General features: G+C 35.4%; 1 protein-coding gene across 1 annotated transcript; it reads left to right on the top strand.

The window, feature by feature from the left end:
• Positions 1 to 53836: 53836 nt before the first annotated feature.
• On the top strand, positions 53837 to 119354 carry KL (klotho). The gene is made up of 6 exons (XM_074303506.1): positions 53837 to 53955; positions 54119 to 54969; positions 79331 to 79841; positions 81114 to 81382; positions 106819 to 107920; positions 117740 to 119354. The coding sequence occupies exons 2-6, from the start codon at positions 54124 to 54126 to the stop codon at positions 118060 to 118062; spliced, it is 3051 nt and encodes a 1016-aa protein (XP_074159607.1). The 5' UTR covers positions 53837 to 53955; positions 54119 to 54123; the 3' UTR covers positions 118063 to 119354.
• The last annotated feature ends 24825 nt before the right edge of the window (positions 119355 to 144179 follow it).

The following is a 144179-nucleotide window of genomic DNA, read 5'->3' as shown; positions in this document are numbered from 1 at the left end:
GGATTTTATTTTTCTTCCTGGTACTTGATAGAACAGGGAAAATTGAAATGGACACCAGACTTATTTTGTTTAGATTCATAGATGTCCAGTCATCCTCTAGGTTATTTATTATGAGTAAATGTCATTTAAATCTTGACAGGTTCACAAATGGAAGAGAACTAAGTCCAAAAAATGAAGCAGAGGTCCGGATGAAATGGAAAAGTCAAGTAATGGAATTATAGTCATTCAGTTGGCCAGAACTAATCAGTGCCTACTGCATACATGGTGTTAAAGAAGGATAGGAAAAAAAATAATCCAAGTCTGCTTTCAGGGAGCTGAGATAATATTTAAATGTGAATTAGTACAGGGGCAGCTAGGTGGAACAGTGGATAGAGTACCAGCCTTGAATTCAGGAGGACCCGAGTTCAAATCTGGTCTCAGACACTTAACACTTCCTAGCTGTGTGACCCTGGGCAAGTCACTTAACCCCAGCCTCAGGGGGGGGGGGGAGGATTTTACTGGTACATAGAACTCCCAAAGAACAATACATATAGAGTAGTATCTGCTTTGCTTTGCATGATCTTAGAAAGCTATGTCAAATCAAGGAAGAGAACTCTAAAAATATCTAGAGAATCATAAAATGGTAGAGCTGGAAAGAGTATTAGAAATAATCTAGTCCATCAGACACTGAGACTCAGAAATAGGAAGTAACTTGCAAAGTATAGAGGGGGATTTTTGCTGAGATAATGCAAATCCATAAAGAAGCGTGGTCTAACACATATTCACGGCCATGGTAGCATAGAGGGGAAGTGTGCTGGAGTCAGCCCAATCTGGATTCAAATCCTCCCTGTGATATTTATTTAACTAGTGACTCAATTTGCTTTTATTGATGTGCCTATTTGTGCTAGGTCTTAGGGATTCAAATACAAAAAAAAAAAAAAAAAAAAAAATCAAACTTTACTTTCAAGGAGTTAGCAACTTCACTCCTTTCCTACCTTTCCAATTTTTTGTCTTATTCTCCACCACATTATCTGTAATCCAGTTGGATCTCCTTGCTCTTCCTCACACACTATAGTCCATTTCCTACCTCCTTTGTAGGGAATTAGTTTGTGATGAGTACATTTTGTTTATTTTTTCCCTCCCCCAGTTTCTGGGTGGAATCTCTCCAGCCTAAATCGACAACCTTATTGGAGATGGAAAGACGTACATTGTCTCTCTCTCTGTTTACCTTTCTGCCCCTCTCTTTCCTCTTGTGCAGCTGGGCCTGTATAAACAAATTATGCAAGGACTGCTTCTTGAAGAAGGGAGTGGGAAAATAGAGGGGGGTTAGTGTGAGCCTAACTCTATCATCTATGACTTGGAACAGAGGGGCAACATTTATCCAAAGGCACAAGCTCATGTCCACAATTCAATATGTAACACTTTATACTTTGTAAAATATTATCCTCATTATAACCCTGGGAAATAGGCATTATTATCTCTATTTTACAGATGAAGAAAGTGAATCTCTAAGTAATTAAATTACTTTCCTACAATCTTAGACCCGTAAGTGGTAGAGCTGGGATTCAGTTCTTTCCATTACACCATAATGCTAATGCAATGAAGAAAAATGTACAAGGAGTCTAGCAAATATTACCCTGAAGCTATGTCTGGGGAATGCTCCCTGTGTATGTTGGTCAGTTGACTGGAACAGGACCCTGAATAAACAGATCACTCAGTCTATGTGTGCAGCCAGCCTGTTAAGCCTCAGTGAGTCCTGGAATTCTGAAGTACTCTTCTGGAATTAATTTTTAACTTGAGTAAGTTTTTCTAGGTCTTAAAAATCATATTTACGTCTTGAGGAGAAGCTAGAAGATTATTATTTACCTGCAGAATGCTGAGAGAGAAAATGAACAAACCTTTAGTATTAATGATAGCTGACATTAATATGATACTTTACATGCATTTTATCATATGGGCCCTGCAATAAATTGATAAAGTAGGTATTGTGGGCATTATTAGCCCCATTTTATAGATGAGGAAAGCAAGGCACAGATTAATTGTAAGGGTAAGAGGCCTCCTAACTCCAAGTCTGATGGGCTATATTGTCTGTTTTTCAAGTTTATAAACTGTTACTGCATAAGAAAGAACAAGATGAAGTGGGTTAATAGTGTATGTTAATAGCATGAGAGTTTTAGGCTAGGTATTAGAAAAACATCTTCCTCATGGGAGGGAATAAACAAGTTTACAAAGGCAATTGTGTGACCTTCTTTAAGTAGAAAACTGTACCTAAAGAGGAAGGAAAGGGCTAGATAATCTCAACGTCCTTTCTAGCTCTAGAATATCTCATGCCAAGTAATGCAGAGCATTCAGTGATCACAGAAACCATATTCCAGTTATTCATTCTGCTGACTGCAAGGCTGAGAGCCAGTGTGGTTTCCCAATATTATTTAAAGTAGTGGTTTTCTGTTTTTGTTTTTGTTTATTTTAGATCCTGTATAGGGCATTCCAAGACTCACAGTGCAGTTTTAAACTACTAAAGACTAAAGGCAGGATGCTGACTCAAGCTAGATTTAGGCAGGGTGTGAAGAAGCGGAATTACTGAGGCCCTAGGGAGCAGCCAGACTGACTTCAGTGAGACTGAAGGTACAAGCGGCTCCTTTTTGTCCTTCCTGTCTTTTAGCACATCCCCTTTAAAGGATACAGGGGGAGGAGGAACCCAGGGCATCTCCGTATGACCAGCTGTCCTCCCTGCAGCACCTGCAGGTCCACAGGGAAAAACCAGTTCTGAAATGAGAGACTGGAGTAGTCCTGGATGTGTGTGTGTGTGTGTGTGTGTGTGTGTGTGTGTGTGTGTGTGTGTGCACTTGACAGTTACTCCTTTAAAGATCTCATAGGCATCTGAGGTTCCAAAGTCTGAAAAACAAAGAAGCTGCTGAGCACTGTTAAGTGTCAGGGAAGAACATGACATTCTAAACAGAAGTGGGCGATTTATGAGCGCCAACCCCGCACGTAAATATAGCCGAGCTCACCATCCCAGGCATTTCCCACTGGTGTGGTTCACCTTCCCGAACCCTGACTGATGCTCCCCGCCTCCGTGCTCTTTCCAAGCTGTCTCTTTCTTGCTTAGATGTTCGGCCTCTGTTCTAAATCATTTCCTCTCTGGTCCCATCTCATTCCTTGCCGGCGACCTGTGTATGTTTGTGTCTTTTCTAGAAAGTCAAACCAGAGCCCCTGGGAGAAGCGTGGTCCATTCTTGTCTGAGAGGGTGTATTATTGGTACAATTGGAAGGGATTCTGGGAGAGTGCCACTGAGGAGAGAAACCGGTATTGATCTCTGGTGAAGACAAAAGTACTCTGGTGAAAAGGGCCCAAGTGAGTTAGAGCAGAGCAGGGGGCCGGCCTGGCAGCAGAAGCACAGCTGGGGGCTGGTCACATCACTTGGCACGAGCCTCATGCTTTTCGGTTCATTTGCCCTGGAAAACACATTCTCCTTTTGGAGAGAAAAAGTTCAGTTGCTTCTGGTTGCCACTGAGATTAGAACTGAACTGTGTGAGATGATGCTTTTTCAGTGACTTTCCTAAAGACTGAGTGTTTCCAGAAGCAGAGGAGGCCGGCCTTCAACAGGGCCTAAAGAGATCTGACCTGCTCTTCTTATTGACAGGCATTGTTGTCACACCCTGAGGGATTGCTGGTAGTGGTTGTGGGGAGATTGTGTGTGTGTGTGTCCTACCTGAGCCCCTGAGAGGGATCAGCTGTAAGTGAATGTGCAGAAAGATGATGATAGGACAATAGGCAGTGGGGGCATTGGGGCAATCTGGCTAGGGAGCTATGTCAATTAAGATAATATTTCTCACTTTCATCAGCCCCTGAGCAATAAGAATCTATAACTGTGTTTATGAATAATAGACACACCTGAACATACAGGACAATAGATGGGTTTCTTGTCAGGAGGGATCTTCCTTAAAGATCAAAATATTTTAGCAGGACTTATAAAGGCTAAATTCTAAATAACCAGTAAATTGGCACACAGTAAGCATTTTTAAAATGCTTATTGACCTCTAAAAATTGGGTTTTTTTTTTTTTTTTACAAGTATGCTTTTTCTTTAGAGTGATGGCAGACAAGTTTCATATCCTGTAGAGGACCACAAATGTTAGGTTCTTACTAAGTGCTAAGTCAGTACTTGACAATTCTCTAGTTCCGGCCTTTCCTGGGAGTTTGACTTGTGAATTCCTGGGGAAGAGCTTGCATGCTTGGGAGGAGCAAGTTCATTGGTTGAAGTGGTTCTTCCCAGAAGCCCTTGCGTTATCCCACGCCCATTCTCTGGGAGGATAAAGAGGGCAGCTCTGGAGGAAAGGAGGGAGTCTCTGCTGTAGGCCAGACTTGAGGCGGCTCTCTGCAGGAAGGGAAATCACTTCTCTGGACAAGAGTTAACGGCAACTGTCTGGAGACAACGGTTCTCTACAGGAAGAAGAATCTGTCCGAGAGACTTGAGTTGACACAGCAGATCTCCCCCCAGAGAGCGATTGGCAGCTTCTGGAGACAACAGCACATTACACACAGATATTGGGGAACTCTGAGAAAAGTATTCTTGAAGCAAAGATACTTACAGCAGGGTGTTAACTCAGTGTGATTAATAAGATGATGGATCTCTAGATCACATATACTTAAGTACTTAGTGTGATATGGTAATGTAATAGTTCTACAATTGGCACATGTTCAGTGTGCTGTAGTGATGGGACATCTCAGAGGGGCTGAGACCACTGGAGACAGAGTGAGCATGTGCTTGAGCTTGATCTCAGACTCAGAAACTCAGACCTAGATTCCAGACTCCATCCTTGACCATCTTTGTGGTGACTCTCCTGCTAAGACCAAGGCCCGTCCAGAGATCCTCCAGAATATCCCATCTAGATTGCCCCTGCTATTTAATAATTATAATGATAATGATAGAAATAGTTATCATTTGCATGATACCTATTATATGTAAGAAATTTTCTAAAAATTATACAAGTATCTCCTTTTACCCTCATAACAACCCTAGGAAGTTAGTGCTGTTAATAGACTATTTTATAGTCAAAGAAACTGAGGCAAACAGAACTTAGATGACTTGGTGAAGGTCCTGCAGCTAGCATCTGTGTGCATTTGAATTCCAATCTTTCTGGCTCTGGGCCCAGAACTTTATCCTTTGCGTCCCCTACCTTTCCCTCCTCTCTCACTAACTTTCAGTTTCTCCTTATTTACTGGCTCTTTCTTGGGATCTTCAAACATGCCCAAACCTTTTCATCCTTAAGAAACAAACCTTCAGTAGAGCTACCATCCCCTCAAATTATTGTTTTATCTCTCTCCTCTCTTTCACTGATCTATTTTTAGAAAAAAAAAACCCAAAACTATAATCATTACTTCTAATCTCATCAATTACCTGAAATTGCTTTTTAAAAAATTACCAGTGATCTCTTAATTGCCAAATATGGTGGGCTGTTCTCAATGCTTATCCTTTTTAATCTCCCTGAAGAGCACGTAACACTGTTGACCACCTTTACCTCTTGTATGTTCTTTTTTTATTATACAGTGCTCACCCTCCTCCCCTCCTGTCCTTTCTCTCTCCCTCTCCCTCTCTCTCTGTCTGTCTCTGTCTTTTTCTCTTCTCTCTCTCTCTCTCTCTCTCTCTCTCTCTCTCTCTCTCTCTCTCTCTCTCTGTCTCTCTCTCTCTCTCTCTCTCTCTCTCTCTCTCTCTCTCTCTCTCTCTCCCCTCTCTCTCTCCCTCTCTCTCTCCCTCTCTCTCTCCCTCTCTCTCTCCCTCTCTCTCTCTCTCTCTCTCTGTCTGCCTCTCTCTCTCTCTCTCTCTCTCTGTCTCTGTCTCTCTCTGTCTCTCTCTCTTTCTGTCTTTGTCTCTGTCTCTGTCTCTCTGTCTCTCTGTCTCTGTCTCTCTCTGTCTCTCTCTGTCTCTCTCTGTCTCTCTCTCTCTCTCTCTGTCTCTCTCTCTCTCTGTCTGTCTCTCCCTCTCTGTCTCTGTCTCTGTCTTTTTCTCTTCTCTTCTCTCTCTCTCTCTCTCTCTCTCTCTCTCTCTCTCTGTCTCTCTGTCTCTGTCTCTCTCTGTCTCTCTCTCTTTCTGTCTTTGTCTCTGTCTCTGTCTCTGTCTCTGTCTCTGTCTCTCTCTGTCTCTCTCTCTCTCTCTGTCTGTCTCTCCCTCTCTGTCTCTGTCTCTGTCTTTTTCTCTTCTCTTCTCTTCTCTTCTCTCTCTCTCTCTCTCTCTCTCTCTCTCTCTCTCTCTCTCTCTCTCTCTCTCTCTCTCTCTCTCTCTCTTCTGTTTCTCTGTCACACACACATAAACACATACATACAACACAAACACACAATCTCTGTCTCTTCTTCCTCCTCCTCCTACCTCGATGATCACTCTGTCTCAATCTCTTCTGCTGGCTTTTCATCCAAGTCACTTCTATTATCTGTGAATATTACCTAAAGATCTGTTCTCTTCCCTCTCTATGTTCTTTTTACATGAACTCTTGAATTTAATTATTATCTCTAGGCAGATGATTCCCAGGTCTTTATATCAACTCTATTTTCTCTTCAGTACTAAATACTTAAATCCAACTCCCTATGGAATTTTTCAAACTGTATGTTCTATATCTTAAATTCAATATGGAAGATCATGTTTTCTCCAAACACACCCTCTCCAAATATCAAACTCTTCTTTCTGTCAAGAAATATCCTTCTTGGGGCAGCTAGGTGGCACAGGGGATAGAGCACCAGCCCTGAAGTCAGGAGGACCTGAGTTCAAATCTGGTCTCAGACACTTAACACTTCCTACCTGTGTGACCCTGAGCAAGTCACTTAACCCCAATTGTCTCAGCAACAAAAGAAAAGAAATATCCTTCTTGCCATCCAAGTTTATAATCTCAGCAGCATTAAACTTGGCTTCTCATTCTTTCTTATCCATTCAGTTGGCAAAGCTTGCACTTTCTTCTGCCACAAAAATCACAATCCATCCCTTTTCCTCTACATATGATTCTCCTCTTTGATTCTGTTGCAACAGCTTCCTGATTGTTTTCCCTGCCTCTTCTTCCTCTCTATCTAATCCAACCTCCAAATAAGTACTGAAGTGATTTTCTTAAAATTCAGATCTGATCATATCATTCCCCTACTTAATAAATTCCATACCTTTAGGATCAAATACTTTCCTCTCTTTCTGGCTTTTAAAATTTTTCATCACTTGACTCCAACCAACCTTTCCCATCTTGTTATGACTTACCTCTTACTCCCATCTTTAGTCTGGTCTAGTAAGTTCTGGCTTACTTATTCTTCCTCACGCGTGATCTCCTGTTTTCTTGCCTTTGCACTGTCTGTCCTGTCCTGTTCTGCCTCTTTATCTCTTAGGCTCATTCAAAATTCAACTTAAGTATTTCAAATCTTTCTTGATCCCTCAGCTGTTAGAGTCCTTCTTCACTAATCATCTTATTTTTATTTTGCAAACAGGGTGTTTGAAAGCATTAGTGCAGATTTAAGCTTTAATTGTTAAATAGCTTAACATGACACTGAGATTTTGGGAACATTCTGTATATTTTGGATGGTTATGACTTATAATTATATATACTTACGCAACCTATACCTCAAAGTCTACTTGCATAAGTATCTCCTCATTGGTAGGGACTGATAAGTTATCTCACTCCTAATAGTCCTCTTGGGCATTCACTCTGTATTATATATATTCTCAGATGTGTACTTTTCCTGATTTCTGTTTTGCTGTTAACTTGGATAAATGGTAGGTTTTTTTTGTTGTTTTTTGTGTGTTTTTGTTTGTTTGTTTGTTTTTGCTATTTGTTACATGTGTTTATTATTGAATTAGCCATTGGTGGGAAGGGAGTCAAGTCTTGGGTATATGCTTTTGACATACTCCATTCCTGATTTAAGGATTAGAGATTGGGAACTCAGTTTGAAGCTAAAAACTACTTCCTCTAGATCTGGACTTCTTAAACTTTTTATATTTTTGTTCCCTTTTCCTTAGAGAAATTTTTGTGTGACTCTGGATATATAGGTATATAAAATAAGTATACAAATCAAGCACTTACTGATAATAAACCATGACTTGATGACCACTACATTTAGTTATGTGACCTCATATGGAACCATGATTCAAAGTTTAAGAAGCTTTGCTCTAGACCAGGGATGGGGAACGTTTTTTCTACCAACAACCATTTGGATATTTACAACATCATTTGCAGGCCATATCAAATTAACAAGTTATAGAACTCAAGCTGTGGGAGGTTGTTGTACCTAGATTTAAGCTCATCTTTGCCTGTGGTTGCCTCAGCAGGGTTAAAACTAAATGATTTCATGGGCTTTATACAGTGCATGATCCAGACATCTCTTCTCCCTGCTCTTACAATATTTAGGGAAATAAGTAGATATATAGTTCTAGACATACAGTTCTTTTTTTTGATGACACCAGAATGGCCAATCTCTAGCCCCAGCCTCCTCCCTCCTCTTTTGGTATTAATTCAGTCTCTGTTGGAAAAAGGTTGGAAAAAAGAGAAGACTCTAGAAATATCTGTGGTCTCTCTGTGAGTGAAATCCAGACTTATGTGGAAAAACAATCTATGTGGCCAAAACATAGTGCACTCATATTATTCTTAAAATAATATATAACTACACATATATGCAAATTGATATGTATGTATGTATCTATATCTCCACACACATACACATATATCTGTATTTCCCCCAATAAGATAGAAATATTTTGAGAGCTGGGACAATTTCATTTTGTCTCTGCATTTCATAGTGCCTGGCATAGTACTTGGCACATGTAGACCTTTAATAAACATTTGTTGAATAATGCATGAATGATGTGGAAGAGATCACAGAGCAGTGAAAATGGAGACAAGAAAACCATTTGGGAGATAGTTCCAACACTGCAGGTGTGAGAAGATAAAAGCTTGTACTAAAGTGATGGTAATGTGAATGCAAAGGAAGAGAAAAATACAGAAGACATTAAAAGAAAAGAACTGAAAAGTTTGGTAGTTGGCTAGACATAAGGAATAAGAGAGAGGAAGGAATAAGAGGTGACCATACATTAAAACTTGGGTGGTGGAAGAATGGTGACACCATTAACAGAAATAGATTGTATGGAAAAATTATTTTTGGGGAAAATGATAATTTCTGAATTAGACAAGTTGAATTTTAATTGAGAGCAAAAAATAGAAATGTGGAAATTTCAAATGGAAATAGCCACAGGCAAATGGAATATTGTAGTTCAGGAGAGGAGGACTAGAGTGAGTGAGTATAAGACTAGAGATGGGAGGCATTCACATATTGCTGATGGGGGAAACCAAGTTCAAGGTGAGAAGAGAAGGCTATGATTTGAACCTCAGTAAAGATACCCATTAAAGAGTAGGAGGAAGAAGGGGTGCCAATAAAGGAGACAGAGAAAAATAATTAATAAAATCATACATAGCTAAGAGAAGAACCAAGATAATTTAAGTCTTGGAAGTCAAGGTAAGAGAGAGTTTCAAGAAAGGACATTTAGTTAGTGGTACTAAATGTAACCGTGATATTAAGGAGTACGAGAATTAATAGACTGACAAACATGTGTCAGATATTGACTACATGTCAGGCCCTATGCTAAGTTCTAAAGAGGGGGGAATAAAGAGGCCAAGATTTTTTATGCCTGGAATGATTAAAATATTGAACTTATTTCACTTTTTTTTAAAGGCCTTACACATTAGTGTTTATTCTTGAAATGTATAATTAAAACCAATAAAATTAATAGACTAAGTAAAGCTATATGTACTATATAAAGGAAAAATAGAAGTAACAAGGAGAAACTTGAAAGATTCAGGAATTTGGAAGAGGAGGATATAATAATAATAATTGTTCATATTTATATAGAGTTAAGGCTGACAAAGCACCTGCATGGGACAGGTTGGGTGCAAGACCCCTTTTCCAATTAACTAATCAGAGGCATCATGAGGTACAAAGAGAAAGCATTTATTTAATCTCTGCAGGGAGAGCCCCAGACACACCTGGGAGCCATCCCAACTCCCACCATGTGCTCCTGGAATCTGACTAGCTTCCAGCTTGTCCAGGGTTTAAAAGCAAAAGACTTAAGCCTTCTCATTGAATAGACTAAAAGAACATAACCATCCTTGACCAATGGTCACCAATGCTGGCTACCTCCCACAGATCATGTCATTTCCTGCAACTTCCTTATCCTAGTTTCAAAGTTCATTCCTCCAGAGATCAAATGACCTCCCCAAGATCCCAGTTCTGGAAACAGGGATCATGTGACAATACTGAGAAATACTTCATCCAATCAGTCCCATTCACATCCATTCAGTTATATGACCCCATATGGGGGGAAATTTATAACATTTTGGATATTTATGACATCATTTGCAGGTCATATCAAATTATCAACTTAAAGAATTCAAGTAGTGGGGGCTTGTTATACTGAGTTTTCAGCTCATCATCACGTCTTTAAGATCCTCCTCTCCAGAAGGAGTTTGTGTCCAAGGGAGAACTAGAGACCATTATTGATCACAAAATAGAAAATTTTGATTACACCAAATTAAAAAGTTTTTGCACAAACAAAACTAATGCAAACAAGATTAGAAGGGAAGTAACAAATTGGGCAAACATTTTTTACAGTTAAAGGTTCTGATAAAGGCCTCATCTCCAAAATATACAGAGAATTGACTTTAATTTATAAGAAATCAAACCATTCTCCAATTGATAAATGGTCAAAGGATATGAACAGACAATTCTCAGATGATGAAATTGAAACTATATCCACTCACATGAAAGAGTATTCCAAATCACTATTGATCAGAGAAATGCAAATTAAGACAACTCTGAGATATCATTACACACCTGTCAGATTGGCTAAGATGACAGGAACAAATAACGATGAATGTTGGAGGGGCTGTGGGAAAACTGGGACACTGATGCATTGTTGGTGGAGTTGTGAAAGAATCCAACCATTCTGGAGAGCAATCTGGAATTATGCCCAAAAAGTTATCAAAATGTGCATACCCTTTAATCCCGCAGTGCTACTACTGGGCTTATATCCCAAGGAAATACTAAAGAGGGGAAATGGACCAAAATGTTTGTGGCAGCCCTTTTTGTAGTGGCTAGAGACTGGAAGATGAATGGATGTCCATCAATTGGAGAATGGTTGGGTAAATTATGGTATATGAATGTTATGGAATATTATTGTTCTGTAAGAAATGATCAATAGGATGAATACAGAGAGGATTGGAGAGACTTACATCAACTGATGCTGAGTGAAATGAGCAGAACTAGGAGATCACTATACACTTCAACAATGATACTGTATTCTGATGTATGTATTCTGATGGAAGTGGATATCTTCAACATAGAGAAGAGCTAATCCAATTCCAATTGATCGATGATGGACAGAATCAGCTACATCCAGAAAAGGAACACTGGGAAATGAGTGTAAACTGTGAGCATTGTTTTTGTTTTTTGTTTTTTGTTTTTTGTTTTGTTTTGTTTTTTTTCTCTTCCCAGATTATTTTTGCGAATACAATCCTTCCTTTGCAACTACAATCCTTCCTTTGCAACAATAACAACAAAATTCAGTTCTGCACATATATATTGTACCTAGGATATACTATAAGATATTTAATATGTATGGGAATGCCTGCCATCTAGGGGAGAGGGTGGAGGGAAGGAGGGAAAAAACTCGGAACAGAAGGGAGTACAAGGGATAATGTTGTAAAAAAAAAAATTACCTATGCATATGTACTGTCAAAGAAAATGTTATAATTATAAAAATTGACCTTTTCTTTGTCTGCTGCCTGACATTCAACATGAAGACCAATTCCTCCCCAAAGAATTCTCTCTGACCTTGGTTTGCAAGACCTGTTACTCAATTTAAAAAAAAAAAAATTTTTATCTGTATTGTGACTCACACCCGGCCTCCAGTATTTCTTTAGGCATTCTCTTCTAGTCCCCATCCTGATAACACTCAAGGTTCTTTTCTCAATTCCCTTATTTTTGTTTTCTGTCCTACCTCCTATACAGAATTCTCAAAAAGCAAGATTGAGCTATCCCCCAGAGGACATTTAGATCATGTCATAGTGGTTTGATGGGTAGTAGGCAGGAGTGTTGGGGGATGCTGCCTCCAGACACTTTGCTCAGTTATTCACTATTTATGAGAAATTGTCAATTTACTGTGGAAATAGTCCAACTGAGCCTGAAGATAAGGGGAGTAAGAGCAAAAAGGAGGAAGGAAATACATATTTATGCAGCACTTATTTTGTGCCAGGCAGCATGCTTAGTGCTTTTACTAGTATTATTTCATTTGATCCTCACAACAAACCTGGGTGATAGGTGCTATTATTAGCTTCATTTTGCAGTTGAAGAAACTGAGGGAGATAGAGCTTTAGTGATTTATCCAGCGTCACAACTAGTAAATGACTGAGTATATTTAAAAGCAGGACCTCTGACTTCAAGTCCAGTGCTCTATCCATTGTACCATTAACTTCTTGAGTCTTACACATAATAAACAAAAGAAAACAACATAGGGTGAGTTGTCTCTAAATAAAGGACTCTTTTCAGACAATAAAGTCATGACTCAAGAGAAAAATCCTTGGTGAAGCTTTCCCATTCCTTCAATATGATGTTACTCCTCTTATCATAGTTTTCTCTGATGTGAGTTATTTAGAGGATTTTTTGGGAGGAAGAGGAGGTAGTCTGGATCTGAGATTTTTTTTGGTATTGGGACACTTAGGAAATTTCCCTCTACCAATACAACTCAGCATTAGCTCTAGAGAGTTAGCTTGGGAGCATTGAGAAGTTAAGAGAGACCTTTCTAGGGTCACATGTACACATATAGTTATTATACAGTTAATATACATTTGTATGTATGTGATATTCCCTTATCATATTGTGCACTCCCTGAAGGAAGAGATCATGTTGCAATTATCTTTCTTTCTTCTCTAGCATCTCCCTAGCAGAGGACTCTTCATATGTAGTCTCTCAAGAAATAATTATTAACCCAATAGATAAAAGCTTGAAGGAGCAATTGGCATATTTCTTAAAAGACAAATAAAAATCTTTAGGATCTATGGCAAGTTTTCAAATAATTTAATTTAGTTCCCCAAATTATGAAATATCAAAGATAACAAAAAAATCTGATAAGTATGTGGAATATACTTCAAAGACTATCAACAGATCATTGGCATAATGGATATTTATCAACCATCACCTTCTAGAAATCAGAACTGCTTTTACTTCATTTATCATATTTTATTGTTATCAAATTGAAGTGGGGAAGGGAATTTGTGCCATTATTAGTAGCTGTAAATAGTTTCCTAAGGATTTCGAAAATCATTTTACTTGACTGTCTTTCTGATACATGAATGTAAATTATAGAAAAATTAACAGGTTACCATGACCTCAGTTGGGACTGGGAAAGTGGCTTGTCCACAAACAAAACCTTGAAGGCAAGCAGACATCAAAGTTAGTGACTTCTTTCTTATTAGAATTTGCCACATAAACTAAAGGAGAATTGCAGTTGTTTTTGCTATAGAATAGGGTACCTTGTGAATGTTAGTGGATATAATAGAGGAAAAGATAACTTACTATGTTTTTCCTTCCTGTTACATCTTAAAGACTTTAAACTGCTATTTAGCATCCAATTTAGCAATCCAAATTATACCCTGATATAATTTGGTTTTTTTGTATAATTGCCAAAGTAAGTAAAAGAACTTTGTTATAATTATAAGTGAAGAATGCATACATTCTTCTACAGAAATAGATTTCTTTCTTTTATAAAAATCTACAGAAAAATAAGATTTCAAAGGAGTTCACATAAATTTCAATCAATAAACATTTATTAAGGACCTGCTATGTGCCTGGTATTGTGCTGACTAAGCCAATTAGTTAAGAAAAAACCCACAACTTTCCAGTTGAGGGGGAAAACCCATTTTTTTTTTTTAAATTCAAAGAAACACTTTAGAAGAGGGAGTTGATTAGGACAATGTTCATAGCTTCTAAAATTATTCCTCCCTTAAGTCCTGTAAAAGAAAGAAGAGGAAGAGGAAGAAGAAGAAGAGGAGTTCATGAAGGATGAGGAGAAGGCTGGAGTTACAGCAATCCTATAAATGAGATCACAGATCTGTTAAAGTATCAAAGATATTTAAAATGGATTTTTAAAGAGGAATCCATCTGTATTTAAATGATCTTACAAGAAATGGGGAAACATACAGAAATAACATAAGTATGTTGGTAGTTGCAGACCTCAAAAACGGATTCTGTCCTATTTTACAGTCAAGGAATTAGGATGGCACTTTTGCAGTTCTAAGATATGTAACACAGAGGGAAGCAAATGTTTGAAAATACCTGCCTCCCACTGACTCAATCCCAAAGAGAATTAAAATAAACTTAGAAGTCATTTCAAAACACCAAAGTCCAATATTCTAAATCTGTCTTGGCCCCAAGGTGCAAAAAAAATGTTAATGCTAAAGAGAATTTCAAGCATTTGGCATGGGGATGATTTCTTAGTGCAGTTCAACTGTTAATAAGTTCTAAAAGTTTTTTTTAAATAAAAGTTTTGTTTTAAGTGCTGAAGCTACTATAGGAATTAGTCAATAGAACACAAGTTCCTTGAAAGTGGAACTGTTTTGTTTCATCTTTGTATTCTCAGCTTCCAGTAGAGTGCTTTGGGTAGGATGCATTTAACAACACATGTATTGAATTGAATTGAATTGAGAAATTTAGAGTTTATTAGATGGTGTCCAATCAAGAACAGAGTCATACAGCTGGATGTCAGTGGGATAAGCCTAAGGATTAGACTTGAAAACAAACACTTAGGTTGTGGAAAGAGACAGACACACAAAGACAGATAGAGACAGAGACACAGAGATAGATAGAGATGGACATAGATACAGAGAGAGAAGAAAGGAGGAAGAAAGAAAAAAAAAAAGGAAGGAAGGATAACAAAAAAGAACTAAATGAAGTTTATGCTAAGCTCTGTAATAGGAGGGCAGCTAAGTGTACAATGAATAGAGTTCTGGGTCTGGAGTAAGGAAGGAAGACATCTTTAAATGTAAATTTAAATCTGATCTCAGACACTTACTAGCTATGTGTCCCTAGACAGGTCACTTAACCTTGTTTTCCTCAGTTTCTCATTTGGTAAAAAAATTATCTGAGAAAGAAATGGCAAGCCATTCCAATATCTTTGCCAAGAAACCCTGAAGGGTTCATGAGATCAGATAGGACTGAAAACCACTAAACTATAGCATCTGTGTTAAGCATTGGGGATTTAAACACAGAAGTGACCTATTCCTACCTTAAAAGAGCTTACATTCTAAAGAAGAAGAAAAGGGAATGGTGGGCAGGGAGGATTATTTTGGTTTGTGCTGTCAGAGAGAAAATGAGTAGAGTCACACCCTTTTCAAGAATAACAAACAATTTTATGAAGTTATATCTTATATACTACTACATTATTGACAGAGTTGTGAACTGATCCAATCATTCTGGATCTATGTCCAATTTGGAACTATGCCCAAAGGGCTATCAAAATGTTCATACTCTTGGATCCAGCAGTGAATCTACTGGTTCAACCACCTGTATATACATGTATATGGGATGGGCACTACCCGTAGTGCCATTAGATTAATAGTTGAATTAAAGATGAGCCTTTCTAGAACACAGCTCCCTTGGGGGAGGGCTGAGAGTTTTGACACCGATGTCATTGATGCCAGGTGTAACTCTTAGTTTTGGTTCAAGTGCTGGGGTTTTCTGTTGCTGTTTTAGAACGAGGTGTTGATTCTACAGCTGCTAAGAAAAAAGTACTTTGGTTGAGTTATTGAAGCTGGCCACCAGCTAAGACATCTTTCATGACCTACACAAATGTAATACCTACTTTACTCAGTTCTATTCCTCATTTTTGCAAGTTTTACTCACCCACGCTACTTCACTTCAAGTTGGTATTTGTTACTTAAGGATACACACACACACACACACACACACACACACACACAACACACAAGTTTTGTAGGCTATTGACTCCTCCAATGTCACATAGGTATTCTCCTCAATCCAACTCTAGGGTTCCTCCCCACACCATGCAAAATAATCAGTTTGTAGACCAAGGAGGAGAATCTCCTAGTGTGTCTCTCTGAGTATGACTCTCTTGAAAATCTGTGAGAGGTGACCCAGAAGATGGAGTGTGGGGCTGTGTTCAAATATATCCTTAGACCTTATTTGTGACCTGATAAGAAGTTACTTAATCTCCATTTGCCTCAGTTTTCTCATCTATAAAAGGGAAATGATAAAAATAGCACCTATCTCCTAAAGCTGTTGTTGAGGATCAAATGAGATAACTGTATAGCACTTTAGCACAGTGCCTGGAGCATAGTAAATGTTGGCTGTTATTATTACATTTGACAGAAAGAGAGACAAAAGAGAAATACAGACAGGGAGAATAGGATATCTGCAAAAAAATTTTTTTAAGTCATACATCAGATACAAATACTGAATTTATCTGTATTTTCTCAGTAGTTTTCTTTAGAACCTACCTAATTTTGCTAGTTTTTAAATGTAAGATGTCACTTATGCTTTCCCATGCTACTTGGACTTTTTAAAATTTATAGGACCCTCCACTTCTTCTCATTTCCTGTGCTCTGCCCTCCAGCCTACTCTTCACCCCATAACTTGTTTGGTTACTTGCAGCATCTAAATTTAGTGTCTCTTGCTTCATGCAAAAGGGTAAAAGGGCTCAGCAGCAGATGGCTGAAGTTTGCAGAACCATTGGTTAAACAGACTTCATTGCATTAAAGTCAAATGCCTCCCAGCAAACAAGGTTGCTTTTCTGACTACATGAAAGTTTCTATTTCCTTCTTTGATTCAGAAAATTATTTAATCTAGAAGAGAAATTAATGAAAAATATTCAAACAGTTCCATGAGCCCTTTCCTCTCCTCCCCCATCCCACATCTTAGCTGCTTAGAGATGTTCTATGTTTTATTTTAAGGAATCAAATCTTTGGTGCTTGTAAAGAATGGCCTTCAAGTGATAGCCAGAATGCATACTATTGTACACTATTCATTTAGATAGAATTAGAATTGACTTTGGCATAATCTTCCATTAAAATTTTGTTAATCTTTTGTTTCATTAACAAAAAAAAGTCTAAAGACTACTCCACAGAATCACTGAGCTTGAGAATTGGAAGTGGTCATATAGTTCAGCCTATTTACAAAAGGATTCCTCACTAAAACATATTCTTCAGTTAATTGTATTGCCTCGGCTTGAAAGCCAAGGTGAGGAAAACCACTACCACTTGAAGCAGGCTATTCCATTCTTGGACAGCTTGAATTATTAAGTTTTTCCAATATCAAGCCCAGATTAGCCTCTGTAACTTTTACTCATTGCTCTTTGTTCTGTCTTCCAAGGCCAAATAGAACAAATCTCTCCCCCACATGAAAGACTTTCAAATATTTGAACACAGCAATCACCTCCTATCTTGAGTCTTTTCTTTTTAAGACAATCATTTTAGATTCCTTCAGCATCTAATAATCCCCAAATGGCATGTTCTCAAGATTCTTTACTATACTGGACACACTCTGGATAGTCTCCATGTCCGTAAACTGCAGGGCCCAAATGAATGCAGTATTCCAGATGAGGTCTGACAAAGATAGAATACAATGGAACTCTCACCTTCCTATTCTGTGAAGCTATTTTTCTTAATACTTTTGATAATCTCATTAACACTTTTGTGTGTTCAAGATGCCATACTGCTTTAGCTAGGCTAGCTTGTTTGCCCTGGAGGTTGACAGACTATTGATTAGCATTTGATGAGGACTGATGGTCTGGGTGGTGCTACCATCCCCCAGGCTCTTAGGCTTAGGCTCTTAGGCTGTCTGGTCTATTGATAGCAATGATCAGCAGCTGGTACTGGAGGTGGAAAGGAAATAAGCTCCTTTTTCACAAGTGATTATTTCCTTCAGTATCTGGAGGGCCAGGATAGAACTATGTACGTAGAGCATTGCAAATTTAAAGGCTTTTGCTCTCAAAATCCTTTATTATCTCTTAGGAGTTTGAAGAGAGATGATCATTGAGGTGATGGTACTGATGATAGGATGGTGGATGGAAAGATGGACAAGGTAAATGACTGGATAGGATGTAATTAATAGCCTGTTGATCTGATCTCCAATCTGGAACCAGTTAGGTATAGTGGGATAGGCGAATTTATGTTTTCAGATCAAGAGAGCTTTGCTCTAAGGTAGGAGTTCCAAAGCTGAGTATTTATTTCTTTCAAGGACTGGGGCAGGGTGGGGTGGGGGGTGGGGAATGAGAGAAATGGTTTCTGTGGTTTCTACCTTTGTTCCAAAGAAGTTATTCCAGGGAATGAGCTTGATATCAGTGACAGACCTCTGCCAAAATAGCCAGTGAATAGTTGGATGGGCTATGAATCATGGATTAATGGGTAAAGGATAAAACAGATGTGGCATAGAGTAATTGTTAAGTATTTCTGCTATTTATGTATAACAGTAGGGTGATTATGACTAATGCAATTAGGTGGAATTGTAGAGGAGGAAAGGACTAGGGTCATCTGTGGCCTAGATCCTTGACATTAGGGTGAAACCGGCCTTTCCCAGTTTGTGAATGGAAAGATATTGAAACTCTAGGTACCCCATGGATGTATTATGTAGAAATGGTCTCAGAAGGCTCTCCAATAAAGGATTATAAGAGTGGGAGCATCCTGTGGAGGAACACAATGAGAGTGATAAATTAAAACTATAATGCTAGGCATTTAATACTTTTTAAAAGTTAAAAGTTTATGTTTAACTTCTGAACTCATTAAGAAACAAATGCGTCCCACTGGTAATTCTGTGCTTCATTTTCTCTTCTTTTGGTGTTCTCACCAGTGTAGATTCCCATGGAGATTATAGCTCTTTCTCTTCTTTCTATTCATGGCTTTTCATAAATCTTCCCTAGAAGGTCCAACCACAGTGCTGACGATGTCCTCTATTCTTTTTTGTTTGTTTGTTTAATAAGAAGCAGTTTGTTGAGGGAGCTGTGGACTGATACAGCTATTTCAGAAAACAATTTGGAACTATGTCCAAAAAGCTATTGAACTGTGTATATCTTTTGACCCAACCACACTGATATCAGATCTACATCCCAAAGAGATAAAAGAAACACCCATACATACAAAACATAATTACAGAAAGTCTTTTGTGGTGGCATAAAAATGGAAATTGAGATGGGGCCATCAATTAGGGAATAACTGAACAAGTTTTTGAAAGTGATAGAATCCTATTGTACTATAAGAAACGATGGAAGAAATGATTTCAGAAAAACTTGTAAAACCATGTAAACTGAAGCAAAGTGACATGAACAGAACTAGCAGAACAATTTATTCAATAACAATATTGCAAAGATAATTAACTTTGAAAGACTTAGAAACTGGTCAGCACAGTGGCCAATCACAGTCGCAAAGAACCCATGATGAAACATGCTATCCATCTCCAGATAGAGTACTGATAGACACAGAATACAGAATGAGGAATATTTTCTTTTCTTTCTTTTTTCTCTATTTTTTGGACATCACTAATGAGGGAAATTGTTTTTCATGACCATACATATTTATAAAAACTTTTGTTCTTGGATTTTCAATGGATGGAGGAGAGAAGGAAAGAATGTGGCACTAAAAATAAAACAAAATAGAATTTTAAAAACAAGAGGCAACTAGATGGCACAACAAATAGAGCACTGGACTTGGAATCAAGAAGACCTGAGTTCAAATCCTTCCTTAGATACTATGTGACCCAGAGGAGATCATCTATCATTAGTCACAGTTTTCTCATTTACAAAGTATAGAATATGATAGTCCGATCTTACAAGGTTATTATGAGAAGTAAATGACATTTCCCTCCTGGCTGTTCTACTCTATACTTTACCACAAAGGCTCAGCCACTTTTTCACCTTGGAACTTCCCTTAGTCCCTGAGTTCTTTTCACTCTGAAAAATCCCTCTGTCCTACCAGCTTACTTCTTCTAAAAGTGAATTTCTTCTGGAGACTTCTAATTTGTGGATAGGTTTAGTCTGTCCATGCTTCATTTTTCTATTGACTGTACTTCTGACTCTCCAGACTAGTCTTCTAATCTGTTCAGTTCCCTTTTATTTAAAAAAAAATAATTTTTATTCATGTTATCTAGTTGTATTAGTCATATCAAATTCCTTTTGACCTCATTTGGGGTTTTCTTGGCAAAGATGCTGGTGGATTTGCCATTCCCTTCCAGTTTCAGCTTTTAGATGAGGAACTGGGGCAAACAGAATTAAGTGACTTGTCCAGAATTATGCAGCTAGTGTCTGAGGCCATATTTGAACTCCGGACTTCCTGCATTGAGACCCAGTACTGTATCCACTGCCTATCTATTTCTTACATTAACATAATATACTATGTGTTTCTTCTTTTTTCCTTCCTTGAGGGCCATTCCAAACAGTAGAGTTCTTTTTAGAGAGGAAAAAAGTCAGCATGACTAACTGATGCATTGAGAAAGTGCAAAAACATGTACAATATTGTAATACTTTTAGACTACTTCCACCAGGGAATAACTTCATTTATCTCTTCATTTGAATTCCATTTGATCTTTATACATTTGTTACATTTACTTTTGATTTTTTCATGTGTCATTATGCTTTCTGTTTACATTGTTGCTATCACTGTATATTGTTTCTTTGGCTCTGCTTCCTTCACTCTGAATCAGTTCATGGTTTCTCTGAATTCATCACAGGCATTATTTCTTACAATGCAATAGTTTCTATTAGATTCACGTACCACACTTTGATTAACCCTTTCCCAATCTGATAGGCATCTATTTTATTTCCAGAAGTTCAGTTCTCTTTTATATACTGTTTTGCCCCATTAGGATATAATCTCCATAGTAGGCATTGTCATTTAATTTGCTTTTATTTGTATCCCCAGAGCTCAGCACAGTGCTTGGCACATAGTAAACACTTAATAAATGTTTATTGTCTTCTTGTTAAATGAAATAACATACACGAAGCACTTCACAAACCTTAAAATATTATAACAACTCCAGCTTTTATTATTATTAAGAATTGTGATCATTTCTTTCAACGTACCCTGTGGGATACTCATCTGTCATTTCTGTACATCTCCTTTTCTAGAAACACTGATGGTGTCTTTGAGGATACTTGTCATGTGCATGTTGTCATTGGTAACATACTGCAGCTTACTGTGTGTTTCTCCATTGCCTTTTGAGTTATTTGTAATTCTAATTCTTCTGAGATCATGGTGTTCTACAGGCCTCTCTCATTCATGCTCATATTCTGACACCATTAATGGGCTTATGTTTGAACAGCTAGACCAGTGCTAACTTTGTTCTCAGGGAAACCACTGTAAATGTACCATCCTTTGAAGGTTGAAAAAAGCTCAGTTTACATTATTCTAGCCTTTCAGGATATCCTCAAAATGATTTTTCAAAAGCAACAATTTGAAATACAATAGATTAAATGTATATCTAAATGCATGTTAATTTCAAATTTGCTTTTTTTCTGAGATCCAAGCCTGATTATGATCGACATATATATTTAAATTTTCTATTTTTTTATATATACACACAAAAGGGAATTTTAGAAAATGAAAACTTGTTTGTGACTGGAGAGAAATATAAAAAAATGCATGTGCTATAAACCAGAAAGAAAACAATTAAATATTTATTACTGCAGAGAATCATAGTCATATTCTCTGTACTTATGTGACAGCATAAAATGAAGGCACAATAAATAAGACTGCACCTTCAAAGTATCTTCTCACTTGGAAATGGAAGCTGTTCAAGCTCAAAGAACATTATTAGAGAGCAGCTATAAAATATAACGTGCAGAGTAGACTCAGAGAAATGAACAGGTTATTTATATTCCCTTAGTAGTGAAATGTAGTTCTTCCATGGAAAATAAGACTTGATAAATGGAAGAAGAAATGGACGTTTTCTCTTGAATACCTTAAATCAGTTCATGCTCATCAGGAAACAAATTTGTCTTCCTCTCCCAGACATTCTTCTTCTCAACTTCCTTGTCACAATCCGTGGTATTACATTTCTCCCAGGGGAAATGTAGCCTCTCACACCTATGGACATTGACACAACGGGCCCTAATAGCTATATTGTTCTCTGTCCTTGTCTCCAGGAGTTGAAAATCCTTTTTTTCTTTTAGGAGTCAGTGTAGCTGTTACCTTACCTTGATGAAACCCTCCATGAGTCCTTTATCTACCCTTTATCTGATATTTGATATCTTCCTAGCACAAATATTTTCAGGAAAGCAATGACTTTTTGCTTGGGAAAACAAAATAATGATAACAATAGCAATAGCATTTATATAGCACTTTAAGGTCAGCAAAGCATTTTACAAATATTCTCACAACAACATGGGAAATGGGTACTATTATTGTCATCCACATTTTACATATATGGAAACTGAGGCAGAGAGCCATTTAAGTGACTTGCCTAAGGTCCTATAGTAGGATATGAACTTGTCTCTTCCTATCTCCAAGTCCAACATTTTATCCACTGTATTACCTAATTGTTGAACTAGACTCGAGTCAAATTATGGTTTCCTTGGGCCATAAACCCAAAAGCTTTTGTGAGGAACAATTCCAAAATTGGACTTGGTGTTGTTATATCACAGATTACGACTTGGCTAGAATGTGAATTACACATAGAGCAGATTAATAGTGCTTTCAAAACCTCTGAACAAGTTTCAGTGCAAGGAGAGGGACTGAGGTTGGATTAAAGACCCTCCCCAGTTGAATTGCAGTGGCTCAACTCCTTTAACTTCTGACCATGTGAACTACTACTATAGTTTATGAACCATTGAAAATATCCTAGAGACAGATGAAAAAGAGGGACAAGAAAATGTTTTATTGATCTTTTTTGTTTTACATAATTGTTATTTCTCAATGCTCTTTCTCCCTGCTCCGAATTTTCTATATTGTTAAGCAATACTAAAGCAAAATCACCCAGTAAATATACCATATCATTCTTTATCCATAGTTTCTCATCTCTTTACTGAGAGGAGGGAAATATGCCTCTTGGTCATTGAATTTAATATAAATGGCTTTTAATGTTCTTATTTATGTTTCTTTATTCTACATATGTTCGTTTCACTCTTTTCATACTTATAAATTCTTATGGGACAATAATCTTCCATTATGACCTGTTTTTAAGTCATTCCCTAAGCAAACTTCCAGTTTTTCATGATTTAAGAAAAAAATGTTGCTATAACTATATATAACTATGTGTGTGTATATGTGTGTATAGGGTAAAGCAGCATGGATTGAATTGAAATATTAGTTTGTTTTGTTTTGCTGAGGCAATTGGGGTTAAGTGACTTGTCCAGGATCACACAGCTAGGAAGTGTTAAGTGTCTGAGGTCACATTTGAACTCAGGTCCTCCTGACTTCAGGGCTGGTGCTCTGTCTACTGCGCCTCCTAGCTGCCCCAAAATATTGTTTTTAATTTATGTACATATCCTTCCTTCATTTTCTGTTTCCCATGTAACAAATTCTAGAAGTTTCCCAGGAATCAATATTAAGGTTACCACTGTGTAGTTCAAAGAATCCATTCTCCCCCTGTTCTGTAAGGCAGACTAGCATTTGTCTAACTCCAGTTCTGAGGTGCTTATCTTGCTCATTACAATTTTTCAAAGATCATTAGTAATGTTTTGACAACATCAATCACAAATTCTTTTAATATCCTACAGAAGAGTGTTTCTTTGTAGGGTGACTTGAATTCACTGAAGGCAGTGAGCTACATTCTTACCATCCCCTTATTTAAGTTAAGCTCCAGTTTCAAATGGATCATTCAATTTTATACTTTTGAGTTCAAAGATTGTTTCTCATGCAGAAGCAAATGTGAGAAATATTAATTCTTCCTTCTCTGTCATTCATCATCATTATCTCTTCAACAACACCAAGTACAACAAGACTCTATGTAATGGTTTCCCTTTTTTTGGCCTTCTTGTCCCAATATTGGTCTTTCTTTCATTCTTTGGGATCCATTCTTCTACTCCCCCCCCCAAAAAAAAAATCCCAGATCACAGTTAGAATGTCATTCTCTGCTTCTATAGATTCTGTTGGTTTTTCCTTTTAAACGCTAGGTCAGTTTTTTTTTTTTTAATTAATTTTATAATTATATATTTTTTGACAGTACATATGCATGAGTAATTTTAATTTTTTTTTTACAACATTATTCCTTGTATTCATTTTTCCAAATTTTCCCCTCCCTCCCTCCATTCCCTCCCCTAGATGACAGGCAATCCCATACATTTTACATGTGTTACAGTATAACCTAAATACAATATATGTGTGTAAATCCAATTTTCTTGTTGCACGTTAAGTATTAGATTCCGAAGGTATAAGTAACCTGGGTAGATAGACAGTAGTGCTAACAATTTACATTCACTTCCCAGTGTTCCTTCTCTGGGTGTAGTTGTTTCTGTCCATCATTGATCATCTGGAAGTGAGTTGGATCTTCTCTATGTTGAAGATATCCACTTCCATTAGAATACATCCTCATGTTCTTATTAATAACTGGGGGGGGGCGGAGGATGTGGGAGGGGAAAGGAGTAGAGGGGTCATTCCCCAGGCCTTTGGGTTTTTTTTTTTTTTTTTCCTAGTAGGGCCACCAGCCTGCATTCTGTGCACCTATAGTTGTTATTTGGAACTATGGGAACACAATAGATCATTCTCTGCAGGTGGCAGATGACACCTTTTAGAGACTTGAGAGCCTCAGTCCTCTTTCTTGTTCCTCTCTCTCTTGTGGTTTCCCCTTGTGGCTAACTATCTGCCACAGCAATTGCCATATGCTGGCTCATGAGCAAGGCTTTTTCTGTAAGTGATTTCCCCACCCCCAGTCTTCTGGTGCTTTCCTGACCTTTTTCAAGATATGAGGCAACTTGTTCTCTTGCACAGATGCATTTGAACCACAATTAGCAGATTCCTGCCATGGCCCTAATGCAAATAGAGGCTGTACTCAACAGTTGTTTACTAAGTCTTATGATGAAATTCAGCTCCTAATCATTTCTTGCCTCTTCCTTTTTTTACAAAAACCAATTTTGGGATTATTATTGATTTTATTCCTGGATATTACTGAACTATGCATAATTAGGAACACAAAATTCTAGAAAAACAGATAACTTTAAAGAAACAAAAAGAAATATCAACCTTCATTACTTTCCCCATTTGAAATCTTGTATACAAGAAGCCATTTGAAATCTTTTGGTATTCATAAAATTATAACTCCTTATCTAACATCAGAATACAAATGTTTGACCTACAAGTACCTAAAATATTTCCTATCACATAATTATTAAAAGTTACTTTTGTTATTGGGAACCATCAAGTCTTGTAAAAATTTTTTTTTAATATATTTCTTTTTGAAGCAAAACTGTTTTTCCTCTGAGAAATGATTCACAATTGTGTCTTTTGTCAAAAAGTACAGGGGTGGGGAGATGAGTAATCAAATTTTTTTTCTAAGTAAAGGTAAAATTGATTTTCACAGAAATTAACAAGTAGCAGATTTCCTTGAATTCTATTGCTGTCACAGTTTTTTGTGTGTTTACTTCAATGTCAAAAATTAGAATTTGAACAAGTCAAGTCTGATAAATAAATAATGTTTCAGGATCTTGACTGCTTGTTTTTTTGTTTTTTTTTTTTTTGTTCTCTTTACTACTTTTCCTCTTTTTTTCTTGCTTTTTTTCAAGACTCAGCTCAAAGCCCATTTTCTGCAGAGGGACAGTCCCCCTAGATGCTGATACCATTCCTTTCAGATTGTCTTTGTTACTCTATGATTCTTTATTTACAAGTTTTCTTTTAATTTTAATGTATGCCCCTTGAGGACAAGGACTGTTTTTTGTTTGTTTTGGTTTTTTGTTTTACTCAGGCATTTGGGGTTAAGTGACTTGCCCAGGGTCACACAGCTAGGAAGTATCTGAGACCAAATTTGAACTCAGGTCCTCCTGACTTAGAGCTGGTGCTCTATCCACTGCACCACTTAGCTTTAGCTGCTAGCGCTTGGTGCCTGGCATGTACTAAGCCCTTAAATGTTTGTTAATTGATTAAGGTATACTAGAAACGAATTCTTTTTCACTAATTGGCAAAAGAAGTTTTTCTTGGTTCAATGTTTCTATGTGTCATTTATTTGCAACAAATCTTAGGCATGTTTTCAGCTTGTTTCTGTTGACTCTTTTCAGATGGGTTTGATTTGTCAGGTATGAAAAAAACTATGAATATTCAAGTGAGTTTGAAGACCACTATGAGGTGATTTCTTGTAACATTTTGTCACCAAGAGTTCCGGTGTCTTTCAAAGGTTCAGGCACATAAATGAACTTCTTTTGAGTCTTTAGCATTTATATTTTCAAGTACACTAGAATGAACTTCATATGGAGGGGTTGGAGTTGTATGTCAAGCCACCAATGCCTGAAGCACAGCATTGTTGGAACACCAGTGTCTTTTATTAATGGGTCCCTGGGGCTATAGAAATACTGGTTTAGTATTAATGTTTCATTTTCTAGTAATTTTGCAGTCTTTGCTTTGTGTGCTACAGAAGCCCTTCTAATTGCATCCAGTCCCCATTCGACTTTAACCTGTGTTTTCAGGGACTGGGGCCAACATGGCAGGAAGGGAATGTTTAGTTCTACATAAACCACAAATAATGGAAGCCAAGGCCTTAGGGCTGGGGTTCTGAACCTTTTTGGTATCATTGGCTCTTTGGCACTTTGTTGAAGTCTATGAATCCCCTTCTCAGAAACATGCTTTTAAATGTTAAGAAAAATACCAATTATATAGAAAATAATTGTTTTTTTTTTTTAAATGGACAAGTTCACAGAACCCAGGTTAAGAAAACTTGGCAGCCAGAAAGAAACATTTCCAATATCATGGAACCACTCTTAGGATAACACAAGATTTAGCAGTTTCTACATTAAAAGATCAAAGGGCTTGGAAAAGATTTCAGAGGGTAAAGGAGCTAGTAATACAATCAAAACTCACCTACCCAACAAAACTGAGTGTAATCCATCGAGGGAAAAGTTGATTTTCAGTTAAACAGAAGACTAAACACTGCTCATTAAAAGATGGCTGAAAAGAAAATTTGACTTTCAAAGGTAAGACTCAAGAGAATCATAGAAATGTAAGCAACAAAGAAAAATCAAATTAGCTTAAACTCTTTACATCCCTAAATGGGAAGATGATACTTTTAATTCCTAAAAACTTTCTATTTAGTTAGAAGGAATATACATAAACAGAGAGAATTCAATGAGTTGAATATAATGAGGTGAAATCTAAAAAATAAGATCATGGGATGAGAAAAAGGAATAGACTGAAAGAAGGGGAGAGGAAGAGGTAGAATGTGATAAATTATGTCATAAGAGAGTTGCAAAAGAGCTTTTACAGTGGAGGGGAAGATGGAAGAGGTGGAAAGAGTGGTAAAAATTTATTCACATTGGAATTAACTCAAAGAGAGAATAGCATCAATTGGGTATAGAAATCTATCTTACCCTTCAGAAAAAAAGAAGGGTAGAGGAAAAAGAGAATGAGTGTGATAAAAGGGAAGACAGATGAGGAGGAAGTTAGGAATAAAAACTTTTGAGGAGGGACAGGGTAAAAAGAGAAGGAAATTAATGCACTATTGTTAGAGCTGTGAACTGATTTCTGGAGAGCAATTTGAAACTATGCCCAAGGAGTTATAAAACTATATATCTTTTGACCCAGAAATACTATTATAAAGTCTTTGTCCCAAAGAGATAAAAAAAGACAAAAATAAAAAAAAATGACCTATTTGTACACAAAAATATTATAATATTTTCTCAAATCTCAAATTATAGCAGCTCTTTTTTTGGTGACAAAGAATTGGAAATTGAGAGGACACCCATAAATTGGGGAATGGCTGAACAAGCTGTGATATATGATTGTAATGCAATACTGTTATATTATAAGAAATGATGAACAGGCTGTTCTTAGAAAAGTTTGATGCAAAAGGAAATGCTCAGAACCAGGTGAACACTGTACACAGTAACAACAGTATTGTGGGATGTGAATGACTTAGCTTTTCTCAGCATTACAATGATCTAGAAAAGCATTTATAATGAAAAACGTTTTATCTGTGCCCTCTCCTGATTCTTTTTCTGTATTTCAGCTGTTTCTTTTTTTAGTCTTCATTGCTGTATTATCATCTCCCACCTTTTTAGTGTCCCTCAAAACTGTCCTGTTCTGTCTTCTCTTGGGGATCTCAGCAGTTCCTATGGACTCATGTGTCATCTCTGTGAATGACTTGCAGGCCTCATCTTTCATCCTCAGCTTCAGACCTGCATTGCCAAATGCTAGCTGGCCATTTCCAATGGGATGTTCTAATGATATCTCAAATTCAATATGTTCAAATGGAACTCATTGTATTCCCCTTTAAAACCTATTTCTCTTCCAAAATTCCCTATTTCTATTGAGAACATCACCATTCTTCCAGTTGATAAGGCTTAGGTTTTGGGGTTCCCATTAGTAGGGAATCAAATGATAAGGTTTAGATTTAGGGAGTCAAAATGAGATTAGGGTTTTTGGGGTTTTTGGTGGTCAGGGAGTTAAATGATAAGATCTAGTGACAGGTTCAAGGTTCAGGGAACCAAATGGAGAAGTTTGACTCCCCTGCTACTCCTTGGGATTTGGCACAAGGTAGGGAATTTTGGGGACTCCCTTCTGGCGATGCAGAGGTTTTCTGTAAAGGAATTTACAGACTTGAAAACCTAGATTGATAAAGTCTGTTATAGGGAAGGTTAGAAATCCTGTCAGAGGTATAAAGTCTGGTTAGGGAAATAGGTGAGGGTAAAGAGAGGGTGGTACTGGAAAAGAATATTCCAGTGGACAGAGGCTCCTTAACATCCCAAGCATAGCATAGCATAGCTGGCATTTTTGGAACCTCTGCAAAGAGAGTTTTAGATTGGCTCTTTTATAATGGGAGCTTTAGCTGAAGGGAACTTGTAGGTGGAGTCCCAAGTTGGCTGGGTTTCAGCTTGAGCTAGATTTTGAATTGAATTCATTGAGTTTCAGGACTGAATCGACCCCATCTAGATAATGAAGATGAAAATGTTTGTTCCTTGGGGCGGGGTCCCTCACTGAAGCAGAGTTGAAGGAGATTTTCTCCTTCGAGGATTTTTAGAGTTTCAGGGTCCCCTCTTCACAGTTACCTAATTTTGCAACATCTGAGTTATTATCAGCTCTTCTCTCTTCCTCAACACATGAAACCATTTCCAATCAGTTGTCAAGTTTTGTCAATTCTGCCTTCATAATATCCCTTGCATCTATCTCTTCTATTTACTGTTATAACTGCCACTTTACCTCAGACATTTATCATTGCTAGTCTCCCTACTGATTTCTCAGCTTCTGTTCTCTCTCTTTTTCAATCCATTTAACAAAACTACCTTCCTAAGTTTATATTGGAATATATGTACATACATATGTACAGTATACATGTAAATGTATATCAGTATGCCTGTGCATTTATCCTCATATAGCATACTCATATCATACACTCATATAATATGCCTATAAACCTATATATCATGAGTTTATGGGTGTATTATATGAGTGTAGTGTAAGTGCTTACACATGCTTTTATATATTACTTCTATATCTGTATAAGGACACATATAGTACACAATGCACACAACTGAACAACCCATGTCCACATCGATGTCCACATGCTAATGTATAGCACATGCTTGCATGCTAAATTACATGTATACTTTTACCACACACATACATGTAAGTACACTGCATACCTGTATACTCATTCATGTATACAGAAACTATATATATATATATATATATATATATATATATACACATATACATACATACATATATACATGTACACTCATACACACACACACATATATATATATATAAATTATATATATGTCCATAAATATCTATCTATCTATCTATCTATACAGGCACATATGTATATACTCTAATAGCACCAGATCATCTATATAATACATGTTCTGCCCCCATACATGCTTACAGGTACCTGCCTATACACTCACCCACAGCTCTAGTGTACATACATCCAGCACCATACAGTCTGCTTACATGTACATGCATACTCATACACATGATGTTCAAATACATTTACACATATACCTAATAAATTCCCTAAAAATTGCATACTTGAATAGTATACCTGCATATAATATGCATACATTTGTTCATTTGTATAGCACACATATACATGGATACATTTGTACGCATATATGTACACCCATCCATGTATACTTATGAAGTATGTTTTTCCTGAACTCCTTAGTTATTAATGGTCTGTCCCTCCTCAAGTTATCTTGTATTTGTTTCTCTGTTCACATTCTGTATACTCCTGGACCTTAAACACCTTAAGTCCTATAACTGTTTTTCAGTTTCAATTGTTTCTCAATGCATAGTATTTTGGCTTGCCTTTTGTTGCTTGCTCTTTGTTTTGAAGATGTATAATGACATCACAAGTGATGGTTTGACTTGTGTGTGAATTGGATGTAAGTGAGACAGACTTAAAGTCAGTAGCCTTGTGAAAATCCAGTATCAAGATAAAAAATCAGGGCAACTAGTGATGAGCTAGGATGCAACAGGTGACTTTGGCACATTCAGTATCTGACCAGTGCCAGCTTTAGCCACCTCTAGGGCCACTGGAACAAATTGTTCTCAACTGCCCATTCCATGGGAGGAAGTCTTCATCTGCTTGAGGTAGACATTTCCCTAACTCACTGATTAATTTGACACCTGACAGTTATTTTCAACCTGGTTTAGCCATCTGCCAACATGGTTTTAGCAAGGTTTGGCTGCTGTATGAGCTACAACTTGCCACAAATGAGAGCTGGGCAAAGGTGGACATGAAATATAGACGAGCAGCCTTGAAAAGGGTTCAGCAGCCCCCACATCAGAGATCATCCCAACACATGCCATTTACCATACCCATTATGTAGCAAGTGTATAACAAGTATTTACTAAATGTTTTGTGCATTTTTTGTGTGGTCTGGGGAGTATTAATAGATTTTGATAAGTGGAACTGAATTGACCTGAATATTTCCAAAAAGTTTAATTCTGCTTCTTTGGGATTATCCATTAGTAGATTTGGGAATACCTACAGTAACCATGTAAGGCTGCATTATAGTTGCCTATAATGGACCATCCCTGCCAGTTTTTGTAGCAATATAGGGTTGTTCAGAATGAACAGCTTAGCATACCCCTGGATACTCTGGGGAGCTGGTATCATGTGGTGTTCTAGGGTGTTCACTGAACAGTGTCTTCTGGCAAAGTCCATAAGATTTTGAGCAAAGCAGTTTCTGGGATCAGTCTTGTAGCCTCAGCACCTAAACTTTTGGTACTGCTGAATTTGAATGACAAGAGTTTCAGAGGGATTTCCACTTTTGTCATCTTTCCAAAACCATAGTACCCAAGTGGGATTGTTTTGAAATGTTTTTTTTTTTTATTTTTGCATTCTTTGCTGAAGGCAGACAGGTTGTTTATTTTCTATATTTTTAGCTTTAGTATTAGAACCATTTTCTAAAGCATACTGAGGGCTAGTGAACTGGCATCCAAATGATTGTAATTGAGTTTATTTCACTATCATCATGAATATTCAATTCAATTCAACAAACTCTTATTAAGCATTTATTTATTCATGGCACTATACTAGGAAGTTGTGCAACCAAGAATTACTGTTGGATCCTGGAGATTCAGTGTGCTTAAGTTACTATTAATCAGAAATATTGGACATACAACCCATCATATTTGCAAGTACTGTCTGAACCAGATTAAAATGTAATTGGAAAATATTTGACAAAATTAATAGAAATACAGTAAAATGTAGATAATATCACATTGTAAAACTAAGTCAATATGTGGCCCACAGGAATCTTTTGAATGGATTAGTGGTTACCATTTCTATTTTAGTCTGACACACTGCTATAAACTATGTTGTTCAGAAATAATTCATCCTGTTTAATAACTTCATTAAACCAAACTCAATTTGTTCATACTTATATAGTTCACTTCAAGGCTGAGTCTCAACAACATAACTGATTCTATGGAAACTCAATAGGACAATGGAGAGTCACAGAAGTACTGATTGTTTTTGTGCAATAAAACCAAGGATAAAATCTCTAAAAATATATTGGAGAATATCAGAAGGTCGTGTTGGCCCCATTTTAATGAGTCTCTACTTTCTATAGCTTTCTCCTGACATTTTTTTGCCTGCCTCCCCCCCCCCCAAGCCCTTCCTTCTTTCATCTTGTCTCTCAGACTTCAAACATCAACTACCACATCTTGCTTCTTCGTGGTCCCAATGACTTCTAAGTAGTCTTTAGTTATATGGGACTTCCCTGTATTTTTTGGACCTTTCCTCACTGTTTGGTCTGATAGTATGCAATTACAGAATCCCAAAATTTTAACTGAAGAAGTCATAGAGATAACAAATGATCATTCTTTTCATTTTATAAACAAACAAAAAAATCTGGGACCCAAAGGGTTGAAAAAGACTTGCTCCTACACTCAGCAAATTGTGACATCTAAACTCTAATTCCTATCTGGGGTCATTTTATCCCAAATCCGGGGATTATGTTTGCTAAATCACATTATCTGGTGTTTGCTTAGCTTCTGCTGAGTTACTGAGTTACACACACAGTTTATTCTTGAAACTTTAATGTAAATTATAGGTACCCTCAATTGTTTACCTTTGAAGAGATCACTAGTTTACTAGGTTCGTGATTTTGGATTATCTGCAAATTTCTTATTACTGATTCCCTGACCTGATTACTTATTAACAATCCTGAATTGCTCTTTTCATAATGCATTTAAGGAACTTTTGGAAGCAGCCAAATGAGTTGATGACTCTAGATAGAACTAGCAACTTTTGCATTTGAGACAATATGCACAAAATGTGCCATCAAATCAACTTTTTGACCTAGAATGCCAGTTCTTTTAATGAAGACCCCAGGAAAGTACAACAATTCTGCAGATAGAGGGCACCAGAGTGGAAAGGCTCTCATCCTTGGTATACAGGAAGGAAGTATATGGCAGATTTCTATTTAACTTTATTATTATTTTTTTCTAACTAGTTGCTAAACTGTTGTTTCTATGATACTGAAAGACTGAAAATGCTTTTAGCGTACTTTAAATGCTATACTTTGGACCCAAAACTCTGTAATCCTGCCTTAGGTACAGCTCTCATGACAATGACCCAAGGAGTAAATATTCTGAAATTGCCCTATAGAATATAGGTCTTAAAATTTTTTTTTGTATTGATAGATTTTGTTTTTATATTGCCTAGATTTTCTCCTGAATCCCTCTCCCTCCAGAAAGCCATTTCTTATGACAGAATTTTTTTAAAAGAGAAGAAAGAAATTCAGCCTTCTTTCAGCAGGGATTGTCTTACTTTTCTATTCATATCCTCTGTGCTTTGCATATAGTAAGCACTTAATAAATTCATTCATTTATTTTGTTGTTTTTCCTTCCAACAGTACAGATTGCAACCCTCTCCTTATTCCTTCTCATCCTTTGAGTATCCTATCCATTTTTCCCACAAATTTATCAGAGAGAGTCCATTTAAAATAAACATTGTAATAAAAATGTATTACAACATAGGCAATCCAAAAAAAATAAAATAAACATTATATGTGTGGCAGTATAACATGTAAAATGTCCATTTGTTATTCCCTACTCTTGTTACATAATCAGCCCACTCCTTTTCTGATGACATATTTCCTCTTCTGATATTTATTATTATATTTCTCCTATTGCATTCTTTATTCATCACATATCACAGCCTATTCACATCTACCCTGTATCTTGCTATTGCCATTCAGTAGCCAAGAAATAGATTTCAAGTTCTTGACTACTTTCAGTTACATAACACCATCAGAAGATTACTAATATTAAAAATGATGAAATTTTGTACCAGAAAGGAGTTTGTAGTCATTAAAAGTATTTGATGATTTACCAAAGACAAGAACTATTTTCTCCTCCTATCAGTTCATTATCTATACATAGTGTCTGTCCAAATTATATGTACTGATGAACTAACTTAAAGAGTTACCCATCCAATGATTTCTTCTTAGTTTTCTTTGCTAGATATTCCTTCTATTATCCCCTAAATGTGGAAGGCTCCAAGGCACCATTTGGATCTCTTATTTCTCTACACTTTTTCCTTTGCTAATCTTATAATTTCCCATGGGATAGGCTTATGAAGATGACTCCCAGAACTATATTGCCAACTCTAATTTCTCCCCTATATGTCAGTTCTATTTTATTTTCTACTGGATAGCTTTACCTGAATGTCTTAAATTCAATATGTCCAAAATAGAACTCATGTTTTTCTCCCAAAATTCATTCCTACTACAATTTTTTCTTATTGCTATTGTCACTATTATTCTTTTATTCATTTATTTTGCAGAGTAAATTTTTATCCTTCCATCTTCTTCACTGCCTATATCCAAGTTTTACCCAATATGTCAATTCTTTCTCCATTGCAACCATTGAACCTTTTCCACTCTTTTTACTCACATAGTCTTTCCCAGATCATGAATTTATTACCTTTCATATTATAAAGCCTCACGTTTCGCTATAATCCACCTTCCATATGGTTGATACATTGATATTACTAATGGTGCCATTCTCCTATCCAAAAAATCTTTAATCTGGCATCTTATTCTTTTTTCTCTATTCCACACTTATTCTCAATTCCATTCAAAATGGTCTAATTCCTCTCACATATCATCCCACCTCCCTTCTTCGTTCTTTTGCACAGATGATCTCTTATGCCTTGAATTCACTCTATATCTTCCTTCCTTCTTCCCTCCCATCGTCCCTCCCTTCTTTCCTCTCTCCTTCCTTCCCTCCCTGACTTCCTTCCTCCTTCCCTCCCTCCCTGCCTCCCTTTTTTCCTCCCTCCCTCCTTCCCTTCTTTCTTCCCTTCTTTCTTTCTTTTTCTTTCTTCCCTTCTTTCTTTCTTTCTTTCTTTCTCTTTCTTTTTCTTTCTTTCTTTCTTTCTTTCTTTCTTTCTTTCTTTCTTTCTTTCTTTCTTTCTTTCTTTCTTTCTTTCTTTCTTTCTTTCTTTCTTTCTTCTCTTTTTTATTAGTGTTAAGGAAAGACCTTATTGTTTCATTAAGTAAAATGTTCTTAAGCCATAAGAAGACATTAATTAATTTTATGAGCTGATATCATTCATCATATCCTATCCTTTTTTTCCTTGTCAAACTAGTTAAATTTATTCTCTTTGGTTTTCAGTTGAAGCATACTCAGTCTATTGGCCACTAAACATAACAGACATATTTCATAATTTTTGACTTTTGGGAGCTTGCTTTCTAAAGTAGCATGACACAAATCTCAACCAAACCATCATTGCTCAAATATATACTGATAGCTTGTTAACAGCTAATTTAGGCCCTTGTTTCTGAATTCCACGGTGGTTCATTTCACTCTTTATGCCACTGGATTTCTAAGCTGTCCTTTTAGAAATGGAGTAAGTTGACTGAATGACACAATCCAGGGAAAAGTGAATTGCTTATTAATTTCTACAAAACTGCTACTATTTTATATATTAATATTATTTTGTCTCCTATGAATGCTGCCTGATGTCTTTCTAAGTTTTCAGCCATTCTTTTCTATTCTTCAGATTTTATTAAGCTGACTAAAATAACTCCTACATTTTCTTCTTTAGAGGTTACAATGAATTCAAAACTCATCAATGCTCCCCCAAAGCCTTCCTGGTTTATCCTGCCTTGAACTTGTGAAGGTTGCATTTCATCAGTCATCACCATGGTCAATGAGACAGTTTTGCTAAGGTCCCCCAGTAGCTCTTGGAAGTATATTTTAGTCTTAACTAACCCAAATAATTTAATGATTCTAATAGAGTTTATCATTTGATTACATTTAATTGAATGAATCTTTATTAAATAACTCTGAATCATACACTGTGCTAAGGTAAGAGGATACAAATAGAAAAGTAAAGCATTTCCTACCCTCAAAGAGCTTAGGTTCTATTAGGGAGATATAATATGTACAAATAATTAAATAAAAAATTATGGAAAATGAATCCAAAGTAATTTCAGAGGGAAAGAAAAGAGCACTAATAATCAGGGGAATCAGGAAAAATCTCTTGTATGATATGGCATTTAAGGTAAACCTTAAAGAAAGCTAGTGTGATAAAATAGAGATGAAGAACATTCTAGACATGGGAAAGTCAAAAGATGGGCTGATATGGGAGATGGATATTTTATATAAAGACCAGAAAGTACACTGGTTTGGCTAAATCATAGAAGGTACAAGGAAGAGTAATGCATTGGATAAATTGGAGTAATGCAATTAGTAAATGTCTGAGACCATATATGACCTTAGGTCTTTCTACTCTAGGTCCATAACTCTATCAACCCACTGTGCTCCCTGCCTTTTGGTCTATCTCAGAGACAATAGGGCATAATAGTGATATAGTTTTGACCTGTGCTTTAGGGATTTCTAAGTACAGAGAGGCTAGATTGAAAGATGCTAATTAGGAATAGTCTAGGAAAAAGGTGATCAGCTAGGCTAGTTCTATGACCCTGGGATTTATGATCCCCATGTTATGGGAGCTAAATCTACAAGACTTAGCAGCTGATTTTGTTATGGAAATAACTAAGAGTGAAGAGTTGAGGATGACTGAGGTTAATCAAGAATGATCAATAGAAGTATGAAAGGAGAAAAAATAATAGAAAAACTCATGCATGTGGAAATTGAAATTGATATTGAATAACATATGGAATATCCAAAGTGGACATGTTTAACAGTTAGTTGGAACAGAGCTCAGGAAAAAGATGAAGACTGAACAAACAGATCTAGGAATTATTTGCATCTTGACAATTGAACCCATGGGAGCTGATGAGACAGAGAAGAAAAACAGAATAGAAAGAGAAGAAGAGAAGGCTCAATACATATCCATATGTAACAGATGAAGCATGAATGATGATTAGCTATATGGTACAAATCAGTAGGATCTAATGGAAATTTGAGGTGCTATATCATTCTTTTCTTTTTTCTGATCCCAACTCCATCTTTGTTCAGATCACTTATAGTCATAATGTTCCAAATACCTGAGAATATAGAAACCTAAACTTTATCTCTTTAAAGAGTTAACTTACAGAACATTTTTCTTTTGAGGGCAGAGGGGCAAGCAAGTATGAAAGAAATTTTTTTGGCTGCTTTTTGGCTTCTTTCTCCCTTTCACAGACAAATATTCAAGTGCCACATCATTTGGAAGGGTGAATAGCAAAAGCACATGTATATTTGCTTATATAGTGATAGTTGGTCTTAGTAATTATTTAACAAATATAGGTTGAATAACCTTTATATGTGATATGTATTGCACATATAAAGAAATAGATCCTCAAACTAGTTGGATTAGAACTCATCCCCGGTCTTTTGATCAGGGCTCTTTCCATGTTATCATGTGTATTAAATGATGGATAGACAAGTCCATTGGTGTTCAAGTTAAAATGAATAGGTATAGGGAGTCACTATATGAAAGACCCATAGTTCTATAGTGAAATAAGTCTTATTTCAGGCAACTAAAGGAAAAAGCACAAACTAACGGACTAATTCAATGAGTGCATGTACAATGATCCGAAACATTTATCTGTCATCGGCACCACAGGTTCCTGATTGATTACTCAAGGCAGAACAGACCTGATAACTATGGTAACTATGGTTACCATAAATACACCAATGGCAATCAAGATCATTATGCCAATTGCTGAGTGCCTTAGAGATAACCTTACCAAACCCTACTCTCAAAGGATAGATTTTTATACCTGTCAGGTACTAGATGGAAAAGTTTTAAGGTCAAGTGTGGTGATGCATCCTTATAGCCCTGCTACAGGAGAGGCTGAAACTGGTGGATCTCTTGATGCAGTGTCCACATACATTTGTTATTGTTCACCCTTCATTTTTGACAATATGGATGATGTTTTGACTTGTGCATGAAGCTATGCAAAGTCATCAGCCCTTTCAGATTCATTAAAGTCTAGTGGCAAGAAAAAATTAAGATGACTGGCATTTATACCAATCAAACTGCCAAGAAATTTCTTTACAGAGGCAGAAAAAATAATAGCAAAATTAATGTGGAAGAACAAAAGATCCTGCAAAGTTGCAGAATACAAAATAAATCCACATAAATCATCAGTATTTTTATATGTTGCCAACAAAATCCAGCAACAAAAGATACAAAGAGAAAGTTCATTTAAAATAATTGTAGAAAATATAAAATATTTGGGAGTCTACCTGCCAAGGAAAAGTCAGGAACTATATGAACACAATTACAAACATTTTTCACATAAATAAAGTCAGATCTAATTAATTGGAAAAATATCAAGTGCTCCTGGGAGGTTGTACTAATATAATAAAAATGACAATATGACCTAAATTAATCTACTTATTCATTGCCACAGCAATCAAATTCCCAAGAAATAATTTTACAGAGCTAGAAAAAATAATAAAAAAGTTCATCTGGAAGAAGAAAAGGCCAAGAATTCCAAGAGAATTAATGAAAAAAATTATAAATGAAGGTGGCTTAGCTGTACAGGACTTAAAACTATATAATAAAGCAGCAATCATCAAAACTATTTGGTACTGGCTAAGAAATAGAGTAGCCTATCGGTGAAATAGTTTAGGTTTACAAGATAATAGTTAATGACTATAGTACTCTAGTGTTTGATAAACCCAAAGCCCCAGCTTCTGGGATAATAACTCATTATTTGCAAAAAATTGCTGGTAAAATTGGAAATCAATATGGCAGAAACTAGGCATCAACCAACATTTAACACCCTAACCAAGATAAGGTTGAAATGGGTTTATCCTTTAGACATATAAGCAAATTAGAAAACAAAGGATAGTCTACCTCACAGATCTGGGGAAGGAACTTATGGCCAAATAAGAACAGAGTACATTATGAAATGCAAAATGGATAATTTGATTATATTAACAAGTTTTTGTAAAAACAAAACCAATGCAGACAAGATTAGAAGGGAAGCAATAAACTGGGGAAAATTTTTATATCAAGGGTTCTGATAAAGGTCACTTCTCTAATATGTATACACATACACATACACACACACACACACACATATACACACACACAATTGACTCAGATTTATAATAATATATTCTCCAATTGATAAATGGTCAAAAGATATGAATAGACTTTCATATAAAAAAATTAAAGCAATTTCTACTCATATGGAAAAAATGCTCTAAATCACTACTGATTAGAGAAATGCAAATTAAAACAACTCTGAGGTACCACTATATCCCTCTCAGATTGACTAAGATGACAGGAAAAGATAATGATAAATGTTGGAGGAGATGTTGGAAAACTGGGTCACTAATACATTGTTGGTAGAATTGTGAACTGATCCAACCATTCAGGAGAGCATTTTGGAACTATGACCAAAGGGCTACCAAACTGTACCTTTGACCCGGAAGTATCTCTACTGGGTCTGTATCCTAAAGAGGTCACCAAAAGGAAAAAAGACCCCCATGTGCAAAAATGTTTGTAGCAGCCCTTTTGTAGTGGCAAAGAACTGGAAACTGAGTACTTGCCAATCAATTGGGGAATGGCAAAATAAGTTATGATATATGCATGTAATAGAATATTATTATTTTATAAGAAATGATCAGCAGGATGATTTCAGAGAGGCCTGGAGACACTTACACGAACTAAAACTAAGTGAAGTAAGTAGAACCAAGAGAACATTACACACAGCAACAAGAAGATTATATGATGATCAATTCTGATGGATGTGGCTCTTTTCAACAATGAGGTGGATTCTAATAGACTTGTAATGGAGAGAGCCATCTGCATTCAGAAAGAGCATAGGACCCAAATGTGGAACACAACGTAGTATTTTCCCTTTTTGTGTTGTTTGCTTGCTTTTTTTTCTCAGTTTTTTCCTGTTTGATCTGATTTTTCTTGTGTACCATGATAATTGTGGAAATATGTATAGAAGCACTGCACATATTTAACATATGTTGGATTACTTGCTGTCTAGAGGAAGGGATGAAAGCAAGGGAAGAAGAAAAATTTGGAACACAAGGTTTTGTAAGGGTGAATGTTGAAAACAGTCTATGCATGTATTTTGGAAACAAGAAATAATTTTAAAAAGAAGGAAAAGATCATTGGCAATGGACTAGAATGTGTTGAATGACCTTAAGACTTTGCTGTCAGACTAAGCTTTAAACTTTTCATAGTATTTGCTTCAGCTACTTTCATGACCATTGAAACAAAATTTTCAGCTGCATCCTTTCCAAGGGAGCAAGTCTTCTTCACATGCTTAGAGTAGATATCAATCTACCTCACTTATGGGTTTGAAGTTTGACTTTAGTCTGAGTCGGCCCAACTATGGAGGTGGTGTGTGAGAGCTGGGTGAAGGTGAACACCAAAGGTACATAAGTAGCCCTGCAAAGGGCAGGTCTCACACTGGAGAGATTCTTTCTTCCTGAATATCCTCTGTCCAAATAGTGTCCACATTAAGTCCAACAGCAAGCTCTTGGGAAAGGAAGTGGGGCAGCAGATTATCTAAGGAGGGATGAGCTGACCCAGGGTAGAAATGGTGCATACTTCCTATACTTCCAGTCTATGTAAGATAAGAGACCTAATTCTAAAAAAAAAAAAAAAAAAAAAAAAAAAGTCATAGATTTATGGGGTCACATATTTAAAGCTGGGAAGGATCCTTAGAATTCTATCCTCTCAATTAAAAAAGAAGGACAAGAGAGATTAAGTCACTTGCTGAAGGTCATGCAACTTATAACACCACTGGTTTCCTCCCTCTTGTCTCTTCCACAGAATGGAGTAGGATAGTCAAGATTTTGACCTTGGGACATTATAACTATTTTTAGATAACATCCTCCCTTCCAGTCTTGGATAGGACATCAACAATAAGGGGAGTCAGTACAAGGAAAGCCATTCATGCCTTCTCTATCTCTGATGAGAAAACCTGAGGCTGAAGAAGCTTATTCTTGTGAAATAGAAACCTGAGTAGAAAACATTGAGCACATGATTATAAAGTAAACAGAGTTAGTTCAGGATTTATGCTTCTCCAACTAATTCATAAAGCTAACAATCTAATTAGACTACTATGAATTCCTAATAGAGTAATAAAGGTCACTTTGAATTAGTATAATTAATTAGAAATTTCTGTCTTTATATCCTATAGACTATTTAGCACAATGCTTTGTAGCTTTGTATTCAGATGTTCAACATACATATATATTTATTGGATGAACTTACTGGGTTCTATTTTAGACATATTGAGTTTAACATGCCTAAAGACATACTATTTGAAACATTTGAAAGGCAGTTGGTGATGTGAACTGGAGGATTAAAAATAAGAATAGCTAATATTTGTAAGGAGCTTAATATGCCTAGCACTATATTAAGCACTTTACATACCTAAAAAGAAACTACTTGCTTCCCCAACTCCCCATTTTTCAGCTTCCTCATATATATCATCTTCTTCCATTAGAATGTAAAGCACCTTGAGGACAGGGACCAATTTCCTTTTTGTATATGTTCATATCCCTAATGTTAACACAGTGCTTGGCACATAGTAAGCATTTAATAAATATTTGTTAATTGATAATTAAAATTAAGATAGCTGAGAAATGATCAGCCAATCTTTACTCACTACTAGATTTTGTTTCTCTTGTACCAAATTGTTAATTCCTTTTGTAGCTCTTTCTTCCAAATCTTTTTTTCCATCTTTTTTTCCCTTTAGCACTCTTATTTTGTGTATAAAAATTTTTAACTCTTAAAAACAAAAACAAAAGCAAGACCTTGCTTCATTTCTTCATTGAATTTTAGTTGAATTGTGACCAAGCTGTGTTTTTCTTTGAAGCTTTGCTTGTATATGTTTTGGAGTCATTCGGTCTTCTGGGTGTGTATTGATCTTTTTAGACATCATAAGAACTCTTTAAGGTGAGATTCTTGTTTGCCCATTCTTCCAGACTACTTCTTGACTGTGGACTTGATGTTACAGTTGCTTTCTGTCATACTTCTGCAGAGGTGGTCTGGGCTGATGCTATTACTGTTTTCTTGGAGTATTGAATGTTATATTATTCTAAGATGTTAGGGACAAGCTGGGCACTTATAAACTTTCAACATTTACAAAGTGCTTTGATCCAGGGCAAAGGCTAATTACTATCCCTAGCATGAGTTCTTGTAAGTTCCTGATTTGGATTTGGATCTGCCCAAAGGCAGATTGCTGCTGACTTTTCCTCTCCAGGCTGAACTAGATGTTGGAACTGAGACCCTACTCCGTCCCTGTGGTCTGAACCACACCACTACTTCATTGTTTCTCAGTGCACACCACAGGACCTCCCTACCCAGGAAATTCATCCTAACATAGCTTCCTTCCTCAGTCTGCCCTGGATCTGTGACCCAGACCCGTATAGTGGGTAACAAAGCTACCAGTTAGTACCTGGCCCCATTGTGGTACCCTGGTATGGGTCTGAGTCTTGCCTTCCTTTTCTCCTGGTGCACTGGAGTACTCTGCCTGTGGCAAGGTCTAGGTCTGGTGACATCCCCAGTGTCTGCAGACATCTTAGTCTTTTCCTCTATGCAGACCCAAAATCAACAAATCATTGTGTCTTATTTTTTCTGGACTTTCCCATTAGATTTCAGTCTGGTGCATTTTCAAGATTGGTTTGAAAGTTCTATGGAGGGAAGCTCAGCTGTACTGCTTTCTGCTACTTGTCTCCATCTTTACAGATGTCATATTTTCATGTGAAATCATATAATGCATGGACTATGCGTACATGATACTAAATGTGGGTAAAACGAAAGTTCAACCACTCTTTAGTTGTTTCCAAACAACCATTTGGCCTCTGTTATTCCTCATTTATATCCAACTCTGTGATCCCATTGGAGGCATATTGGAATGGTTTGCCACTTTTTTCTATTTCATTTTATAGATGGTTAAGTGGCTTGTCCAGCATCACACAGCTAGCAAGTTTCTGAGGCCAGATTTGAACTCAGGTTTTCTTGACTCTAGGCCCAGCAACTATTCATCACAGCAGCAGTCATTCTCTGCTATTCCTCCTATCTGGAATATAGTACTCCTCCAGCTCCATCAATCGATGCGTTAACAACTGGAGAAACTTCCTTCTCCTGCTTTGTGTCTGCAGAATGGCGAACCCAGGCTCACAGTATTGTACAGTTTTACATTGGTCTGACTCCAGACCAATACATTTGTTTGTTTTGTAGTTAGCTGATGGATACAATTAGTTTAAAGCAAAGACAATAAAAGTACATAACAAGAAAAGCCCTTAATAGGGCATTCCTCTTCCTGTCCCCACCAACTTTAGTTGTATTCCCTCACAACATACACCACAGGGGAAGAAGGAGCATGTATACAGATCTTGTGAAAAAGGCACACATGTTAGAAACATATGTAGTCAGGGTATATATCTAGAGGAATAATTCACAATTCTGATGCTATAGGACTACAGGTGTCTTCTGGAGATGTCCTCACTGTGTATCAAGGGGTCAATTGCCTTCTGGGTATGACATCCCTGCTGGGTACATTGCTGATTCTACAGATCTCAAGGAGATTACTAGTGATTGTTAAGCATGTAATTTCTTCTGGGAATTTCTTGGTTGGACTCAACTATTCCTGTGGTGATGTCTGTACATGTAGCCCCTTCTGGGTATTGTTCCCTTATATGAGGTTTTAATTTGGATATTTTCAGAGTCACTGATCGATTATCTCCTTTTCAGGTTGTTAGGAAAGTCCTTGGAATGTCTCTCTGAATAAGGGAAAGTAGATGTTTAATCATTCTCACCACACTTAGCTACTAAAATCTAGGCTGAGTGAGTACCTTCTGGGCTAAAGATTAAGAATTTTCTTTCCTTTATATCTTGGTGGAAATCATAGCCTTTTGTTCCAGATAATCATCTACTTTAGGGGCAGATATTTCCACAACCTTCTTTTACCTTGCAAATAAATTTGAGTAAGAACTAAAGGTAAACGAGTCACTTTTCTCTACCCACCTAGCCCAAATTCTTGACTTTATTATGAATATCAGCAACAAAACCTGATGACTTTGATTCTTTATTTTGGCTACCTTGGAGTGTGAGAAAAAAAAATCCTCACTCCCTATACGTGTTCATCATTTTTTAAAAAATTTCCTCCCTGAAAAATGCTCTTTTTGACTAAGTCTGCCCTATTCTCCTCAGCATTTTGTACATAGAGTATGCTACATTATAGCACATGTTGTTTTCTAGGTATTTTATGAAGACATCTTGACTTTTTTTTTGAGATAATTGGAGTTAACTAGCCCAGAGTCACACAGCTAGTGTCTAGTAAGTGATTTGAACTCAGGGCCTTCTGATTGATTAGATATGAATTCCTTGAGCTTCAGTTTATTTTCTAAGTATTATAGTGGTATGTGTTGAAGGATCCAGTACAGCACAGTGCATCTGTTCAGAAGGTATTTAATAAATAAATAATTGTTGAGTGAAAATCTTTGGCCTCTAGTGTGCTTGAGACAGTGGATAAAGTGGATAAAGTACTGGACTTGAAGTCAGGAAGATCTGAATTCAAGTCTTTCTCCAGATACTTACTAGCTACGTGACTCTGGGCAGGGCATTTTGACTCTTATCTCTGCCTCAGTTTCCTCAAGTATAAAAGTTAGGAAAGTACTTTTAGAAAAGTATTTGTAAAGTACTTAGCTTACAGTAGGCATTATATAAATGCTTTTTTCCTTCCTGACTCTATATTGATTCTATCTGTATTGAGTAGAAAGTAGAATGCAGTGCAAGAGAAGGATTCTCATCTCTTTACTCTTAAACTGCCTATTGAGAATCAAGAGTGAAAATGTCCTAAGGTTGAAATGACAATGTAGTTATAAGTAGTGTAAGTAAGCCAACAGCTCTGTTAGAAATGCTAACGAATGCTGCTTAGATATAATGCCATAGATTCTCTCTCCATCTTTGTCTGGTTAATGGACTTAAAAATATTTACTGATTTACTTGAAACAGAATTTTCCAAGGAGATTGGCAAAGAAAGTGGAGTAGGAAGAAGTAGTATTGCTCAGCTTTCTCCCACAGCTACTCTGTAAAAATAATGAGTACTACACTAAGTAGTGAATGAAAAAATCCAAGAAGAAACCATAGTGAGCCATTTTTTTCCAGCCCAGGCCAGATCTTTCCAACATGGGAATTAGGTTGGGGCCTACAAATATATATACATACACCCATATAATGATCTTACTATCCACCTTATACTTTCTGACTTATTGTTGAGCATGCCATTATGACTGAGTTAGGAAAATGGAATTTGGAATGAGTTTGCAATATGTATTAAGAAAACTAATATGAATAAATCCAAGAAATATGAAGAGCGTTAAGTATAAGGGAGAACATTTAAGTGAAGGTCAATGGAGAGAGCCGTAGAAGTGATTTTTGTTACTAAGAATTACAGTAGATCACCTGATCAAAAGAGGAAAAAATAAAGAATTTGAGGAACAAAATGAAAATTTGGGGCAGAAGCATAATGTAATAGTGATGGAAGACTTCCGTGATCCATTTATTTACTGGAGTTTTCTTATCTCTTTGTTAAATATAGAATTGCTAATAATTTCTTAGCTTTTTCATCTTTTAAAAGGGGGAAAATGAACAAGATTACATTCTAATATGGATATGAAGTGATTCTCACTATGAGGGAGGAACTGGTTACTGGGGTAAAAATGAATGGAAGGTTGGATGGGAAGAGATTTTGAGGAATTTTGAATTTTGAGGAATCAGATTTCAGAGACTTCAGAGAAAAGATAGGTATGATCCCATGGATTCAGATTAAACCAAAATTATAGGGCCAGTGGATAGAGTGCTGGACCTGGAACTGGGTCTCAGACACTTACTGGCTATGTGATCCTGGATAAGTCATTTAACTTTTGTTTGCCTTAATTCACCAGAGAAGGAAATGGCAAACCATTCTAGTATCTTTGCCAAGAAAACCTCATGGAACACTATGCGGCATAAAGAGTTGGGCATGATTGCATCACATGAATAATAGTCAGGCCAGGAAAAATGGAAGATGCTGAAGAATTTATTTTTGAACTTAAAAAAAATAATTCTAATGAAAAGGAAAAGATAGAAGTTTTCTGAAGATTGACAAATTCAATGCCACTGAGAACTCACCAAATGTATAAAATGGGGTTTTGTTTTAATTTTGTTAATCTTTTCTTTGATTTTCAGAACTAATTTTTTTGTTGAATTGAGATTTTTTTCCAAAGAATTTTTTTGGTTGCATATCCAATTAATCAATTCTTTTTTTTTTGTTGTTGTTGATTAAAACTTTTAGAAACATAAATTTTCTCTTAAGGACTACTTTGACTTCATTCCAGAAGTTCTGGTATATTGTCTCAATATTTTTGTTTTCTCTTATAAAATTATCTATTATTTCTATGATTAGTTCTTTGACCCCAATTTTTTTCAGAATTAAGTTATTTACTCTGCATCTAAATTTGACTTCCTTCTTCAGATTCCCTCTTTTATTATAAATTTTATTAATTTTTTGGTCAGTAAAATATGTTTGTATTTCCACCTTTTTGCATTTTTTTTTTGTGCTCTAGCATATGATCAATTTTTTGTAACAGTGCTGTGTATAGACTAACAACATATGTTCCTTCATATTCCTAGTATTGTATTTCTAGTTAGTAACTTCCAAAAATTATATCAAAGTTTTCTAAAATTCTATTCAGGTCCTTAATTTCTTTCTTTTTTCCTTTTTTGGTTATATTTGTCTAGATCCAGAGGGTACATTGAGATTTCCAACTATTTTATTGGAAGGAGATATTTATTTATTTTAAGATTTTATTATGTCTTCTGTTTCTTACATCATGATAGTTTTCCTAAATATCCCTTCCATCTCTTTCTCCCTCTCAGTGAGGCACCCCATGTATCAAAAAGTATTTTTACAAAGGGAGAAAAATCAGCACAATTGATTGATACATTGAAAATGTCCAGAAATATATTTTATGTGTAACATCTATGGTCCTCTTACCTCCCTGAAAAGGTGGGTTGAAGGTGTCCTCTCATATCTTTTAATTTGATTTCTGCATGATCTTTATAATTTTGTAATATTTCCTTTTTTTGAGGTATAATCCTCACTGCTTGCCAAATATTTGAAGGCCTAGATAACAATTCTTATATTATCTATGTAATTCTCTTCTTAGTATAGTAAAACTTTGGCTATCCAGAACTATAGAGATTGAATGAGTCATTCTAAACAGTCATTTTAAAGATTTATGCCTTCAAGCACCAGACATTTTAAATGATTTTTTTAGTGGAAATATTTCTATTTGTGCGTATCCCTGTTTTCTAAAATATAGATTACTCTCAAATAACCTTGGGAAGATCTTTAAGTTCTTTGAGTCTCATTTTCCACAAGTATAAAATGAGTGGGTTGACCTCTGATGACTATGAGATCTTTTCTACTGAAAAGTTGTTTGATCTTATGAACAAAATTCAATCAAGAACCATCAGAAAGGCAGTTCTGGACCAAATAAGTTGAACAAATAATCTTTCCCATTTTTTTTTTTAATATTTAGTGTGTTAATTGTAGAGTAGAATAAATAAGACACTCTCCTACATACCTAAGGAAATCCCACATAAAAAGAGATTTCAAACCAGTAAGTACAACTAATACTCAAAATGGATACTCACTATAATCTACCCAATAAGACATTATCCAGCTTCTACCTGAAGACGTACAATAATGGGGAACCCATTATTTCTTTTCTTTTTTTTTTTTAAACTTTTTATTTTCAAAAAATATGCATGCATTATTTTTTAACATTGACAGTTGCATAGCCTTGTGGAATCCATTATTTCTTGAAACAACCTTTTAAATTTATGGAAAGCTTTAGTTGTTAGGAAGTTTGTTTTTTTTTTTTTTTTTTTTTTTAAATCAAGCCTCAATTTGCCTTAATTTAACTTCCTAATGCTTGAATTAGTTTTATTTGGCTGCCATGTAATGTTGCTGATTCACATTAAACCATGTGTTTCACTAAACCACAGAACTTTGACAAATACCAAAGGTCATCATCAAGGACTTACATCATTAGAGAAAGATGTAAATTCATTATACATCAAGAGTGAAGTATAATAAATGGATAATGTAAGACTAGAGCATAATAACTGACTGTGTTAACCAGGGCAGCTAAGAGGCACAATGAGTCTGAAATCAACAAGATTCATCTCTAGTTCAAATCTGGCTTCAGATATTTACTAGTTATGTGACTCTGGGTGAGTCACTATTTGCCTAAGCTTTCTTATCTGTAAAACGAACTAGAAAAAGAAATGGCAAGCTACTCGAGTATCTTTGTCAAGGAAATTCCAAATGAGGTGTTCAGGACATGCCTTAAAAATAACAAAACTAATATGTGATGACACTCCTGCATGATCAAGAAAAAAAATTAAAATCTGTTCTTAAATTTTTTCACTTGTGATCCCTTTTTGCCCAAGAAATTTTTTGGCGATCCCAGATATATAGGAATATAAAATAGATATACAAATAAAACATTTACTGATAATAAATCATAATTTCACAACCCCACATTCAGTTATGACACTCCATATGGAATCACAACCCATAGTTTTAAGAAGCTGGACTATATAGTATGTGCATGGTAGTAGGCAAAAATATTGAACTTGGGGAATGTGGCAACTAGATGATGCAGTGGCTAGAATTGTTAAACTTGGAGTCAAGATGATCTGAGTTTTAGTTCTTACTTATCTTACTAGCTGTAGTAACTCTGGAATAATCATGTTTCAGCCTCAGTTTCCTCATATGTAAAAAAAAGATCAACAATAGTATCAATTTCATAGTGTTGGTATGAGTATCAAATGAGACAATATATTTAAAGTGTTTTGCAAACTAATGCACTACTTTAAAAAAAAGAATAATATGAGTCTGCATTAATCAAGACCAGATCAAGAGGTTAAGAGTTTCACAAATACTTTAGTCAAATCATGGTAGTGTGCCCAGAAGAATATGATTAAGATAAAGAAGCGAGATCCCACCAGTTGAAGGACCTAAAGGGCTATCGGAGGAAGTAGATTATTTAGGAGGACAGCATAATGCCTTCAAATATTTTAATGGATATAACATTGAAAAAGGTATAACATTCTATATAGCTACAGAAGCTAGAACTAGAACCAACAAATAGGAATTATAGAAAGATTAGCTTAATTGTCATGAAAAGAAATTATAATAGTAGAGCTGTCAAGATGGTATGGGTGATTTGACTTGCCCAGTATATGCTGCTGTCCCTCTATCCCTAGGAGTGCCTTGTTGCTTCAGTTAGACTGGCATGCCTGCCCTATGACTCGTAGTTGGTTGACATTTGGAAGGTATGATTAATCCCTTCAGCATAAGAGTTGTTTCCCTGACTGTGAAGTTAGACTAGTGATCTACCAATCCCAGGGCCCCTGTTCCTATCTGCCTATTAGTAACAACTGGTCAGTAGTGATTATTGTGGTGATGGGAAAGCGGGGGCCCTTTTCTACAATGTTTTATCCCCTCAATGATGACTTTGGGGGCTGATCTGAAAGCAGACATGTATCAGAAAGATCATTTCACAAGGAATTAGAATACTTGGGTTTGAGTCTCAGTTCTATCAGTAACCAGCTGTATTATGTTGGACAAGTCATTTCATTGCTATAGATCTTAGTCTTCTCTTTTATGGGGGAGGGAGAGGCAATTGGGGTTAAATGACTTGCTCAGGGGATCAGATTTGAACTCAGGTCCTCATAACTTCAAGTACAGTACTTCTATCTACTGCCCCCTAGTTTCCTCACATGTAAAATTAAAGGGTGAGACTAGATTATTTTAACATTTCTTTCCACCTGCAAAAACTATTCATAAATACCTCGGAGTATTTATGAAAAATTTAGTGTTTGTTCAGATTATGCTCTTAAGAGGAAAGAATGAGTAAGAATGTGTAAAATGTTATCTATATATATTTAGAGGACACTCTTCAATAATTATCTTGGATTAGATTCCAGCTTTGGAAACAAGAAATGGAAAAGGAAATAACTTTTAGGAAAGTTAGGAGAACAGAACTGGTATGGAGGCTCAAGGTAGTAGATCAAAATCTGTAACTCAAAATTGAGTAGAAGCATACAGAAATAGAACGTAGTCTAAAAGCCATTTAGTATAATTTCATCATTTTCCAGATAAAGAAATGGAGACCCAGAGAGGTTAATTGATTTGTTCAAGGTCACATAAAAAGTAAGAAGAGCCAGGATTTGAACCTAGGTGCATTGACTACAAATCCAACATTTTTACCCAGAAAGGAAAATACATTAAGCATTATAATCACAAATAGCAATAGGGTGAATTAACCCTAAAAGAGGGTAGTAGAATTGAAGACTCAAATGACACAATCTCCATATATAACTTTGAATTTTTTTTTGATAGTCAACAATTTCCCTCCTTCCCTCCCCCCCCCACCATTTTCAGTGTCATGATTTTATTTTAATATGACTTCTTTTCAGAATCATTGAACTCAATTTGGTATCCAGTTCAACAATTTAATATCTGCATATTATCCTATTAATATATTTATAACACTCAAGTTCTAAGGAAGATCTCTTTCCTGAGGAACAATCCATGAAGATCTTCCTTAGAACTTGAGTGTTATAAATATATTAATAGGATAATATGCAGATATTAAATTGTTGAACTGGATACATAAGAGTTCTGTGACAATGACATCAAAGTTATGTCACTTAGCTTTATAAAAACCTTCTTCTGGGATGATCTGAGTCCATTGGTTAAATAGGTCTATCATTGATTCTCCAGCTTCAAATGACTCAATACTATCATAAAGTCTTGCAGTTGATCTATAGTAAGAGTTATTGAGGGGCAGCTAGGTAACACACTGGATAGAGTGCTGGAAGACTCATCTTCCTAAATTCTTTCTGAAATCAAACCTGAACTCAGACTCTAACTTTGTGACTCTGGGCAAGTTACTTAACCTTATTTGCCTCAATTTCCTCATCTGTAAAATGAGCAAGAGAAGGAAATGGCAAACCTCTAGTATTTTTGCTAAAAAAATTCTAAAATGAGTTAAACATGACTGAATAATAAAAAGGGGTTCTTGACTTAGTGGGTTTTGGACCTCTTTCTTAGTTTGGTGAGACATGTGTACACCTTCTCATAAGAATATTTTCAATTGCATAAAATACATAAAATTGCAAGCAAAATCAAAAGTTTGTGAAAAAAGAGATGTGATTCCCCCTTCCTTCCTCCCCATCTCAATTCAAGTTCCTGAATCTCCTTCACAGCTTAAGAAACCCTGACTGAGAGTGAGTCAGGGTTAATAGTACAAATGAGAGGGGGCATTTAATATCTAAAGTGTTACATCTGAAATCAGGAAGATCTGAGTTCAAATTATTAGCCATGTGAGTAAATCATTTAATCATTCTGAAATTGTTTTCTGCTCTGCAAAATAATACTTACAGCACTAACAGGGCTGTGTGAATCAAACGATACCATGTTTATAAAGACCCTTGCAAAGCTTAAAATGCAATCTCAATGATTATACATTGAATGAAATAATTTGGATAATTGAAAGGTTGACTGAATTACTGAAAATTCATTCTCACTACAGGAAAAACAACTTTAATCATATATCTTTTTTGGAAGGCAAATCAGGAAAGTAAGTCATTTATAAATATAGATTAGTATTCTCTCAAAAGAATTTTTCCCTATTAAATTTACATAGTTACGTTTTCAAAGAAAATTTTTAAAAAACTTGTGAAACTGTGGAGTATCTTTTTTATTTTATATCTAAATAAACCAGAGTTTAGTTAAATAAATCACATTGCTCTTAAGTGTCAAAGAAGGTATTCTAATGCAAATCTCCTAATGCTACCTGACAACTCAAGTAAAATTCCCATTACTTGGTTGCTAATGGTTACTGAAGATAACAAGCATAATGAAATTAAAAAGTTAAAATATATATCAGTTGTAATTGGCACTTCAAAAATGTGATAGTCATTATAAGTGGAATTTTGATAAATAGATATTTCTAAAAATAAAGGTTGATTATCATAAAGTCTTCAATCTTAAATTAAAAAAATAACTTTATCTCCTGGGAACATCTATGGGTGAAAGTTTTAATATTACCCTAGGGAGATCTGTATTTAAGCTTCTTCTGTATAGCTTAATTTTTGATTTAATACATTTCATTAGCTTTTTCTTTGCTATTTCTAAACTTATGTTTGGAATATATGTTTAAATAAAATAGTAGTGTTAGATACAATCTACCCTGAAGAACAAATTACATGGAAGTAAATACATCATATAAGCCTTTTTTTCCACGGGACCTCTGAAGTATTCCTAATTGAAATTTAACACGCTACATAGAGCCAAATCATTTTAGGAAAAAAAGTGAGGCTGCATTCAGTAATTATATTTTATTAAGCCCATGGGAATGGTAGTCATATTATTTCATATTTACTCACAATTTCAGAATGTTATGGCCCTGGTATTCTAATCTTACAGATAATGTTGCATGCTAGCTGTACCTAAATTTAATAAACATTAATTGCTGCATTTATAAATGGAAGGGAAGAAGTAGAAATAATATCATTTGTGGTATTATGTTAAACCATCCAGAAATGACCATTCTGTAATAATGGACCACTATGTGGTACATGATTTCAGGCATAACGCTAAGTCTTGGGGTGCCACAAGTTTTTTGGATCAAGATTTCTTTTTTGGTTATCTGATAAAATGTAAGGGCGTTTTGTTGTTGTTTTTCCCTTTCATTCTCTCCACCCCCAAGAGCTTCATAACACATTGCCAGATCCATTGTTCCCTCAAGCCTCTAGGCAGCACTGAACTCATAACTTTGTTAAGATAATTTTGCTGCTGCTCTATAAGAAAATTTTAGGGAAAGGAGTAGAAAGGATAGTGGGATAAATGACCATTATTGGCCATCCAAACCTTTATGCTAGACACATGACAAAAGTTAACATTGATTTTAATTTCAACCAAGCATTTTCCACAATCTTTTGGAAAAGCTAATAGCAATAAAATGGCTTAAAACACCAAGATAAGAAAGAAAGAAAAGGGGGGAAAGCACTGCTCACACAAAAAGTGGACAGTTAAACTCTGAATCATTGAGTAGCAATAGGGTACATTTCTGTCACGATCAGGTGTACAATTAGAGGATCTCGTTTAGTATCTAGTAAAATGTGTGATAAGAGGCAATGTCCCTGAGAACATCTGAAAGTTATGGTCCTGAGAAATTTGTCTTCACTTTGAAAAATCATGTATTCCATCCTTTCTTCCTCAGTCAAAAAAAAAAAAAAATTCTGCCCATGTTTCAAAGTAGCATATTTTAAGAATCAAGCTTGGGGAAAATGAGGAAGCAGTAATTTTGTGGGGACGTCACTTGTTTGACGATAATATTGCTAAGGGAATAGAGCCAAGGAGCCAGATTCACTTTCTGGGCTGTCTCCATCCTCTTTCGTGGAGAGGGAGTAAGGTTTTTCAGTTAAAGATCTGTTTCTATACTACAAGAAAGTTAGTCTAACTCTCACTTTCCCATATAGATGCACACACATTCCTTGTCTTCGCTGATCTATGTTTACAAATGAGAGAGATTTTACTATCTTTGTGCACCAGTTGCTTCTTCTCGGAGAAAAGCACAGAGCTAAAGATTAACAGGTGCTTTTTCTTCGGCGCTTTGCCGTCAGTAGAAGACCCGCGTCTTTCCCCTCTCGGAGATTCTTTATATTGGTTTCCAGAGTGCCCGGCTCCCTCGGTCCTGGTTCTATCTTGCCTCTTCCAGAACCAAATTCATCATCAAGTCGCGGGGTGGGTTGGGAGAGAAAGAGGAAGAGAAGAGCAGAGGGGAAGGCGGGGGCTCCAGGTAATTATTGACAGATTGCCCACTGAGGGAAGCAGAGGTGGGCGAGACTGGAGAAGGCGCAGAGCGCGGGGAGGGGCGGGGAGGGAGGCAGTAGGGCGCAGAGATAAAGGGGTCCTGACTAGGAGCTAGGGCCTCACACGCGCGCTTCTCTGCTACCCCGCAGGTATCATGAGCCCCTATACTCCGACCAGCGCCGCCCTACTGCGGCTGCCCCTGCTGTGCCTGCTGTGCCTGCTGCGAGGCCGCTGCCTGCGCGCTGATCCCGGGGATGGAGCGCAGACTTGGGCTCGCTTCGCCAGCGCTCCGTCGCCCGAGGTCGCGGACTTCCTCCACGACACCTTCCCCGACGGCTTCCTCTGGGCAGTGGGCAGTGCTGCCTACCAGACGGAGGGTGGCTGGAGACAGCATGGCAAGGGTGCCTCCATCTGGGACACCTTTACTCACCGCCCCGCTGCGTCCCCGGAGGACCTTCCTTCCCAACTCTCATCCCAGTCCCACTCTTGGTCCTTACAGCCGTCTCTGCCGCCGGCTCCGCCCAGTCCCGCCACGGGGGACGTGGCTGGCGACAGTTACAACCATGTCTTCCGCGATACCGAGGGGCTGCGCGAGCTGGGGGTCACCCACTATCGCTTCTCCATCTCGTGGGCTCGCGTGCTGCCCGGTGGTGGCGGCGTGGGCGCGGGTCCCCCGAACCTCGAGGGACTGCGCTACTACAGGCGCCTGCTGGAGCGGCTGCGCGAACTCCGCGTGGAGCCCGTGGTCACCCTCTACCACTGGGACCTGCCCCAGCGCCTACAGGACATTTACGGAGGTTGGGCCAACAGCACGGTGGCCGACCTGTTCAGGGACTATGCCGAGTTCTGCTTCCGCCACTTTGGGGGCCAGGTCAAGTACTGGATCACCATAGACAACCCCTACGTGGTGGCCTGGCACGGTTATGCCACAGGGAGGCTTGCCCCTGGTGTGCGGGGCAACCGGCAGCTCGGTTATCGGGTGGCCCACAACCTGCTCCTGGTGAGTCCCGAGGGGCGGGGAAGTAGAGATGGTGTCAGTCCAAGGAAGCAAACATGGAAGAACTTGGGGAGTCGAGGGTAGGGGGTCAGGGAAAGTGAAGCGCAGGGAGAGACGTTGGGACCACTGGAGCTAGAGCTGGGAGGGACTATCTGGTCCAACCCCCCTTTTTTATTTTTTAATTTATTTTTACCGGTGAAGAAACTGAGGCCCAAAGCATGGAGATTGGCCTAGTGAGAGAAAGCAAGGAGAAAGGAGTTGGAAAGGGACTTACTTCCATGTAGAAATAGGGTAAAAGAAGGTCTCTGAGGCAATTTGATCTCTTTATAAATGAGAAAAGTGAAGTAAAAAAGTGATCGAGATGTATGAGAATTGGAACAGAGTAGGGGAGTAGTAGGGGTGAGTCAAAATAAGATCATAGAATTTAAGCTCAAATAGACATAACAGTAATAGTAGTAGGGATGATAATAACCGCTGGCTTATATATCTCCTTTGACCTTAGAGGTCGTCCAAGCCTGCTATCCAATGGCTCATTAAGAGGTTTAAAGGGCCTTTTCCGGTAACTACCCTCGGGACCACTCCGAATTTGTGTATTGAGTAAGTCCGGTTTGGGACAGGTTTTTGGGACTTTTGGGTTTTTTAGAGGTGTTTTTTTCTTAGTAGTGATTAGGGAAGAGTCCACAAGACACAAGTTTTTCAGAAGCCATTCAGATAATCAATAGTCTTTTTCGTAGTTGGTGGATATGTGGTAAATTAAATGCTGTCAATAAAGGCAGGATACTTTGACCTTCCAAAAAAAAATCACTCTATTAAGTTTTCTTGTGCATACAATAAATAAAATAGTTTCAAAATGATATATTTGGGTCAAATTGTACTTGGAAATATCACCTGTGGCAGAATTGCAGAACTACTTGAATTACCATTCTAAATATCGTTGGGTTCAAAATCTCATAGGAAATCTCAAAAATAGAGTCAAAATGCATATTTTGTTTTTTCTTGTACTACAATTGTTGATCCATAGATATTTATTTCCTTGCAGTATCCCCAGTTTTGAAATTTTCCACAATGAATGAAATAAATCACATTAACCCATTACCTAATAAAATAAGTTTTAACAATAAGTTGCATAAAAAATTGTGAAAAGTGATAAGCAGACAATCCCCTAGTTAAACAATAGTTGTCAATAGGTTAAGCATCATATTCTCATTTTCTTTTTAATCTTTTAGAAGAGTAGGTCTATGTTGAAAAGTTCCAGGTCTTTGAAGTCATGTTTTAATTAGATGTCTAGAGTTTCTACGTTGTTCTTTTTTTTACAAAAATATTTTGTTTCCTTTTTACATATTTGTGAAAGTTGTTTAGTTTTCATGCTTACACGACATACTTCTTTTTGTTTGATTCACTCTAAACATCTATATATTTTGGATAGATTCTAGATAAAGAACAGTGATAAAAACTTTTCCCCCAAAATTTCTTTAGAACTAAAAGTAAATCAGTTCAAAGATACAGCACTAGGATGTAATGAAGTTCAACTGATAATGTTTATAAATAACTTTATAAAGTGATATACAGGTTTTAAATAATGGCAAAAACAGCTCCTTAAAATCTGTTCCTCATGGATAGCACTAAACAATAGGTAAGGTTGAATATGCTCATGTTTCTATTGAATTTTTTTGTATTGCTGTGCCTGTTCTCTTGCCATAGCAATTTAAAGAAATTATTGCATGCTTTTTTAATCTCTCCATGGACCACTTTAGTCAGAGAAAGGATGACTACCTATCTCTCTGTTTCTACTTGCCTTTGGAGAAAAAACAAAACAAAACAAAACTCCCCCTTAATGAGATATTATGAGATATCATTTAATATTATAATTAAATTATCAAATTCAGAATAGAAACAAAGATAGATACACTTATAAGTTTTAAGACATAAATAATTAGTCCATGGACCACTTGGAGCATCATGCTTTGGGGAACCACAACTATAGGTAAGTATCTCAGCTATATTTCTGTTTTTCATGTTCATATAGTGTTATCTTCATTGAAATCATATTCCATATCTAAAATAAGGAATTTTGTATGCATCATATGCACAATTATACATTCCACAATTACAATAATAAAAACGTATTGAGTTCTTATACACACTGGTCAGTCTCCCCACTTCCACCCCACCCACCTTTTTAAAAATGTTAACCTTCTTAACTGCTCATGTTTGTGAATTCTTCACATAGAAAAACAAATTACAGAGTAACAACATATACTTCATTAAAATAGTGGACTTTGAAACTAAAGAAAATTAGTAACAGATGAATACTAATTTTTGTTGATGTTGCAAATAGAATGTTAATGGTTATAAAATATTAACAATATGAACAGAGATTGAAATTTGGCTATTTTTTTCTTAAAGACAACAAATTAATTGGTACATCTCAACTATATTATCTTATCAGTTTCTTTTCTGGGAGAATTTCCTTTGGCAAAATTTAAATGGAAACTTTTGTGTTACAGACAATAATTATAAGTGACAATATAAATTATGTCTATGAGGATCAATAACAGAATAACAAGTCTGATGAATATGGTGTTCTTATTTTGCTATGTAAAATCTTTCTCTTTCATGTTTAAGGATTGAATGTTATGTTCTCTGATACATATCAAAAGGATAATTGTTTTTAATTTACTCAAAAATACAAATTCCCAGAAATACTCAACAATTAAAGGCAACATGGAAAGAAGAGATGATTTTTTTTCCTAGCTATTTTGAATTATTTAGTCTTTGATAAGAGATATCATATGTTATATGGATAGTGAGCTGGCTTTGAACCCAAGAAATCCTGCCACTGTCTCATACTGTTAACACTCTAAGAGCATTAATTTAGAGAAATGGTGATGACTTGGAATTTTCTTACTCTTGAGGTCCCTATAGCAATGAAATCACAGGGTCAGTTCCTATCTTTCAATCTTGGATGAATTTGTTTTTATATTCTGGGCATATCCAAGTATGCCAGTCTTATTTTTGATCTTACCTTATTCAGATTATTGACATGTTTTACTTAAACTTTCAATGGGCACTTAAACTAATATTTTGATGATGACTTTTTAAATTTTAACTTCATTTATTATCTTTTAATTGTTTGCTTAATGATTTGTTTCACAAGTCTATCTTCTTTAAATAAATTGGCTTAGTCTTTTAGATATTATTGTCTCACATTTTCAATATCTTCTAATCCTTCAGAAAGTATAACACTTAAAACTAGCCACCAATCTGTCAACCAAACCAAACATTGTAAATAGGATTGTTTTATTTAATATATTTGTATTCCCAATGCCTGATACATAGTATATGCTTAACTTTTTGATTGTTGATTGATCCAATGAAATTCAAATGAAACTTGATTCTTGGTAAGTAGAGGTTGGATTACTCATGATCACCATGAAAAAAACCTTTTATTTCCCATTTGAAGAGTTTCAGTAGGTGATATGCATATACTTTTGGTTCACACTCATATTCTTAAATACACATGGCCCATACCTTCTTCTTTTTTTTTTTTTTTTTTTCCTGAGGCTGGGGTTAAGTGACTTGCCCAGGGTCCCACAACTAGGGAGTGTTAAGTGTCTGAGACCAGATTTGAACTCGGGTCCTCCTGAATTCAAGGCTGGTGCTCTATCTACTGAGCCACCTAGCTGCCTCCAGGCCCATACCTTCTAAAATAATTGTTTTCCACCTTGTTTGGGTCATGGACTCCTTTGACAATCTGGGGAAGCCTACAGATCACTTCACAAAATGTTTTTAAATACATAAAATAAATATATAATTTTTTTATCAATTATGTTGAAATATTGTTATCAAAATACTAAAATCAAACATGTGATATAGTAACATGTGCTTTATTAATGCATTAAATAATAAAGACATATTTAAAATGTAGGCAAGTTGTTTTGGGGAAGGAAACACCTATATAGAATATAGAATATCTGATTTCTATTGGGGACAAAGTCACAGATTCTACTAATAGTACTGTAGCACTGTAATATAAACGTAGTTGTCTACATTTATAATGGAAGCTAATGCTAAATTTCAAATAGAGGCTAATGAAACAAAGATATTATCTTTTTTTCCAACCAAGTTCATAGATCCACAATCCTTCCAAGGACCCTTAAAGAATTTGTGGCTCTCAGGTTAAGAACCCTTAAATTAGAAGCTTACATCATATCTCTATACAGCCATTGTATTAGATTGTGGTGCAGCTAATAGAATAATTTTTACTCTGTATGTGATTGTGAAACAATTGGTATTGATTATTACAATGACTAGAGAGAATAGATCAGAGTTGTAATCTGTTTATTTTGTGAATGGAGACATTCAATCTTCACTATAGTAATTATATTAATTACCAATTGCAATTTGCTTCTTGCTTCAACCACTGTATATTACTGATTGCTTTTAGTTCACAGATTTTTTTTTCCTGAATTAGTTTTAGCCAATTTGCACTTTAGATTTGGAGTTTGTCATTGAAATCATATTCCATATACATTCCTTATATAAAATAAGGAATTTTATATGCATCATATGCATAATTTTACATTCCACAATTACAATAATAAAAAGTACTGAGTTCTTCTACACACTGGTCAGTCTCCCTATACACTGGTCAGTCTCCCTACTCACTTTTTATTTTATTAACTTCCTTATTAACTGCTCATGTTTGTGAATTCTTCACACAGAAAAACAAATTACAGAGTAACAATATAGACTTCGTTAAAATAGTGGACTTTGAAACTAAAGAAACTAAAGCCTTAATTTTCATGTGCTACTAGGCCACTGGATTTCCTATTAAGACATTTCTCTGATTTGTATGTTATCTTCTATTTTAAAATTAAAATAGTAGTGATGGATTTTGTCAACTGATAACTAGGATTCAAATCCTCTCTAACATTTAGCAAGCTTAAAACAAATCACTATAGTCATTTTTAAGTGAATGCCCCAGGCAACTTTATAAAAATAAGCATTGCAGAGTTGTAGATTGGTTGTAAGAATTTCTGCACTAAAGAGTCCCCCACTCTGATGAAAACAAAAGTTTGGAAAATAAAATCAAACAAAAACCAAAAAAAGCTTATTTTAATATGATTTTATAAAGTACTACTGTCCTCCCTATTCAAAAATTGGTGATACGGGAATGTGATCTCTTCTTCCACATAATTATGCCCAGTCTCTAGATAGTATCAAATCCAATATAGATTCCTGTGGAATTTGGCTCTATCATTTAAATTTCAAAATCCAATTTTCATGGTTTGGTCATATCTAAATTGTGTTACCATCTTTGAAAGGGACCCATGATTATCCCTGGATTGGTAGGACTCACTAGGAAACTTAAATTTCTGATAATAAAGATTCCTATGTAATTCAATATGATTGATAGCTCCTAGAGAAGCCTTATTATGAAGACTGATGGCATCTAATTAATAATTACAACTGGAGTTGAGATTATTAATTTGCATGGCTTGGACAGTATTGGACAATTTTTTTTCCTGCTAGAAATTTTGACAGAAGCATTCATGATTTGACTTGTAAATATCTACATACCATGAAGAATGGGATTTCATGGCACTAAAATTATGTGAATTTATAAAAAAATAACACTGAAGAAGGTTTTATATTTTATTTTTATTTCATTCATTACCTTTATTTTACCTAATCCTGTAGCTAACTCTGCCACAGTCACTATTTTACTTCAGTACACTATCAGCCTACTCTTACTTAAATAAACAACTTATGTGCTTGTCATGGTCCCTAATGTCATAGTATTCTTTAAGAATGAATTCAAACATCAACAACAACAATCAGGAACAACCTAGGTGTAATGGAATTAAGCTTGGATGTGTTTTTTTTCCCCCCTAACAACTTTTTATGAAACACTGTGTCCTCCATAATATTCTGAGGTAATCAAAGAGGAGCTTCCCAAACTGAGGGAGTGTAGTACTGTGGAATCTACTTATTTTGCTTCCAAACTTTCTTATCTTTTTTTTTTTAAAGTCTTGAGTAGCTTTTTAAAATGAAAAATATCCTGTAAATACTATAGTAGTGACTTTATTTCACTTAATGGAAATGATGGTTTTTGGTCTTTTAATACACTTTATTTTCAAGTCATAAAGGAAATTTAGGAATGTGCAAGAATGTCTTTGTGAAGAACAAAAAGAGCAAACAAAAATGAACTAACCAAATATATGTCAATATTGAGATACTGAGATTCCTCAGAATACTTCAATTATAGCTTCATTCCATTATGGCACAAAATGATTGCTAGAAGTACAGTATGTATATAGCCTTTGCATTTTTTACCCAAAGTATTCTTATCAAATCCATTTCTAATATCAAACTACAAATTGGTTTCCATTGATTGTTCCATTCCCCCCAGTAAATTTGATCTTATTTTTCACAGGTAAATTAGGAGATTCACAAGCAATATTTATAGAAATGAAGTTTGCTATCAGATGTGGATTTTGCCATCTAGGTTTTCAAGGCAATAGGATTAATAATTTCAGATGATCTTACCCTTCTAGGCCTTCCAGGGGAATGTAAGTTCCTTGAGGTGAAGGGGATCTGTTCTGGAGGATAATTATCCCAACTTCCACAGCATTGGTAAATCAGGTCTCTAGAACTCAGTTACACATCTCTTCCTCAAGGTTGTAGGGGTGATCCTGGGGTCATACCTATGAGATTCTTCTAGTGCTATTCCTTTATGTTCTAGCAATATAAATCTATTAGTATAATTTGTTAGTATATCTCCAGAATTATCTGATCAATGAATATTTCCTTGATTTACTAAGAAGATGTAACAAGAGCAAGTGCTCTTGTTACAATCTTCTTAGTAAATATTCCTTTGTAAAAACTAAATTGATACTAATTGCTTATCATTTATATCAAGGAAACAAACAACCTCACCCTGGTCCTAAATGAAGGTCCACATTAATTCTTTATTATCTTATTTCCTAGGAAGAGTCAGTTAAAATTAAAAGTGGCTTCTGCCATTTATTCCAAATTCACTTCCTTAATGGATAGGCACTAAACAAGAAGAATTTTTTTTTTTTTTTTTTGCATGTAGGATTCTATGAATCAGTAACTAGGTGGATTCTTTTATTATATGAGTAATGCAGGTTGCTTCTTAGGGATGAGTTAGTTCTTAGCTGCAGCAGCTCCAGAAGTCTCTGTCATGAACTCCCATTGCTGGACCTATGGTGACACCTAAGACCTTTAAAACATGAGGTTAGAGCCTGATGAAATTCAGTTCAATAATCACTCACTTAAGGGCAGAAAAGAAGAAATGCAAAACAACTCTTCCTTCCTTGACACCACTAAGAAAAAGAGCAATTAGATTCCTTCATTGGAAGCTTTTTTATGTACATTCAGTTCCCTCTCAACAATTAGTTCTAGGGCTTTTTCACAAAGTACATGGATGAGAAATAACTGCACATAATCTGAATTACCTGGAACTTAAAAATACTTGAGAGGATATTCCATCTTCTGTCATTTTGTATTTATTCTGTGAGAAGTAGGAGCATAAAGCATTTCTGTAGGTTTGCACACTACATACACACAAAAGACTGGTTTTTACTGGCCATTCTACCAGTTGTATATCTAGCTACCTAGCAAGCTGCCTTGAATATATCAAGTGCTTTTTAAAATAGATATTTTAATATCTCTTAGATATTAAAATAGATATTATAGATAATGAAGTTTTTTGGATAATAAGGACCAGATATGACTTGTTGAACAGTTAGCACAGTACCTGACATATTGCAGGTGTTTAATAATAGGTGTTTATTGAGTTTATTGGATTTATTATTGATTTATTGATTATTATTAAGTTGAATTGAGTTTAAAAAAGTTTGCCCTATTAGATTCGATAAGACCAAAATACCTAAAAGAGTCTGATGAATATCACTAAAGATAGATGCAATAGTGGCATTTTCATGGACCACTTAGAAAAAAGGACTAGATGAAATAATTCAGAAATTAGGTCATAAATTTGGTGCAGAACATTACATAGTAATGATGGAGAGTTTCAGGTATCCAGATATCTTCTGGAGTACTCCCTGTGCAAAAGGCAGAACAATTGATGATTTAATGATCTTTTTTCAAAAAATGGAGGAAGCAACAAGTGATGTTATTATTCCTAGCCCAATTTTGGTGACAAGGAGGAATTGTTGCCATTGTTGTTTGTCCTCCTTTCTCAAAGAGCACCATGACATCAGGGAAGTAATTCCATGATGTGTGAGTGAATTGCTTTTAAGTGAGAGAGAGCTGTGTAAAGTAACCAGCCTCATTTTCTCATTGGGAGACATTTGCATCCAGAGTCAAGATATGTGACTAGGAGGAACTAGAGGTAGAATGAAAATTTCTTTCTCTGTCACTGTAAAGTGGAAGACAGATGCATATCTAGATTTTAGAACAGATTTCAAAGGGTAAAGATCTCAAAGAAAAGGTAGGCTTCATTGACTTAATATTTCCCCAGGGAAGTCAGTTTAAGAAGGTTGTGAAGCTCAAAAAAATGATATTTTGAACATGCAAGTAGAAATTATTACAATGAGGGAGAAATTGGTAAGGTGCCCAATGATTGATGCAGCTATAGATCAGCTAGCTCTGATTCTCAGAAAATCAAATATACATGAAAGCAAGGGCAAAAAACTCAGCATGAATTCAAAAGAGGAATATGAGTGAATGATAATAACTATAACGAAGTGAATGAATTTCAAGGACTTTAAAATGGTCTTGTTTTCTTATAATGGAGGCAAGAAGAAGATAAAATTCCAGCACTAAACGTCATTTTACTTCCTTTTTTTTCCCCTAAAGAGTATGACCTTTGACTAGGGAGGATAGAAAAAAAATAATTTACCAAAAATAATTCAGATGCTAAAAGCTCTTCCTGTCCTCCAGTAGTTTTAAGTTCCCAGGCACAGAGGAAGTACATCTTAGAGTACTGAAAGAATTGCCAGGTATGATATCTAATTATCTTTTGAAATCTTTGAAAGATCTTGGGAAACAAAAGAGATTCCAAATGTTTAGAGAAGAGTTAATGTTTCAATTTTCACTTTAAAAAGGAAATCAAATCATCATACTGGGCTGGTGAGCTTGACTTCTATTTCTGGAAAAAAATTATAACACATAATTAAAGGACACTTTGTAAGAATTTTCAAGTATAGTACTGATTATGAAAAACTAGCATAACTTTACCAGAAATAGGTGATGATAAATTAGCCTCATTTCCTGTTTTTACAGAACTGATAGATCATAGAAATTCTATAAAGAGAATTATCCTTGGACTGTAAAGAATAAGATAAATATAGATAATAGGGAGTTAATACCCAAGATAAGTAGGGAAATAGTAAGACAAAAAGCAGCAAGATGACGGGAAAAGATAATAATAAATGTTGGAGGAGATATGGAAAAACTGGAATATTAATGCAATATTGGTAAAGTTGTAAAATAATTCAACCATTTTTGGAAATCAATTTGGAATTATGCTCAAAGAACTACAAAACTGTGCACTCTTTGATCCAGCAGTATCTTTACTAGATCCTTATCCCTAAAGAGATCATAGAAGAGGAAAAAGAACTCACATGTGCAAAAATATTTGCATTAAGTCCTTTCTGTGGTGGCAAGGAACTGGAAATTGATTGGATAATCCTCAATTGGGGAATGGCTGAATAAGTTGTGGTATATGAATGTAATAGAATATTATTGTTCTGTAAGAAAGGCTGATTTCAGAAAAGCCTTGAAAGATTTACATGAACTGATGCCGAGTGAAGTGAGCAAAACCAAGAGAATATTGTACACAGTAACAATAAGATTATGTGATGATCAGTTGTAATAGACTTTGCTCTTTTCAACAATGAGGTGGTTTAAGGCAATTCCAATAGACTTTTTTTTTTTTTTTTTTTTTTTTTGGTGAGGCAATTAGGGTTAAATGACTTGCCTGGGGTCACACAGCTAGTGGGTGTTAAGTGTCAGAGGATGGATTTGAACTTATGGTCCTCCTGACTTCAGAGTATATATCCCATCTAGCTGCTCCTTTAATAGACTCTGATGGAAAGTGCCATCCACATTCAGAGAGAGAACCATGAAGATTGACTGTGGATCAAAGCATAGTATTTTCACCTTTTTGTTGTTGTTTGTTTGCTTGCTTGCTTGTCTTTTCCTTTCTCCTGCTTTTTTCCCTGTTGATCTTTTTTTTTTTTTTTTTTTTTTTTTGCACAGGATAATGAATATGGAAATATGTTATAAGAATTGCACATGTTTAACCTATATTGGACTACTTGTGTTGGGGGGGGAGGAGAAGGGGTGGAAAAGGAGAAAAATTTGGAACACAAGGTTTTGCAAAAGTGAATGTTGAAAATTATCTTTGCATGTATTTGGAAAAATAAAATACTATTAAAATAAAATAATAACAACAGAATACCCAGATTCTAGTTGCCTTTTGCACTTGTTCAATCTAGATGAACTATATGCTCCAGTATTGAAAAAATGGACAGATATATTTTCCAAACTACTCTATTATCTTTGAAATATTGTGGGCAAGAGAGGTATTCTTGGGAGTAAGAGAAGGAAAAAGGTTCAATTTTCAAAAAAGGGAAGAAAAGTAAGTTCTCATACTGTAGACAAATGGATGTAGCGCTGTTTCTGAAAACAATTCTGGAGCTTATTTTAAATGAAATGTAAGAATGACTTCCAAACTGGAAATTTTAATGTACTGATAGATCAGATGAATATGATAGACACAATTTACCTAGATTTAGTAAAGCATTTGACAAAGACACTTGTGCAATTCTTATGACCAAGATGGAGAGATGTGGGCTACAAGAAAGTGTATAGTTTGATGGATTTGAAAATAGACTGTATGAGTAAATGAGATTTCCAAGGGTAATTTTATAATGGAAAATTACAAGTGGTAGAAGGGTAGTGGGAAAATTGACACAATTGACAGTCAATTTAGAACTATATTAAAAATTCTTTAAACTTTGATCCAGCAATACAGTTATTAAGCCTATAACCCAAAAAGGTAAAAGAAAAAGAAAAATCATCTGAAAAGGGGCCACTCATCTCCACCAACTGTCAATCAACTGCAACACACAAACAGGCGAGACAAGCCACCTTTGCTTGTAGCAGCAAGTTAACGTAAGGGAAAGGCAAGAAGGCAACATGTGTCAGAAGCCAAACTGTCATCATTATCATGATCACTTTCTCTCCATAGACCATGGTGGAACTATCCCATGCCTTTGAACCCAAGAGTCTTGGGAAAAGCAAATTTTAAGTTTGCTGCTCTCAGCTATTATCTTAGGAAGCAACCCTTGTGGAGTTGCAGCTGGGCAACTGCTTAGGCAGGTGCTATAACCACAGAAATTGGTTCTCTAATCTGGGTTTATTGAAGACCTAGAGCAAAAAAGTTCTTGCCACCAAACACTATGTGGAAATGAGGTTAAATAAGATGCACTAACATCCTGTTTTTCCACTGCACCCTGAGAATTAATGGGACTGTTGCATCTGACTTGCAGCTAACAATTCTTATATATATATTTTCTCTCCCATTAGAATCTGAGCTCCTTGATTGCAGGGACTGTTATATGTTTCCATTTGTTGCTTAGCATGATGCTTTACAAATAAGAACCAATAAATGCTTTATTCATCTGTGTAAAAATATTGATAGCATTTCTTAATTGGGAAAAGAGTGGAAGCTAAGGGATTGCTCATTAATTGGGAATAGTTAAATATGTTACCTAAATGTATTTAATGGGATATTGTTAATGCTGTAAGAAGTTAAGGAATCTTTTCCGAGAATCTTGGGAAGACTTGTATGACTGATGAAGAGTGAACTAAGCAGAATCTGGGGAAAAATGCATATATTAGCAACATTGTAAAGAAAAATAACTTTGAGAGATTTAAGAATTCTAATGCAATAGCCAATCACAGTACCAACCAATCACAATGATGAAGCCTGCTACCCACCTCCTAAGACAGACAAGTGATGAAATCAAGATGCATAATGAGATATACATTTTCAGCTACAATCAAGGCATGCTTAATGCATTGTTGATAGATCTGTTAGTCTAAGGAATTAATTTTGCTTGATTGTACCTATTTATTGCAGGAGGTTTTAGTTTTCCTTGGGGAAAGGAGGACTACCAATAGGATTATTATTTAAGAAGAAAGGATAATTGAAGCTTTTTTTTTTTCCTCAATAGTATTTTATACACGTAAAGACAGATTTTAACATTCATTTGTCCAAGACTTTGTGTTCCAATTTTTTCTCTTTTCCTCTCCCTTCCCCAAGACAGCAAGTAATCTGATATAGATTAAATATGTGCACTTCTTTTTTTTTTTTTTTTTTTCCCTGAGGCTGGGGTTAAGTGACTTGCCCAGGGTCACACAGCTAGGAAGTGTTAAGTGTCTGAGATCAGATTTGAACTCCCGTCCTCCTGAATTCAAGGCTAGTGCTCTATCCACTGCGCCACCTAGCTGCCCCATGTGCACTTCTTTTAAACACATTTCCATATTTGTCATGTTATGCAAGAAAAATTATATGCAAAGGAGAAAAAAAACCATGAGAAAGAAAAAAAAAAAAAAAACCAAAAAAGTGAATATACTATGGAATTGAAGCATTTTTAAAAAAATGCATAGCAGGTAACATTGAAACATTGAAAAATAGAATATCTTTAGAAGTTTCATGTTGAATTTGTTATATATTTAAAAGGAAAAGCAAGCTGCCGGTAATAAATATTCATGGTTTCTCTAACAATCCTCTTTTTTGTTATAATTTGCATATGGAAATGCTCATTTTATGTGATATTGTTAAGTACAGAATAAAAGTGAAATAAAAAAAAGCTGTTGCTAAGGGTGACAATATAGACTATGGATTCTTAACCTGAGATAAGTGGTCTATGAACTTGGATAGGAAAAATTACATTTTTATTCTTACTAAATTCTAACTGAAATTTAGTATTTCCTTCATTTATTTCAAATATGATTTTGAAACATGATCCAGAGGCTTCAATTTCAAAGGTGAAGAAGTACAGAATGACAAAAAGAAAAAAAAACAAAAAACCACTCCCAATAAACCTGATTAGAATAGATCCTTGGAGGTAAACAGCTATGGTAATACAATATGTAAGTCATTAATGAATGAAAGAAGCCATGAGATTTGATATCTAGAAGGTAACTAGTGAACTCAGAGAGAAAAAAAAAATTAGTATAGGAGTTATCATAGAAGCCGAATTGGATTCATCTTATTTCTCGTTAGATTAAGCTTTTTGAGGGCAAAAATCAAATCTTATTTATTTTACAAGCACTTATAGGTGCTTAATGAATGCTGTTTAATAAAAGAACTCCATTATCTCTAAATTTATACCTAACTGAAATGGATAATCATTTTCTAAATATCAGATACTTACCGGGACTACTGCCTAGAAGCTTTGTTACATCCTACTTGAAGAAATATATGCACATACAACTCAAAGCTTATACAAGATCTGATGATGATGAGTCAGGAATATCACCTTAACATATTTAAACAATAGCATTCTATTTTTATTTTTAGCACTTTTTTAAACTTGTATAACTAGAACGATGAAACAATAAAATTTTAGTTAGAAAAATGTCAAAAAGGGAATGCCATGCATTGGATAAAATATTGGACTAGGAGGGATCTGGATTTGGGTTTGAGTTTGAGTGCTGCCAATTTCTCTCTGAATTTTAAAGGAAGCCCTTATCAACCTGAAAACTATAATTTATCGATCATCTTCTATGTGTCAGATACTTTGTTAAGTATCATAAGACATGTTAGATATAACTAAACTGGGTTCAACGTAGTTCTAGAGTGGTTCTAATAAACTTAGATCTCCTATCCAGTCTTCAGTACTTATGGGAAAATCGATAAACCTTAGCTCTTCCCATATACATAAACAGATGTTTCTTGCTGTGGTTCCAACACCACAGAAAGACTACAAAAGTGGAGTCACATAAAAGTGTAATAAAGGAAGAGGACCCCATAAACAATGTGGAATGTTGTCACAATCCCAAATCATAGACTAGGAACTAGGTACTATTGTTAGATAGTAGCCTAATGTTTCTATTTGTTGTTCTTCAGTGGAAACATTTTGGACATTCTAATAATCACCAGGACTATGAGACCCTGATGTTGCCTTTTATACATTGTCCGTGACTATGATCTCTCAATGTGAAATTACTGGTAGCTTCCCCATGAACTGAGGACATCTGTTTCCCAGCGCCTATGAATTTGCTTTGTCACATTGAAAATTTCTGTGTTTATATAAGTTAAGATGTGGTCTTACTGTGGGTACCACAAAACTGTTTATAACCATGTGACACAAGCTCTCCTGGTCTGTTTGTCAGATGGGGATAATACTTGCACTACTTACTAGGATTCTTGCAAGAATCAAATGGGATAATAATGTGTATAACACACACACACACACACACACACATATATATACGCACAGAGACAAATATTTTATATATACACATATTTATGATATACATACAAACACATATATATATGTGCATGTGTGTGTGTATGTATGTATGAAATTATGAAGCTATTTTTGCCTCTTTGGGCAGCTGGTTAGTACAGTGGATAGTGCATTGAGTTGGCAATCAGGAAAATTCATGAATTCAACTTTGGCTTCAGACTTTGACTCAGGGCAAGTCGTTTAACCCTGATTGCCTCAGTTCCTCCTCTGTAAAATGAGCTCAAGAAGGAAATGGCAAACCATTACAGTATCTCTGCCATAAAACCTCAAATGGGCTCATAAACAGATGAACATGACTGAAAAAAACAAACATTGCTTTTCCAGTTCTGATGCCCAAGTCCCATTCTAATGCCTAGTTTAGTATGGAAATGATACTGGGTTCCTAAAATTAGTGCCATTGGGTACAAGTTCCAGCATGTCCTGCCAGACTAAAGAGACTTCAAATACAGGCCCATTGAATGCATGTGTAGATCATTTTGGAGGATGCTTATCACCAGTTAGCATGTGGGGTGATGTATTTTGGCTGGTGTAATTCTAGAAGATTAAATTCTAGAGAGTTTATAATCTATGTTAGAAAAGAGAATACTATATGATTAAAATAATGGATTCTGAAATTAACTGAAGTCTCCAAGTATTCCGTATACTCCTGAGGAATTAGAAAGAACTATTTTTTTTCTCCTTTTTGTCCCTTAGCAATGCCTACAAGATTGTCTTGCTAATAATAGACACTTAATGCAAACTTGTAAATTCAATTAAATGTTTTAGGTATGTATGTAATTTGGGGGCAAATATATGGTATCTAAGGAATACTATGGTAAACAGTTTGGAAAACAGTGCTCTAATGATTTAAAGGAGTTAATGAAATTTTCAAGAGTATCTAGTACTCTGTGGTAGTGAATGGTTTACATAATGGGATAAGTGAACTTTTTGTTCAAATACATAGTGTAAACCTTCCATTCTGGTCAAATTCATTCTTTTTTATGTCTTTCCACTTCAACTCTCCTTTAAAAATGAAAATAAATTAATTTGGGAACTTACTTTTGAATTAATATTCATGAAACATATAAAAAATAAAAACCTGTCCAATGGAATTTTTGTATCCAGCTATTATAATTGATGTATCTAAAGAAATGAGCACAAACCAATAAAAATAGTTTTTTAACATCATTACTGATATCACTATTACCTGATAAAAATTTGCTTTAATAATTCTTTCCTATATACCATGTATGAAATTCCTTTATTTCCTTGTACTAAACAACATTCCAATAAGCAATGGATGAACTCTTAGAAACAAAAGATCTAATGTTTTGTTTTGTTTTTTTTAAATTTTATAGTTATAACATTTTTTGACAGTACATATGCATAGGCAATTTTTTACATCATTATCCCTTGTACTCCCTTCTGTTCTGAATTTTTCCCCTCCTTCCCTCCACCCCCTCCCCTAGATGGCAGGCATTCCCATACATATTAAATATCTTATAGTATATCCTAGGTACAATATATATGTGGAGAACTGAAATTTTTTGTTGTTGTTGTTGTCGTCACAAAGGAAGAATTGTATTCAGAAGGTTAAAAATAACCTGGGGAGAAAAACAAAAAAATGCTCACAATTTACACTCATTTCCCAGTGTTCCTTTTCTGGGTGTAGCTGATTCTGTCCATCATTGATCAGTTGGAATTGGATTAACTCTTCTCTGTGTTGAAGATTTCCACTTCCATCAGAATACATCCTCATACGGTATCATTGTTGAAGTGTATAATGATCTCCTAGTTCTGCTAGTTTCACTCAGCATCAGTTGATGTAAGTCTCTCCAAGCCTCTCTGTATTCATCCTGTTGGTCATTTCTTACAGAACAATAATATTCCTTAACATTCATATACCATGATTTACCCAACCATTCTCCAACTGATGGACATCCATTCATCTTCCAGCTTCTAGCCACTATGAAAAGGGCTGCCACAAACATTCTGGCACATACAGCTCCCTTTCTCTTCTTTAGTATTTCTTTGGGATATAAGCCCAGTAGTAGCACTGCTGGATCAAAGGGTATGCACAGTTTGATAACTTTTTAGGCATAATTCCAGATTGCTCTCCAGAATGGTTGGATTAGTTCACAACTCCACCAACAATGCATCAGTGTCCCAGTTTTCCCACAGCCCCTCCAACATTCATCATTATTAGTTCCTGTCATCTTAGCCAATCTGACAGGTGTGTAGTGGTATCTCAGAGTTGTCTTAATTTGCATTTCTATGATCAATAGTGATTTGGAACACTTTCATATGAGTGGACATAGTTTCAATTTCATCATCTGAAAATTGTCTGTTCATATCCTTTGACCATTTATCAATTGGAGAATGGCTTGATTTCTTATAAATCAGAGTCAATTCTCTGTATATTTTAGAGATGAGGCTTTTATCAGAACCTTTAACTGTAAAAATGTTTTCCTAATTTGTTACTTCCCTTCTAATCTTGTTTGCAATAGTTTTGTTTGTACAAAAGCTTCTTAATTTGATGTAATCAAAATATTCTATTTTGTGATCAATAATGATCTCTAGTTCTCCTTTGGTCACAAATTCCTTCCTCCTCGACAGGTCTGAGAGGTAAACCATCCCATGTTCCTCTGAGTTATTTATGATCTCATTCTTTATGCCTAAATCATGGACCCATTTTGATCTTATCTTAGTATGTGGTGTTAAGTGTGGGTCCATGCCTAGTTTCTGCCATACTAATTTCCAGTTTTCCCAACAGTTTTGCCAAATAATAAATTCTTATCCCAAAAGTTGGGATCTTTGAGTTTGTCAAACACTAGATTGCTATTTTTATTCACTATCTTTCCCTGTGAACCTAACCTATGCCACTGATCAAATAGTCTATTTCTTAGCCAATACCAAATGGCTTTGGTGACTGCTGCTTTATAATATAGTTCTAGATCAGGTACAGCTAGGCCACCTTCATTTGATTTTTTTTTTCATTACTTCCCTTGAAATTCTTGATCTTTTATTCTTTCATATGAATTTTGTTGTTATTTTTTTCATTAAAATAGTTTCTTGGGAGTCTGATTGGCATAGCACTAAATAAATAGATTCGTTTAGGGAGTATTGTCATCCAAAAGATCTAATGTTAATTTTTTTTACAGCTAGTTAAATTTTTAATATAATTCTGAGTGTTTATAGTGGTTTCAAAAATGATTTATTGGTTGTATTTTACAAAAGAGGAAGTGGGAAAGTGTCTAAAGAAAAGCAATTTAAGACTCAATGCTAATCATTGATTTATTATTCTGATTATGATGTCTTAACAACATACAGCTACTGAAATAGTACCATTAAGATGTATACTGAAATAAGATGTATACTGTATTAAAATGTATTGCTGGTATTATTAATCACACAATGTCTTTTTTTTCCCTTCAAGAAATAATGTTTAAATTGTATGGTAGCCATGATGTGTTTTGTTCATTTTTGAATTATTTTTATTTTTATACTTAATATGATTCTTCTTCCTCATCCCATATATCACCCCTAAATTTTAAGAGGAATTACTCATAAATTGGGAGTCAATATGCATAGGAGAACAATGATTAAAAGTTTGAAAAAGAGAAAAAGTTACACAAATTGGGATTGTTTAACTTGTACTTTGTTACTTATATATAATATCAATATATTGATATTCTTTAGAAGGAATTTTGAAAAGATATATGAGGAGGGAACAATAAAAATGAACAGGGAGAATTATAAAATTAAAGGAAATATTGATACAGAATCCACAGAGAACATTATGGTTGCAGAGATCAAATGGATTTGTCCTAAGCTGAGCTACTAGTAAATATCAAAGGCAGAATTTGAATACAGGTTTCTCCTGACTCCAAGTCCAGTCTACTTTTTATAACACAGTGCTGCTCTTCTGTGAACATGATAACATACAGCAACATGGCTACAAAAGAAGGTTACTAATAAGGCAAGATAAGTAGAACAAGTTGATAGGACATGCCAAAATTTCAGTGAGAAAAGTGAAGAGAGTTGAATTGATTTTTAAAGTGTAAATGAACTACTAATGAAGTGAGAAAAAGACTGGCATTTCCTATGTTGAGACCCACTTACAGATGTTCATAGCAGTTCTTTAGAAGTTGATTTCAAGAAAGACAAAGACTGAAAATTTCATTTCCAATAATTATGGATAACATGAAGGTAGAATTTTTCAGCGACCTCTAAAGAATGTGTTTTGTTTATATTTTGGCCATGGCAACATGCTATAATTTATGCTTTAAGTATAGACTGGTATTTTTCCTGTGAGTAGGAAAAAGGCTTAAAGAATGCCTTTTTACTTTCCAGATTATTAGTGAAAATAATATTATTCTTTAAAACAATGGAATAAGGCCTTCTATGTGAAAATGAAGAAAAATAATCTGAGAGGGAATGATCTTAAGGTGTGTGTAACATAGAACTGAAGAATAGAATAATGTTAAGCAGGAAAAAAAATTGCTGAAGAGTCAGTGAATAAGAGGAGGGATCTATTTGTATCATTTGTAGAGGAAGTAGTTGCTTTTTATTTAGGGGAATGATGTTAGAGATCCATGGGTTCTGTTAAGTCATCCAAGAAAGGTCAGAGGAAGATGTGAGCAGTGTTTGTGGTTGGCAACTTCCTGCTAAAAGATCCTGAGATAGCTATGTATTGACATAATCCTAATAGTGAGTTCTTTCTGGGGTGTGTTTTAAAAGCTTCAAAGCAAGCCTCTGAAAATTTGTCAAACAGATGACTATTCCCTGCTTATGGCAGTTCACAAGAATAGAAGTGATGTTAGATAGATTAAAACAAAACAAAACATGGCTAGAGTTGATAAAATCTTGGGCAAAAAAGTAAAGATCAAGGAATTTTAAAAAGAAGCAAAATTTGGGAAACAAATAGGTAAGGAAAAAAAGTACCTATCTCCTGAGTTGTTGTGAGAATAACATGAGTTAAAATTTGTAAAGTGGTTTTTCAACTTTAAAACACTGTATACATGCACCCTATGTGGACTTAGGGCCTTTCCCAACATGAGGTATCCAAGGCTGAGAAAGCTGAACTGCACAAAATAAACAATTTTGTTAAAATGTATGGGAGAAAGTCTCTAATTGGTAACATATACAAATATAGAATAAGTTGAATTACAAGGAATATGGACTCTTAGAAGAAATATTAACTCAATAAGGAAAACACAACTGATCAAAAATGATTCCTATTACAAAATTCTTAATTATTCTAAAAAAATAGTACTCAATTTTTCTCTGTGAGAAGATTGTGCCAGATTACAATTAATAATCTGGGCCTACTGGGACTCAAATAAATACGAGGGATTTCCTAAATTCTTCTTGAGAAAGAAAAAGCAAAACAAAGGAAGCCAAGCTAGGACTCCAGTCCTTTGGCTGTTTGGCTGTCCAGTAGGAAAAATCCAGAGTTTAGTAATTTGTTCCTTTTCCTCTAGGCCACCAGAAAGGAAGTCAGAACAATCTCAGGAAGTTGTTCTCCAGTGACCAACCAGAAGAGAAGATATGGAGAGACAGAAAGAGGGGCTACTGAAGACCCCATTCTGACCCCATGCCAACTCATTCCAATCAAATTAGGCACATCCAGTAGAATGTCCCTTAATTAGGACCCAACCCCAAAAAAATATTTCAGCCTTTCTTCCCTCAACAGAAGATGACTTACCAGCTTTTTCCACGAGAAAAAAAAAATCAGTTCCTGTCATGTCAGGAGAGTTCTGGCCAGTCCTAAATAGAAGGAACAATTGTAATCAACAAAAAGAACTTACCTGATTTTACAATAGACACCTCCTCAGTCTATTCACTTGCAATGATAGGAGCTAGATGGATAGATAGATGAGTTATTCTATCCCCCACCCTATTCAGTTATTCAATTAGAAGGTGTCATGTGTTAGGTGTGATCTCTCCAATACCACCAGGAAGCTGGGGGCCCTTTGCCCCACCTAAAGAATAAGTCTGGTGGGAATGTATTTTCTGAGAGTTATACAAATTTGATCTAAAGGACTCAGAGTATGTACTGGAGTCATGATAACAGCTCTAATCTCATTTATATAGACCTTCAAGTTTACAAACTGCTTTCTCTTATTTGACTCGCACACCAACCTCCAAATCTATGTATTGCAGGTATTATAATTATTTAAATTTTACAGATGAAGAAATTTATACTCTGAGAAATGGCTTGACAATAATGAGCTTACTAACATGAGTTAGAGGGCAGGATTAGGAACCATATTTTGTCCTGCTATAAGTCCAAAACACTTTTTGCCATACCATCTGGCAGTTGAAAGAGTGTTTTCTGACGCATCCCTTGTGGCAAGTATCTCAAAAGCCCCCACTAAGTTGAGTTCTAAATAAGATGTATGACTAGGAGCCATGTTTGGAATAAGGGATAACCAATGATAGTAATCCACTGGTAATCATATATTATCAAGGGATCTTGAGCAGAGGAATTTTAACCTTTTTCTGTATATGTATCACTGACTCTTTTGGCAGTTTGTTGAAGCTTTCTCATAACAGTGTTTTCAGACATAACATCACAAAGGAAACCAATATTATTGAAATAGTTATAAAAATATTTTTAAAAGAAAACAAGTTCATGAACCTCAGGTTAAAAGCTCTAGGCCTATAGGGAGCCCCCAAGTTCTTGGGTGGATGGACCCCCTTTAAATGATTTATAAAAGGGTATGGACAGCAATTATACATGACGAAGAGGAGTGGGTAGATTGTACTGCTGACAGCTCTAACCTTGGGATTACAGATTCAGTGAAGTATAGAATGAAAATCTGTAAAATCTCACAGGATAATTGTAAAAAACAATTAAATTCAATATATATTTAGGAGTTTTTTTGTGTTAAGAAAAAGATTTTCTGATAAGTAATCCTTCAAGGCATTTAGTTTCCTTGACAAATTTCTAGCAGGTAAGCTCTTCCCCCTTTCTTGCTCTGCTTTGTTGTATCTCTTTAGGTCTTCCTCCTTTAGACTGCAAACTCTTTGAGGGCAAGGTCTATCTTGTTTGATGTTTTGGAAGGACAACATGATAGCTATATGATGTGTTGTTCACAAAATATCAATGCGGTTATCTAGGAAACCTCTGTCAACTTTGTCACTACCGTGATTGAGTATGTGGTTTTTAGGCAGTTTTGTAACACTTTCTGACCACTGATCTTTTCTCTGAGTAAACTTGAAATCATTTGAGTTAGAATCAGATTAAGATAACTACACAGTACTTTGTACTTCATTTATTAATCCATAACTATAAGTTGGGGTCTTCCTGAGATGCTCTCTTTGGCTATTTGCAGAATTAAAGAGAAATGGAAAAATAGTTTCAGCATGAATTTCAGGAAGACACATTAAGTACTTTCAGAAATCAGGTTGTTTGTTCCTGTAACCCATTTTGAAGTGACAATTATTCCCCTCAAGTCATTAGCTCTGCTAAGAGGCATTTATCACAGTTGAGATATAGGTGTTCATATCCTTTGCCCCAAGCATTTCTTTAAAAACCACTGGACTATAGTCAAGATGAGTCTTAGGGAGGGGGAATTCTTCCATGAAACTTTTGCACTGCATGGGGAATCTTCTGTCTTGTTTCTTAGGGGTTTCTTGGGTCATTGGTAAGGGTGGATGGGATATATATAGAGACCTGACAGACACATTTTGGAATGTGGGCAAATGACCCTATTATTTTAATGAAAATGTTTTCTCCCCCAGCATGTATTGAGAGATTAGTGGTGGAGATAAAATTTGTTTTGGGAGAAATAGTTAATCCTCAAAAAAATACTTGTTGGTTGGATAGATTTTTGAAGCATAAAAGGCATTTTATAGAATATAGCACAAAAGACAAAATATCTGCCTCAAAAATCTTATGATACAAGTTAGTCATAAACTACTTCATAACTCTGAAATGTGTGGGTGACTTCATAATGTGAATGAGGTTGTCCTTGGATAAGCACACACAAATGAACTGCAAGGAGAAGAATATTTGGGGGAGAGAAAGAGTCGATTTGGCATACAAAACTGAAAAGCTTGCACTGGGAGGGGTGTGAAAATTGGCAGGATTTAATGAGTGTGAGAAATAAAAGGAAAAGTCAGAATATTTCAAAGTTGGAGAATAACAATTCAGATAAGAGTGAGACAATAAAATCTTCAGCCTCTTGAATGATTGGGAATGGAAATATGCAAACGAGATAAAGTCAATAATAGTTTTCTGTAACAAATGATGCCAACACCCATTTTTTTCAACAGTTGTTAGGGAAGAAGTTGGCAACTACAGGGCTGTTGTTCCCTGTCAGCTACATTTAGGTGTTATGGTACCCTGACTTATAAGGAGAATTCTGAAAAGGTTTTGCTGATCTGCAGAAAGTCAGAACTACCCTTCTGAATTCTTAGTGTGTTAGAACCAATTGCTTCCAGGATTAAACACAAATTGCTCTTTTGATCCAAAGACCTTCATAACAGAGTCCTCTCCTTCCTTTTCAGTCTTCTTACATCTCACAAACACTCAGTGACCTCCTCATTGTTACATGAGTAGACACTTCATATCTTGTCTCCCAGCATTTTCTCTGGCTTCTCCCAGTGGTTGGAACTCTGTACTTCTTCAACTCTGACAACTGACCTCCCTGACCTCTTTTAACTCCCAACTAAAATTCTACTTTCTTCAGGAAGTCTTTCCCAATCCCTCTTAATTCCAGTGCTTTCCTTCTATTTTTGTTATTTTTCAGTTCTGTCTGTTTCTTTGTGACTCCATTTAGGGTTTTCTTGGCAGAGATACTGAAGTGGTTTGCTATTTCCTTCTCCAGCTCATTTTACAGATGAAGAAACTGAGACAAACATGATTAGGTGATTTGCTAATGGTCACACAGCTAGTTCATATCTGAAGCTAGATTTGAACTCAAGAAGATGAATCTTCCAACTCGAGGGCCACTAAGTTATTCTTTATATAGCATATTTTTATATATTGGCTTGCATGTTATCTCCCCCATTAGATTGTAAACTCCTTGAGGGCAGGGACTAATTTATTTTTTTAACCTCTTTTTGTATCTCCAGTGCTTGGCACAGTGATTTATCACATACATAGTTAGTTGGTGATTATTTTTCATTCTTGAAAAAGACCAAAATGACATCACAAAGTTGTGGTCAAGGTACAGTGATTTAGATTGTGGTTCATCAGACTAAGATGAGTTCAGAAGTCTCTACCATGGGCAGGGCACAAATAATCCACAAGAACAGTTGGAGTGGAGATGACTCTAAATTTGTGCATCTCATGTTTCTTTTGAGCTTCTACAATTCTGCTTCACTCATACAGCATGGCACCTTCTTTGATGGGGGCACACCATGCTGGATATTCCTATACCAGTGTCTTCCATGTCTCATAACTGATTTCCAAAGTTTTTCAGAGAGACTTTGAGAGAGTCCTTGTATAGCTTCTTTTGATCTCCGTGTGAACACTGTCCTGTGTGAATTCTCTGTAAAGCAATCTTTTAGGCAAATGTGTGTTTGGCATTAGAACAATGTGGCCAGCATATCAAGTTGTGCTATAATAATAATAATAATAATAATAATAATTATAAAGGTTTATTGATTGATTTGAATATTTACTTATGCTTAGTTTTCCCTTACTTATTGAATTCCCTTCATGAATATCAAAAGCCATATTCTTCCACTGGCATTGAAAGTAAATATTTTATTGCAGTAATATGGTTGATAATTGGATTGAGTGCTGAAACTAATAACACTGGAAGACATTACTGAAACATGTTTCAAATCAGAACAAAAGACAAACTGTTCTTTTTTTCTTTCTTTTCTAGGCCCATGCTAAAGTCTGGCATCTCTATAATACATCTTTTCGTTCAACTCAAGGAGGACAAGTGTCTATTGCACTTAGTTCTCATTGGATCAATCCCCGAAAGATGACTGAACGTGATCTAAAAGAATGTCAAAAATCTCTTGATTTTGTATTGGGCTGGTTTGCTAAACCAATCTTCATTGATGGTGACTACCCACAGAGCATGAAGGAAAATCTTTCATCTCTTTTGCCAAATTTTACTGAATCTGAGAAAAATTTCATCAAGGGGACAGCTGACTTTTTTGCACTTTCCTTTGGACCAACTCTGAGTTTTCAGCTCTTGGACCCTCATATGAAGTTTCGACAATTGGAATCACCAAGTTTGAGGCAACTTCTCTCCTGGATAGACCTTGAATATAACCATCCTCAGATTTTTATTGTAGAGAATGGCTGGTTTGTTTCAGGCACCACCAAAAGGGATGATGCCAAATATATGTACTATCTCAAAAAATTCATTATGGAAACTTTAAAAGGTAGGTGTGTGCTAACATTAATTTCCTATTTAAAAAAACAACAAAAACCAACTAACCCAATTTATTAAGAAAAAATTCTTAAGCTTAGTAAATTCTAATATTTTAATATTTATTATTTAACAACAGTAATAGTATTACTATAACAACAATTAGAACTTGTATAGCATTTTAAGGTTTTCTTTTTTTTTTTTTTCTTTTTTAATTTTTTTTGCATTTTAAGGTTTTCAAAACACTTTACAATTATTATATAATTTTTCTTCATAAGAACCCTGACAGGTAGGTGCTATTATTAGCTCCATTTTTATAGATGAGGAAACTGAGGTTAAGTGACATGCTCAGAGTCCCACAACTAGTAAGATATATTATGGCAATAGTAATACTTAGCATCTATGTAGTCCCTTTTCGGTTTGAGGAGTGAATAATTTTACAAATAACAATTTTAGTTTCATTGTGTAGAGATGAAAACAGACACTGTGACTAAAATTCTGAGTTGGAGTCTGAACTCTTTCTGCTGTATCACTTTAAGAACAATGTTTTTACCTGCCTCCCCAACAAGATAAGTAGCTCCTAGTTAATGTGCTTATATACTATTACATGGTGGGAAAGCACTTAAGTATATCATTTTGAATAGAGTACATCAGAATGCCATAAAAATAATTATGCAAGTTTTTCTGTACTTTAAAAATTACTATCTTTGAATGAAATGAAATTCAAGCTTTATTGGTAAGAAATTAGAATTAATTTTGTGAGATATGATAACAGGGGAGAATTATTTGTGGCATTAACATTAAATTAGGTTTGATGGCAGCCTTGTGTAAATTTAAAAAAATTTACTAAGCCATGTATATTGTGTTTAACCTGAGTGTTTAAATAATAAACTAAAGATCTATTTAAATGATTAAAAATAATTGCTGGAATGCTGCTGATGAAAAATGCTTTTAAACTAAGAGTATATTTTTCTGTTTTAACTTCAAAGGACCACACAGGCTTAATTATCTAAAAACCATTAAATAGTTAAGAAATTTCATTTTTTCCCTAGTAACTTTGAAATAGTTCTAAAAATCAAAAGACTCAGTATTAGCACTATTATGTATATTGCCAGTCTGATTATTATAAACATATATCTTAATTATGAGAAGTTGCATTTGTTTCATTTATTATTTTAGAGATCTGGGGACTTCATTATAATATATTGCTCATAAAGCAAATTAATAATTCAAGATTATTTTGTCTTTTCTTCCTTCTCCCTCCCCTTTCCTTTTTTTCTACTAGCCATCAGATATGATGGAGTCGAAGTCATTGGTTATACTGTTTGGTCCCTCATGGATGGCTTTGAATGGCATAGAGGATACAGCATTAGACGTGGATTATTTTACATAGATTTTCTAAGTCATGATAAGAAGCTGCTACCAAAGTCTTCAGCCTTGTTTTACCAAAAGCTGATAGAAAGAAATGGCTTTCCTTCTTTACCAGAAAATCTACCAATAGAAGGGACATTTCCTTGTGGCTTTGCTTGGGGAGTTGTTGACAACTACATTCAAGTAAGTCAGCTGTCACAAATCAACAGTCCCATCAAGTCTTGTTTCTAGTAAGTAGTGCTTCCTTTTTAGGTTGAAAATAGCCATATGTTTTCAATTCTTTACAGTTTCACAATGATGCATGGCAAAGATAAAAAATGATAAATTACACCTTCAACAGAAAATATTCCTACTTTCCCAATAAACTTAAAGTAGTTAGAAAAAGAAAAAATTAAATATATCAAGGTTTAATGACAAACAGTATGAAATACGTTATTCCTCAATCATTCACTAATCTTTATTGACAATATTATTTCTTATATTAACATTCACTGTGGCATGTAATTAATACAAAACAATCCATCCAGAGGTATTTGTTGGTATTTTCACACTCAGTGAAATTTTATCTTTTATTTCTCAACATTTAAAAGTAGTAATCATTTTTAGAGTTGCATTATATACTTTTAAAAACAACTGGTTTGAATAGAAAGAGCAGGTAGATATAACTGCCACAAAGAGTGCTATTTGAAGGATTATATAGTGAAGAAGAGGCACAGCAAAACTGAAGGACATATGTCTTCTTAAGGGAAGACAATAAGAGTTTGTCAGATTCTAGGTTAATAAGCTTTAACTTTGATTACCAGAAAGATTTTAGAAGAGATTCTTAAAGAAGTGGTTATGAAATATCTAGAATCAGCATGATTCCATCAAAAACAGGTCATGTCAGCTCAGTCTTATTCCCTATCTTGACATGATAACAACTGGTATAATGTTGTGCTGAGATTCTTAACCTGAGGTATTAGGCTACCAAGAAATTCATGGGTAGGTTCTAGGTTGGGGGGACTTTGACTTAAAATTAATAGTTTGAGAATCATTTTTCAAAAGAATGTTTTTCTTTGTAATTCTATGTATTTATGTTAAAATATTATTCTGAGAAGGGATCTTTTGGTGTCAAAAAGACCCAAAACAGAAAAAAATTTAAAAACTTCTCATGGTCACATAAATTTTACCTAGATTTTAGATCATTTTATTCTTATAGAATATTGGACTCTATTTATATGGCTAGAATCTATGATATCACTAGTATATGGATATTCAAGATGAGGAAACTTCCTTTACCAACTTAGCTTAATAACTTTCCTACAATTTAGAGGGTGAGAGCGCAACCAAGAACATAGAAGCTCAGATTCATAAAATCAGTCAGTGTGACTAGATTTTCTGGATTTTCTCTGCATGCCTAGAATGCTCTTCCCCTCCCCTTATTGATTACCCTGGCTCCTTAAACTAAAATCCCATCTCTTACTGTTACCTTAATTCCCTAACCTCTCTTAATTCCAGTGCCCAGGCTGCTAATTATTTCCAATTTACCCAATATAGCTTGTTTTGTATATATTTATTGCATGTCTCCCTCATTAGATTGCAAATGTTTTGAGGTCATGTATTGTCTTTTGCCTCTTTTTGTATCCCCAGAGCACAGTACATGGAACATAGTTGATACTTAATAAATGTTTATTGATTGACTGATTGTGGCAGAGGTAGGACTGAACATGGGCCTTCTTGGTTTCAAGACTGGCTATTTATATTACACTGCCTCATTTTTATATAATTGTGTTCAAATTGGTTGATCTGGAAAGACTCAAAATAATTCATCATCATTTATTTGTCTCCATAATCTGGAATATAATGTAAATATAGAAAAAAACCAGAACTGCCATTTTTGTGGAGCTACTTTCAGGAGCCACAGTAACTTATAATGACTGATGAAATGAAAAAGCTTTGATTAAATGCTTACTCTGTGCTAAATACTGTGAAACTACTAGATTTATAAATGATCAATGATGATCATTCTGTTCAATTTTGTTTCCATTCTGTAGACTTGGGTTTATTCAAAGTGTCCCAAAAGTCTTCCTGTAGGTTTAAACTTTTATACAATTTTTGGGACACCTTATGAGTTGTACAATAATGACTAATACTGATAAATCTTTTAAAAATAGAACAGAAGTTTTGTAATTCAGGAAATGGAATTTCCTTTCATTATAAAGAGATTACAAGAAATGTGAACTACTTTAGATTGTTCTAGGCACTGGGAGAATACAAAAAAAAAGAAATTTTTTATTCTTTCTGCAAACATTTATTAAATGCTTAGTATCCCTGTTTAAGTCTGCACTCGTTCCTATTCAATCTACACACAAATAATTTTCTGATAGATAAACCTTATGGATTATTCACTTATCTAAATGGCATTATCTGGATAATTGGTATTCTTCATCTACTTGATTTTTCTTTTGTAGATTATTAGGCCAAACTCTTGAGTGGCTGTGAATCACATCTAGAAGGCTTTGCCTTATTCCAAGGCTTGATTGAACCAGCAAACTATCCTCAAAGAAGAGAATTAGAGCACCTCATCATGTATATGAAAACTTTCCAAAATTTAGACTTTATGCTAAATCTCCTGTATGATAATGTCAAACACCTTAGGTGAACAACTCCCTGTTTTGTGGTGAGCCCCATGTATAGAGAAGACCCCACATATAATAGCAAAGGTGCTGTTATGTGTGACTTGAAGGGAGGCAGATTAGACCTCTCTAGTCTCTTTTCCTACTTTTCCAAGGGAGACATTCATTTCTGCCAAGAAGGGAAGCAGGAGGTTAGGGCCAGAGGCTGTTCTGTTCTCCTTAGGGAGAGAGAGTACCAGACTACAAAGAGATCTGTATCTCTCTTCTATATTGTTTGTCTAGGAGATATAATCAGTTGCTCTCTTACTGATGATTACTTTGTTGTTTTAAGAAGGGGAAGCCCAAGCTTTAAATCCAAGGCTTGTCCCTTTCCCCATCAAGTATTAGTTCTATAATAAATACCTATAGTGAATAGCAAAGAAACCTATTTTTCTTAAATCACAAAACAGAAATCAGAATTATATATAGGAAAATATATAGGACCTTACAATGTGAAGGAACTCTTCTATTGGGTGCAAGATGATTCAGCACAACCAAGAGGCAGTGTACTGGATCTTACCCAAAGGGAATTCCTTGAAGTCTCTAGAATAGCAAGCTGGAAGTGGGAACGTGATAGAGACATACCTCTCCTCTGATGTCTTCTCAGAATTTTGAATCCCGAAGTAAGATTGGTGTCTTACATCTTCTCTTTCAAAACGGGAAGCCTCTAAGGGGAACTAGGGAAGGCTGGAGCTCTTTTATCTCTCAGCAACTTTGCCCTGCCTTCATACAAGACAGACACTCTTCTTTGCCATAGACTGTGGGACAAGGGATCACATAGTCAACAAGCTGTAATAAACAGACTGTAAGATCAGATCTTGTATTCTCTGTATCTTTTATTCATTGGATTTAATTGTGATGATAAAGATGTAGCTTACTGTAGGGTATCACTTTTGAAAATCTGCTTCTTCCCTTGGAGCATATACATATTATTTTCATAAATATTTAAATAGATAGGAAATAGGTTTTTGTAACGTGCTCTCCTGGCAGTTACAATTACTAGTCTGTCCTAGACCCACCAGAGTACCTTTGACCATTGTCCTTTGCAGTGTGAGCTCTACCTGGTTCGCCTCCTCTGAGGCCTTCAAAGGTCTCTGGCCACAATCTCTTGAATCTATAGCTTAATAACCGGTAGCGCACTCAAGAACAGCCACGTGTAATCTTAAAAGCCTTTATTATACCTACTCACATAATGCCCTGACTGATGCCCTGACTTGTTGGTTCCCGAGTGAACACCTGGTCAGAAGACTCACGTGTTCACTACCAAAATCCTTACCTCTTTTGGTTACCCATCTTGGCTTGGCCACCCAGGCTAGGGAGCCAGGGTGAAGAGCGCGAGGTTAAAGAGAGCGATTGCTGCCTGCAGTGGGCTTATATAGGGCCTGTGAGGTCACACACACAGCCAATCAGCGAGAGAGTCACCCATTACGAAGCTATCTCAAAATGGACAGGATCCCACCTACAAGGCAGTCCTAATATCCACAGAAATTACTTCCGGGCCTCAATGATGCGCTGTGGTACAGCCCATTTAAAGGGCCCTTACAATTCCCTTTCTCTTGTTTTGTGGGAACCGCACATCTCATCAAGCTAAACTTTTAGCACCAGCTATAGTTCACTTGATCCATGAGATGACAGAGTGTTATGCCCAAGGAGGTACAAAGCAGCAGATCAGTAAACAGAAGTATGACAATGAGAACTAGGCTCAACAGTGGCCCAAGTGTTCAACCCATTCATCAAAGTCATACTCGAGATAATAAGCCAAAGAGGTTGGATGCCAATGAGGTAGGATGTAAACACTGAGGTGGGAAGTCAACAAGGTAAAACATCACAATTCTAGTTAACAATTAAATATCAGTGAGGTAGGTTGTCACAATTCTAGTTACATTTATCACAATTCTAGACCAATTCTAGTTTCTTACAATTCTCTGTTGCACTTGTCACAATCCTAGAACAATTCTAGTTTCTTACAATTTTCTGTTGCACTTGTCACAATCCTAGAACAATTCTAGCTTATCACAATTGTCAATTGAACTTTTCACAATCCTAGAGCAATTCTAGCTTAAAACAATTCTCTATTGCACTTTTCACAATCCTAGAGCAATTCTAGTTTCAGGTGCACATAAGCAAAGTCATGTCCAATAACATTGTCTCAATAACAACGGCAGGTGGGTGTGTTGGTTTTTCACCCACTAATTTAAAAGCATAGTCCTTCAATAGAAAGCATAGGGCAAAGCCTCTCCCCAGGCCACCATATGGCAAGTAGCCATGGGAGAAGCAAGCAGGCCCATTGTCCATTTACTGTCTTTATATTGCATATCACCCAAAACAGTCCATTTCAGCTGCAACACTGGAACTGTGTCTGGTGTTTCTGGTGTCAGGAGGGACGTTGCTGTCATCAGCGTCTGAAGGGCTGTAGACATCTGGCTGGTCCCTCTGAGCGGTTGTCTGGTCCTTCTTTTGGATCCCCAGGTTACAAATGTCTCTTGTGGGGATGAACTCTACTGCTGGATCTGCACCTAGGAAAGAATGTACCCAGGGCCCCAAACCCTGGCCCAACTTGGGCCTTTCCAAATGCCATCCAGGCCTTTCCACATCACAGTAGAAGGAAAGTTCTTGTCAAAAAGATGAACAAAAGTCAGTCTGTCACTTAGCTGCACTTTCTGTGTATGCCCGAAGTGCATTGCTAAGGTAAAAGGCAAAGAATTTAAAAATGTAAAACCAAAATAATTTAAAAGTGTAAAACCGAAATAGATTAAAAATGTAAAACCAAAATAACTTTAAAATGTAAAATCAAAATACTTGGGGGCCAAATGCTGGAACTCTATCTTCCCAGAAATCAGCAGAAGTCAGGATCACTAAATGTCTTTATTCTAGATCTTTACCATCGCCTCCAACGCCAGGTCACGAGTCGTGAGTCTTCAGACCAGGTGTTCACTCGGGAACCAACAAGTCAGGGCATCAGTCAGGGCATTATGTGAGTAGGTATAATAAAGGCTTTTAAGATTACACATGGCTGTTCTTGAGTGCGCTACCGGTTATTAAGTTATAGATTCAAGAGATTGTGGCCAGAGACCTTTGAAGGCCTCAGAGGAGGCGAGCTGGGTAGAGTTCACACTGCAGAGGACAGTGGTCAAAGGTACTCTGGTGGGTCTAGGACAGACTAGTAATTGTAACTGCCAGGAGAGCACGTTACAAATGGCGCTCAACGTGGACGCATCAGGAATTATCAGGTTTTGAAAATATTTAATATTCAGAATTAAGATTCTGAAAGATCCAGTAGAAACGCCACTTAGGAGGGAAGACAGAGAAGCAATATGGACCCAGGTAACTCTGGGATCAGGCTCAAGGACACAGCTGAACATAATGCTTATATAAAGAGGTTAAAGAGCCAGATGGAAGATCTTTTAACAAAGATCACCACTGAAGAACAGCAGGAAGCTTGTAATCAAGCTCCCAGAAGGCTATCCCCACACCCATTAAATATAGCTCCGAGAGGGAGCAACCTAGAGCTAATGCGTATGTATGACAGTAGAGAGTACAAAATGCCACAGCAAGAGTTGCTGGAATTGCAGGTTAAACTACAGATGGAGATAGAGAAAGAAGAAAAAGCTAGGTTACTACAGATAGAACAGGAAGAGTTCAAACCAGTGGCTGAAGCAAAGGAAGGAAATAAACGAACCACATGGACTTCAGTTGTAGAAATTCTTCTTAGCGTTTTGTAGGTTTACCTCGTGCATTGTTGTTTTAAGGAATTTATTGATTACTCTCCCATTGAGAAGTTTAGTTCTTTTTATGTGCAAAGCTCAGGTTGGATTTTAAATCAGCCTTTGGGGAATTTTCCAATTCCTCTTCCCTCAGCCTCACCTTCTTGAGCCAAGGGAGAAGGGGGAGGAGGAAAAGGAAGGGCAATAATATCATCAACACTGCCCATTAATCCATTCAAAACTCCTGTGTCTTCATTTCAAAGGACCGGAGTAGGCTTTATGGCCCAAGGCAAAAAGGAATTGTGGGGTATTGAGTATAATCAGAAAAATTTTAAAAATATAGTTCAGTTAATTTCTAAGAAACTTTACAGGTTTTTCTTTTAACTTTGTAAATCCTTTCTATCTTTCTTCTGTTTAGCTTCTTTCTTTCAGTTTCATGCTCAAATGTTCTTAGATTGACTTTGCTTAATTGAGGTCTCTTGCCAAGTTTCTTTTAAACTTGCTTTACCCTTCATAGCTTTTCTATATTTTATGATGCTCTATATTTTTTAAGCTTATGTTGCCCTTGGCTGCTTTATTTCTCTGAATGACAACCATATCAAGTATTTGCATACAGGCATTTAAGTCACTTTGGGGTTCCTTATTATAGTAAAATAAATTAATTAAATCAGTTAAATCTTTACATGAAATTATTATAATCAATGTTTAGAAACTTTTTTCCATCAATATCTTTTTTGTTATCAAAAACTTGTATGATAGATTGGATTGCATTAGTTTTAATTTGATGCCCTACCTTTTTCTATTTTATTCTTACTTCTAGCTTCATGCTAATTTTGGTAATTAAATATGTATAAGTCACTATTGTGGCAGCTAGTTGGTATAGTGGATAGAGCACGAGCCTTGAAGTCAGGAGGACCTGAGTTCAAATCTGGTCTCAGACTTCCTGGCTGAGTGATTTTGGACAAGTCACTTAAACCCAATTATTGCTTCAGCAAAAAAAAAAAAAAAAACAAACAAAAAAATAAGTCACTATGTATAAAACATAAAAGGAAAAACAATAAATCACAAGAAGGTTAATGTCTTCTAAAAAAGAATATATGTCACCATCTTAAAGCAGATTGGATATGAAATACTGAACTGAGAGATGGAAGGGACATAACTGCTCATCAATTTCAATCCATATCTGAAAAAGAATCCGCAGTACTTCTTACTGCACACATTGTTATCTAGTTTCTGCCTGAAGATCTCCAATAAAGTAGAACCTGCTATCTCCCAGGGCAACCTTTTCTACATTGGGATTACTCTAATTGTTAAAAGATTTTTCTTCACATCAAGAATAAATTTACCTCTTGGTAATTTTCAGAATATAATTTTCTCTCACTGATTCCTGTAACTTTTAAAGGGTGAAATTATTATTAAGGTAAACTTAGAAGTTATTAGTTCTAATTTTAGAAGAGAAAGGATAATTGAAGCCACTCCTTTTCCTATCACTGTTATCCTTTTATATCAGATTTGTGATTTAATTCCTAAACTACTGGATTTTTTTCTTCTTTCTGTCCATGTGTTCAGTTGTATATGTAAGAATGTAAGATCTATGAACCAAGAGAAATTAGATGAAGTCAAGCAGGAGATGGAAAAATTAAACATTAAAATCTCGTGAGTGTCAGGAAACTTAAATGGATGGGAATGGATGATTTTAATTCAGATGACTATTATATATACTACTATGAACAAGACTCTCTTGGAAGAAAAAGTATAGTCCTTAAAGTTAATAAAAGGATGAGAAAAGCAGTACTGGGATATAATCTCAAAAATGACTGAATGATATCTGTTTGAACCATTCAACATCACAATAGTACCAATCTATGCTCCAACCAATGATGCAAAGAAGCCAAGTTAATCAGTTCTATGAGTACCTATAACATCTTCTAAAAATAGCACCAAAAGGGGAAAAAAGATGTTGTATTTATCATAGGTGATTAGAATACTGAAGTAGGGAATCAAAAGATAATTGGGAAACAGGCAAGTTTAGCCCTGGAATACAAAATGAATCAGAGTAAAGACTAATAGAGTTTTGTCAAAATAACTTGCTAGTCATAACAAATACTCTTTTTGAACAGCTTAAAAGGTGACTCTATACATGGACATCATCAGATGGTCAGTTTAGAAATCAGACTGATTTTATAGTTTGCAACTAAAAGTGGAGAAGCTTTATGTAATCGGTTAAAAAAACATGGAGCTGACTGTAGATCAGTTGACAAGCTTTTTATTGTAAAATTCAAGCTTAAATTGAAGAAAGTACCATACAGGTATGACCTAAATGACATCTCTTATGAATATAAAGTGGAGGTGATAAATAGATTTAAGAGATTAGATCTGGTAGAGTATCTGAAGAATAGTTAGAAGTTCACAGTGTTGTATAGAAGGCAGCAACAAAAAACATTAAAAAAAAAAAACCCAAAGCAAAATGGTTGTCTGATGAAACTTTACAAATAATTGAGGAAAAAAGGAAAGGAGAAAAGGAAAGATATATCCAACTGAATGCAGAATTCTAGAGGATAGTAAGGAGAAATAAGATTTTCTTAAATAAGCAATGCAAATAAGTTAAAGATAACAATAGAATGGGAAAGACCAGAGATACTTTGAGAAATTAGAGATATCAAGGGAAAGTTTTATGCAAAAATAGGCATCTTAAAAAACAAAATGGTAGGGATTTAACAGAAGTAGAAGATATTAAGAAGAGGTGACAAGAATACACAGAACTATATAAGAAAGATTTTAACATTACCAAAAACTACATAGTGTGGTTACAAATCTAGAGGCAGATCTTATAGTTAGTGAAGTCAAATGGGCCTTAGAAAACATTGCTAGCAAGGCTGATGGACTTCCAGCTGAACTATTTACAATTCTATTAAAGTGCTGCACTCAATATGTCAGCAAATTTGGTGGCCACTGGTTTGTAAAAGATCAGTTTATATCTCAGTCCTACAGAAGGGCAATGCCAAGGAATGTTCCAATTACTGAAAAATTATACTCATTTCACACTAGCAAGATTCTTCCTAAGATTCCGCAAGCTAGACTTCTGCGGTATGTGAACTGAGAACTACCCAAAAAACAGGTTGGTTTTTGAAGAGACAAAGAAAGTAGAGACCAAATTGCCAACATTCACTGGGTTAAGGAGAGAACTAGGGAGTTCTAGAAAAACATCTATGTTAGCTTTGTTGACTACACTAAAGTCTTTGTGTGGTTCACAAAAAAATGTGGCAAGTCCTTCAAGAGATGGGAGATGATCTCACTTGTCTCCTAAAGAACTTGTATGTGGGCCAAAAAGCCACAGTTAGAAGTGAGTATTTGAAAAGGAGTACAAAAGGAGAATAATATTGTCACCTTATTTACTTAATTTATATACAGAGTACATCATGTAAAATGTCAGGCTGGATCAATCAAAAGCTGGAATTAAGATTGCAGAGAGAAATAGAAAAAAATCTCAGATATGCAGATGATATCATTCTGAGGGGAAAAAGTGAAGAGGAATTTAGAAGCCTCTTTATGAGGGTGAAAGAGGAGTGTGTAAAAGCAGGTTTGAAGCTTAACATAAAAAAAAATAAAGATCTTGGCAACTGGTCCCATCACTTCCTGGCACATAGCGGAAGAAGAAATGGAAAAAGTGTAAGATTTTATACCTTTTCCCTCAAAGATCACCACAGCTGGCTACTGCAGCTGTGAAATTAAAAGATGCTAGCTCTTTGGAAGGAAAGCTATGGCAAATCTGAACAGCATGCTAAAAAGCAGAGACATCACCTCGCTCACAAAGCTAGTGAAAGCTATGCTTTTTTCAGAAGTAATAGATGGTTGTGAGAGTTGGACATAAGGAAAGCTAAGTGCCACAGAAATTCTGCTTTTTTGAATTGTGGTGCTGGAAAAGTTTCTTAGACTTTTGAGAGTCTCATGGATAGCAAGGAGAGCAAATCAATCAATACTTGAAGAAAACAATTCAGACTATTCACTCGAAGGTCAAATTCTGAAGCTGAAGCCTAAATATTTTGGTCACATAAGAAGAAGATGGAAATCATTGGAAAAAGCCCTGATATTGGGAATGACAGACAGCAAAAGGAAAAATGGACAGCAGAGGATCAGATGAATAGGTAACTATGAATATGAATCTGGATAGACTTTGAGAGCTGGTGGAGAATATAAAGACCTGATATGTGAGAGTCCATGGATTAGCTGTAAAAATTCAACACAACTGAATGAATGAATGACATTGTAAAGGAAATAGACTTTATTCAATAAATTATAAGGAGCTACAGGAGGTTTTTGATTTGGGAGTAATAAAAACAGAATTGAGCTTTAGGAAGATTTATCTGGGGAAAATAGGCATTGTGGTGGGCTGAATTAGACAGAGATCAGAACAAAGAATTAATTAGGAATAAAATGTGAGAGTCAGATTTGGTGACAGTGGGATTGAAGTGAAGGGGATGAATGTGAGAAATATTACAAAGACAGAAATAATAGACTCTGGGACTGAATTTGGTAGGGGCCGGAAAAGGAAAGAGTAAAGGATCATTCTGTGATTTTTAACTTTGAGTACTAAGAATAAGGTGGTTCAAGAATCCTAAAGCACAGGTTATGATGAACTCTGTAGTGACAGTCCAGAGGAGATCTCTCTTACCAGCTAGTTCCCAAATGCTCTGGCTCTGTTATCTGTTAACAACACCCTTATCTCTCCTGGTCCAGTATTTGATCTCTCTTTTGTTACTCCAGTCCATTATTACGCTGGACAAGTTTGTACATCAGTTTTGATGTGAGTGCTCTTCAATCAAGTTATTTTTCAAAATCTATACCAGGAGCATACTTTTTCCAGACCTAAATCATTCTTAGAGACAAAACTCTTTCATGAATTGAAGTAAATATCTCTTTTCTTCCCCAGTATTTTTTCAGTTGCTGCATGCATTCCCCTTAAATGGAAATGAGGAGCCCATCTTTCCCTCAGGCAACCAGTTATCTCCTAGAACTCTCCTTTGTTGTCCTGATAGTCTCATGACTGTGGGCTCTTTTCTTCCATCCAGAGTACTGTTCCGTCAGAGTCAGCCCTTTTAAGACTGCATGGTGCAATGGAATGGGCTCTGAATTTGAAAGCAGAGCACAGGACCTGAAGTCCTGGCTCTTCCAGTTAGTTGCCATTTGAGTACAGGCAAATAATGTAACCTCACTGGGTCTCAGCCTTCTCATCCATAAAATGAGATGGTTATACCTGATGGTTTCTAATGTTCCTCATATTATAATGTCCCCATATGTCCACGATTTTATGATCTTCCTATTCACCAGATTTGCTACTCATTATTTGAAATGTATGGAACTGTGTCTGAAAGATGAGGTGATATTGTCCCCCAAAGATTCTAAGTTTCTACTCACTGTCATTGGAGAATAATTGAGGATCCTGAGAAGTCATCAGTATTGGAAGGGGGGGAAAGAAGTGCTTTCATCTCACTTTCACTGAACTCACTTGCCATGCTAAAGGTCATAGTTTTTGGAGTGAATGCCTGTATCTTCTCTTCCAGATGTTATTAATTTCCTACCATTCACTGACAAGGAAAGAAGAAACTGCCTGGAGGTACCATTACTGAGTGGCCCAGGCAGTGACATCCTTACTCAGAAAACTTACCTTTAGGAATCAGTTCAACTGATGTGATTTGGAGAAAGAGTTTTGGGATGGACTTAATGTCACAATGAAATTTGTTTGGTTTCTTTATGACATTAGGGGTAGATAGGGAAGTGGAGCCAAGAGCATGGAGAAAAGGCAGCAACTTGCCTGAGCTCTCCCCTAACTCCCTCTGAACACCTTTAAATTATCCCATAAAACAACTTCAGGAGTGGCAAACCCCACAAAAGGATGGGACAAAATAATTTTCCAGCCAAAGACAACTTAGAAAGTCAACAGGAAATGTTTGGTGCACCTGGGTGAGAGTGGAGCATAGTCCAGCACAGGTCTTGCCAGCACAGACCAGGTCCCAGCAAACCCGGAGCAGCTTTGGAAACCACTGAATCAGCAACAGCTGCAGCCCACAGATGGAGGAGGATGAACAGCTGATCAGAACATTACAGGGGTCTCTTTGCTGGCATGGGGGATGGGATTCTGTTGCTTTGTCCATACTTGGATCTGGGTCTGTGGCAATCTCAGAGTGAGGAGGACCACTAGCATGGCAGAGCTTGTAGTAGAACCAGAGCATGGATCCTCATCACAGTTCCATGGAAGAAAAGAGTGCTCTTGATCAATCATAGATCAGAGAATAGGCCAAGAGAATAGTAAAGATACCTCTCCTTAAATCATACCACCTTGGAAGAATTGAAAACTTACAGGTCTTTAGAAATATCTCTGAAAACAGCTGTACAACGTGGGGCAGTGTGCCTTCTACCCTGGAAGCAGAGCCCTACTTTGCTAAAGAATGAAAAGTTGAGAAATAGATTGGGAAAATGTCCAAACAACAGAATAAAACAGAAAAAAGAAAGTTACTCTGGTGACAAAGAAGATTAAAACACACCTTCAAAGAAGATAACAGTCAATGTTTCAGTATCCAAAGCCTCCAAGAAAAACATGAATTGGTCACAGGTCATGGAAGAGCACAAAAAGGATTTTGAAAATGAAGAGAAGTAGAAGAAAAATTGTGAAGAGAGATGAGACTGATGAGTCAACAGCTTGGTAAAGGAGACACAAAAAATACTGAAGAAAATGACATCTTAAAAAGCAGACTAGATCATATAGTAAAAGAGGAACAAAAATTCACTGAAAAAAATAATTCCTTAAAAATCAGAATTGGGGGGCGGAGCCAAGATGGCGGAGAAGAAACACACGACTCAGTGAACGTCCTCACTCCCTCACAACCAATTAGATAAATTAAGTCTCAAAATTAGCTCAGGACTGATAGATACCACAAGGACTGGAAGCACGACTTACCAGCTGAAGAGAATCTGGAGTTTCAACAGGAAGGGTCAGTTCTCAGGGGAGGAATGAGAAAGACCAGCACAGACGGTGGGGTAGGGGCACACTGCGCCCATTGCGCTGGGAAGGGCTCTGGGATCAGAGAAGCCACTGAGGTAAAGGAATCTGGCACAGGCTGTTAGCTCTTCTCTGCTAATTATTTAGCAGTTCAGAAGAGAAAGCCAAAATATTTTAAAACTCAAATTAGATTTTCCCCGACCAGGGGGGGGGGGGGGTGACTCAGCAAAGAATCGGCACCAGGGGGTGTGGCCTCAGCTACCTCCTGAGAATAGTTAAGAGACTGACAAGTGGGTGGATACGGCCCAAGGCAACACACACTGCCTAGCTTAGCTGGAGGGAGTGGAACTCAGCTCCAGGAAGTCCCAGAGAAGCGGAACCTTTGAACTAGGGACCGCGGTTTCTGGCAGACACTTCCAGTTTGAGCGCAGGGGCTTCTCACGTCACCTGCTGTAGACATCCACGCCCCACCCAGACACATAGGCTGGGCTTCCTGCAGTCTTCACTATTCTACGCCCTCGAAGCACAGTAGTGCTAATCACCTCTGAGGCACTTCCAGGGAGGGGGTGGGGAACTCTCTCCCAGAGCTCTATCTTAGCTCCGGCGCAGGGGCCGCTGCATCCATCCGGTCTGGGAGGAAGCTGGTAAAGAAGTAAATAATTTCCTACCCCAGAGACAGACCCCAAAACATTTTTTAAGTATGAGCAAAAAAGCTAGAAAAACTATAGATTCCTTCTATACAGAGAAAGAGCGGGTATCCAACCCCGAGGAAGTTAACAGCAAAGATTCAGAAGATAACAACCTAAAGGGGAACGATTCCTGCCCCCCATCACATAACTCTCTCCTAGAAGAAGCTCTTAAAAAATTGAGGGAGATCGAAGAAAAATGGGGGGAAAGGGAAAGGGAAGCTATGAAATTGGAGTTGGAAAAAATAAAGAATTCACAGGAGATGCAGGGAAACAAAATTAGTGAATTAGAAAAGGTTAAAAAAACACAGGAAAGTAGGATTTCTGAATTGGAAAAGATAAAAAAGTCCCAAGAAAATAGAATTTCTGAATTGGAAAAAGAAAATAATTCTCAAAAAAAAAAAAATTAGGGAAATGGAAAAAAATTCAATAGAGCAAAATAATTCATTTAAAAACGAAATTGGGCATTTACAAAAAGAACTAAAAACTGTGAAAGAAGAAAATAACTCCTTAAAAGTCAGGATGGAACAAATAGAAATGAATGATTCACAGAGAACCCAAGAATCAGTCAAACAAAACAAAAAAAATGAGAAGCTGGAGAACAACGTCAAATACTTACTGGGAAAATCTATAGACCTGGAAAATAGATCTAGGAGAGATAATCTGCGGATTATTGGACTCCCAGAAAACTATGACCAAAAAAAGAGCCTAGATTCTATTTTACAGGAAATTATCAAAGAGAACTGTCCAGAGATAATAGAAACAGAAGGGAAAGTAGATGTGGAAAGAATTCATCGAACTCCTTCTGAAATAGACCCTAAAAAAAGAACACCACGGAATATTGTGGCTAAGCTGCAGAATTACCACACAAAGGAGAAAATCCTGCAAGCAGCTAGAAAAAAACAATTTAAATACCAAGGTGCCACAATAAGGGTCACCCAAGATCTGGCTGCCTCCACATTAAAAGATAGAAGGGCCTGGAACCTGATATTCCGTAAGGCAAAAGATCAAGGACTGCAACCAAGAATGAACTACCCAGCTAAGTTTAGCATCTTTTTCCATGGAAGAAGATGGTCATTCAATGAAACAGAGGAATTCTATATGTTTCTAAGAAAAAAACCAGACTTAAACAAAAAATTTGATCTACATCCACAAGACTGAAGAGAAACAGAAAAAGGTACACAGAACCCTTGAGAACTGTAACTCTGTTGTGGGTATATAAAAAATACTCAAGGATAATTTGATTTTACTGATATAAAAGAAAAAAAGGGGGGTGTAGTAAAGGGAAGGAGGTCGGTTCAGAAAAAGGGGAAGGAGTGATAAAAAGAGGGAAACTACATCCCAGGAAGAGACATAGAAAATACACCATATCTGAGGGAACTTAGTGAGGGGGAGAATCATTGTGTGAATCTTACTCTCATCAGAAGAGGCTCAAAGAGTAAATAATTAACATATTTGTTTTTCAGAGAATTTTCTCTCACCTCATTAAAAGGGGGGAGAGGAAAAGGGAAAAGGAAAAGGAGAATAAGTGAAGGGACTTGGAGGGAGGGGGGAGGGATCCTAAAAAAAAAAAAAAAAAAAGAGGGAGGGTTGCGCGTCACAAGGGGGGTCTGTAAATTAAATATCGGGGAGGGGGATCAGGGGGGTCAAGGGAAAAAAGCATAATCTGGGGATAATACGATGGCAGGAAATACAGAATTAGTAATTTTAACTGTAAATGTAAATGGGATGAACGATCCCATCAAACGGAGACGGATAGTAGATTGGATCAAAAAGCAGAACCCTACAATATGTTGCCTACAGGAAACACACTTAAAGCAGGGAGATACATACAGAGTAAAGGTAAAAGGTTGGAACAGAGCCTATTATGCTTCAGGTAAAGCCAAAAAAGCAGGGGTAGCTATCCTTATCTCAGATCAAGCAAAAGCAGAAGTAGATCTCGTTAAAAAAGATAAGGAAGGAAACTATATCCTGCTGAAAGGTAGCATAAATAATGAAGCCATATCAATACTAAACATATATGCACCAAGTGGTATAGCATCTAACTTTCTAAAGGAAAAGTTAAGAGAACTGCAAGAAGAAATAGACAGTAAAACTATAATAGTGGGAGATCTCAACCTTGCACTCTCAGATTTAGACAAATTAAACCACAAAACAAACAAGAAAGAAATTAAAAAAGTAAATAGAACATTAGAAAAACTAGGTATGATAGACCTTTGGAGAAAACTGAATGGCAATAGGAAGGAATATACTTTCTTCTCAGCAGTTCATGGATCCTATACAAAAATTGACCATATACTAGGACATAAAGATCTCAAAATTAAATGTAGGAAGGCAGAAATAATAAATGCCTTCTTCTCAGATCACAATGCAATAAAAGCTACATTCAGTAAAAAGTTAGGGGTAAATAGACCAAAAAGTAATTGGAAACTGAATAATCTCATCTTAAAGAATGACTGGGTGAAAGAGCAAATTATAGAAACAATTAACAATTTCACCCAAGATAATGATAATGATGAGACATCATATCAAAATCTTTGGGATGCAGCTAAAGCGGTAATAAGGGGAAATTTTATATCTTTAGAGGCTTATTTGAAGAAAATTGAGAAAGAGAAGATTAACGAATTGGGCTTACAACTTAAAAGGCTAGAAAAAGACCAAATTATAAACCCCCAACCAAAAATTAAACTCGAAATACAAAAATTAAAAGGAGAAATCAATAAAATTGAAAGTAAAAAAACTATTGAATTAATAAATAAAACCAAGAGTTGGTTTTATGAAAAAGCCAATAAAATAGATAAACCTTTGGTAAATTTGATCAAAAAAAAGAAAGAGGAAAATCAAATTGATAGTCTTACAAATGAAAAGGGGGATCTTTCCACCAATGAAGAGGAAATTAGAGAAATAATAAGGAGTTACTTCGCCCAACTTTATGCCAATAAATTTGATAACTTAAGTGAAATGGATGACTTCCTCCAAAAATATAGGCTCCCTAGATTAACAGAGGAGGAGATAAATTGCTTAAATAGTCCCATTTCAGAAAAAGAAATAGAACAAGCTATTAATCAACTCCCCAGGAAAAAATCCCCAGGGCCAGATGGATTCACATGTGAATTCTACCAAACATTTAAAGAACAATTAGCCCCAATGTTATATAAATTATTTGAAAAAATAGGGGATGAAGGAGTCCTACCAAATTCCTTTTATGACACAGACATGGTACTGATACCTAAACCTGGTAGACCGAAAACTGAGAAAGAAAATTATAGACCAATCTCCTTAATGAATATTGATGCTAAAATCTTAAATAAGATATTAGCAAAAAGACTTCAGAAAATCATCTCCAAGATAATACACTATGATCAAGTAGGATTTGTTCCAGGAATGCAGGGCTGGTTTAATATTAGGAAAACTATTAATATAATTGACCATATTAATAATCAAATTAATAAGAACCATATGATCATCTCAATAGATGCAGAAAAAGCATTTGACAAAATCCAACATCCATTCCTACTAAAAACTCTTGAGAGTATAGGAATAAATGGATTATTCCTTAGAATAATCAGGAGTATATATTTAAGACCGTCAGTAAGCATAATATGCAATAGAAATAAACTGCAACCTTTCCCAGTAAGATCAGGAGTGAAACAAGGTTGCCCACTATCACCATTACTATTCAATATAGTACTAGAAACGCTAGCCTCGGCAATAAGAGCCGAGAAAGAGATTCAAGGAATTAGAGTAGGAAATGAGGAAATTAAACTATCACTTTTTGCAGATGACATGATGGTATACTTAGAGAACCCCAAAGACTCTGCTAAAAAGCTACTAGAAATAATTCAAAATTTCAGCAAAGTTGCAGGATACAAAATAAATCCACATAAATCCTCAGCATTTTTATATATCACTAACAAAATGCAACAGCAAGAGATACAAAGAGAAATTCCATTCCAAACAAATGTTGAGAGTATAAAATATTTGGGAATCCATCTACCAAAGAAAAGTCAGGAATTATATGAGAAAAATTACAAAACACTTGCCACAAAAATAAAATCAGATTTAAATAATTGGAAAGACATTCAGTGCTCTTGGATAGGCCGAGCGAATATAATAAAGATGACAATACTCCCCAAACTAATCTATTTATTTAGTGCTATACCAATCAGACTCCCAAGAAACTATTTTAATGACCTAGAAAAAATAACAACAAAATTCATATGGAAGAATAAAAGGTCAAGAATTGCAAGGGAACTAATGAAAAAAAACTCAGAGGAAGGTGGTCTAAGTGTACCTGATCTAAAGCTATATTATATAGCAGCAGTCACCAAAACCATTTGGTATTGGCTAAGAAATAGACCGGTAGATCAGTGGAACAGATTAGATACAAAGGACAAAAAAGGGTACATCTATAGCAATCTAATCTTTGACAAACCCAAAGATTCCAACATTAGGGATAAAAATTCATTATTCGGAAAAAAACTGTTGGGAAAACTGGAAATTAGTATGGCAGAAATTAGATATGGATCCACACTTAACACCATATACCAAGATAAGATCAAAATGGGTCCATGATTTAGGCATAAAGAGGGAGATAATAAATAGATTAGAGGAACAGAGGATAATCTACCTCTCAGACTTGTGGAGGAGGAAGGAATTTATGACCAGAGGAGAACTAGAGATCATTATTGATCACAAAATAGAAGATTTTGATTACATCAAACTAAAAAGTTTCTGTACAAATAATACTAATGCAAACAAGATTAGAAGGGAAGTAACAAATTGGGAAAATATTTTTAAAAACAAAGGTTCTGACAAAGGTCTCATTTCCAAAATATATAGAGAACTGACCATAATTTATAAGAAACCGAACCATTCTCCAATTGATAAATGGTCAAAGGATATGAACAGACAATTCTCAGAGGAAGAAATTGAAACTATATCCACTCACATGAAAGAGTGTTCCAAATCACTACTGATCAGAGAAATGCAAATTAAGACCACTCTGAGATACCACTACACACCTGTCAGATTGGCTAAGATGACAGGAACAAATAATGACAAATGTTGGAGGGGATGTGGGGAAATTGGGACACTGATGCATTGTTGGTGGAGTTGTGAAAGAATCCAGCCATTCTGGAGAGCAATCTGGAATTATGCCCAAAAAGTTATCAAACTGTGCATACCCTTTGACCCAGCAGTGCTACTACTGGGATTATATCCCAAAGAAATACTAAAGAGTGGAAAGGGACCTGTATGTGCCAAAATGTTTGTGGCAGCTCTTTTTGTTGTAGCTAGAAACTGGAAGATGAATGGATGTCCATCAGTTGGAGAATGGTTGGGTAAATTGTGGTATATGAAGGTTATGGAATATTATTGCTCGGTGGGAAATGACCAGCAGGAGGAATACAGAGAGGGTTGGAGAGACTTAAATCAACTGATGCTGAGTGAAATGAGCAGAACCAGAAGATCACTGTATACTTCAACAACAATACTGTATGAGGATGTATTCTGATGGAAGTGGAAATCTTCAACATAAAGAAGATCCAACTCACTTCCAGTTGATCAATGATGGACAGAGGTAGATACACCCAGAGAAGAAACACTGGGAGGGGAATGTAAATTGTTAGCACTAATATCTGTCTGCCCAGGTTGCATGTACCTTCGGATTCTAATGTTTATTGTGCAACAAGAAAATGATATTCACACACATGTATTGTACTTAGACTGTATTGTAACACATGTAAAATGTATGGTATTGCCTGTCGTCGGGGGGAGGGAATAGAGGGAGGGGGGGTAATTGGGAAAAATGAATGCAAGGGATAATATTATAAAATATATATATATATATATAATAAAAAAAAAAAAGAAAAAAAAATCAGAATTGAGAAAATGGAAGCATAAGAATTTCATAAGAAATCAAGAAACAATAAAGCGAAACCAAAAGAATAAAAAGAAGACAATGTGAAATATATCGTTGGAAAAATGAATGACTTGGAAAATAGATCCAGGTACCTTTAGCCAACTTCAGAGCCTCAAAAGTGGCATTTTCAAAAGAAACCTAAAATATCCGTAACTGCACATTAGTTGTTATAATTTATTATGAAAAGTCATAATGAATGCTATCTTAAAAATTACATTAGTGTGGAAGTTAAACTAAATAATCTTCAAGGGACTTTCCAATTCCATACTATTATGTAGTAGAGAATGTCAAAAATAATTTCCTATATTTGGAAACTGGAGAGAATAATTCTTAAAGAGCTTTATGAAACATGAGAAATTATTTAAAATTTTATAAGCTATGTAGAAAAACTTCTTTTCTAATCTAAAAAAAGATAGTTACAAAGAAAATTGAATATTTCTTTATAAATTTTTTTTTTTTGTTTAAATCTTTTTGTGTTGGGGAACAAAACAATGGTTTCTCTTATAAATTTTAGGATTTTAAAAAATATAACTTTGTTATCAATTAGTGCCATAGCTACCTACCACTTCGCTTATTTCTGTTTATTATCCCAAACTGTTCCAATTTCCTTGGCATTTCTAACATCAGTTCCTTTGCTGTTTTGACTCTAAAACGCAAATTGATATGAATGGTCATATATATATATATATATATATATATATATATATATATATATATATATATATATATATATATATATATATATATATATATATATATATACTTTAACATACTAGGCCTTTAGTTTTGTAAAGTTGGATTTTTTTTTTTTTGATAACTACATTCAGTTTTATTTCTATGTATTCTGTTTTATGCATTTAAAAACATCTTTCTGAGAAGAGGTTACCCAGAATTCCGAGAATGGCTTCTTCAGATTGCCAGTCCATGACACCAAAAAGGTAAAGAGCCTGTACTGTGATAGAAACCAGTCTCTCTTTACCTGCCTCTGATAATTCATTGTGATATGGAGGTGACCCTGAAGACTAAGCCAGGGAGAACAATCTCTTGCATGGCCCAGAAAGCTGGAGAGGTGCCTTCCACAGGCTAAGCAGCTGCTTAACTGTGTCAGTCATTCAAGCTAAGATTGCAGAAGCTCATCACCAGTTGTTTGGCCACCAGCCTATGAATGTTTTTGACCATAGCAACATATGAAGCCAGACTACTAAAATGGTAAAGGGTTATAGTCATTGGCAGTGGAAAGACTCACTTGAGTGAAAAATCCAGGTTTTCTAATATACTGAAATATATATGTATATTTTAACCTAAATTTGAGGAGATTGTCAGTTTTGTTCTCATACTGCCTATGTCCTTTCATCAATAGTCAGAAAGGTCAATATTTACTTTAAACATCTTGATAATTATCACTAATTTTTTTGCTAGTTTTTCTGCTTGAAGACAGGTGAAATTGAAGTCAAAGTGAGTTTATATGTTTACTTTGAAACTTAAGGAATAAAAGAACTTTGCAATATTATCTCACACCTATCAGACTGGCTAAAATGAAAGAAGGGGAAAATAGCAAAAGTTGGAAGGGATGTGGAAAAACTGGGACACTAATACTCTGTTTGTGGAAGTGTGAACTGATCCAACCATTTTGGAGAGCAATCTGGAATTAACTTGACAAAGTTATTAAACTGTATATATATACTCTTTGACCCAGCAATACTACTATAATCAGGAAAAAAAGAAAAAGAATCTCATTTATAGTAGCTCTGTTTGTGGTAGCAATGAACTGGAAATTGAAAGAATGCACATCAATTGTGAAGTGGCTAAACAAGTTGTGCATATAATTGTAATGGAGTACTATAGTACCATAAGAAATGTTAAACTGGTTGATTTTAGAAAAACATGGAAAGACTTGCATGAAATAATGAAAAGTGAAATGAGTAGAACCAAGAAAACAACAATATTGTTCCAAGAACAATTTTATTTTGAATATTTTAAATATTTCAATCAACAACAGAGGAAGACACTATCTACCTCCAGAAAAAGAACTGAAGTGTGTATGCATAATATAGTTTTTGCATATGCGTCTGTGTGTATGTGTTAAATGGCAACCTTCTCCAACGTAGGAGTGAAGGGAGGGGATGGGAGACAATTTGGAACTTAAAATGTAACCAAAAAGAAACTTAAGGAACAATGTAATCTTCTGTAGCTTTCTAGTTGTCAAAAATGACATCTTTGTCCTCTGTCTCCTGAACTTGATGGTGCCTTTATATTATGTTTTATATGAAAAGGTGGTGGAGGAGGAGAAGGAGGAAGAGAAAGAGGAGAAAATGAATAGGAGAAGAAAGAGGAAAAGAAAGAAAAGGAGGAAGGGGGAAAGAAAAGAGGGAGAAAGATAAAAAGGAAGAGAAACAGGAAAAAGTTAATTACCTAATTTAGGAAAAGAGGAAGTGGTTTAGAGAAGAAACAATTATATAGCACTTATTATGTGCTAGGCACCATGCTAAGCATTTTACAAATATTATTTGATTTGATTCTCACAAAACTGCAAGGTAAAATTCCATTTTAGAGTTTAGGAAACTGATGCAGACAAAGGTTAAACGACTTTTCAAGGGGCCCATAGCTAGTAAATACATATCTTGAGTCCATATTTGAACTGCTTTAAGATCTGCCCAAATGAAATAGGAGAATTTTTGTTAATGTAAAGAAATGTTTATGCTCCATACTTACATTCTATGATTTGAGAATCAACACATTTGGGTGTATAATTATGACTAAACAAACTGATATCTATCTAAATAAACTGTGTAGCTCTTGTTGTAATTATCTTACAGATTTTTCCATTTATTTCTCATTATCATTAGGACTGAGCTACTTTGTAAGAGGGCAAAATTTTCAAATTTTGGAAAAAGATAGTCGTTAGTGGCTACCAAAATCTGGACTTTTAACACAGAGAAACCTAGATGGAATAGTGGCTTGTATATTTCTTTAAAATTACCTTAGAATACATAAAGAATTTACTCCTTTTAGGCAGCTAGGTGGCACAGTGGATGGAGTGCTGGGCTTTGGGGCAGGAAGATAATCAACAATAAGGACTCCACAGTTTATTTATATAGATAGTTCATTTAATCATAATTATGAACACAGATGGGTTGGTTTCCAAGTGATAACATTTCTTGTACATAATATAAGCATGATAGACATTTACTTACATTAACAAAAATTTCTCTCATTTCAATTCAGTAGATCTGAAGGCAACATTTTTATTTTCCCCACCCACTATATCCTGGAGAGAGCTCTGTAAGGGAAAAAAAAAGTATGAAAGTTGAGATTCAATGTCTTTGATTTTTAAGAAATCTTTTTATCATCCTTAAATGATCCATTACAAAATTCCTTGATGTTTGGCAGAGTTTTGCAGAACCCTAATGTCATTTCTAATTTAAAAATATTTTGTAAAAATACGTTATTTCAGAAAGCATATCTGATGGATTACTTACAAAAAAGGAAAAAGAAAAGCTCAAATACAGTTTTTCATATACGCTATCATTGAGACTAAAATTAGAAATATAGCTGCTGCCATTGGAAATCACAGTTACAGCATTTTTACTCAATTTTGAGTTCTTTTAAAAGCTAACCAAAAAGTTATTCACAAGATGTATATTTTCCCTTCAAAAAGGGCATGCAAACATTTTTCTACCACAAGGCCAAGAAAACATGATTTGTAGATATATCACAATGGAAAAATACTTCTGACAGCATTCCTGCAGTAGTAGGGGAAAATGTATGCACTGGTAATCTACAAGGGACAATTCTCTAGAAAAGCAATTTCCCTCTGACATGCTGCTTTTTATTACTTTCTTTTCTAAGTGCAGTACTGACCTCCCCAGAGAGAACCACAGCTGATTTTCAACAGCCCTATAAAATTCAACAGAACTTTTTTCTGCACAGTCAAAACTGCGATTAGACTGACCCCTGCTTTTGGAATGAGAGTAGAGAAGAGGGTCAAACCAAGTCACTTGAGCTCTATGAGGATGTTTTTTTAAATTTTTAAAAAAGTGTTAAGGCAAAAGAAAATACAAGTGACATACAGTTTTCATTTCTTGGAGAGAATATTCTCACAGAACAATAGGCAGTGGTGACTAATCATATGGTTTTGCTATATATTTGCTATTTTGCTATTTATTTTGCTATATTCACTTGTTCTAATGATTCATGTTCATTTTGGGTACCTATGTTTTAAAATGATTAGAAATCATTGTTGACACAAAAATGCTTTTTTAAAAATTAGCTTTTATTTTTTATTTTAATACAAAAAATTGTTTTGCTTAGTTCAGTATAGCACCAGAAAGAGTTGTTCCAGTTAGTTAGCAGGTATTTTAACTACTTTTCTCTAACATTATAGATCAATGTGTACACCTGCAACTAGGGGGAAGTTTTTTCCTTAGAAGTGAGTTTAGAGGAAACTAGATTTTGAGGATATTTCAGTATTTTCTCTCCTTCCAGATAAACAACAGAGTTTAGCATCTAGCTAATAAAATAATTAGCTAAAAATAGGAATCTATCAGATGGCAAACTAGAGTAAGCTCTTCCCTTGTGGTGCTCTGTATCTCCTACCTCTTCCATCTCTTGCTTACACATAGTGGCCTCTAGTGACTTTCAGCCAGTATCTTCTGATCCCTGTTTTCCAGTTTTGTGGCAATGTCCTGCCATCTTCCTTTTCTCAAACCTTCCATACCATCCTCACCCCAGCCCTGCTCCCCACCTCATCTAAGGAGACAGTTTGTGCAGCTTGCTTACATGCATGCTTTGTGATACTTGTCTATGCACAAAAATGCTTAGCTATGGCTCTGTCAGTGTGTACTTATTGGCACAAATCTCCAATAACAGGTAGTAAAGCAACAAAAGCTTATCATTGCATTAAGACTTTTGTGACATCCTGCCTTACTCTTGCGCACATAGTAATCATTCAATAAATGCTAATAGTATCTTAACGTATGTTTTCAGTTGACATTTGAACAAGCATGTATTTGTGACAAGGAATACAAATTTATGTTCATACATGCAGATTTCTTCCATGTTCATTGACTCTGGTTCTTAAGACCTGCTCATTCATTGGAAAAAAACTTTTATTTTTTAAAAATTATTATTTTAAATGATACATTTCTTTGAATATGTTGCTTCTATCATGAACAATTTGTATGTGTGTGTGTGTGTGTGTGTGTGTGTGTGTGTGTGTGTGTGTGTACTATAATATTGTAATTGGGAGACACTAAATAAGCTTGGGTTTGTTTTTCTTTTTCATATTAAGATGACCTTGGAGATTAGAAATATGTACTTGTTTGTAACAACTGTGATGTAATAGGTGATAACAAGAACATTGTTGTTTTTTCTTGGTGAAGCAATTAGGATTAAATGGCTTGCCCAGGGTCACACAGCTAGTAATTGTTAAATTTCTGAAGCTAGATTTGAACTTGTTTTCCTGAATTCAGGGCTAGTGCTTTATCCACTGCACTGTATAGTTGCCTCAGATAGCAGGTTTTTGAAAAAAAGTGTATTTAACTGATTTTTTTTTTTTTTTTTTGTGATTCATTGCTCTGCTTAATGAATTTTCTATGCTTACTGAATTTTCCAGTACTGTCCAGTTCAAACTAATGTTTTCTTTCTTTTTCTTAGGTAGATACAACTCCTTCCCAGTTTAATGATCCAAATGTTTATGTCTGGGATATCCATCAGAGTAAAAAGCTTATTAAAGTTGATGGGGTTGTGACTTCAAAAAGGAAACCTCATTGTGTGGATTTTGCTGCCATCAGGCTCCAGGTTTCTCTGCTTCGGGAAATACATATAACTCATTTTTACTTTTCACTGAAGTGGGCCCAGATTCTCCCTTTGGGGAACCAATCTCAAGTCAATTATACCATCTTACATTATTATCGCTGTTTTGTAAGTGAACTCGTCCGTGTCAACATAACACCTGTTGTTGCATTATGGCAACCAGCCCCTGAGCATCAAGGCCTTCCCCTCATTTTAACTAAACACGGAGCCTGGGAGAACCCCCTCATTGTTCATTATTTTGGAGAATATGCCAGGCTGTGTTTTAAAGAACTTGGCCAGTTTGTTAAGTTTTGGATTACAATGAATGAACCTCATGTACAAAATATGACATATAATGCAGGACATAATCTGTTGAAGGCCCATGCACAAGCTTGGCATATGTATGATCAACATTTTAGAAGATCTCAGAAAGGTAAAATATCCATAGCTTTACAGGCTGATTGGGTAGAGCCAGCCTGCCCTTTCTCACAAAAAGATAAAGAAGTGGCGGAGAGAGTTTTGGAATTTGACATTGGCTGGCTTGCTGAGCCCATTTTTGGCAGTGGTGACTATCCATATGTTATGAGAGAATGGCTGAACCAAAGAAACAATTTCTTTTTACCTTATTTCACTGAAAGTGAAAGGAAGCTAATCCAGGGATCATTTGATTTTCTTGCTATAAGTCATTATACCACTATCCTTGTGGACTGGGAAAAAGAAGATCCGGCGAAATATAATGACTATTTAGAAGTACAAGAAATGACAGATAGCACATGGTTAAACTCACCAGGTAGGGTGGCTGTGGTGCCCTGGGGATTGCGCAAAATGCTTAACTGGTTTAAGTCCAAATATGGAGACATCCCTGTGTATGTAATAGCTAATGGAATTGATGATGATCCACATGTGATGCAAGACAAGATGAGGATGTATTATATACAGAATTATGTCAACGAAGCTTTAAAAGGTAAGAGTTCCATATTATAATGTGATAGCAGATTTTATGTTATGAATATGTAATATCCTACTGAAGTATGCACATTCAGGTTCTCAGATCTTAAAAATATGAACAATATACTCATGTTCTTATTATGTCCAAAGTGATGCCAGTAACTCCTTAATTCTAAGCAAGAAATGATTAATTTCTTGTGACTTCTACTTATAACTTGCAGTTCATTTCAGTGTTTCTCAACACTGGGATCCAGGTTGTTAAAAGTTCAGTTATTATTATTATTTTTGTCTTGTCCACTGTGTAATTCCATTTAAGGTTTTCATGGCTGATATACTGAAGTGGTTTGTCATTTCCTTTTTCAGTTCATTTTTACAGATGAGAAAACTGAGGCAAGTAGGATTAAATGACCTTCCCAGGGATACACAACTAGTAAGTGTCTGAAGCCAGATTTAAACTCTGAAAGATGAGTCTTTATGACTCCAGGTCTGGTGCTCTGTCTACTTCCCTACCTAACAAGCTAGAAGTGGAAGGGCAAAGATCATGCTATTCAAATGTTGTCTTTTAATCACGGAGGTAACCAAGGCTATTCCAAGACAGGTAATAGTAGATTTTTTTAGCCATACTGAAAAGTGTTAGAGTATAAATCTTGTGACAGATTGTGTTTACTTCCCGAGGATCAGTTAAACTAAATAGGTAGAAGCATATCACTTGTACACTAGATCATTGTCGCAGGAACCCATAAAGCAATGAAAAACACAAAGCAGCTGTTAGTCCTATGTGGTTTCTTTTTACTTTCCTAGGCATGGTGGCAAAGAGACAAAAGGAGTCAGAGATTGCTAAGAATCTTATTTCCAGCCAAGGGTAGGGCATTTTTCTTGCCCTCATTTGGAGAATTTCTGACCTGGTAGAAGAAATGCTGACATGCCATGCCGTGCCTGCAGGATAGAAGGAATCAGTATAAAATCTTTGAAGAGGAGAGACATTCTTCTCTTTTTCAAGTGAGAGAGGTTTTAAGCTCTTCCTGGGATCATGAGGAGAAGAGAAAGACTTTGGAAGGGACATGGCATGGGGGGGAAACTGATTCTTCAAGATATCTCTACTTTTCTTTCCTTTTTGTTCTCCCTTTAGATTAGGAAATTTGTTTTGATCTGTCATTCATTCCCCGTTAACCATTCCCTCCATTGTTCATCATTACTTGCCCTCTTGAATCTGATATATCTCTAAACTGTGGGTAAAATTGTTTATTAATTCCTTTATTAATTTCAGATAAGAATAAGGTTCATCTCATGCCTACTCTCTCCACCATTCCTTCAACTTTGTATATTCCAATTTTGAGAAGTAATAAGTTCTGCTCATTGTTTCTTTTTCCTATACTATTTCTTTCTATACTATTTTATATTATACTTTCTATATTATTTATTTCTATATTCCATATTCTCTCATAAACCTATAGAACAGAACTAGTCCACCCAGAGGTTCTCTCTGTTTCTTATTTAATTCTCTCAATATTCTTTGAATACAGTTAGGTTCTACAGAGACACTTAAATATTAGCATTATATTATAATCTAGCCACCTCTAATTAGTAAAATAAATTTACCTTTCAATGTCTCTCGACACTGATGTTTGCATTTCAGAGTTGATACTCAGTTATGATCTTTTTATCATAAATGATTGAAAGTCTTTTATACCATTAAAATCCTTTTTTTTTTTTTTTGTTCTATAGGAGTATGCTAAACTTTTCAGGGTAAGTTATTTTTGTTTATAAGCCTGAATCTTTTGTTTTATTGAATGCTATATTACAAGATCTCCTCTTCTTTATACTAGAAGCTGCCAGATCATATGTGGTCATGATGGTAGCTTCTTAGGACTTGAATTCTTTTTTTTTTTTTTTTAAAGAGAAGCTTTAGATTTTAGCTACAAAATTCCTGGGAGTTTACTTTTAGATGATAATTAATGGGTCTTTTCTATTTTTACTTTGTTTTTTAAGAGATAAATCTGGATTTTTGTGTGTGTGTATGTGTGTGTGATTTTTAAAAATACAATGTTGTAATTTTATTTATTTATTTATTTTTGTTCATGGTTGTCGATATATCCAATGATTTTAGAATTATCTTCCTTAGCCTGTTTTTCAGGTCACTAAAGACTGAAGTATTTTACTTCCCCCTTTATTTTTTCAGTCTTTTGATTTTTTTTCCTATTATTTCTTGCTTTCATTAAGTAAATGATTTCTATTTGGTCTATTTTGATTTTCCCTGGATCCATCAGTTGGATAAGGCTTACCACTTTCTTTTCTAAGCAATTTATTATCTTTTCAGGCTTTTCCTTCAGAGCTGTTATTTTATTTTAAAAAATCTTTCATTTCTTCTGATATCCATATAGTCTTTGTAGACAGACAATCCATTATTTCTTTTGACTGTCATTTCAAATTGTTAACAAAATACTTCCTATTCCTAGGCTGCGATTTGAGACATATCTAATTTTACAATTTTTTTTATATTAGTGCTATCTTTTTTTAGTTTAACCATCTTTTCAACTTGTACCTGAACTGGAGTTCAGTATTAGACTGGTCTCTGACCCTGCTATGTTTTTGAGTTTGATGATCTCTACCTCCCAAGAGTTAAGCTCCTTTACATCTTTGAAGTTCTGAGTGCTGAAGCTTTAGGGTTCCCTATAGCATCTCAAGAGCACATTTTGGGACATTGGACCCCATGAATTTTATATGTGGTTCAAGTGTTGCTAAACAATACTTAATAATTTCTTTTATTCCCCAGCTCTTCTAAGAAGTATGCTGGAGCTTTCTGACTATCCTGGGTATTTCTCAAGGGAACCTTTCACTTTTGCTTTTCCCAAATATAGACTCTTATTGGTTATACATCACTTTGAGTGATCTTTAGTTGCCCTGGAAGGCTCCTGACTAATTTGCTTACACTGACACTGATTTTGCTGGCAACTATTGCCTATGGATATCTGGCTGATTTTTTGTATAGTTTTGGTCTAGAAATAGCAACTTGTTGTTTCTCATATTTCTTTTTGGTACTCTTTGCCAAAGTAAATGTGTGGAATATGGGGGTAGAGTGAAATCTATGTTAAGTTTGCTCAGAATTCAACTTTTTTACAATGATTTTTTTTCTTTACAGATATGATTTTTTTTTCTTCGTTGACTAATTGACAGGTACTAAACATGTCAAGAAACAAATAGCATTCTAAAAGGAAACTGAGTATTTAACTTATATAGGAAATATAGTTATTAATGTAGGCGTCATTTTTAATCTTCTGTCTGTACAGTCAGATTATTGACTTGTTAGTCAATACCAAAATCAATATCAAATTAGGAAAAAAATAAAAATGAGAAAACACATGGCATATAATTAAACTAACTCCAAATGATCCATTTAAGTAAGTTATTGATGTTATTAAAAATGGGAAATGGATAAGAGAACAGACACTGATGTAAATAAATTATCAATATTTCCCATGGAAATTAACCAGTGTAAATTTAAGAGACTACAGATACCTAAAAATATTCTCAGCCAGTAAATAGTTGGTCTTTTTGCCAAGCAGAAAGATGTTTCAGTCTAAGGTTAATACCAATTTAGAATGTAAAATTGCTGGTGTGAAACCGAGCAAAAAACTCAATCAAACCAGATCATAGCAAGGATGAAACCAGAAGGACAATAAATAAATAAAAACAGAAAAAATCTTATCAGATTGCTATAATAAACTAATTTTCTATCAGTAAAAGTGGAAGTACCACATTTAAATTCCTAATATAACAAGATTCCTGATGTGCTTGCACTAAGTCAAAGAAAGATGACAACACAAGCTGAACTAAACAAAATCTAGAGAGTGGAGTTCTCTGCTGGAGATAATTATAGATATAACTATGAAGGCATTGAGGGATAGATATTTGGAAAGGGAAGAATATCAAACATTTCAGGGGGAAAACCAGACATGATCACTGACCTTAAAAAAATCAGTCCTAAAAATATAAGTAACTTCTGGTGCATATAGTGGCTTTTCCATTTCTACAACATCTTTATAACCTACAAGTCTTAAAAAAAAATCCTTGATGAAACTATGGAAAAAGATCAGAAAGCTTTTATAAATGACATTTCATGGTAGACTAATAAATCAGTCAATAAATGTTTATTAAAGTACCTAGATACTGTGCTAAGTGTTGGGAATGCAAAGAAAGGCAAAAAAATGCTATCTTTTCTTAAGAAATTTACAGTCTAATGAGGTAGACAACCTGGAAGCAATTGTATACAAACAAGCTACGTACAGCATAGATTGGCAATAAACAACAGAGGAAAGTCATTAGCTTTAATGGGAGATCAGGAAAGGCTTTTTGAGGAAGATGAAATTTTAGCTGAGGTTTGAAGGAAATCATATAGGCAAGGAGATGGAGATGAGGGAGAGAATTCCAGGCATAAAATCAGTAAAAATACTCACGATGGGGAAATGGATGTCTTTTTTTTTTTAATTTTAAAAATTAATTTTATAACTATAACTTTTTTTTGACAGTACATATGTATGGGTAATTTTTTAGAACATTATCCCTTGCACTCACTTCTGTTCCGAATTTTCCCCTCCTTCCCTTCACCCCCTCCCCTAGATGGCAGGCATTCCCATACATGTTAAATGTTTTATAGTATATCATAGATACAATATATATGTGCAGAACTGAATTTTTTTGTTGTTGTTCTCGCAAAGAAAGAATTGGATTTGGAAGGTAAAAATAACCTGGGAAGAAAAACAAAAATGCGAGAAATTACTTACAGATAGAAACCGACCTGGATTTCTCCGGTCTGAACTCAGATCACGTAGGACTTTAATCGTTGAACAAACGAACCATTAATAGCGGCTGCACCTCACATTTTACACTCATTTCCCAGTGTTCCTTTTCTGGGTGTAGCTGATTGTGTCCATTATTGATCAATTGGAATTGGATTAGCTCCTCTCTGTGTTGAAGATATCCACTTCCATCAGAATACATCCTCATACAGTATCATTGTTGCTGTGTATAATGATCTCCTGGTTCTGCTCATTTCACTCAGCATCAGTTCATGTAAGTCTCTCCAAGCCTCTCTGTATTCCTCCTGGTCAGGAAATAGATGTCTTTTGAAAGAAACAGAAGAAGGCCAATGTCAATGGCTCACAGATAACTGAGAAGTGCAAAGAATTGCAGATACCATTGTGTTTATTGTCTAGAGCTGTGAGTTACTAATTTGCCATATGTGTTCCATATATGTCTACCTCATCATCATTGTGCTTTGTTTGATATGAGTCTTCAAAAATCTTCTGCAGGTAGAAAGTACCCCCTTTCTCTCTCTCTCTCTCTGTCTCTCTGTCTCTCTGTCTCTGTCTCTCTCTCTCTCTCTGTCTCTCTCTCTCTCTCTCTCTCTCACACACACACACACGCACGCGCGCGCACACACACACACACACACACACAGTTTAGGAGGAATATTTTGTACCTACTGTATTTATAGTACTTTCTTGGTAGGGGAGGAAAAATAGATAAAAGCAGGAAAGACAAATGAATAAATAAAAATTCCAAAGAAAAAGGTATAATAAATAAAAGAGATTTATAGGGGAAAAGTGCCAGTGGAAAAAGTGTCACTTTAAGAAAAAAAAAGACAGCTAGGTAATGCAGTGGATAGATTTCTAGATATGAAGTCAAGAAGATCTGAGTTCAAATCCATTCCCAAATACTTAGTAGCTGTATGACCCTGTACAAGTGACTTAATGATATTTGCTTCATTTTCCTCATCTATGAAATGAGCTAGAGAAGAAAATAGTAAATCACTTCTGTATTTTTGCCAAGAAAATGCCAAATGGGGTCACGAAGAACTAACTGAATGACTGAAACAACAAAAATAATATTGATGATAAGTGGGAAGCACATAATGAGGTACTTCTGAGCTATAGTTTAAAAAAACCCAGTCCCTCAAGGTTACCACTACAATCCTGAAGTAGGAGTAATAGCAGTAGTAATAATAGTACTACTGCAGCAACAGCAATAGTACTACTTGTAGCAGTATTTTTCCTTGCAGGGACTCCCTGTGAGTGTTCAGTTAAGGTGAGAGACTAAGTGGGACTTTTATACATACATCCTGGATACATTTTCCATATGGATCAGAAGCTAAGCTCAGAACTCTCCATATTGACAAGAGCAAGGCCCAGAACCGAATAGTAGGAGGAGATTGGTGAAATAGATCATTTGGAAAAAATTATGTAAAGCTTTTTTCAGCCCTAAGATCCTCTCTGAAACAAAAGCCTCAATATCAATTTTTTTTTTTTGGCAATGTTATATGGTTGCAAAGCATGCAATACCAACTGTAGTTTCTAAAAAAATAAAATTGTAGGTGGACATACCAGTTGGGCTTGAGTCAGGCAAAGAATATTATTACTACTAAAGAATGAGTCAGGAAAAGCAGTGTAAAAGATATCAGAAATATTACAGATTGAAAAGGAGAAGAGTCTCTGATATAGAGCAAGTCAGGAATAATTGATTTACAACTGATATATTTTGTTTTCATCAGTTCAATATCAGGGAAGTTCTAGCACATTGGGAAAACTTACAGGAGTGCATGGAAAACAATCATCACACCTGATGATAAAGTATAGACAATTTTTGATTCACATCATTGAAGTGATGAAATCACTGATCCAAGGAAGTATTAAAGAAACTATCCAGGATTCACAGTAGCATGTGTTATCTTCTTACTAATCACAGATCTCCAAAAAAAGGGGAAGGGTCCAAACAGCTCCAACAAAAACTTCCCCTAGAAATGCAAAAAAAGCACCTTGAATTGTGGCATGATGGAGTATGCCCATCAGTATCAAATCCTTTAGAAGTTTACCTCATATCTTCCCCACCTGAAAATATAACCTTTGAAGACCCTTCATTAGATGTGATCCTCCTTTTTTTTAATCATCTCTTTAATGAACCTCTCCTTTTGGAGCTTAAATTTGAAGCTTACTTTATTATTCCCATTATTAAAAACAAATGCCTTGATTAGATTCTTTTTTTTTGGAGGTTGCATAATTATCTTTTTTTTTTCTTTTATATTAATTTTTTAAAAATTGAGTTTACAAATTTTCTTCCTCTAGGCTTTCTGCCACCCACTGAGAAGGCAACCAATCAATATCCTACCAATTATTCATATGAAATCATGCAAAATCATTTTCCATATTAGTAATGTTTCCAAAAAAAAAAAAAGAAAGAAAGAAAAGAAAGAAAAGAGAAAGGAAGGAAGGAAGAAAAGAAAAAAAATGCTTTAGTCTGCACTCCAGTTCATTAGTTTTCTCTAAAGATGGATAATATTTTTCATCATGAGTTCTTTGGAATTATCATTGATTAGATTCTTTTTAAAAAAATAGATTTAAAGTAAAACAACTTTTGATTTTAGATTTCTTCAGTTTCTAGAAATTTAGAGGGGAAAATTTTCTCCTTTCATTACCTAATTAACATTGTTGACTGTAGTTAATTAGTCTTAATTTAAGTTGGCAGCCAGAGTGAAGGGTCTGACAAATTTTATGCATCATCACAAGTAAAAATCTAATTAAAACTTTTATTTGTGCTTAAATTGGACAGATTTGGATTAATTTAATTGTTTAATATTTTGATTTTAAAAAGACTGCACTTGAAGAAATGATTTTATTTTATAGTAAAACAAAGTCAATTTTCAAATACAGTTGTTCCCTAAGAAGTTATTATAATATCCTTAGTTTTTTTATTACAGCTTTTTATGTTGACAGAACACATGCATGGGTAATTTTTCAACATCGATCCTTGCAATCACTTCTGCTCCAGCTTTTCCCTTCCTTCCTCCATTCCCTCCCCTAGATGGCAGGCAGTCTCATAAATGTTAAACATGTTAAAGTATATCTAAAATACAATATATGTGTATATATTTATACAGTTCTCTTGTTGCACAAGAAAAATCAGATTTAGAAAGGTAAAGATAATTTGGGAAGAAAAACAAAAATGCAAGCATTCCACACTCATTTCCCAGTGTTTTTTTTTTTTTTTTTTTGCTGGGTGTAGCTGGTTCTGTTCATCACTGATCAGTTGGATCTGATTTGGATTCACTCATTGCCAAAGATGGCCACTTCCATCAGAATTGATCCTCATATAGTATTGTTGTTGAAGTGTATAATGATCTCCTGGTCCTGCTCATTTCATTCAGCATCAGTTCATGTAAATCTCTCTAAGCCTCTCTGTATTCATCCTGCTGGTCATTTCTTACAGAAAAATAATATTCCATAGCATTCACATACTATAATTTACTCAGCTATTCTCCAATTGATGGACATCCATTCATCTTCCAGTTTCTAGCCACTACAAAAAGGGCTGCCACAAACATTTTGGCACATACAGGTCCCTTTCCCTTCTTTAGTATTTCCTTGGGATATAAGACTAGTAGTGACACTGTTGGGTCAAAGAGTATGCACAGTTTGATAATTTTTTGGGCATAGTTCCAAATTGTTCTCCAGAATGGTTGGATCCATTCACAACTCCACCAACAATGCATCAGTGTCCCACTTTTCCCACATCCCCTCCAACAATTGTTATTGTCTTTTTCTGTCATTTTAGCCAATCTGACAGCATGTAGTAGTATCTCAGAGTTGTCTTAATTTGCATTTCTCTGATTAATAATGATTTGGAACACTTCCATTTGAGTGGAAATAGTTTCAATTTCAGCATTGATTTCTTATTAATTAGAATCAGTTCTCTCTATATTTTGGAAATGAGGCCTTTAGCAGAACCTTTAACTGTAAAAATGTTTTCCCAGTTTATTGCTTCCCTTCTAATCTTGTTTGCATTAGTTTTGTTTGTACAAAAGCTTTTTAACTTGATACGATAAAAATTTTCTATTTTGTGATTGATAATGATCTCTAGTTCTTCTTTGGTCACAAATTCCTTCCTCCTCCACAAGTCTGAGAGGTAAACTATCCTATATTCTTCTAATTTATTTATAATCTCATTCTTTATGCCTAAATCATGGACCAATTTTGACCTGATTTTGGTGTACAGTGTTAAGTGTGGGTCCATGCCTAGTTTCTGCCATATTAATTTCGAATTTTCCCAGTGGTTTTTTTTGTCAGATAGTAAATTCTTATCTCAAAAGTTGGGATCTTTGGGTTTATCAAATATTAGATTCCTATAGTTAGTGACTATTTTGCCTCTGTGGACCTAACCTATTCCACTGATAAACTAGTCTATTTCTTAGCCAATACTAAAGGGTTTTGGTGACTGCTGCTTTATAATATAGTTTTAAATCAGGTATAGAGAGGCCACCTTCATTTAATATTTTTTTTCATTAGTTCCCTTGAAATAATATTCTTAGTTTTAAGAGAAAAGAAAGAATTTGGGTGTTGGAAAGGAATTTTAAAGATTCTGCATTGGATATGTACAGCTTTCCGAAGATCTCAGTTTCTGCCTTTTAATTTTATATCTTCTGACTCCAATGCCTGTTGTTCTAGCCTCTGACCTCAGAAAGCTCAACATCTACAGTATGTAGAACTAATTAGATTAATGGAAAATGAGTCCTCCCTAAGTTCATTACTACATGATTTGACATTAGCATTTGATAGCACTTTTTGATATCATAGATTTAATGAATTCTTAGTCTTTGTTCATTCTTGCTCTTTTTTGTATTTAAATTTTTTTAAATCCCATTTTAGGTTTCATTAAAAATATTGGATATTTCTCAGCTTCCAAGGCTAAGTTGAATGTATTTCCTTTAAATAACTGTTGGTTGCTTGTCACATACCTTTAATAATTATTCTCTTTTTCCTCTTATCTCCTCTCTTTTATTTTCCAGCCCATGTATTGGATGATGTCAGACTTTGTGGATACTTTGTTTATTCATTTAATGACCGAACTGCTCCAAAGTTTGGCCTCTACCGTTATGCTGCAAATCAGTTTGAGCCAAAACCTTCAATGAATCATTACAGGCAAATTATTGACAACAATGGTTTTCCCGGACCGAAAACTCTGAGGAAATTTTGTCCAGAAGAATTCATCCTGTGCACTGAATGTAATTTTTTTCAGACTCGAAAGTCTTTATTAGTATTTATAGCTTTTCTATTTTTTGCATTTATTGCCACTATTTCCCTAGTTTTTTACTACTCTAGGAGAAGTTAAAGGAATTAGAAAGTGTTCTGAACTTTTCTTCTTTCAATCATCCTTTTGGTAGTTCTGAAGATTTGCACAATATTTGATGTAATGTTTGGAGACATTTGCATGGTCAAATATTGTGAAACTATAGATTTCACACATGGCTTTTATAGCAAAAAATTTTATAACAAATGATTGTTTTCAAAATTTTTAATTTGAATATCCCTATTGAAATTTAGTAATTGGAAAAAAAAATTTTCCCCCTTTGGATAAAATCTGAAATGTAAATAAAAAAGCAGCAACAATTGAATCTACTAAAATCAGCATAATATTTAAAAATATATTTTAAATACTATATGTTCTCACCAAAAGAATGATAGCTTTTCATTGCTAACAATGAATCCATCATCCCTATTCTGAATGGGACTATTCCCAGTAGAAGAAAAATCAGAAGCATTTGGACTAAAAGATTGGGACCAAATCAGTTGGCTCCAGTTCAATGCCACAATACATTATAGCATAGACCTCTTGGATGATTTAAAAGTTTTCAATGAAAAAGTTAATGAGAAAATATAGAATAATGGGAAAAATAAGAGTAACAAAAATATGAAAAGCTACAGTGTATTCTGAAGCACTACTGATAGTTATAAAGTTGATATTTGTTTTTAAGAATAAAGTCTTGTCCTTCTTTTAATAGGGAAGAAACATTAATGATAGTGTATGAAGTGTAAAATGTGGTGTGGCTTGGGAAAAGAGAATTGGGAGAAAAGTTTATTATAATCATTACCTTTAAGTCTGATGTTCACAGCATGTGATACATTATAAATTTCTTATTTTTTCTATGATATATTCAGGCCTTGAAATGTAAGCTTGTCTTACTTGCAAGGAGGAAAAAATGTGAATATTCTTCCAAATTTCAAAGAGCAACTCAGAACAGTTGAGTAGCATATAACTAAATAACCCTGATCTTAAGACACTGGAAAATTGAACAGAAAGGTGTTGGGAGAGATAAATAGATGAACAGATAGATATAAATATCTATAGATATCTATATATGTATATATAAAAGATACATAATGTTATATATAGTAAATGTTATGTTTTTGCTGCAAATCATATGGAACTAATCTTTAATTATTTCTTGGTTCTTTACAATGGAAACTTTCAGCAAATCCTAGAGATGAATTTGAACTTTTCTCCATCTTCTAATATTTCTTAAACAGGACATTTTAATTTTGTTGCTATTTCACAGGAATACGATAGAATATTTTATTTAAATTGTGTTGGACAATTTCTGATCTTATATATAGATTACCTGAGTTATGTCATGTTTTTATTCTATTAAGCAAAGTTTTAAGGAATATTATTTGACTTTCAGTATAACTAAAGCAAAGTAATAATTAGCCATGTTATAACAGAATTCTCTTATTTTATAAATCTTGTATTGTGTACTCTTACATGGAAACTCTTTTCCTAATAGAGATACAGATAGAGAATGGAACTTGGTATAAGGAACTACTTAATGATGCGAATTACCCAGCAAATTGCTGTATTCTGGAAACTGAGAGTATCAGATTGTTGCCCAGAGCATGGAGGAGTGCTCAGGGTCATGTAAAAAGATTTGTGTATGTCAAAAACAGACTTGAACCTAGCTTCTTCCTGGTTCCAGGACAGCTCTGCCCATTACCTTGTATTGCCCCTTGGGATATATAGATTTGGATTTTATCTGCAGAGAGAGCCGAAAGTCACTCATTCATGTCAAGGAAAAAAAAAAAAAAGAGCTGGCTTTTAATACTGAAAAGCATATAGTGATTATTTTAAAATGTTTTCTTTAGGCTTAAATATTAGGAGACCTAGAAAACTGAGAATCCTTAAAAGGCCTCTTAAAGGTCTTTGAAATCACAGGGTAGATTGGCAAAAAAATTTATGCCCTAGTTCTTTTTTTTTTTTAATCATTAATAGTTTTTATTTACCAGATATTTCATGGGTAATTTTACAACACTGACAATTGCCAAACCTTTTGTTCTAATTTTTCCCCTACTTCCCCCCCCCCCCCCATGGCAGGTTGGCCAATACATGTTAAATATGTTAGAGTATAAATTAAATACCACATATATACATGTCCATACAGTTGTTTTGCTGTACAAAAAGAATCGGACTTTGAAATAGTGTACAATTAGCCTGTAGAGGAAATAAAAAATGCAAACGGTATGTCCTAGTTCTTAAAAGGATTAGGCAGAATCAAAGAAAGTATTAAACTTTCAATTCATTATCAATTTTCCTTTTACTCCCCTAAAAAGTAAAATTATTCTTTCACTCATTATTTCTTCATAAATAATACATAAAAAAGGCCGAAGATATATTTTACTTGAATTACATTATTAAGGGTATACACAAGTATGTAAGATCACAGGTCCCCTCATCCTCCTCCAATTTTTGTCCTTTCACTTCCACTTACTAAAAAAGATTATACTGATTGAAAAAGGCATGGAATTTTAACAGGCCGATTCTACAGTCATAAATATGATTACTACAACATCTCATCATGAAAGCTTGCCTCCTAATTCCTCCTTATTCTCCCCATGCATCTCCCTTATGAAGGTTTCCTTTATCTCCATTGCCATAACTTTATAATCTGTCACTTATTTGATGTACATTTCCCCTTGACCTTCTACCAATGTCAGCCTCCTAGTTTTCAATCTTGGCTAATCCTTACTATCTGTTTGCTTATGTTGGTGAAACTATTCTCTCAAAGGTCACCGACTATTCATCAATCCAATAGTGTTTTCTCAGGTCATTTACTCTTTGATCTTTCTGCTGATTTTGACAGTCACTTAATACTATTTCTAGACATCCTTAATAAGACACTTATTTAGTATTCAAAATGACAGAATCCAAGAGCTTTGTCTCTTCCCCCCTGTCATGCCTATGTCTTTGTGCTCCAGGTAAACTGGAGTATTCACTATTTAAACTTTTCCCTCCCTCCCTCCCTCCCTCCCTCCCTCCCTCCCTCCCTCCCTCCCTCCCTTCCTTCCTTCCTTCCTTCCTTCCTTCCTTCCTTCCTTCCTTCCTTCCTTCCTTCCTTCCTTCCTTCCTTCCTTCCTTCCTTCCTTCCTTCCTTCCTTCCTTCCTTCCTTTCCTTTCCTTTCTTTCCTTTCCTTTCTTTCTTTCTTTCTTTCTTTCTTTCTTTCTTTCTTTCTTTCTTTCTTTCTTTCTTTCTTTCTTTCTTTCTTTCTTTCTTTCTTTCTTTCTTTCTTTCTTTCTTTCTTTCTTTCTTTCTTTCTTTCTTTCTTTCTTTCTTTCTTTCTTTCTTTCTTTCTTTCTTTCTTTCTTTCTTTCTTTCTTTCTTTCTTTCTTTCTTTCTTTCTTTCTTTCTTTCTTTCTTTCTTTCTTTCTTTCTTTCTTTCTTTCTTTCCTTTCTTTCTTTTCTTCTCTTAACTTGTTAAAGCATCACTCTTCTTTTAAAGCAAACCTCAAAGTCTACCTCCTCTATGAAGCCCTTCTTTCCAAACCTCCCTCTGTCTGTAATGTTTTTTCTACTGTTGTATTTTTTTATTATAATTTGTTTCTGTGTGTGGCTATGTCATATTCTCCTACTAGATTGAAAATTCCATGAGCAGGCATTTTCTTATCAAAACTTTGTATCTCCTTGGTAATAACACTGTTCTCTGAACATAGAAAATCTATTTATTAAAAATGAGATTAGAAATGGTATTTGTTTATGGGAAATGAATATTTAGATAAAAATGAAAATGTAACTTTATTTTCTTTAAGAGGAAAAAAACCAAAAGTCTTATCAATCTGACTAATTTGTTAATCTATTAGATTTAGATTAGCTCTCATTTGTGCAAATGAAATACATTGATAATGAAAAATCTAGTTACGTTTAAAAGTTTAGTATTGACTCTATTTTGTTGTAAAAGTTATTGTGTTAATTTATTGTCCCTTTCTTCTCTGATACTATATGTTCTAGTTGAATCCATTAACCAAGATTCACCTTGGATATTCAGGGAAGTAAAATTGAACCTCGACAAAAGTATTGTAATAAACTACCAAGTTACTGCTACCTCTTTGTTCTTACTTTATGACGACTAATGCTTGAAAAATTCTATTTAGTAACTAAATTTCTCACCAATAAATTTAGCTTTGTGGAATAAGCAGAGCATTGTTCAGCAGAGGAGGGGAAAAACAAAATCTAAGAATGTTGAACTGTGGTTGGAAGGTCATAACTTCAGGGAAAAAAAGGCATTAGTTTCTAAAGTCAAAGAGAATGGTCAAAGTAATGAAAAAAAAGCAAGCAATTCAAACATATTGGCCGACCTAATTTCATTGCTTGAGGATATACCACTATTGATGAAATAAGAGATTTATTAAATTATTGAAATTTCAATCATTACCAAAATATCATGTGAATTTTGTGGTTGTGCAGTAGAAAAAAATTCTGAGATCATTTATTGCCTAGGAGCAATTGCCTATGAAGATAGAAGGGTCACTATCCTTATGAAGGCAGCTCAGGGTGGGAGGAGAGTATAAGTTCATAGTAGTTTTCAATAGGAACAAAATTAATTTTCTACTTTTGCCTGGTAATTACTGGAATGAATTTGGCAAGTGGTATTATACAAACCCAACTTATCATATCTATTCATTAAATCAAATGTTATGGGGGTTTCTGCTGGCTAATAACAGCTATTTGTATTCAAAAGTAATTAAATTATTTTTCTTTAAAAATAAAATGTCTTAAACTTTTAAAAATAAATAAAATTTGAAACTGTGTCTAAATTTGTTTCATTTTTTGAGGTATTTGGGATTGTGACTTGCCCAGGGTCACATAGCTAATAAGTATTACATGTCTGAAGCCAGATTTGAATTCAGGTCCTCCTGAGTCAGGCTCAGTCCTTTATCCAGTGCATCATCTAGCTGCCCCAACAGGGACTAACTTGAAAGGAAAATTGATAGTCAGAACTGATCATGTCTGATGTGAAAGTGTTATCTAATACCACTGATTGGCTAGGTTTAATAAGTGAAGATGTTATGGGTGCCATATACTCATAACTCCTTCCAGATCACAGAATTCAATTGCAAAAAAGAAAAACAATGAAATACAGAATAGTTTTGTTTATATAGGGGGAATTCAGGAAAGCTTTCTCTGGTAATATGTCTCATGTGTGCATTTAAACATTGAGAAGTTAAAATGGAGAACAAGTTGATACATTGCAAAAAAGTCAAAGTTCTGAAACATATACACAATATACATATATAGAGTATTTTATATCTTCATCTATCATTATGTCATGCATCTATCTGTCCTTATCTATCAAGTTTCTATCTTATTATCTATATCTATTTATCTATCTATAATTAACTCACATTTCTCTTTGGAAAGAAATCATAATCTTATATCCCTCTTAGCCCCAATGGGATGTAAGGTCCTTGAGGGAAGAGGCTGTTTTGCCTTCATTTTATCCCTATCAGCTAGTTTAATATTCTACATACAGGCATTGAGTGAATACTTGTTGAATTGAATGTCATGTCTCCATTTCCTAGTTCTAGCAAATCAGTGATCAAGTAAGTTTCTGCTTCAACAGGAGTTTTCATCAAATTTTCTAATTTGCACCTGAATCCGTGGTCTAATCTATTTGGATATTTCCTCCAGCCTTACTGATAAGGTCTTCAGTGTTGAGTGTGATTGGCAGAATAAAAATTAATTTAGCCCTCTGGTCCCACTCTCTGGGGAGGATGACCAAATCCCTGAGTTTCACCCTCTCTAGGAGTTTTAGGCATTCTCACCTGCCAAGTCCTGTCAGAAATCCTAGTCATTTCCCAATAAGATCTATTTATGGGCTATCCCATGGCTGTTGCCTTCCTTTGCGTCAGTCTGCCACAGCACTCTGCCCTATGTTGTCTTTCTCCCCATGCCACATGATACCTTCCTGGACCCCAACATGTCTTGTGGTATCTCTCCTGACCCCATTTCTCCTCCTCACCCTTTTAGGGTGCTAATTCCCTTTCAGGATTTATTCTGCCAGCTAAGGGTGTGCCCCAGCCTCATGGAGGGGCTCCCTTTCTACTGGGTAATTGTGAGTTTCACTGAGGAATTTGTCTTTTTATGCTCTCCCAACTCTATTTCATATTTATCATTCCTGGTGTCTATTGTATCCTTTCATTTTGCCTGTAATCTATTCCTCTAAATCTACCTTTTACCAAAAAAGAATGGCCATTGAGAATTCTTCAAATGACCGAACCCCAATTTTTAGTGCCTACCATCACCTGGTGTCTACATCACATCATTAGCAATCAAAACTCATTCATGATTCTTCAACCCTTGTCCTCTCATAAGGTTACTGCAGAGGAGCCATCCCACATATTAGGAGCTTTCTATCTGGCTTTCTATTGAAATCCTAAGCACAAATTAACCACCCGTCATTTAGGCACTGATTAAAAATCTAGGCAGAGAATGCACTTCTGCCCCTAATTTATTTTGTTTATGTGAGGTTTCTTCTCTTCCCTCTTTCTTACTTACTTTTTCCCAACTGCTCCTAAACTGATCATATGCTTCTTAAGTGTTTATCATGAGTTTATGTGTTATTTTTTTCTCCATACTCTTTTCCCCCTTTGTTCAAACTAATCCTACCCAAAAAGTAGATTTAAAGGGAAATAACTGGGGTTTCTGACAGGGCATGGAAAAGTGAGAGTACATTCTTTTCTCAACTCATTTTATTCACTTATAATTAAAAATGAAACAAGATTTTACTCTTAAGGGTTTTGAAGTCAATAGTTGTTGCTGCTGTGTTTATCTCTGTCTCTGTTTCTCCCTGTCTCAATAATTGTAATAATTCTGAATAACTAAAACTAGTAAAAATTACTGTTTAGATTTGTTTCAGTAACAATAGAGTTTTGTCTAGACCAGTTTTTCTACAAATATCAGATTAAAGAACTCTCTAGGAAAGTCTGGCAGGAGAGATTTCCAACTTTGTTCTTTGGAAAAAATCAACATTAAAAGCATCAACTTTGCAATTTTTATATTCATTATTTAGTAGGTAAATAACTGAAAATTTACAAGACTGATGCATTATTGTATTAAATAAAAACACAAGTAACATTTATGGAAAGAGTCTTTAATATGTGCCTCAATACTGCACTATATATATGTATATATAAAGTGTTATTAAGGCAAATATCGATTTTACATGTTTATATAGGAATATCTTTGGAATGTTCACCCAGGGGAATATTTAATCAAACAGTTGCATTTCTTTATATGAGGTAGTAGTGTAGGCTAAGACACAAATGCAATTCAAAGTATTTTTAGATGTATTTGTGTATCATCTACATGTAAATCAAAGCTTTGACTCACATCCAAGGTGGTTATTAGATGTGCTGAGCCTGAAGTATTTGAAGGCCACATTATCATTCCTATGACACAAAAGATATAGTCAGATTTTAAAATTTTAAATTAGGTGGAATTATTGACTTCTTGTTAAGTGGCCTGTAGATTTCAAGTGTCACACTCATTTGAAAGCTGACAGCAGTGATTAAAACAAAGCAGGACACCAATATAGAATTAGCAAGCCAAGGAGAGAGAATGAACAGGGGAAGAAGTTCAAAACATTGTGAGGAAACTGAATTATATTTTGTTTCATATTTCTTCCTGGTCTTTTCCTGTTATGTTTGGGGTCTATTAGCAGCCTCTACTGACAGAAACCCAATCCTCTAAGAAAAACTACAATGCTATTGTTCCAAACTCCTTTCAAACATAAGGGATTCTATGAAGTTTTAGTCTTCTTTCCTAGTGCTTGAAAACTTAGTTATTTTATTTGCTACCTGAATGCCTCACAATGTTCATCCCCCACAATATTCATCCCCCAATTGAGTGTTCGTATAGGTAATAAAAGGAATTTGTAGAATATTTCCTTTTGTGTTTGTGTGACCATGGAATGTTTTGCTAATCCAATTTCTGTTGTGAGCTGCATTTTCTGTTTTCCTCATTGTTTTTATAGCTATTAGTGATTGAGTACTTCGTTGTGAAATGCACCTATATAAAATATCCAGAGTGAATAAATAGTAACATCAGAATTTTTAAAAATTTTATTCAGAATTTAATGATGTGTCTGATCGACTCATTCTATTTCAAAAATGAAACAAAGAAATCTGCACATTGGTTAAGAAAAATGAGCTTTATAAATTGTACTTTGTTGTTTTAAGTCATTCTAATAAAAATATACATGTTGGTCAATTTTCTGAAAGCAATCCACTAAGAGTATTGTTGTAATTTAAAATTATATATTTTTATTCAAACTATTTTGTGATATGAGTGAAATGTGACCATTTTATTTCTGGATGTAGGTTATGTGAGGTTATAACAATAAAAATACTTTACAAACCATATATTGTCGATTGGATTTATGCTGCTGGTTGCTTTCACTTGGAAGCATCAATATCTCAAGCTGAACCCTCTTCCTCTATTAGCAAATAAGCTTTCCTTGTGACTGTTCTATTTGCTGTTAATGACTATCCCAATCATCTAGGCTCACGATCTTTAAGCTATTTTGGACTCCTCTCTCTCTCAGCTAAATTGTTATTAGAAGCCAAAAGTTGATGAATTTCTTTTTTATTAGGGTGTGTAAGCTTACTTGGAAAAATGTGTAGAAATTTAGAGGAAATAGATGGCATATATTTTTGCTAAGAATAAATTGTAAATCATAGAAAAGAGAGTGGCCAGGTATGACATTCTGGAGCCAAAGCAGCCAGTATGCTTTTAATTGATATCAAAAACAAGGAAAATTGAGTTGAGGAAAAGGAAAGTTCAGGATTTGATTTGCAGGATTGCAATTTCTCTTTGCTCTTCTCCCAAAGCAAGTTGATTTCTTTTTTTTTTTTTTTTTGTAAATTTTATTTTATTTAGAATTTTTTTCCACAGTATATATGCATGAGTAATTTTTTTTATAATATTATCCCTTGTATTCATTTTTCCAAATTATCCCCTCCTCCCTCCACTCCCTCCCCCCATGACAGGCAATCCCATACATTTTACATGTGTTACAATATAACCCAGATACAATATATGTGTGTAAATACCATTTTCTTGTTGCACATTAAGTATTAGCTTCCGATGGTATAAGTAACCTGGGTAGATAGACAGTAGTGCTAACAATTTACATTCACTTCCCAGTGTTCCTTCTCTGGGTGTAGTTATTTCTGTCCATCATTGATCAGCAAGTTGATTTATTTCAAAGATTCTGCAATGAAAGTAAAACCCCTTAAAGGAAAGAGCTGAAAAAATGATTTTAAAACAATCCTTACAAAGTGACTTATGCTTTTCTATAAACTTATGTTATATTTTTACAGATGCATTTCCAAGGGAACTTATTTTTCTCCCAAGCAAAATATTTTGTCTGCTACCAACAAATCTCCTGATACTTGATGCTTACAGAGAAATTTCACTGTCCATCAGATATAGGGAAAATGTAAGATGCTCCCCATTCCTTCTTCATAAAAATGTTCTTTGGTGGCTGATAGAATATAGGGATACAGCCTGTCATCAACAACTTAGAAAATCTCAGATCTTGGATTTGAGTAAATTCTTAATTTCTAAGAAATTAGAAATTCCTAAAATTCCGTTCTTTTCCCCAGTCCTACCATTAGATCAAATTTGGAGCCAGAAAGTACCTTAGAGATGAGTCCAAACCTCTCATTTTACAACTGGGGAAACTGAAGGTAATTTTCTCAAGGTCATCCAAATAGTAGGTAACAGAGTCAAAGTTGGAATTCAATAAAACTACCCTATAATACAGGTTCTCATTAACTCTTACCTGGACTATTGTCTTGTCACAATTTGCTTCCCTAACTGAAAAAGTATTGAGGCCTGACCTTTTCCCCACCATTAGCATTTGCACAATGAACACACATAATAAATAGCAAAGAAACTTATTTAATCAAATCATAGCAAAACAGAAATTAGAGAAGGTATACATAGGAGAATATATGCCAAACAATAAAAAAAGACTCAGCTTAACCAAGAAAAATCCTGCAACATACTCAAAGGAAATTCCATGAAGTATCTAAATAACATGCTGGCATAGGGACATGATAAAAACCAGTTTTCACATATTTTCATAAAATTTTTTGCTTCAGCACTGTAAAGTAGGGTTGGCTTTTTCTATCTTTTCTCTTGAAGTTGGAAATCTGGAGCACCTGAAATAACTCAATATTCAAAGAAAATTTAAAACTTGACCTTAAAAGCCCTACAGGAGCTCAAAAGGGAACTTCTGATTTGGAGAGTCCAGAAAGAGACTGGTGAAGCTGGAATTCTTTCCTCAGACCTAGTCTACCCCATTTGCAGGGCAGAGTCTTTATTTTCATCAATTAAGAGAGTGTCACATGCCAATTGATTAGGTTATGAATGATTTAAAAAGCCAAAGGATATATTGGAATTTATTGAATTGGAGCAGAGGGGTGCACTTTAGGAAAATCACATTAATAGCCATATAGAGGATAAACTGGAGTTGGGAAAGACTTGAGGCAAGAAGATCAACCAATAAGCTATTGCAAGAGTCAAAGTTTGAGATGATGAAGTTCTGTATCAAGTTCGTGGGCAGTTATAAGATAGAAGGAGAAATATATGAGAATTGCCATGAAGATAAAAATAATAGGATGACGATTGTATATTGAGGGAAGAAAGAGGGGGAGAGGGAGACAGATAAGAATAAGAACAAGGAGAAAGGAAAACACCTAGATATGGATGACAGGAATGGGAGTATCTTTTGCAATAATAGGGAAGGTGTTTTTTAGGAAAAGCTAATGAATTCAATTTAGAATATATTGAGCTTAATATGACCACAAATCATCCTGTTTGACTTATCCAATAAGCAGATAGAGATGTGAGATCATAGGCTGAAAGGTTAGGAATGAACAGAATGGAGATTTATTTTCATTGAGATGGTAATTGAAACCATGGGAATGAATAAGATCACTGAGTGAAAAAGCAGAGTGAGAAGAGAAGAAGGCCCAAGACAAAGCCTTGAGCAGGGGGGAATTGTAATTAATAGGCACAACCTGGATTATCACTTGTGCCCAACCAAGTTACTTCTCTGTTGAATAAATTCCTATCACTCCCTTTTGTCTCTAGGATAAAATGCAGTTTCCTCTCTTTGGCTTTCAAAACCCTTCACAATCTGGCTCTAGCCCATTTTTTTCAGACAGATTATATAGTGCTTCTCTTCACATATTGTCTAAGCAGAGAGACTAGACCTGGAATTTCCATGGCTTAGGACACTCCTGGGTGAAGAGCCTGCCTCTTTCAATGCAGCCGAGCATTTTCCCTGGCACTTAAGAGTTTCCTGGACCCCAACTTCTTAAATTGTGGTTCACAATTCCACATGGAGTCTTGTAATTGAATGTGGGGACCACAAAATTGTGATTTATTATCAATAAATGTTTGATTTGTACCTCTATTTTATATTCTTATATACTCAGGATCACATTGAAATTTCTCGAGTGAAAAGGGGTGGTGAGTGGAAAAAGTTTAAGAAGCCCTGGCCTAGAACACTTAGTCATTAAATGACTGACACATATTCACACGGTATGTGCTAATGGTGGGACCTGAAGCCAGGTTATCTTCATTTCAAGGCTATTTTTTTCCCATATGAAGATTCTTCTGCTCACCATATCTGTTAGCGTCTCCCTACTGAGAATTCTCTTATATTTGATTTGTATAAGATTTAGATACGTGTATATTATTTCTCCCGGTTGAATAAAGACTCCTTGAGGGCATGGAATATTTCATTTTTTATCTTTTTATCCAGGATATTAGTTCTAAAGTTGTACCAAGCACTGTGTTGTACCTGAACACATGCCTCTATATTTCAGAATTCTTCTCTATATTTAAAAATATCCTTCACTGAGGCTTCTTTCTTTTTCCTATGACATCCCAATAACTCCTCCTTCTTTCCTCTCTTCATTCTACTTTCCTAAAGTTAAAAAAACCTTCCTTATAAGAAATAAGCAGAGTCTTCCGGTGGAGATGGCTGTTCTGGAGAGAAGGCAGATTGCCCCATACACCTACTCCTTCAAAAACCAGAAATAAACACTGAATAATGATCGAGAAATCCAACGAAAGACTACAATTATTTCTTCCACCCCCAGAATGCACAAAAAACGAAACAGAAGCCCACGGGGAGCGGGAAAAGTGGCATCCAACAAGTGGCATCCAACTAGTGCGGGCAATCAACTCTGTAACCTGGCCGAGAGGCAAAAATATATGTGACTTGTAAGGCTTTGTCTTAGGAGACAGTAAAAGTTATACGGGGAAAGGGAGGTGAAGAAAAGAAAGGCCGAGGGTCATCAGAAAGCCTTGGCATATATGGAGTGGCAGTGTTCACCCCAGGCACTCAGAGGCTCCGAGGTCCCTGCAATTCTATCCTGAGACACTTTAAAAGGTCCCTACTCTGAAAGTCAAAGAATGAGGGGTACTTAACCCCAGTCAGTAAAACTGGATCAACCATTCCATCTAGAAATACAGCAAGGAAGGCTGTCTGCATCTGACACAAAACCCCAACTCAGAACTTGAAAAATTAGATGAATGAACTTAAGAAAAAACTGACCAGTATAAAATAGTGTTGCAGATTTGGATGTGAAGCGGATCCAAGGCAGGCTCTGTTTGTGTCACTTTGTTCAGCTGATGAAACTTCTCCTTGTGGAAAGGCTGGAGCCTTCTTGGAGAGTTGTGGTGATGTGGAATGGAAATCTCTGCAGAGTATGGGTAGTAATCCTGCAACTGATTTTAGTCTGCTGATTATGTGGTTAGAAGGAGCCTTTCATAGTAGTTGTGCAGCTGAAATGGGGGGCATCTTGGAAAAGGTTGTTCCAATGTCAATCTAGTCTACTGACTTCAGCTCTGCTCTTGGGGAATCTTGGTAACTTCTTCATTCAGAAAATTCAGTTCGAGACAATATGGTAGGGAGAGGCATGAGACTATTCACTGCTAAGGCTCTATCACCCTCTGAAAGGACTCTGGTCCTTGGCTTTCACCTAGGTGAAAGGGTTGGAGCTGCCAATTCTGTTTTGAAATGACAAAAAGGTGTTCCAGAAACTCAAGATACCAGAGTCACAATATTGCAGCCAATGTACCACTGGTGGCATATGGTGCGGTTGTACCACAGTTCTCTTTTATTGTCCTGACTCAGTTTTCCTAATTGTCCTTCCTCATTTCCCTGAACTGTTCTGCCTCAGTTTCCCTAATTGATTCTGCCTCAGTTTCCTTAATTGTTCTGCCTCAATCCCCTTAGTTGCAAACCTCACCTCTGGTTCATTAAGACTGGTATAACTCAGAGGTAATAAATTGTCATTGTGTAAACTCATGATATGACTATCTCAGATACCTAATTGACATCTTTACTTCGGTTTTTTCAGACATCCTGTCTCTAGCCAGACACTTTCTTACCTCCCAGTTAGTAAGAATTTATGGTCCTACTCCCCAACCCGTCAAAGCCGAGTTGATGGTTCCTGCCTGGAGATTCCCACTCATCAGAGTTTGGACTTCACCCCCTGCCTTTGTTTAGCTACTGTGTATAAATATGTCATTGAGAACTCACATGGGCTGCTGTATTCTTGGAGACCATAGTCTCATTTAGCCCTGGGACCAAACCATGGATCCATGTGGTCCCAGTAAATCTCTCCCTTTCAAATAAAGTGTGAAATACTCTCTCATCTCTATCTTGCCTCAGTTTCTCCTGCATTACAGTGAAAGGAAAGACTATGCAAATGATTTTCAGGATCCATCTTGGTGATGGCAGAGACAAGACCTCATTCTGGCACTCATGCAATATTTATACTAGAATTTGGCTGGACTATTGTTCTAGAGGAACTGAGCTAAAGTGTGTCCTTGGGATATTTGAAGGAAATTTTTGTATATTTGTCCTTACTATATTTTTGAAGTAAATGTTCCTTTGTATAAGAGGAGAGTAACTTGATGTCAAATGTGAGAAGAGATTCAAAAGAAAAATATTATTGAAAGGATAAATGAAAACATAATAGAAAAGAAACATGGGATAAAAATAAAATAAAAGCTTTGGAGAAAAGAATTGGGTGGAGAATAGTTTAGAAAAGAAAGTAACATGAGTAAGAAGTTTTCTGGAAAGCAGACTACACCCCTGCCCAAATTAACCACTTCATGAAACAGCAAGAAATATTAGGAAAAAATTAAAAATTGAAAATGAAAGAAAAAAATATAAGCTACCTGATATCAAACATAACTAAGCCAGAAAATGGATCAAGGAGAGATAATTTGACACTGGACTTCATAAAAACCATTTAAAAAAAAGGCTTGGACAAGTGTATTTCAAGAAATAGATTGCCCAGACCTATTTGAACCAGAGATCAAAATTACAATACAAAATGTCCACCAATTACATTCTGAAAAGAACCTCCAAGGAGGAAAATCCCTAGGCATGTCATAAACAAAATTCAGGGCTTTACATGTAGAACTGCATCTAAAAATAGAATTCAAGCACCAGGGAATGAGACTCATCAACTTCTATTAGAAATGAGATGTCTTGGAGTATATTATTACAAAAGGCAAAATATAGGCTTTTAAGCAAGAATTTACAAACAAAAGTTTACAGGCAAAAATTAATTTAGTTTGTAAAGTTGAATATAATGCTAACGGAGAAAATGTACCTTTATTGCAAATCCTTTAAAAGAGTTTAATACATTTCTAATGAAAGAACTGGAATTGAATTGGAACTTTAAAAAACAAAGAGAAGAGAATCCTCTAAAGTTAAATTTATTTGATTAATTGTAAGGAACTGTATGTTGATGTTATTCTAATATTATTGGGGAGTAGTAGAAAGAAAATAAGTGGCTCCTTTCAGAAGCTTAATGTCTGCAGAGAATGCTGAGATATTTCAATAAGAAAAGTAGAGGTCCTGGGGGAAGGATTGTCTCTTCTGAATGTTTTAAGAGGGATAAAGAAAAAAAAAGAATAAAAAGAAGAATAGTGTGGAAAAAGGAAGAAGGGAGTGCTTTTTTTTCCCTTTTTTTTTAAATTTGAGTATATAAATATGTAGGAAGGAATAGGAAAAAAAATGGGCAGGAGTTAAACCTAACTTTAATCTCAAAGATAGTTGAACATATACATTGACAGATGGTTTGTGGTAGAGCTACGTACTAAGTCATTAGAGAAGTAGGAATAGGGTAGGTGGGGTTCAAAAAGAAGAATGATACAGAGGAGGGAAGAACCAAGAATAAAAATAAGTTCCTGATCCAGAAAGAAATATTTTTTAAAATAGGAGGAAAGAAAAAAAAAGATAGAAAAGAAAGAAAAGAACTAATTCTAAGAAACTAAATTCTAATTAAAAGAACTAAATTCTAAGGTAATGGGTTACCTTAGAAGATTGCCTCTGACAATTGGAGAATAGCTGAACAAATTGTGATGTAACATAACATGACATGACATGACATAACATAACAGACACAATATGATATATTATGAGATAATACAATGGAATGTTATATTGATTATATTAAATTAAGAAAAGCTTTTGTACAAATAAAATGTAGTCAAGGTCAGAAAGAAAGTAGAAAATTGAGAACAAAATTTCTGCAATTTACCATATCTAATATATATGAAGGACTTTGTCAAATTTATAAGAATACCAATCATTTTCCAGTTGATAAATGGTCAAAGGATATAAACAGGCAGTTTTTCAATGAAGAAATCAAAACAATTTGTAATCATATAAAAATGCTCTAAATCGTTATTGATTAGAGAAATACAAAGTAAAACAAACTTATCATTTTATATCTATCAGATTGGCTCAAATTATAGAAGGGAAAATGACAATTGTTGGAAGAAATTATGTGGACTGATATAACCATTTTGGAGAGCAATCTTAAATTATTCCCAAGAGTTAGTTAACTACTTTATACTTTTTGATTCAGCAATATCTCTACTTATACTACATCTGAAGATAATTAGGGAAAAAGAAAAAGAACCTATATGTTCTAAAATGTCTAGAGCTTTCTTTATGGTGGTAAAGAACTAGAAATAGCAGGGATGTCCATCAAATGGGAAATGACTGAACAAGTTGTGATATATGATTGTGATGGAATGCCACTATGCTATAAGAAATGATAAGCTCATGATTTAAAAAAAAACATGCAAGACTTGAAATAATGAAGTGAAATGAACAGAAGCAAAAGTATATTGTATAGTAATAGCAATGTTGTTTTAAGAACAACTTTAATGAATGAGTTACTTTGACTATTACAAATACCTAAATTAACTATAAAGGGCATAAGAAAAATGATACTATCTACATGCAGAGAAAGAGCTGATAAATAGAAGTATGTTTATAATAATTTTACATATGCACACATACATACATATATCTCTTTATGTTTGGTAGTAGCATCTGAGGATGGGGAAGCTGTGAAGAAAAGACAAAAAATTTTACATGATGATCTTATATATGAGCAGGTTGTACTTAGTAGATTTTCAGTTTTAAATGTGATCATCTTTTTTTTTTATTATACTAGGTTATGGAAATGCTTGTTTTATTCTATAAATTAAAAATAAAAATAAAAAAGAAATGTATGGAGTGCTAGGACTGGAGTCAGGAAGATCCAAATCCAAATCTTTCCTCAGATACCTACTAGTTATGCGATCTTAGGCAAGTCACTTTCTGTCTCCCTTAGTTTTGTCATATGTGAACATGGGGAAAATAACAGCAACTAATATAACATGTGAAATGCTTTGCAAAACTTATAGCACCAAATAATATTATTGTATAATGTTGTTGCATAGGATAATAAAAGAGATAACTTCAGAGAATCCTGGATAGTATGAACTAACAGTGAGATGGACAAAACCAAAAGAACAATTTTACAAAGACAACAACTTTGACTTTAAAAAATTTTAAAAGACTTGGGAACTCACATCAATGTGATGATCAGTCATGTCTCCAAGGAACCCATGTAAAATATGAGAGGTGAACACCTCTCGATAGAGTTGTGATGGATAGATACAAGGTGACACTTGAAACTTCACTTTGTGCATATGCTTTGCTTGATTGTTTATAAGTTTAGTTCTTTTTCCCTTTTCTATGGGTTTTAATAAGGAGGTATCTAAGATGAAGGGGGTGCAAAAAGATGAGCTAGAAATTGAGCTATATGAAAAAAAACAGAGAACCATTGAAAAAAAATTTAAATTTTATAGGGCAGAAAGGTGTTCAGAAGGAAGCACTAACAGGACAGTTTTGAAAATAATTTAAGGAATTTGGCATTTACACTCAAACTATTGAGGGAAAAATCAACAACCTGATTATTTTTATTTCCAAAGTTCCTTCACTGAGCTTCTCACTCTCCTTCCAGATTTGCAATATTGTTGTGATCCTTGACTCTTCTTTTGAAATCATTCCATGTATTCGCTCTGTTGCCAAGTCTTAGAGTTTCTACTTTCACAGCTCTCTTCACTCACATAGTCACCACTATGGAGTTACCCTCATCTCTTCAAACCGAGACATTTGCAGTAGTCTGCAGGTGGGTCTGCTTGCCTCAAGTCTCTCTTCACTCCCAATTGTCTTTTGCTCAGCTATGTCAATATGATCTTAAACCTATTTTATCATCCATGTGATCTTAGTCCATTTACTACTCTTAATTCTTTCCAAAATTAAGAATAAAATGCTCTGCCATTTAAAGGTTTTCACAAGTTTGCTTTTGTCATCTTTCCAGTTTTCTTCCACCTTACTCACCTTACTTTATGATCTGGCAACACTGGCATTCTTGCTGTTCCTCACTTATAGTACTGTTTCCTGACTCTATGCCTTTTCCATGCCTGGACCTCTGCTTTCTAGCTTCCTTCAGTAACTTGGTCTTCCCCTCTCAGATTTTGTTTATTTATTTGTTTTGTGACTAGGTAAAAGATGAGGCAACCTCAGTCAAACAGGGACCAGTTAAAGACTTTAGCCTAAAAAGGCCAAAGTTCTCACTGCATCCAGGAGCATCTCCAATTGTCCCAATCTATCTCTGGCCACTGGACCCAGATGGCTCTGGAGGAGAAAGTGAGGCAGGTAAATTTGCACAGCCCATCTTCATTTAAATACAATTCACTTGGATGTCATGGCGACTATCACCTCCCTGATGTCATGGCCCTCTTCAAGATCTAAGAACAAACAACAACAAGTCCCACCTGCTAGAGGCTTTTTCAGGTTTCTGCTCTCTCTCACAAATCCCTAAGGCTTTCCTATTTGCTGTACTTTTCAATGTTGTAATGATTGTATAAATTATTCTCCAGATTATAGTCACTTCACTCTGCATCACGTCATGCAAGTCCTCCCAGGCTTTTCTGAAATCATTTGTTACCATTTCTTACATTGTGAACAATATTCCATTACGTTTTTATATGTTTTTTTTTTCCAGCCATTTGCCCAACTGATACACATTCTCCTAGTTTCTAATTCTTTATTATGAAAAGTGCTGCTATGAATATTTTTGAACAAATATTACTCTCCTGATTTCCTTGGTACTCTTTCAAGAAAGGACAATTAATTGTAGGCAATTTTGTAAGTCTATAAATTACAAAGAAGGTTTTAATCTGCATTGGGAGAAGGTTCTTCCTTACCTCACAGTTTCTTATATCACATCTAATCTCTACCCTTATCAGACCTTTAGTAAAACAAAACAAAACTTGCAGCAAATATTTTTTCCCAGTTGCTTATTTATTTTCTAATTTCAAGTTTTATTGATTTTATTTTTATAAAAACTTTTAAATTTCATGTGATTAAACTTGTTTATTTTATTTCCTTGCTTGGTCAAGGATTCTTTCTCTGTTCATAATTATGAAGAGTATCTCTGGCTTCATCCTTTTATTTGTGGTATGACTTTTTATCTCTAGGGCAAGAATCTATTTGAGAATTACTATGCTATGTGCTGTGAGATCTTAATCTAAATCTAATTTCTGCTAGACTGCTTTACATTTTTCTAAGCAGTTTTTTTTTTAAACATAATGTAGCCTTGTATCCCAAAGAGATCATAGGGGAGGGAAAGGGACCCACATGTGCAAAAATATTTGTGGCAGCCCTTTTTGTAGTGACAAGAAATTGGAAACTGAATGGATGCCCATCTAAAAAAATTCAGCTAATTTATTGGCTGAATAAATTATGGTATGTGAATGTTATGGAATATTATTGTTCTATAAGAAATAATTAGCAGGATGAATACAGAGAGGCCTGGAGAGACTTACATGAACTGATGCTGAGTGAAATGAGCAGAACCAGGAGATCATCATATATTTCAACAATGATACTGTATGATGATCAATTCTGATGGATGTGGCCCTCTTCAACAATGAGATGATTCAGGCCAGTCCCAAAGGTCTTGTGATAAAGAGAGCTATCTGCACTCAGAGAAATGACTGTGGGAACTGAGTGTGTATCACAACATAGTATTTTCACTCTTTTTGTTGTTTGCTTCATTTTGTTTTTTTCTCATTTTTCCCCTTTTTGATGTGATTTTTCTGTGCAGCACATGATATTTGTAGAAATCAGTATAGAAGAATTGTATATATTTAACATACACTGGATTACTTGCTGTCTGGGGGGGCAGGGAGGGAAAAATTAGAATAAAAGATTTTGTAAGGGTGAATGTTGAAAACTGTCCATGTATATATTTTGAAAATAAAAGCTTTAATTAAAAAATAAATTATATAGCCTTGTGAGAAATAAATCTATTGAATTCAGGAGAGGAAGTTAAAAGCCTATTTTATTAAGCAAATGCAGCAATGGGTGTCCTAAACAGATACATCTAGAGAGCAAGCCCTTTTATATCTTGTCCTAGCTGACAAGTCCCTCCTCTTGTTTCCTCAGTGACTAGGTACTGCAGAGGGTACAACTTTCCAGTGTGCTGTTTTCGTGTCTTCTTGGTATCTTCCCTCTCCCATCACATGCATTACTTGATCATTAAAATGAATCCTTACTCCTTCCAAAGGAGAATTTAATATTTATGAGTTTATTGAGCATGAGTATTCCAGTTAAGGCTTAACCTTTTCCCTACATAGCTGACTCCTAGTCCCAAAGTAAGATAAAACCAATTGTATCTTATTTTACCTAATTCCTCTGTTAACTGTTAACCCTTACTGTATTTGAGTAATCCTTCATCACAAAGGCCAGACAAGAGCTCTGACATTCTGTTTTGCTTAAGTTCATATAGATCCAGAAACTATAGCAGTATAAGAAAAAAAGAGGAGGAAATAAGCATAAGGAAAAAAGAGACTAAATTATCCTCTTAGAGAAGACTAGCGATTCAGATGAAAAATTAATTGAAACAATTAACAACTTTAGCAAAATATTATAAACAATGTGAGTAAAGAATATAAATTAAATAGAAGAATATAAAACAAACCTCTACACATCATCAGTCTTTTGTATATAATCAAAATCTAGCACTGCGGAAGAAAGAAATTCCATTTTGTAAAAAACATTTTACAATTATAAAATATTTGAGACACACAGGAATTATATTACTATAACTACAAAGCATTTTTTACAGAAATAATGACAGACTAAGATAATTGAAAAGATACTAATTGTTTATGATTAGGTTACACTACTATAAAAATGACAAAAACTAATTTGCTCATAAAATTATATGCACACACATATATAATAACCAAGGGGTTACTTTTTAGAACTAGACAATAATAGCAACAAAGTACTTCATCTTTCATTTTATTGGGAAAGCCTTTGTTGTTTCAACATCTTGAAATTACGTAAATATATTTCCTAGATATTTCTTAAATTCTTTATTTGTACTTCAGAATTCCTATCAGTTCCAGTATTTTCATCAGGAGTATTTGAATGTCCATTATTCCATTAGGAATCTATTTCCCCTCTCTCCCCTTGTAGAACTACATTAAACTTTGAATTGCAAGTTAATATTCATTGTAACCCTTTACTTTTTGCCTTTTGGATAATTGCTATTCCAAGATTTTCTCCTTTTTAGTTAGTTGTTGCTCTCATTGGGACTTGGCTTCTACCAAATGACACTGTATCCCTTGCAATCACTGGTTTCAATCAATCCCTTCCCTCTATATGTCTTGAAGTGGAATTTGGAATACTCCTTACTCCCTATCACCACCATGCACAAACCATCTTCCTTTGCATCTTACACTACAAACATTTTCTACTTAGTTCAAACCACGGTGCAGTCATGGTCCTCCCTCATCATCCTTCTTTCTTAAAGACTTCAGACTCTTATTCTGTCTTCCTCTTTTCATCAGTTTCAGTTCTTACTCTAGGGAAATCCAAAATCCATGTTGATACTCACTCAAACACCCTAACTTCCCAATTCCTAATACTTTTAAATCCCATCTCTTCATTCCAGTGTATGACAGAGATGATCAAACTCCCAATCCCATCATTACTCACCACCCTTTCCTTTATAAGAAATGTTAGGATTATTCTGATTTTACTTCACCTCTCCCAGTGCTTCAACTTTTTAAAACCTCTTCTGATAAATTTGACCTACAGGCACTTAGATCCTAAATCTCTTGAGTCAGGGTGAGTAGCTGAGAAGGAAGGATGGAAACCTTTGCTCTTTCTGGCTATAATATGGTCTCTCAGCCCATGTATCTCAGAGAGAATAACCTAAAAGTCTTCTTTCATGGGAAGCATGGGTCTGTACTTGCCCCCTCCTAGGACAAGTAGAGTGTGGTGGAGTGTCAGGCAATGAGCATGTCCATTGTTTCCTACCTTCTTTCTCCTATCTGATATCGTAGGAGTCTCTAGTCTGAGAGTACCAGATCATGAGGACTAAAACTAGTAATGAACTGGAGCTGGATTTTCACCTTTGCCCCCCAAAAAACTGTTGAGAGTCTCACCATCTTTCAAGGAGTACATTCACTGCAGTTCTTCACAACTGCTGTACTTTTCTCTTGTCTTCTTCCTAAAAGGACTGCAAGTGATTCAGCACCTTCTACATTTCTGATCTTTAGACAGATTTCCTCAGATTCCTTATTTGGAGTTCTGGTTCTGATGATGAGTACTCCAAATTGGAAGAAGCATAAAATATATAAAAGAGGAATAAGGTGAGGCAAGTGAAGAAAAGATGGTTGTAAATCCTATTATGAATTGTCCTGAGTACCAGGTTAAGGAGTTTGGGCTTTAGTCTATTGGCACTGAGCAGCTACTTAGGCATTTTGAGTAGGGGAATAAACAATCAAATCTATTCCATCTCATCCAAGTGAAGATTTCAAGGCTTTATTAAACTAGTTATATCTTCTATCATGTTATTTTCAAAATTCAGCATCATGGGAAATTTAGTTTATGAAACAAAATTCTTCTTTTGGAGGGTAGCTTTGTCTTCAGTCAGACTAATGAAAGTAGAAAAAAGGAGTTTGGAAAGTTTCCTTTTCCCCAGACAATGTGGGGTAGACTAAGACATGACCAGTGTAATTATGTTCCCACACACTAAGTCAATAACTGTCTTGTGCTTAAATGTTATTTCTTCTTTAAGAAGACCTCTGTGCTATGCAGACTGATCTTATTGTAGATAAAGCAGGCTTTTTTCTTGAATATTTTAATTCCTCCAGTCATTCCAGGATGATTATGGATTCAATTTGTAGCCATTTTAATCCACACTTAAAGAAGAGGTTATGTTCTAAGTTTCTGGGATGCCTGGGTGAATTTAATAAAAGGAAACACAAGTGTTCTTTCCAATATCCCAATTACTTTAATGTAATTTTTTCCAGAGAAGGCCATTGTAGCTGAATAAATAGTTATGGGCTTGGACTGAGAAAGATATAGTGTCAAATAATGATTTTGATATTTCCTAACTCAGCAACCCTGTACAGATTACTTAACCTCTATACGTTTCAAGCAAATAGCTTGCTTGAAAACTTCCAGGAACTTATCTCTTTAGTCACAGATGGGTTACAATCTGAGCTGATGGAGGTACTTACTACTTTGACAAAGTCACAAATCCATCATGTATTTGTGAATGAATTTGCTTGATAGAGACGGTCTGTCTGCTTTCTAGCTAGAGCATCAAATGCCTTTTTTTTTTCTAGTCCTTTTTAGTAGATCTCTAAATTAGCTTCTAAGCCATTCCTCAGAAGAGAGAACAGCACTGTGCTAAGGTGAAAGTTAAAAAGAGAATATATGTGGAAAGAAAAACTTTCTCTAACTAGATCTGTTTAGCTAGTCATGGTATGATGAATTTGGTGCCAAAGGACATGAGTTCAAATCCCAACTCTCACATGAATCTGCTTGTCAGATTAGATTCCATGCAGCCACTAGCAGATAGCTCCTGTAACATCCAGCGGCTACTAATTTAGCAGGTTGCTCCTGTAACAAAAAATTACCAGAGAGTAGGAAGGAAACTATTGCCCAGCTGATTTATTATCAACTTATACTTGGAATCAAGAGATTGTGGTAATGAGAAAGAATGAAGAAAACCATGAACTCGGGTTAGAGTCAGTGGGATGAAAAAGATGAAGGAAAGAACAAAATGACCTATGTGCATAAAAATATTTATAGCAACTCCTTTGTTAAAAAGAATTGGAAACGATGGAAGTGCTCATTAACTGGGGAATGGCAAAAAATGTCCAAACAGTTATTTTGCTGAACAAAAAGAATCGGACTTTGAAATAGTGTGCAAGTAGCCTGTGAAGGAATCAAAAATTCAGGTGGACAAAAATAGAGGGTTGGAAATTCTATGTAGTGGTTCATAGTCATCTCCCAGAGTTCTTTCCCTGGGTGTAGCTGGTTCAGTGTCATTACTGCTGCTATTGGAACTGATTTGGTTCATCTCATTGTTGAAGAGGGCCACGTCCATCAGAATTGATCATCATATGCCAAACATTTTACAAATTTTATCTCATTTGATCCTTACAACAAATCCTGGGGAAAAGGTGCTATTATTATCCCCATTTCACAGTTGAAGAAACTGAGGCAGAAAAAGGTTAAGTTAACTGCCTAGCACCAGCGTATGAAGTCACATTTGAACTCAAATGTTCCTGATTGTAAGTCCAGCATTCTATTCACTGTGTCACCAAATGGCATTTGGGAAAAAAAATAATATAGATACAAATTACATCCACAGCTCTTTCATAAGTGTATAGAAGCATCCTTTTTCTACTTGTCCACTATTAACTGTGACTATGCTGGAGAGAGATCTGGGCACCCTGATGTCCGTGTTATTCAGTCTGCGTGACTCACAGTGTTACCGTGAGTGAGATATTTCATATGTCTATGTGACATAGATTCTGGAACATAGAGTTGTAGTATTTATTTGTTCAATGCTCCAAAAACTTTGAATGAAAATGACAAAATATTCTTGTTTTTCTCTTTTTTTTCAAGAAAGAAGACAATGCCTATTTTCTTATTCAATCCTATTAAGTTACAGCCTTCGTTGTATAGTACAAATGTTGGGCAATGGCATCCTTGTTTTGTGCAAAAATACCATCCTTCCAGCACTCTCTGCAGAGCACAAAATACTCTGACATCTCCAACCCACTCCTTTGTACATATGGGAGGTCCACAGCTGTTACACAATGAACCACTTTTGGACGTTTCCCCATGTATTGATCAGTTATGCTCTAAAAAAATACTGTTTATTATATGGGATAGCTCACTAAGAGAGAGAGAAGGGACAATTAGGATAACCATGATGATGTAAGAAGTAAAAGATGCCAATTGAAATTTGTCTTAAAATAAATATTTATTTTAAATTAATATTTGCTCATTAATAAATAATAAATAGTAAATTAAATATTTATTAAATAAATATAAATATAATATTCTGAATCCTAGGTGATATATCCTTCAGTCAATTAGGAAATAGAATTTTGTGGATCTATTTTGACTAATATGACCTTGGGCAAAAGAGCCTCCCCCAGTTTCAGTTTTGTCATCTATAAAATAAAGGGGTTGAACTAAAAGATATCTGAGGTCTCTTTCAGCCCTAGTTCTATGGTCCCTATGAAATCTAGATCATTCTAGTTACTGTATTGTTCTCTTGTCTAAATTGTAATCGTTCTCCCTGGGAGCAGGTTTCTTGGGGAGTTTCTGGGAGCAGCCTTAGTTTCAGCTCAGTTCAATAATCCCAAATCCAGCCAGAAGTTAAAGTCCTTTACTGTCTCTTTCCAAATCTTATCTCCTTCACTGGGGGCTGGGCTAGTTTTCTGAAGGCCTTCCGGATCCTTCCAGCTTAAGACTCTATCTCCCTCTGAATCCAAAGGTTTCTCCTTCAGCCTCCAGCCAGCTTCAGCCTCTCATCCTCCCAATGTTTCCAGCCAGCACAACAGTGGAAGTTAGAATGAAATCTTGACTCCTCCTCCCAGAGTGTGGGCTTTTATATGCTCTCTAAAGGTGTGAGTCTAATGTGTGGACCAAAGAGCAAACTCCTTTAAAGATGTGAATTAAGTGCATAAGTACCTTGTAAGAATCCTAACAAGTTATCATCAATTTCCTATTGCTGCTGAATCCAATATATACTCATTATGACATACAATTAAATAGTTTCATTTAGTATGCTTTTGTTTAACTTTTTTTTTTTTGCAAGAAATTTAAGTACCTTGCCAAGTTTTCAAGCTCTTTGAAGGCAAGAACCTTATTATATATAGAAATCTAAAACAAAGGTTTTGCATTTCAATGACATACTTCCATATTAACTATTATATTAGCATAGCAGGAATAGGAAGAAGACATTACAAGGTATTAGAAAAGAGCTTTACCATACAAAAATAGTATTAAAACAAAATACTATATATTAAATACAAAATATAAAACTGCCATCAAATGTAGTAAAAAAACATGAACTACCATCTAATTATTTTAGGACAGAAGGAAATTAAAGGAGAGACCCAGATCTGTGATATGAGGAATGAAATGGAAAAGAAGTATGAGAAGGGGTTTGTGCAAGGGTCAAAGTGAAAGAAGACTATTGTCAGCCAGATTCTTACCCCCAAGGGCAGTGGAGAGATTTCAGAGTGTCCATGATCTTAGAGAGGGAAAATATTGCATCTTTATTTTCATTAATCTTGAACAGAAATTTAACCTTTACTTCAATATTCTGAGGAGTTATTAGGCTTTAACAGAATTGATGAAACAAAAGAGGTTTTGGATTTTAATTTAGAACCTGAAAGCTGGTTA

The sequence above is a fragment of the Sminthopsis crassicaudata genome, chromosome 3, assembly GCF_048593235.1.
Source record: "Sminthopsis crassicaudata isolate SCR6 chromosome 3, ASM4859323v1, whole genome shotgun sequence".
In the NCBI taxonomy this organism is placed as follows: Eukaryota; Metazoa; Chordata; class Mammalia; order Dasyuromorphia; family Dasyuridae; genus Sminthopsis; species Sminthopsis crassicaudata.
Note: the sequence above shows the minus strand (reverse complement) of the source record. Positions and strands in the feature narration are given on the sequence as shown.

Excerpts from the sequence above, each read along its gene's own strand:
- KL (XM_074303506.1), top strand. The coding sequence starts at position 54,124 with ATGAGCCCCTATACTCCGACCAGCGCCGCCCTACTGCGGCTGCCCCTG. Across the intron at positions 54,970-79,330 it reads TGGCCCACAACCTGCTCCTG|GCCCATGCTAAAGTCTGGCA; the intron begins GTGAGTCCCGAG and ends TTTCTTTTCTAG. Across the intron at positions 107,921-117,739 it reads TGTCAACGAAGCTTTAAAAG|CCCATGTATTGGATGATGTC; the intron begins GTAAGAGTTCCA and ends TTTATTTTCCAG.